Source organism: Hemiscyllium ocellatum, chromosome 32, assembly GCF_020745735.1.
Source record: "Hemiscyllium ocellatum isolate sHemOce1 chromosome 32, sHemOce1.pat.X.cur, whole genome shotgun sequence".
Classification (NCBI taxonomy): domain Eukaryota; kingdom Metazoa; phylum Chordata; class Chondrichthyes; order Orectolobiformes; family Hemiscylliidae; genus Hemiscyllium; species Hemiscyllium ocellatum.
The window spans coordinates 41,656,416-41,800,594 of record NC_083432.1 but is presented as its reverse complement, the minus strand read 5'-3'; the positions used below and the strand labels follow the sequence as shown (position 1 = coordinate 41,800,594).

At 40.0% G+C, this 144,179-nt stretch overlaps 4 protein-coding genes across 9 annotated transcripts; 3 read left to right on the top strand and 1 right to left on the bottom strand.

The window, feature by feature from the left end:
* Window positions 1–11,833: 11,833 nt before the first annotated feature.
* Window positions 11,834–13,296, top strand: LOC132830907 (transcription factor Sp6-like). The gene has a single exon (XM_060848847.1). The coding sequence runs from the start codon at window positions 12,080–12,082 to the stop codon at window positions 12,938–12,940; it is 861 nt and encodes a 286-aa protein (XP_060704830.1). The 5' UTR covers window positions 11,834–12,079; the 3' UTR covers window positions 12,941–13,296.
* A 12,396-nt stretch (window positions 13,297–25,692) lies between these two features.
* On the top strand, window positions 25,693–44,172 carry scrn2 (secernin 2). 4 transcript variants are annotated; one of them, XM_060848735.1, is made up of 9 exons: window positions 25,693–25,821; window positions 27,907–28,081; window positions 29,472–29,653; window positions 31,675–31,874; window positions 33,960–34,172; window positions 35,232–35,400; window positions 36,513–36,693; window positions 38,299–38,493; window positions 40,904–44,172. In XM_060848735.1, exons 2-8 carry the CDS (start codon window positions 27,908–27,910, stop codon window positions 38,455–38,457), a joined length of 1,278 nt encoding a protein of 425 aa, XP_060704718.1. In that variant the 5' UTR covers window positions 25,693–25,821; window position 27,907; the 3' UTR covers window positions 38,458–38,493; window positions 40,904–44,172. The 4 variants fall into 4 exon arrangements, with proteins under 4 accessions (XP_060704718.1, XP_060704716.1, XP_060704715.1 ...); XM_060848733.1 differs by having other exon boundaries at window positions 39,747–44,172; XM_060848732.1 differs by having other exon boundaries at window positions 38,299–44,172.
* Window positions 44,173–47,502: 3,330 nt separating this feature from the next.
* Window positions 47,503–84,937, top strand: LOC132830914 (leucine-rich repeat-containing protein 46-like). 2 transcript variants are annotated; one of them, XM_060848863.1, is made up of 9 exons: window positions 47,503–47,532; window positions 51,849–51,948; window positions 55,421–55,529; window positions 58,016–58,062; window positions 58,500–58,609; window positions 62,311–62,380; window positions 63,454–63,650; window positions 72,846–72,972; window positions 83,688–84,937. In XM_060848863.1, the coding sequence occupies exons 1-9, from the start codon at window positions 47,523–47,525 to the stop codon at window positions 83,710–83,712; spliced, it is 795 nt and encodes a 264-aa protein (XP_060704846.1). In that variant the 5' UTR covers window positions 47,503–47,522; the 3' UTR covers window positions 83,713–84,937. The 2 variants fall into 2 exon arrangements, with proteins under 2 accessions (XP_060704846.1, XP_060704845.1); XM_060848862.1 differs by lacking the exon at window positions 83,688–84,937 and adding an exon at window positions 82,350–82,812.
* Window positions 84,938–91,076: 6,139 nt separating this feature from the next.
* wipf2b (WAS/WASL interacting protein family, member 2b) lies at window positions 91,077–142,011 on the bottom strand. 2 transcript variants are annotated; one of them, XM_060848745.1, is made up of 8 exons: window positions 141,988–142,011; window positions 110,506–110,635; window positions 110,067–110,199; window positions 109,427–109,576; window positions 106,126–106,782; window positions 98,859–99,065; window positions 96,508–96,609; window positions 91,077–94,742 (listed from the first exon to the last, which is right to left on the bottom strand). In XM_060848745.1, the coding sequence occupies exons 2-8, from the start codon at window positions 110,566–110,568 to the stop codon at window positions 94,702–94,704; spliced, it is 1,353 nt and encodes a 450-aa protein (XP_060704728.1). In that variant the 5' UTR covers window positions 110,569–110,635; window positions 141,988–142,011; the 3' UTR covers window positions 91,077–94,701. The 2 variants fall into 2 exon arrangements, with proteins under 2 accessions (XP_060704728.1, XP_060704727.1); XM_060848744.1 differs by lacking the exon at window positions 141,988–142,011 and adding an exon at window positions 138,656–138,896.
* Window positions 142,012–144,179: the final 2,168 nt, after the last annotated feature.

Here is a 144,179-nt window from a genome sequence, read left to right as displayed (position 1 = left end):
GAAAAGCTCAGCAGGTCTGGCAGCATCTGTGAAGAGAAATCAACGTTAACGATTCGGGTCCGGTGACCCTTCCTCATTAAGAATCTGGTCGGCTCTCTCTATTTGTTGTCTTGTTTGTGTATTTAAGATGTGGAGGAGCCGGTGTTGGATTGGGGTGGACAAAGTTAAAAATCACACAACACCAAGTTATAGTCCAACAGGTTTATATGGAAGCACTAGCTTTATGAGCGCTGCTCCTTCGTCGGGAGGCTAGTGACGCAGGATCATACGACGCTGTAATCTTTTGCTACAAATTCTGTGTCTTATGATCCTGTCCCACAGCTACCTGATGAAGTAGCAGCGCTCCGAAAGCTAGTGCTTCCAAATAAACCTGTCGGACTATACCCTGGTGTTGTGTGATTTTTAAGTTAATGTTTCTTTTTACAGTCAACCCAGTCACATCCAATACAGCAATCTTGCTAGTTTTTCTTTTAACTGAGTAATCATAATTCTGACCTGCTAAAGTATTCCTTAATTCTCTCAGTTTGCAATGTCGCGTTTTCATAGACTTTTATTTTGCTTATATTTTCTTTTGCGGTGTAATCTTGTTTCTTATTTTGCATTTGCTGTAAATTCATCTGTACAATGTTTCAATTTCACCCATAAGTCTCCATCGAAGGGTTAAGCAACGGACTCGAGCACCGAGATCTGGAAACCAAGGGATGCATTTGTCCCCGTGTATCCCGACAACATATACTCAACAATCTCTCTCGTGTACCCAGTAATTTCCCCGTGTACCACAGGAATCTCCGTCTACACATCAATCTCGCCGTGTACCCCAAAATTCTTTCCTATGTACGCACTAAGCTCCCCTGTAATCTCCCCCGTGTGCCCCAACAATCTTCCGACGTGTTTGACAATCTCCCCAGTTACCCACAAAAATACCTCCCCTCCCCACCAAACCCCAAACCCCTTTCTTTGCAGCAAAAATCTTTTTTTTTAAAAAAAAGGTGGGCTCTTCTGCCATTTCCAACTGAACCTTTCGATAATTTGAAGTCAGGATCATTTTCGCTGTGTTGACGCTATCAGCGCAAATACTTTCATGGAAGACCTGCCCAAAATGTTATAAATTTTTTTGCTGTTTCTGGAGTCGATGGGTCTGCCGTGTGCTTGTAGATTCTCGTGAAGATTTATTTTCTAATATTCAAGTGTCAATCGGAGCCCCAAGCGTTCAGGCGCGACATTATTCGACTCTTTACTGTCTCTGGGCAAAGTCTACGTTCCATCTGCTCCGACATTGAACGACAGAACCAGATATCCATCAAAAACAATTTTAATTTGATCCGGAATGTTTCTTAAATTAAAGATTAAAAAACTTGTAAAATGGGAGTTGTTGCCTTCAGTTTTTGTCGCCATGCGCGGATGTGTGAATGATACAATCACAATGGAGGAGGAAATAGGAGCAGTAGTCCGTTCGGCCCTTCTACCCATTTGATACTATCATGTCTGATACGACAGCTCTCACGTCCCCTTTCCCATAGCCCTTAATGTCCCAAAAATCTAAAACTATTAAAATTCTATCTCCTCCTTAAAAGTATCCAGTGACAATGCGTCCACGCTCTGGGGTAGTGAACTGGACAGATGAATGACCCTTTGGGAACGTAATTTCTCCTTATCTCGGTTTTAAATCTGTTATCCTTAATCCCCTAGCTATGACATCTCCGTCTAGACTGAAGTTACAAAGCAAGTTGAAAAACCCTCTCGACGTCTAATTTGTCAATCTCTGTTAGCTTCTAACATACCTAACAGTTGCATTATTGCTAGCTGCAAAATTCAATTTTAAATCCCACTGTACACACAATCAAAAGGATGAAAAAATAATAGCAAATACACAGTGGGCCAGTCTGTCTGGAATAAATGAAGGGACGGGTCAATGTTTGGGTTAGAAGAATCATATATATTCAAATATATATGAAAGTGCTGGAGAAACATAGCGGGACTAGTAGCCTCTGTACGGAGAAATCAGTTAACGTTGCTAGTCCAGGATGGAAACTGAATTAATTTCGAATCAGTCCACATCCTCTCTGACCAGTTATTCCCGCTTGCATCATCCCTACCCAGGGTCCCAGCAAACCCAATATCAAATCATCGTCTCACCTACAAGATGCCAGGGGCTCGACTCGATCCAAATTTCAGCCAATCCCTCCGCCCCTTTTAATCCGCTGACTCCGGCCTTTTGTGTATCCCCGCTTTTGCCGACTCCTGGTGACGTGAATTTATCCCTTGTCCCAGCAGACCCTTTCCCCAGAACATTCTCCTCTCCCGGGCAACGAATTGTTTTGAAATTCGGTTTGAGATGAAACAAAAATTCTGCTAAAATGCAGCAGCAGACCCTCATTGTGAACAGTCCACGTCCTGTTTAGTAAACAGGTACATTGCATGAAACAGAAAGGAAGGCTTGCATATTTAACGCAAGTTCGCTACCACCGGACATTTCTCAGCGCGGGTTGTGGTCAATAAGGTATTCACACCGTTTTACGATGGGCCCAAAAAATATTTTTAGCCTTTGTCTATCTGACCATGTTTGGTTCGAGGTCTATTTCCCCAGGGTGGGGGGTAGTTCAAAACTAAAGGGCACAATCTTACAGTGAGAGGAGAAAGATTTAAAAGAGACCCAAGGGAACAACTTTTCCACAAACTTTTCGTTTGTGTTCATGAGATATAGAAGCAGAAGTAGACCATTCGGCCCATCAAGTCTGCTCCGTTCCTCATCTCCCTTTTTCTGCCTTCTCCCCATACCCCTTCCAAATCCATTACCAATTAAAATTCGGCCTAACTCTCTCTTAAGTGTACTCACTGTCTCAACATCCACCGTACTTTGGGGGTAGCGAATTCCACAGATTCACAACCCCCTGGGAGAAGTCGTTTCTCTTCAACTCTGTTTTAAATTTGCTACCCGTTGTCCTAAGACTGTGACCTCTCGTCCTGGAGTACCCCGCAAGAGGAAGCATCAATTCCTGTCTATTTTAGCCACACCTTTCATCATAGTCCAGAGCGTGGTGCTGGAAAAACGCAATAGGTCGGGCAGCATTGGAGGAGCAGGAGAATCCACGTTTCAGGCATTATGCCCACACCTTTTATTGTCTTAAATACTTCAATTTGATCTCCCCCATTCTTCTAAATTCCAGAGAGTATAGGCCTAAATTGTTTCAATATCTTTTCTTGCCCCTTCTCTCTCAGATTAATCTAGTGAATCTTCTCTGAAATGCCTCCAGTGCCACCACATCTATCCTCAGATAAGGAGACCAAAACTATGCACAATACTCCAGGCGCGGTCTCACCAATACCTTGTGGAGTGAACTGCCAGAGGAAGTGGTACAATTACAACATTTAAGGGCCATTTGCACGAATAGGAAAGGTTTAAAGGGAGCGAGAACGGAAATTGCTGGAAAAGTTCAGCAGGTCTGGAAGCATCTATGGAAAGAAATCGGGTCCAGAAGTCTTCCTCAGAATGTTTACAGGGATATGGGTCAAACACAGGGAAATTGGACTAGTTTAGTTTGGGATTCTGTTCGGCATGGACGAGTTGGACTAAAGGGTCTGTTTCCGTGCTATATGATCTATTACATCATAATCTTGTATTCATTTCTCTCCTTGCAAAAGCTCCGGGAGTAGATAGCGCTCTGTAAGAGGAGTGAATACCCCTTGTTGTACGTAGGCCTTTCACGATATTACAGGGTGGATAGAGCGAGATAACCTCAAATCCGGCGATGTCCGGCATTGTGAATGATTTCGGTGGACGGTTCCTCGGAGACAGTGCATGCTCCTCTTCCAAAGCCGAAGGCGGATCCATTATGCGGTTGGCGGGTTCAAAGACAGGAATGAACGTGTTGGGTCAAACCAGGTCGGGTCAGATCAAGTTCATCCGAGAGGGGCTGTGTAGCCACCAGGAGAAAGACCATCTTTAATATGGGACTGCAGAGTCCTGCTTTCAATTAAAAAAATGCACGCTCCCTCTGCACGTTCTTTTGCCGTGATTTTAAATTCACATTTCGATATTGTCAAAATAAAAGGGGATTTCCAAACGTCAGACAGGGAATTCGCGCGTGACCCTTTGTGGGTAGGGTCACCTTCACGGAACACTCCTCTCAAATCTCAGGTTGCGCCAAATACACTGATAGGAACCTCAACTATTGTCTAAATAAAAACCTCGCCCGGAAAGCTCCCCCTTCACAGACCCTCACCCTCCCCAGAGAGTCACCGTGAGGTCAATCGCCAACTGGGACAGTCCCTTCAGCTCGGGGTCAGTGTGGGACATTGCACCCGTTCGGGCGTGGAGCTGGAGAGAGAAGTTCATGGGACACTTGGCAAAGTGGAACTTGCCAAAGCTCCTGACAACCAGCGAAACCTTTCTTGATATTCAATTGGAAAGGCAATAAACATCTGCTACAATATAGCGGCAAACACTAACCGTTCACAACTCCCACCCCCCGGTAAGCAGCCGAAATCCAATTGATTCAATTATATTGTATAGAACCAACATTGCGATTTCTTTATAATGCGTTTTGCTTGATCACCACACCCTCAACGCGGGCCAGGGGTCTGTTTTTGGAGAGTGGAGACTGTTAGAAAGTAGAAGCCAATACCACAACTTGTACTCATGTTTAAAAAAGTTTTTTTTGTGTTGTTTGGAAGTAAGGTACTCAATAAAGGGCATTGCAATTATAAGTGGATCTGAAGTTCTGGGCCCGCCCCTAGCCTACCAGAACTGAATGTGGTGTCCGGAATGTCAGCAAGGGCTCTGGGTTGGCTGTTTGCGGTTTTGTTTTCTCTGAAGATGTAGTTTGATGCCGAGTCATAGGCTGGGAGGAGCCATGTCTGATTCCGCGGTAAAAAGAGCAACTCGTCGATCAGTCAGAACCAGTCTGGGATGAGCAGAGAGAGACAGGAGGCGACGCTGAGTCAGACTGACGGATCAGCTTGCATTAGCAGCAGCACCGAGCGGCCACTGCTAGCCCTCTCTATCCCCACACCCACTCTCTGTGCGTGTGTGAATCCAGCTTCGCCCCAAACTCAGTGTTGACCTGACCACCTGTTGACAGCGGCGTCTCGTTAAAGTCTCTTCGACTTTGGGGGGAGCTTTTTTAAAAAGAATTTCGTCACATTATCTCTGGTCGCGTTCCGTCCGATTCCACTTCAACAATCCTCCCAGAGTTCACCGAGAGCACACGGAGCTTGTGCCCAATTGTGGAACAGCAGGTAGGCAGTGACTTTCCTCAGTGTTCTCCCACTCGCAGATGAGTGTGTGTGTGTGTGTGTGTGAGAGAGAGAGAGAGAGACACCGAGTGTGTGTGTGTATGAGAGAGAGAGAGAGCTGCAAATGTGTTGCTGGTCAAAGCACAGCAGGTTAGGCAGCATCTCAGGAATAGAGAATTCGACGTTTCGAGCATAAGCCCTTCATCAGGGACCGAGTGTGTATGTGTGTTAACGGGGAAGCGTCGCTCACCGGGACTCGAGCATCGAGTGGGTGTGGAAAGCGAGCGGTGTGGGAGCGCAGAGGTTCAACCCTCACTCCCTGCACCCCGCTCCATGGCAGTCAGTTTAGGGATGAGTGGTTGGGAATATAGTGGGGGTTGGGGGAGGGGATGGCATGTCTTATCGTGTGCAAACCAAGGGTGATGGGAGAAGGGGAAAGAGTTTCACTCAGCGGGTCAAGACTACAGTGCCTGGAAGTGTGGTGTAGGTGAGACTTTTGGGTGAATTTTTTGGGGGGGGAGAGAAAATGGGGAAAAGGTAGGACATTGGCACTAGGGGATAGGACCGGCGGGGACGCGACGGGCCGACTGGCCTCCGTCTGCGCCGTCACAACTCCGTCATTCTTCCAGTTCCACAGGACAACGCAGTCACTCTGAGCACTGTATTTCCCAGTGCTCAAGGAGGAATTGCCAGACCGCTCCCGCAACGCGGTAAAGACAGGAAAAGCTGCAAGATTCCCCTTCCCCCCCAACCTCAACTCCCAGATCAACACCAGTTTGGAGAGAGAAACAGAGCTCGTGTTTGAACATCAACGTTTTAATGTTACTGATTCATTTAATTGAGACCTGGTTCATTCGAATTCCGGACCTATTTGAATTGTACATCTCTGTGCCGTGTGTGAGGCAGAGATCCCACCAACTCTTGCTGTTGTTATAATAAACAGTTTAATGACACGCCGAGATTGTGAATCTCTGCAGAATTTATGACCAATCTGCTTGGCCATAATGAAAATCGGGTTCACCGCGTACAGAATAAACATGCAAAACGAGGAACTATTTTACGGATATATGCCATCTACATTTCTAATATAAATTAAACCAATGATTGGTAGTACGAAACAAAAAAAACCGAGAAGTTGAAGATTTTTATTCTATATTCAGCAAGACTAGAGGAATCTGGACTCGAAAAAGACAGACCATTTCATCCAGCAGGGGAAGACGGTGCTAATCAGCTCATTCAAGCCCCCTTTTTAGCATATATAAATTATATCCCATAGATTGCACTAATTACTAGAGTTAAGGGACACCCATTAGGATGAAAGGAGTAGAATGGAAGAGGGATATTCTGAAAGTAGTGATTAAAGTTGCATTTTATAACCTTGCGGAATGTATACCAGGGAAAGCAGGCGGAGGGACAAGCAGTTACGGGTTGCAATAGGACAGGGAGCGATGGGTTTTTGGATAGTTCTCTACAGTTCTGTCCTGGTTTTGTGCTGCATTTACCTACAACTGCCGGGAGATCTGCTGGCATGGAAGGGCGTAGCGCCATCCTAACAATATCCACCGAGTTCCACTACAAAGCGCACGGTGACATGCGTCATCCAGCTACAAGTGACTTCTTTCTCTGCTGCCCTGCTCCATCCCCGGGGTGGTGGTGGGGGGGGGGGGGGGGGCGGGGATATGATTACAGCTTTAATCAAAAGGCAGAAAGATCCTGCCATCTTCTTGACTGGTTGTGGCTGTTCATGTCGGTATTGCAATTTCAGCTATATTATCATGTCTGTTACACTCACCCGCCCCCCCCCCCTTCAAGTGTCGTCCAGAATTAGAGAAATGGACGCTACCTATTTTTGGCAGTCCGTGCTAAGTTGGATGAACAGCGGCGGGAGTTGGGGGTTTAGAATTTTGATTTGTAGAGTTCTATGTTAGCGGCACAGCAAAGTCCCAACTACCGCGTCAAGCACATTCTCAGATCCCAAGGGTCTAGGGATGGGGGGCCAGGGGTGGGGAGGGGATGCTGTGAAATCGGTCACATCACGGAATTTGACAATTCTCACATCATCTTGACAAAATTGTAAATGACATTCACCAGTCGTTAAATAAAAAATCGAATTGCATGTTTAAAAAGCCGCTTCTGACAGTGGATGCCGAAGATGTGAAATCCTTGCAGGAAAGTTTGTAAAGGGTGCTTCCGCCAATTAAACACTCGGGCCACACCGATCGTATTCAATCTTTGTTACTTATTCTATTGCGTTCAAATGGATCTTTTACAATTGTCCCCGTTTTCCAAACTCGATCCAAAACAGGATCGAATGCTCCGTATCCCTCACCACAATCCGGGCAGCTGAAAGTAAGAATATTGTACGGCTTTAATGGTGTCGATGTATCAGTTAGGATTTGCGATTTATCCTATCAGTTGTATGACACTATGATCTTTTGCTATAAATTCTGTGTCTTATGATCCTGCCCCACTAACTACCTGATGAAGCAGCAGCGCTCCGAAAGCTAGTGCTTCCAAATAAACCTGTTGGACTATAACCTAGCGTTGTGATTTTTAAAAACTTTGTATGGCTTTACGTTTCCCTTTTGGTTTTGCCTTTTCACAATCATGTAACACGGAGAAATATTCTGTAAAATTCGCGTGCAGTAAACAAAAGCACATTTGAAGTCTAGCGAAGAGGTTAGAAAGGTGTCCATAGCTTTCAAGCATAAATCTCACCCATATCTGCCCCGACGCAAATACGGGGAGATTTCTGAGGGATTTTTTTTTCATAAGGTTTATGAACAAGATGAAAGATACGTTTGTAGAATTACATTTGAAATAATTCTATCCTGCGCAGATTCTCCAACAAGTCTGTTTCAATGACTGATTTTTAAAATGGCCAACTTTCGGACAAGTGAGCTATGGAGAGAGGCTGAACAGGCTGGGGCTGTTTTCCCTGGAGAGTCAGAGGCTGAGGGGTGACCTTATAGAGGTTTACAAAATTATGAGGGGCGTGGATAGGGCAAATGGACAATGTTTTTTCCCCGGGGTCGGTGAGTCCAGAACTAGAGGTTTAAGGTGAGAGGGGAAAGATATAAAAGAGACCTAAAGGGCAACATTTTCACACAGAGGGTGGTACGTGTATAGAACGAGCTGTCAGAGGATGTGGTGGAGGCTGGTACAATTGTAACATTTAAGAGGCACTTGGATGGGTATATGAATAGGAAAAGTTTGGAGGGATATGGGCCGGGTGTTGGGACTAGGTTGGGTTGGGATATCTGGTCGGCACGGACAGGTTGGACCGAAGGGTCTGTTTCCATGCTGTATATCTCTATGACTAAGTAGTACTTTGGAAAAACTGAAGAGCTTTCTGTAAAATTTGGGGACGTGAGGCGGCACGAGATCCAGTGGACAGGGGGAGTGCTAATTCTGGACTTCAGCAGTTGAGGTTGCCTAGAGTGGGCAGGTTCGAGTTATAGAAGAATAAGACAGAGTCAGCTAATAGAGCAGCTAGAGCCTAGTTTTTTTGTGACGCCCGTTGAATGGTGGGATTCAAGTGGTCTTTTCTAAAAAGGCTCAGGACAAAGCAGACATCCCTGCACACAATCACCGCCGCTGTGGCCTATGCATAAACCTTTCATTTTTTACATTTCAAAAATATACTTTATACATAAAAACGCTTCATATAAATAATGACAAACACAGTTCGGTTCTGTATGAAGATAACAAACAAACATTGGAATTTGACTCAGTCCAACAGACAAACCAAAGGCATCTCTTACTTGTACAAGACTACATTTACATGAGGCAGCTGGAGGGTCAGTGTAAACTGTACAGAGGCACATATAATACAAATTCCCAAGGGGTGTCCCCTCTACAGACCAAATGGAGGAGTTTAAATTCAGCAGAATGGGAAAGTTATCAGGGCTTCAGGAAAGTGAAGAAGGGGTTTGGTATGCATTCCTTTATTGGTCAGAGTATTGAGTACAGGAGTTGGGAGGTCATGTTGCGGCTGTACAGGACATTGGTTAGGCCACTGTTGGAATATTGCGAGCAATTCTGGTCTCCTTCCTATCGGAAAGATGTTGTGAAACTTGAAAGGGTTCAGAAAAGATTTACAAGAATGTTGCCAGGGTTGAAGGATTTGAGCTACAGGGAGAGGCTGAACAGGCTGGGGCTGTTTTCCCTGGAGCGTCGGAGGCTGAGGGGTGACCTTATAGAGGTTTACAAAATTATAAGGAGCATGGATGGGATTAATAGGCAAAGTCTTTTCCCTGGGGTCCGGGAGTCCAGAAGGATGGGTATATGAATAGGAAGGGTTTGGAGGGATATGGGCCGGGTGCTGGCAGGTGGGACTAGATTGGGTTGGGATATCTGGTCGGCATGGACGGGTTGGACCAAAGGGTTTTGTTTCCATGGTGTACATCTCTATGACTCTTATCTCCTTGGGAGGAAAAAAATTGTTAAGGAAATATCTACAAGTGAAATGGGAAGCTAGAGATAAGAGACACTTAATCTGATAACAAGATGATAACCTATTGCTTGTTTACTTCCCAAGAGTGTAAGAAAGCAAGTTTGCAAACTTGTGCAGGATGTAAATTAGTTTTAACACTGAGAAATAGTTCATAATTTCTTCAGACATCAATCTACATAGGTTGGATCATAAAAGCTGATCTTATATTGGGCTTGAATGTCCTATAGTCACATATATTCATTGATGTTTTCCTCTTAATCTTAACAGCTAAACCCCCAAAATATTGACAGAAAATGTCTGAAGTTACAATATTCTACAAGGTTTGGGTTTGATATTGTCGCCTGTCCTATAAGCAGATGCTGAACAGGAAAATGGGTGTTGTTTTAGTATTGTGCTGACACATCAGTCCCGATGTAACAAGCTCCAGGAATCACACGACACCAGGTTATAATCCCACAGCTCCTTTTGAACCCCGAAGGAACCTCGCCTGGAAAACTTGTTATTTCAAATAAACCGGTTGGACTATAACCTGGCGTCATGCGGCTTCTGATCTTATCCACCCCAGCCCAACACCTGACATCTCCACAAACTGCCGCTATAATAACCAGCACGGTCTCAATCGAGGAGAAAGTGAGGACTGCAGATGCTGGAGATCAGAGCTGAAAAATGTGTTGCTGGAAAAGCGCAGCAGGTCAGGCAGCATCCAAGGAGCAGGGCTTGGATGAAGGGCTTATGCCCGAAACATCGAATTTCCTGTTCCTTGGATGCTGCCTGACCTGCTGCGCTTTTCCAGCAACACATTTTCAACTACGGTCTCAATCGAGACTGTTTCCCAGCTCCTTAGCCCTCACTTAAGTTTCCTCTTACTGCTGCTTCAAGCCAATCTCCACACCGCTTCACGGCTGGTTTTGGAATAGAAACGGGGAGAAGGGGCGTCAGTCAGTCATTACACACTCAGGAAAAGTGCAGCGGCGTTGGTGAGGGTTGTCGAACCGGGGGTTACGGGGATTTCTCTCTTACAGACGTAACTCTGGCATACCTCGCTGGAGAGTCTGAGACTGAGCCAGCTCACCTAGAAATAAAGACCGAAAAGAACTGCGGATGTTGTAAATCAGAAACAAAAAAAAACCCCGAGAAGTTGCCGGAAAAGCTCAGCAGGTCTGTGCAGAGAGCTCGGAGCTAAAGTTTTGAGGAAGGGACGTGAAACGTTCGCTCTGTTTCTCTGCACAAATGCTGCCAGACCTGCTGAACTTTTCTGGCAATGTCTGTTTTTGGCGATTTGGAGATGCCGGTGTTGGACTGGGGTGTACAAAATTAAAAAGCAGACAACACCAGGTTATAGTCCAACAGGTTTGGTCACAGAGGAACACCAGCGGACAAACATTTACGGTTTCAGAGGGGATTCGCATCAGTGGTTCGGTTTGTGGACAGGGTTAATGCAATCCCCTCACAGCCACTGGTGTGTGTATTTGCTGTCAAAGTCTGGGGCGGGGGGAATAAGGTAAAAACAGTGACTGCAGATGCTGGAAACCAGATTCTGGATCAGTGGTGCTGGAAGAGCACAGCAGTTCAGGCAGCATCCAACGAGCAGTGAAATCGCCATTTCGGGCAAAAGCCCTTCATCAGGAATAGTGGGCGGCGCGGTGGCCTGAGACCCGGGTTCAATTCCCGACTCAGGCGACTAACTGTGTGGAGTGTGCACGTTCTCCCCGTGTCTTTCCTCCGGGTGCTCCGGTTTCCTCCCACAGTCCAAAGATGTGCGGGTCAGGTGAATTGGCCATGCTAAATTGCCCCTAGTTTTAGGTAAGGGGTAAATGTAGGGGTATGGGTGGGTTGCGCTTCGGCGGGTCGGTGTGGACTTGTTGGGCCGAAGGGCCTGTTTCCACACTGTAAGTAATCTAATCCAGCACCACTGATCCAGACGAGAGGGGGGGAAATAAACCGAGTGTTGGTGCAGTGACATGTTGTGTTCATGAACGGGCATTCATTGAGATCTGGCGGACGCGTCACCTTCTCCCACCCCCTTGTTATCAAAGGGCGGCTTCTCACTCTCTCCTTTCCCTTTGCAGTCGGCCTACACTCTTGCTGGAGATTCCCCCGGCAATGCAAGCTGCCACATGGAGTAGCCTCGGAGAACAACACGCGTCGTCCCTGAGCCCCGGCTTCAGCTCCTGGAAATCGGCCGCCCTCCCTAAGAACTTGGGGATCGCCCCGAGCGGCAGCAGTGCTTTCAGCCCCTCCTTGAACGCCAGCTCCAACTTCTCCGCCGGCAATAAGTATGCCTTGCTCAACAGCCCGGGTTTGAAGTCACAGGATTGCGTCCAGTACAAACCCCACGTCCACTCCACGGTCGAATATTTCGCAAACTCCGTGCACCCCCGGGTCGACATGGCTCACTATCACGATTCTTGGTTCCGACCCCCTCCCCAGGGAGGGGCAGCCGAGGACGGGGGTCTCTCGACCGCCTGGTGGGATCTACACGCCGGCTCCAACTGGGTGGACTTTCAGAGCAGTCAGCCGACGCTTCCGAACTCCCCCCACCCAGGCTCCCTGCAGCCCCCTCTCGGGGGTTACGGGTCCGACCATCAAATCTGCGGCCCCCCGACCCACCTGCTCCAGTCGGGCCCGGTCATGATCAACCAGGAGGGCTACAAGCAGACGGAGCCCGTCCAGGAGCCGCTGCTGCTGAACCAGAGCCTGGAAGGGGCTGGGAGGGCTAAGAGTTCCAGGCGCTCGCTGTCCCGGAGCTCGGCACAGGGGAACTGCCGCTGCCCGAACTGCTTGGAGGCGGAGAGGCTGGGCTCCCCCACGGACGGGAGCAGCAAGAAGAAGACGCTGCATAACTGCCACATCCCGGGCTGCGGGAAAGCCTATGTGAAAACCTCCCACCTGAAGGCGCACCTGCGCTGGCACAGCGGAGACCGCCCGTTCGTCTGCAACTGGCTCTTCTGCGGCAAGCGCTTCACCCGCTCGGACGAGCTGCAGAGGCACCTGCAGACCCACACGGGCTCCAAGAGGTTCTTCTGCCCCATCTGCAACCGGGTCTTCATGAGGACCGACCACCTTACCAAGCACTTGAAAACGCACGGGGAGAGCGGGCAGCTCCCCCCGGGCAAGGAGGGCGCCGGGGAGGCCAGCAAGTGTACCTCGCTGCCGGCTCAGTCCCAGTCTCCAGGGGACATCCAGAGAGACTGTGAGGCCAAGGGGATCGGCGATGGGATCCCGGCAACTGAGCGACAGCAAAATTAAAGACTTGTGGGAAAGAAATGTCGTGTGAATTAGTTGCACTTGTGAACTGCTGTATCTAATACCAGAGTGAAGTTTTGAAGGAAATCTAAAAAGGTTCCACTGATCCCCATGCTCTTACATTAGAAAAGGGACTTTCTGTTTTGAAAAGAGGCGGAGAAGATCAATTTTCTGCTCCTCGGGGGAAAAGAAACTTACAGGATAATTGGGCCCAGCCTCGGTCCCGAAATATCTTCCTCCCTTCACAAAACTGTGCAGTAATCTCTGTCTCACCCACTCGCTGAATGTCTCTCCTCGGTCTCTTCATTATAACTTCACTGATCTCCCCAACCACAGGGAATGGTCCTTTCTTATTCACTCCATCGAGATAATTTGTAATTTTCATTTTATACTTGGTAATTTCCTTTCTTATTAAAAACAAACCTGGAGTCTGGTACAATTGCAACATTTTAAAGGCATTTGGATGGGTTGAATAGGAAGGGTTTGGAGGAATATGGGCTGGGTGCTGGCAGGTGGGACTAGATTCGGTTGGGCTATCCGGTCAGCATGGACGGTTGGACCGAAGGATCTGTTTCCATGCTGTACATCTCTGTGACTCTACTCTCTTTTGCTCAAGTGGAAATAGTCACGATATTTCATTTCTGCTATCATAGCTGTAGCTCCCCAGCCCTGGGATCTTCCTGCACTCTCCCCATGACTTCACCAGCCCACTTGGACATGTTCGTTTCTGTTTTAATTACAAGGCAAATGTTCCTTTAATATCATTCTGTCTGTTTCATCTTCCTTTCCACTGATGTTCATTTAAGCCAGCAATTTGTTCAGAGATGTTCTTATTTGAACAACCGGGAGAATAAGAGGTCATAACTACAGCAGTTATTGCATAGAGGGTTCCTTTCCAGAGGCCAGTAATTTCTGAAAAAAAACTGCACCGACCATGAGTGTAGGCTACATGGCAGGAGATGTGATATCTATCTCAGCAAGAGTTTTGTGGTTTAAAAAAAAAGTACATTGTTCTTATTTAGAATTAAAATTAACTTCCTGCACTTCAAAATGAAATTTGCTGAGTAGTGTTTAGAGATATTTTGATGTGGATAATATACAACATAAAGTACAAGTTGTGTTACCAAATTGTCTCAAAAAGGAAAAAGTAAACATTCAAGGGAGCTTTGTTCCATAAACTCAGCCCACATAAAACGCTTTTTAACAGAAAGAAATGTTCACATTACAATCAACCTATCATTCCAAAATTGCAAAGTTTATTTGTTTCAGTCACATATTTGTTAAAAAAGTAAAACTTAATGGCATAATATTAAATAGAATCTCAAACATCTTGAAGACTTACCAAGTTGTGGTTCTTACAATGTTAGACAAAGAGTGTTTTGTTTTTGTTTTATTTAAAAGTATAGTTTAATTACTAATCATCCAGTTTGTGTCTGGATGGCGATAAATAATGCGCTAGTGATTTTAGCAATGACATGGGGCTACATTAGGATGAAAGCTGCCAATATCAGATGCACTTCAGTATCTCGCCCTAGTCTGTGTAGCATTTTTTTTAATAACCAGCATCCTGCATGTGTAATGTGTAATGGTTGGGAAGTCATGTGTTTGTTGCCTTTCAACATTGAATGGCATAGAGCACAAGTGATTATGAAACAAAACGACCATCACAAGTCTTAGACAAACTTTTTAAAAAAAAAGTCATTACTGCTATTAGATATGGTAGTGTTTAATTTTGTCATTTATTTTCCACAAAACTTTTACAATTTCAGCTGTTGTCTAGTTTTCTGTTTTATTCTATGGGCATTAATGTAATTTTAATATATTGCTTTCTATATTTCACACAGGGAGCAACAAAAAACTTATTACACCCTTCATAAAGTATGAGTTCATGCAGCTGGGTACATTCAGTCAGATTCAAATGTCATTAGATTGCGTGGATTGGCACTGAAATATTTAATAAATTGTATATTTGCAGTAAAAATAATGAAATGTAAATGCATAGAATAAATAGGATCTCACATTGACTATAGCCACTCCTTGAATTATTTGACTTATAGAAGGCATCTCATTATTTACTTGTGATAGTGATTGTTGAAGCTATTGGTCTTTACCAAGGGTGAGATAATCGAATAGTGCACTCTTACTGATGCAATATCAAATTATTAATGAATGAAATCCTAAGGTAGAGCTGAATTGCATCCATTGACAACACAGACTTCCCTGCAATAGCCATGGTTCTCATAGCTGTTTCCTTGTTTCTGGTAGCAAAACTCTTGAAAGCTCACTTGCAGGTGGCACTACCCTCATTAGTCCTGTCCCAGTTCCCTATATTTAGTTCCAGCTCACTGAGCTCTTGATGTCTCTGTCTCTCTTATCTACTGGCACATACTCCTAATGGCCCAGCCCCGTGTTCAGCATAATATCAGGATATTGTCCATTCTAAAGTGACCTTTAAAAGTTGCTGTTGAGTTTCTTCCTGAACCACTGCAGCACATTGTAAAGATGTTCTCACATTGTTGTTTGAGATTTCTTTCTGACCCAACTATCATTGCTTATCTATACATGAAAGAAGAATAAAACTCACAAAACCAGAAGTAGAAGATGTACACGGCATTATGGAAATGTACATTATGGATGGCTTTACATCCATATGTATCTATCATGAGAAATATAGGTCAACATTTCAAATATTGTTGTGGTGATTTGTTCCTTTTAACCCTTTGTTGGAGTGAAGACCGATACCTGAAGCATGGGCTTCTCTTTGTAGATATTCTGGTACAGCAATTTTCATTAGCATTATAATGCATATCATAGCTTGCAAGCCATGATTAATGAGTTGTAATAAATGTCATTGGGAACTGATCACAGTAAGATGTGTTAGAGTACAAAAAAAATTTCAACCAACATTTAACTTCAAAGAAGGTACCACATGCAAACATGACGTTTGGCTCAAATGATCCACGCTGATGTTTATGCTCCCCTACTCATCTTCATCTGTCCCTATTGACTTAACATTCCATGTTTTCTCCCATTTGTATTTGTCTAGTTACCCCTAACAAATTAACTGATCAATGTAGTATCAGGAAACTTGATCTCCTGATATTGATTCAAGTAACGTTGTAATATAATTATTCACAAAAGCAGGCCAGATACTGATCATGAAAAAAGTGGTGTTCTTGGGGGGAGGCTGTTAAAATGTTTCTCAATAAGAACCATGGCTATGTTCAAGCATAATTTTGAGTAGTTGTGTTGTATGAAAATTCCAAACAGGATCCAAATTGTTCCAACAAATCCCTGTACACAGAGTGTGATTATCTAGAACCATAATGTGTATTTCAGATATTGAAGCAGATGTTAAAATAACATATCCTCCATCCACTTAAAATGATCTGTATATTCTTAGAAAAACTAAGAATCTACGCTGTGAATTACATACACTATATGAAATTAATGCTGTTTGTTTTATTTAATTTGCATTGTCTTTATAGTTGACAAAAAAATAAAAGAATTGTTTTCAAATGTTTCACGATGCTTTTGACATGATTTTTCATACTTACAATAGTAAAAGCAGAAAAGGGACTCCAACTGATTACAAGATTGTTAACTTACTTCTAAGAGTACAGAAAATTTTGTATCAAATTATGGCAACACCTTTGGGGGAAACAGAGTTAACCTGTTACCCATCTGACCCTTCATCAGGGCTGGAGAAAGGTAGAGATGTACATAATATTTGTACAAGAGTGGATTGGACAAGGACAAAAGGAAGGTTTAAGATAAAATGAGTGTTAGGAATGATTGAATGAAATTAGGATTAGTGTTGCAGAAGAAAAGGGCACGGTGATGGGATAATATCAAGAATCAATAATGGATTTGGTGAGATGTAACAGAATACTCTACGGATTAAGTAATCCAAATTAACACATTTAAGACTGGTTTTATATATGTAAAGCAGTGATAAATATACTGTATTAAGCTGTAAATGTATATATCAAGCAGTAAATATATGTTAAGTGATTTATATATAAAGCAGTAAAAATATCTGTAAAGCAATATACAAAACAGTAAATGTACATTTACAAAAGGTCTCTCGCCCTTCCATCTGTCAAGGACCCTGTTTTATGACAGCCAGAATGGAGAACTTGGGCTTCCTGGCACCTTTCATGATCCTTGTCCAAAGGTGAAGTCTGACAGCAAATAACACACAAGTTAAGTTGGCAGCAAGCCTCACTGCCTTCTTACTATCACAAGCCCTGCCTGAGATGAAGTTCAATGGATGAGGCTAGGCCCCAGACATTAGTAGTATTCTGAATCTAAGATTACATGCTGTATCATTTTGTGTACTTTCAATACTTTGCAATACATACCATTATACACAAAAACATCTCCAGGTGGTTCTGTGTGACAGCCCAACATGATAGTTCTTACAGACAGTTCAGTGTCAAGTGGTCACCTCTCGGTCCAATCAGGCTGTTTTTGCATTCAGCCTGTTTTCTCGATACTTTACCACTTTATCAATTGCTTGTTGTCATGTCCAATTAACCCGTAATGATTAACCTTTAATGTTCTGGTTTGATGACATTGTTTTTAATTCTACCACAACAGGCAAAAAAGGAAACAGAGAAACAAAAGATGTGTCTCCTGCAAGGGTGCTGCTGCTTAAAGAGAACAATGCCAAAACAGGCAAAGGAAACAAACTGGAGCGAAGATGGTGGTCTGAAACTGTTGAATCCAATGTTGAGTCTGGAAAGCTGTAAACATCTAATTGAAAGATGAGGTGCTGTTTCTTATGCATTTTAAAATTTATTTTGGAACCAGAAATGATTACTGGGGAAGGACATGTGGCTGTGAAAGTGAGTAATTCTTAATATAGTTTGGAGCTTTTTAAATGGTAAATTGACTGCTCAGCACAAACTTAAACTGAACAGGTTAGAGTGTGCCAACATTAATTCCTTTCTGATTTGCAAGTCAGCGATTCTGGTTGGTGTATTCCAGAAGATTTTATCACTTGATCTCCTGTTTCCAACTTTTCCAGCAATATATTCCAGATCACAGCTCACTAGCTCCTCATTTCACCCCCGGTTTCTTTAGCAATCACCTGAAGTGGAACTCAACACCCACGAGGATTTTGAAGACAAAGACAATGAAGGAACGGGGCTGGGCTCTTGAGAAAAATAAACTTGCGGGGTTTCAGAGTTTGAATGGGACAGAGTAGGGTGGGACAGAGTGGATTGCTCTATAGAATTGGCTCAATGGTCCAAACAAACTTTTTTTGGTTTCATTGACCTTATGTCCCTGGTTTTGCAACCAGAAAGTGGTTTCTCCTAATTACTATAATAAGAGCATTCAAGATTTTGAAAACCACAATCAAATCTCTTCTTAGCCTTCTTTGGTCCAAAGAGAACCATTGTAACTTCTCTAGTCTCTCTCCACATAATTGAATTATTTCAATCTTGGCAACATTCTAGCACCAAAAAGTTCCAAGTTTAACCCCTGACCTGTGGCAATTTAACATAATCTAAACTGAAATGATCTGGGACAATACATTTGGCCTCAATATTCAGGAAGGGGATTACTGCTCTTGATGTATGAGGTTAATACCTACTCCATCTATCTCTAAGCTTGGATTCAAAACCATTTCTGGCTGATTGGATGAAAGCTTTTCTCTCATTGTTGGTTTAAATGTCATAGAGTCATAGAGATGTACAACACGGAAACAGACCCTTTGGTCCAACTCATCCATGTCAACCAGATATCCCAACCCAATCTAGACCCATCTGCCAGTACCTAGCCCATATCCCTCCAAATCCTTTCTATTCATAAACTATCCAGATGCCTTTTAAATGTTGCAATCGTACTAGCCTCCACCACTTCATCTGGCAGCTCATTGCAGACATGTACCACCCTCTACATGAAAAGGTTGCCCCTTAGGTCTCTTTTATCTCTTTCCCCTCTCACCCTAAACCTTTGCCCTCTCATTCTGGACTCCCCCACCCCAGGGAAAAGACTTTATCAATTTATCCTATCCATGCCCCTCATGATTTTATAAACCTCTATAAGGTCAAACTTCAGTCTTCGACGCTCAGGAAAAACAGCCTTAGCCTATTCAACCTTTCCCTGAGTGGCAGGTTGTAGCACAAAAATCTAAACAAAAATTCATCCATGTTTCTCACAAACCTACAATGTTCAAAAGGTTCATGCATAGTCGGGAGCAACCTTATGGTTTGGAATGAAGTTGGAGAGAGGGATTTATTGTGCCAATAGTACAAAGGTACCTGACAGGACAGTGTTTAATGCTGGTAGTGGGTTAGAAAAATGTTCCATTGCCCTGTATGAACATCCCTCATTCCAGCTGGAATTGGTGAACAGGACCTATTATAGATTATGGGGAGGAAACAGGTGATTAGCTTTAGGTGCATTGCTTATTTGAGAATCCATACAGATGTGAAAGGCCAAATGGCCTCCTTCTGTGCTGTAACAATTTTGTAGTTCTGTGATTCATCATGTTTGCTGCAACAAAGTCTTCTAATGTCCAATGAAACATAGATCTAAAGAGATTGTGCCTTTCAAGTGACTATAAGCAATGCTAACATCAGCCGTAGCTCACTTGGTTTTTTGTCTCATCTCTGAAGTAACAATTCACATGCTCAGGTTCCACTCTAGGGACACACCAGCACAGCACTGAGTACAAACTATCAAACAAACTATTTAACCAATATCTGGTCTGACCACTCAGGTGGATGTGAAAATTTACATGGCATGGAAATAGGTCTGGGTGGGTTACTCTTTGGAGGTTCGGTGTGGACTTGTTGGGTTGAAGCGCCTGTTTTCACAATGTAGGGAATCTAACCTAATCATTATTTCAAAGAGAAGCACAGGAATTACTTCTGGTGTCCTTGCCATTATTCATCTTCAATTCAGTATCACAAAAACAAATTGTTTCGTTATTATCACACAACTTCTTGTGGGATCTTGCTGTGTGCAACATAGCTGCATTTTCTACACAACAAGTCTGTCTGTATTACAGAAGTATTTATATGTCTGAGAAGAATGTTAGACAATCCTATGATTATAAAAAGGCAACATATTAATGCAAGTGTTTTGTTTAACTTTCACTAAAATATAATTAAGTTGAAAACAAGCCTTGAAGATCCTGTTTATGTAGAAATTTTGCTGTTTATAATACTTATGGATTAAATAATGTTGTGCAACATTGCTAAACGTCTGTTAAAACTTCATTGTTTTATCCATTATTGCAACAAAGGATTTACCCATTTCTTTTCACACAGGAATTTCATATAAATGCAATAATTCACACACTGCCATTTCAAGGCTTTAATCTTTTAGGCAATCTATTCATTGTAAATTCCTCTTTCTTAATTTGCCTTAAGTTTGGTTTTGGGCTGGTCAGTCAGGTTTTATTCAAAAATCTCAGACATAAATGAAACAGCAAGCAAAAGAAATCAAAGCATGTTTGCTATTTCTATTAGGTTTCATTCACTGGTGGCATCATTTGTTGAGGCTAGGGTTTCAAAGCAAACATTAGCGCTTAAGCCATAAATTGTCAATTCTACATCTCATTTGATTCTGACTTCGCAAACTGTGACAGCTCTTCCCCATTATATTAAAACACTCTCAGTCAGTAAGCAGCTCAGTGATTCAGTGAGTTTGACTACTCTGTTTCCTGCTCCTTCACAAACAAAGGAAATCCCTATGACATCTTCTCTGAATAAACTTAAGCTCATTAAAACACTGCTGGCTCTATTCTATATAATATCAAACCGCATTCATCTCCCATCCCTGATAGCTTTGATACTTAAATTTCCATACTATTGTTCATGATCTTACCCCTCCACCTACCTCAGTTGCCTCCTTCAACTCCACAACCCTAAATAACTCAGTATTTTCCCAAATCTGCTCCACAGCCTTCTCTACAGCTTTGATGTAGTGAAAACATTTCACCTCTCTGCCTGTCTCTCTTCTTTCTAGATCCTTCTTAAACGTACCTCTTTGGCCAAACGTTTGATCACCTGTGCTAATGTGTTCCCCATGGTTGCATTTTTATGTTTGTGTTTAATCAGGTCTCCGTGAAATGCTTTGGGAAGTTACACTAAACTATATAAATGCAAATTGTTGGTCTCCCATTGGCTCCTCTTTGTCCAGTCTGAGATCAGGAGTCTGATTCACAGGCACCAACTCTTGACCTATACTCTTCCCTCAGAGTTTTATTCCATTTTCATAATTTCAATTTAGCATTTCCCAGTTGGTTTTGTTTGTGATTTCTACCAGAGAGTGATGAATACTTTCTTTATCATACTAGTATTTTCAGAAGGTTAAATATAGAATTAAGCAGGGTTGAAAATGAGTGGAAAGGCTGTAATTTACTGTAAGGCTTCTGATGGCATCAGAAACCATGATGGCAGTTTTAAAGTAGTTTATAGATGCTGCCTCAACCCACATTAAATTACAACCTTCTACAGTCTACCATCTGTGTTTTCTTAAAAACAATATACCCTGCACCCACAGTAAAATGAAAATGATGTTAATGATTCTTAAAGCAGCATTGCTGCCAGTAACTATGCCTTGGTAATCACTTCCTATATTTGCCTGTTTAATGCACTGATGGAGGCCATGCCTTCAGTCATCTAGACCCCATAGCCCATAAGTCCCTCCTTAAATACCATTACCTCCCTATCTTTCTCTTCTCCTTTGAAACACTCCCCAGAAACAATCACCTAGTTTATTGTCTGCCTTTTGGGGTCAAAGTTCACTGTTGCCAACATAAATCAATGTAAGATGCCTTGGGAGGATATTATACTTTGAAGGTGCTAGAAGAGATTGAGGATTTAATTTCCATGAGAAAACACTAATGTATGGTTTGCACATTTCAATGTCACACAATTAACAATGATAGATATGACCAGTTAAACTGTTTTAATACTGTTTGTTGAGGGTTAAATGTTGGCCAGGAAATTGCCTTGATCTCCTTCAACTGATTCCATGATTTATTTTGAAAGGATGAACAAGACCTCAACTTAATGTCTCATCTGAGTGACAGCACACCTGATAATACCGAGAGATTTCTGTACTGCTCCAAAGTGTCAGCCTGAGCTCAAGTCTTGGAATGGGGCTAGAATTCACAAACTTCTCACTCAGGAGTGCAAGAGCCAAGGCTGGCATCTGTTGAACTGTTCATCTTAAAGGAAGCCCTACCTTTCTTAAGAAAATATCTGGTCTCACCTTGGCAACTAACTTTAGGAGCCTGATTGAATTCAGGAGCTCTTTCTCTCTGCTGAGTCACAAAGTAGACTCCCATCATTCTTTAGGTATCTTAGTGAAGCACTCTCGATAGTACTTATATATAAAAAAACACAGGTTAATATTGTGGCCCTTAATGTAAGGTTAGTGGTATTAATTTAAAACATATAAAGAAGAAATAGGAGTAGACTATTTGGCCCCTCAATCCTACTCCATGGCCCAGTTAAGTCACGGCTGGTTTGACTGTAATCTCAATTCCATATTGCCACCTAACCCCGCTAACCATTCACTCCCCTTATTGTATCAATTTCTGGTTTAAAAATATTCAAAGACTCTGCTTCCATCACCTTTCCAGGAAAAGTATAAATAAGACTCACAACCTTTTGTGTGAGAAAAAAACTCCTCATCTCTATCTTAAATGGGTGACCCCTTACTTGGAAGAAATTACTCCTAGTTTTAGGTAAAACCCTTTCCTCATCGGTGTTTGCACCTAGGAGTTTAACAAAGGCTAAAGTTATATAATGCACAATGTTAATCATTCTTCTTCTGGAATCTTCTAACAGTAACTTCTAAACAGTGACTTACGTTTTGCCTAAAGAAATCAATAGTTTTTCTTCTTTCCATTTAATTGAATAGATTTCAGCTAGTGAGCTGGGGAAGAGTTATGAAATCCTCTGTCCACACGAGGGCAGTACAAAGTCAAAAAAAAAGTTGGGTGGAATCTTCAAGACCTTTTCTGAAAGAATCATTTCGTCATAAGGTTGTACAGAATCCATTGCAAAGGTTTGTGTTAGCCAGTTAAAGCCAGCTTCAGATCTGCAATTCATGACCAACCCGTAACAGGAACTTCGACATTTCTAACAAAAGTGAATTGGCCCAACTGAGGATAATCTGCATAAATAAAAAACGTAAAAAGGTCAATGCAGGATATATTGTATTTCAATAGTTTCTTGTGGTCAGATTCATTTTTTTCTCATCTCAGATAACATTTCCAATGCTTCCCTGATTTTGACATTGAAGTTGTTTGAGATTTCTAAATCGCCTGAAGGAAGTTTCAAATATTTAGAGAAACTATAATCAAAGAAGTGATTCAAAACTGTGTGGATGCTGCTGAGTTATTTTAACACAGACAGATTAAGTTGTAGACTGACCTGATGAGTGTGAACAGTTGGATTGACCAAGGTGCTCAGTGCTAATGGACACACATCTCAGTTTTTGTGTTTAGCCCATAACAGCCTCAAAAAGAGTTCAGCAAAACTTTCAGTTTCTGAGTTTTCATCCTTATTTGATGCTGCCCCAAAGGTGCTGGGGTCCAACATCATGCAGCACGCACCAAAGTCAATTCTCAGAAAACATACCTGTATCAAATTAAATACCTGAAAGTAAATCCTGGAATAATGGTTCTTCCCATGGCTGTGTTGAATAATGTCTGATTGATACCAAATCAAATTGGATAAGTCAAGAGACCTTAGCTATATTCAAAAGCCACAACCTAAGTGACTTGAGTAATTCTTGGCTTCTGGCTATGTCACCAACTCCTCCAGGACTGTCCTATGTTTGGGGGCCATGGTGGCTCAATGGTTAGCACTGCTGCCTCACAATGCATGGGGCCTAGGTTTGATTCCAGTCTTAGGTGACTGTGTGGAGTTTGCACATGCTCTTTGTGTCTGCGTGGGTTTCCTCTGGGTGCTCTGGTTTCCTCCCACAATCCAAAAATATGCAGGTTAGGCGAATTGGCTGTGCTAAAATACCCATAGTGTTCACGGATGTGTAGGTTAGGTGCATTAGTCAGGGGTAAATATAGGGTAGCAGGAATGGGTCTGGGTGGGTTACTCTTTGGATGAACAGTGTGGACTCGTTGGGCTAAAGGGCCTGTTTCCACATTGTAGGGATTCTATGGATGCCTTCTGGATTTAAGATACATCTTGAATACATTTGTTATCTCTCTTAATGTTTTGAACATGAATCACAATACTGACATTTCCACTGATCTAGTGGTTTTGTTACAAAAAGTAAAACAAAGAACTACAGATGTTGGAGATCTGAGACAAAAATGGAAATTGTTGGAGAAGCTCAGCAGGTCTGGCAGCATCTGTGGGGAGAAGAGAGAGTCAATGTTATGACTCCAGTGACTGACCATCAGCTGTCTTGTAACATTCATTCTGTTTTCTCTCCACAAATGCTGCCAGACCTGCTGAGTTTCTCCAGGAATTTATATTTTTGTTCCAAAATATTTTGGATGATTTAACCTACATTTAGTCTATGTTATGCCTCCTTCACGTTAAGGTTGACATCTTTTTGAGACAAATTAGACATCCCATTTCTTGTCATACAAACTTTTTTCTATTAAGCTGATATAGTAGTTGTCTTATCTCTCATTTACGTTATGCAGAATTTAGGATGTGTTATTTTTGATTCACATTTGACTGGGTTTTGATACATGGAACACTTAGAATCATAGAGTTATAGAGATGTACAACATTGAAACAGACCCTCACGTCCAATTTGATCATGCCAACCAGCTATCCTAAATTAATCTAGTCCCATTTACCAGCATTTGGCCTGATAAGGTACAGGTACAGAATTAGGCCATTCATCCCATCGAGTCAGCTCCACCATTCAATCATGGCTGATACGTTTCTCAACCCCATTCTCCCACTTTCTCCTTGTAACCGTTGATCCCTCTAAACCCTTCCTATTCATGTACCCATCCAGATACCTTTTAAATTTTGTAATTGTACCAGCCCACCACCTACTTCTTCTTGTTTCACACACGTACCACCCTCTTTGTGAAAAAAAGTTGCCCCTCAGGTCCCATTTAAATCGTTCCCCACCCACCTTAAACCTATGCCCTGTAGTTTTGGATTCCCCTACCCTGGCTGTTTACCCTATCCATGCTCCTCATGATTTTATAAACTTCTGTCAAACCTCAGGCATATTCAGAGACGGATTAGTTGTAATTCCTGGTTGGTGCATGCTGCAGTGTCAGAGATTCTAGCTTTTAGACGAGTCATGAAGTGGAGACACCCCCCACACACACACATTGGATAGATGCAAAAGACCTCAGGGCCATATTTTGAAGAACATCCTTCAGCAGATTATCCGGTCATTATCACATTGCTGTTTATAAGAGCTTCCTGTGTGTAACTAGATGCCACATTTCCCACATCACAACAACCCAATTCACTTTAAAAAGTGCATCATTGACTCTAAAGCACTCTGGGACATCCGATGATGGCAGTGCGCTATAAAAATGTAAGCTTTCTTTCTGATGTAAACGGAAACAATTTTTTCAATTATTCCCATTATTAGCTTGTGGAGTGAAAGGGGTTAAGAGACAAACCATGTGGCAGAGCATATTGCTATACTTTTTGCAGGACATCTGTTACAGAGTGGGAGTAGGTTGCTGACGGAAGAGTGTGGTAGCTCTCAACTTGGCGTTTTGGCCGGAGGTTTCTCATTTCCTGGACTGCGGTCACTTCCGTACAGAGAGCGAGGGGGTTAACTTTACTACCTAACGGTGGATGTGTGTGGGACTGGGACTGTCAGCTGACTCTGAAAGGAAGAGAGTCAGACATTGATCTCAGCTCAGTTTGAGCAGTGCAGGGATTTACTTTGTATAAACAAAGGTAGGGAAATCTGGTGGAGGGTAGCAGTGAGTGTTTTTGTCCTCTTGTTGGGAAAATACCGCAGACTTTGCGGAGGAGCGAGGGGCATTGTTATGTGTAAGGTGTAGGTGGGAATCCACCTAATTGCGGCTCTGTCAGCAGGGCCCGAATATTGATATTTCTTCCCGGGTCTCTTTCTGCCCGAGCTTTGGTTTTTTTTTCTCTCTCTTCGCTTGGTAGGATTTGGACTACAGACCACAGGTTATAATATTGTGATCCTACCGGGCTCTTTTTGGGGCCTAGTGAAACTGCAAATAGCAGCTGTAACCTGAAACTGACCAGTTACTGTAACCAATTATTAATGATACATCCACACCTCGGATCTCAGTTTTGTAGAAACATCTGCCAGTGGGTAAGTAATACCCTCCCCTCTGAAATCAGAAGGTGGTGAGTTCAAGTCCTTCTCTCAAAACTTGAGCACATTATTTGGTTTGACATTGTAAATACAGGTACTGAGGGAGTACTGCACTGTCGGGGGTAGTGGGACGCCAAAGCGAGACTCTGTCTCATTTGGGGTGGGAAATGGAGAGAAGTCCCATGGGATTATTGAAGCATGGATATGTGGAGCCTCTTCCTTTTATTAGTTGTGTAATTATACGCCATCATTTACTACTAGACGTGGCTGAGCTTAACAGCACTTGAGGTCACTTAACCCTGTCTGTGACATGGTGGCTCCTTTATTTGAAAATCAAGTAGTCCTGCGTTTTAGTTTTACCTGGTTGAGTAAGTGGTGGAGGCTAGTACAATTGCAGCATTTAAAAGGCATCTGGATGGGTATATGAATAGGAAGGATTTGAAGGGATATGGACCAGGTGTTAGCAGGTGGGACTAGATTGGGTTGGGGTATCTAGTTGGCATGGATGACTTGGACTGAAGGGTCTGTTTCCATGCTGTACATCTCTATGACTGTAAGTGATGTGAAGAAGATAGTGTGTTCTCATCGTTCCCTAACTGATATTAACGCCATCTTGAGTGTGGAACAAAAAGAAAATATGGAGGACACTGCAATTCTGAAGTAAAAATATAAATAGCTGGGAATGCTTTGATGGCCTGGCAGTGTTTCTGGAGGGAGAAGCAGCCAACATTTTAAGTTAATGACCAATTTGTGGGATCTTTCTTGGCAATTGGCTGACATGAATTTTAGGCCAATGACTACACTCCAGGTTTCTTTGGTTATAAAACACTTTTGGTCAGGGGTGTAAAAAGTTTGCTTCCATGCTTAAGCTGAATGGGGGCCTCTTTAGCTCCCAGAACTGCTCATTTGTCACCTGTTCAGGAAATTGATAATCATTTCATATCATATTCGTATGGGGGAGCTTTATTGAAAAAGGACCCATTTCCAAAACCAAAAGCTGAATAGTATGTTGTGAAAATCTCAGACTTTCACATACACTTTCTCATACCACCCAAGAGTCATTCACTATGCTTGATCCTCAACAGTGTGTCAACAAGGTATACAACATCATATGTGAGCCCACTATTGCCTATGTATCAATTTATCATGGGGGTTGATGAATAGAAGGCAGGAGCAAGACTTTACTTGTCTCCTCTCCTCTTTAAATCTGGACATTGAGACCAATGATAATACCATTCCCGTTATCTTGTCTGACTCAGCTATACCAGGCATTGAACCAAGGAGCTTCTGAATTGACTATCTCAGTATTTCCTCCAAACTAGCAAATTGCACAAGATAACTGATCTTTGCTTTTGGGTTAATAAAAGTAAGCAGTGGTTTTATTTTAATATTTATTATTGGGATTTAGGCATTGCTGGCAAGGCAGGAGTTTATTGGCCATCACCAGTTGCTCTTGAAAGGGTGGAGCATTTGAACTGCTGTCATCTGAGATGTAGTTTCCTCCACCGTGCTATTGGTAAGGAGTTTCAGGATTTTGAGCTAAATTGAATTGAAGGATTGGCGATTATCATCCCAAGTTGGGATGGTATCCAAGTTGGAACAGCAAAGAGGCACAAGAGCCTTTGGTTTATAAATACTTTGTTACTGTGTAATACTGACTTTAGAGTGATGGTGCTCTCTGACTCTGACAGAATGACTGCTAGTATCGTCTGTGCTCCCTCTTCTTGTGACTGCTTTGTTGCTCTTCCACCTGCCACTGAGAGAAAAGAGGTGATTTTCGGGAAGAACTCGGACAGACCATGGGATGAGGTTCAGGAAGTGGTTTACTTTCCTGCAGCTGTATATGTACCAGGCTCTAAGGTAGAGGTAAGAGATTAACATCTGTTTTCCATCTGGAATCTGACTGTGGATAAAGAAAAAAAGTGCTGAGAACACTCGGTTCAGAGGGAAACTATTGATAAAGAAGGTGGAGTGATGACAGAGACAAAAAGAAAGTACAATTTTGTTTTGCTGCCTTGCTAATGCAAGTTTTCCTATATTGGAGGTCCTTGAATGCAGACAGTTTTCAGTTTCCCAGACAATTAAATGATTGGAAATTGGATTATTGTCCAAGTTTACTGTCTTGAATCACAACTGGTTTGTCAGCCTTCAATGAAAGTTCTCTGGTGTGGGGTACATAAATGTGAGGTGCATCTGTGAATTTGCATTTCATTGTTTAAGAGTCTGTCTTTTGGAGCAAAGTATTAATGCAAGCAAATGGTCTTGAGGTACATTTGTTGAGCTTTTTTTAATTTTAAAAGTCTTGAGTATTGAGAGTTCCTGTTGAAGCTTTATGCTATCATCTAGCATATTGATACACGGAATCTCGAACACTTTCTGATACAGAATGATTTGATACAATCTTAGCCATGCACATTACTGTGCAAATACCATTGATTAACTTCTCCCCCCACTCATTTTAATACAGGTTTTAATCTATTTGAATTACTGATTCTTATAGGAAAATTTACAGTGAAAACGTCAAGCATCTGTATAATATGACTTACCATATTTCCTACACTGTTATGAAGGTTGCTCTTTCCTGGTCATTTAGATCTTCAAGTTAAATTTTTCCTTTGCTATGCTGTTGCATTTCCTATAGGTCATTTGCTGTAATGATTATTCAAGGTTCCTTTACTAGTTAGAAAACCACTTCAAATCACTTTTTGTTCAAAAGTGAAATTTGTTGTACGGAAGATTATATCCAAATTATGGATGTTCATGTATCTTATGCAATCTTCCATTTTATGACTATCTTCCATTGATTTGAAAAAAATAGTGTAAAGACAAGTCTTCTAATTTCAGGCACCATATTTCTACATCTACAATCTTATTTTGAGTTTCAGGTAAACTGAAGGTAGTAGAGGTATTTTCCACATTCTTTCCTGGTCTATTTTGCCACCCACTTTCTAGAATAGTTTAGCTTCATTAAGGTCTCTATTGAATAGACTGGCTCTAATTTTAAGTTCATACCCTCTTTTTAGGGATTTCTCCAGCTATCTGGTCAAAATCCTTTAGTTATTCTAAGCACCTCAATTACAGCACCACTTAATTCTCTTTAAGGTACCATAACACATGGATTGTTTGGTTTAGCACATAGCAATGGATGTACCCATTTGGGTTTTTAACTTTGTCCACCTCAGTCCAACATCATTTTTAGAAGAACTGCCTGTATTTGCTACAGACCATACTCAGTGTACTTTTTTTAATTGAACAGTGCACCTACATTGAAATCGAGCAGGTTGAGAAAACACATGCAGTCATTCTCAGCAAGCCGGCCTGGCTGTGGGGAGCTGAAATGGGTGCCAACAGCCATGGTGTCTGCATTGGCAACGAGGCCGTGTGGACGAAAGAGCCTGTCAATGAGGAGGAAGCACTCCTTGGAATGGACCTCGTCAGGTAGAAGCTTCTTTCCATTTATAATAAGATGAAAACCACTGTATCAGTACAAATGTTTCATAACCAGTAGGTTATACTGCACAGTAGTCACTGTGTTACTTTATATGAACTTCAGGAACTTAGCATGATGGAGCATCAGCTTTGAACTCAATTTCTATTTTGAGATTAGACTTAATGGGATGCTCCTTGGTAGTGGGAATTTTCAACTCAATGGTTGGCGCCATTTTGGTTTGATATTTTTCCTTTTTTATGCCTTGCTGTAAAAATGCTTAGATATAACATGTGAGGACTAAGTTTTTATCTTGTCAAAATTACCTATATTCCAATTTTGCCTATCCCTGTTTGAAATGGGAGTATTAGCATTAAGTATGTAGCGGGGTTTAAGGCACACAGGGTGAGTTTCATCTAGCATCTTTTTATTATCTAAATTCATTTCAATATAAAAACAGGGAAGTTCTTCTAAAGCTGGATAAAACATTAGTAAGTTGCACTAGAAGTGTATTGAGAAGGTTTTGCAAGGATGTTACCGGTAGTAAAGGATATTTAGTTAGGTGGAAGGGTTGACATTGCTTGTTTTTCTACAGAAGAGGCTAAGGAAGATTTATTCTAGGTAAATAAATTGGATAGGAAGATTTTATTTCCCTTAGTAATTTGGCTATGAACCAGGAGCCTATTAAAGAAACATAATCTTGGTTTGAGGGTCTGGAACTCTGTCTAAAAGAATTGTAAATGTAAAAATCCTCATTGAATATCAAATATATTTGGATAAATACATAAAATGCTGTAACCTACAGGGCTATATTCCCTTTTTTTATTTTGACTGGCACAGACATGATTGGGCAAATGACTTCCTCCTAACCATTAACTCTTTTCTATATTTACCATGCATAGAAAACATGTAAAGACAGGGTTGAAAGTGGAGGCAGCCCTGCTTTTTAATGAAGAATGAACCAGCTGAGTTTTTGTAACAAATCTGGAAATTTGATTGTCATACAATTAATCATTGTCCACAAAGGAACAACAGGCATCTCTGTCTCTCTGTCTCTGTCTCTCTGTCTCTGTCTCGCTCTCTCTCTCTCTGGTCAGGCCAGACTATAGGTTGGATATAGATGGAGGGACACCACATCACACTGTGGGGTAAGGGGAGGAGGGAGGCTGACATGAATTGCTGATAACAGTATGGTTATTGAGCGCATAATATCAACATCACTCTGCAACAATTGTAGCCATTCAGCCAATTGAGCTAACCACAGTACTTGGTTTTTATTTCTTATGCATGTACAAAATGATGACATTTTTTTCTATTCAATTGCTCTACTTGTTATGTTAGGATTTAAACTTCTAGATTAATAGTCAAGTGCCATCACCCTAAACAGCATATAGTCTGAAAATGCTCTGTATATTACCTTCCGGTAGCATCTAACCATTTTATAGTAATGAGTTAGGTCTTGTATTTGGATCGAGAGAAGCAAATATTTCGGATTCTCCTGACTTTGTGAAAGGAGCTGTACAAATGCCATCTTTAGAAGAACTTGTTAAGTATTTGTCAGTGAATACCACCTTTTATTGTGGTTACTTCTAGCTAACACAGGAGTCTTTAATTACAGGTATTTGATTATTTGTTGAAGCATATGCAGGGAGAGTGTATTCAAGGGCTAATCTAAATAACTTTGAGGACTACAGGAAAAGACAGTATCTTTATACAAAATGTTTGCCACATGGCTATCTCATTCACTTTAACACCATTAGTAATATTTGTACATTTTTATTAAAAGGGGTGTGAATTGTAAGTGTGACTAAATCTATTGCATTTTGTTTGCAAATATATTACAATAATAGTATACCGATCAAAATGCCTCTCTAGCTTGTGTGTCTGACGTGTAATTGAAGCTAATGCACATGCCTCCAATTTTTCCCTCTCTTGAAATTCACCAAATGATTTTTTTCCCTTGCACTGTTACGATGCACAGTTTAGATTGTAATCTCCTCCTACTTTATCCTGTCTCCCATTCCTCCCTTAGGCTTGGACTGGAGAGAGGTTCCACTGCAAAGGAAGCCCTTGATGTTATTACATCCCTTTTGGAGCAGTATGGCCAGGGTGGAAACTGCAAAGAATCCCCAGAAGCATTCAGCTATCATAATACTTTTCTGATCGTGGATAGGAAAGAGGCATGGGTACTGGAGACATCTGGGCAATACTGGGCTGCTCAGCAAATTACAGGTCAATGGTGAAAATCATTTTGTGGTTAATCTGTGTTCTCTTAATAAGGTAATATTAAAGATTTCACAATGTTGCAATCTGCAGAACTCCATTTGAGGCCGTTAAGTCAATGCAGTACCAAAGCAAAAATGTACTACATTTCTCTAATAAACAGTCCATATTCTAAACTACTGCAGATACCTAAGATATGTAAAACTCCTTTCAGCCACTTAGCAAAAAGAAACTTATGATTATATAATTCTTGACAGAGGAGAAATAACTGGCTCAGGATGGGGGAGAAACAAAGCCAACTTATTATCAAGTGGAACTTTCCATATGACTAAGAGCTTTAGGCTCTGGTGCATTGCAATTCCCAAATAGATTATATACTTGGTGTAATCACTTTGCATAAAAATGTACAACCACATTCATATTTTATCATGAATCATTTATTTACATGTCTAAACTATCCAGTGGCTTTGTCTTGTTTTTGAATACTGACAGGATGCTGATTTGGTTCAGTATTATGTTTTTCAGTCCAGGCTTCTTTGAATTATTTGCTAAGCCTCTATATAGTCTCAAAATGCTGATATATTATGTCTTAGAGCAATGAAAAGGTCTTCAGTCTAAATGTGTCAGTGTGTGTGACAACTGTGTGGTAAAATTGTGACTGTACAATCAAGGTTTATCATAAACTAAAATTAGTCATCCTGCTCACTTGTAGCAGATGGGTATATCAGGATTGTTGTTGTATGATTGTCTCCTATCTATTAAAATCACTTAGACCATTTAAAGGAATTAGTAGAAGAAGCAAAAGTTGGATAGGAGGGTAACTTTTACATGCAATGAGTAGTTAGGTTCTGAAATGCACTGTGTGAAAGTATGGTGGAGGCAGGTTCAATGGAGACATCAAAAGGGAAAGAGATGGTTATTTGAAAGGAACAATATGCAGGGTAGAGGGAGAAGGCAGGAGAATGACACAGCTGATTTTTGAGAGTTAGAGTAGTTACGATGGGCTAATTGGCCTCTTTCTGCACTGTAACAATTCAGTGACTTTAAATTGTTATTCACTTCATATCTATTGTTGATAATATTGGGTAACAATGTGATGCCGGTCAGTTATGCTTAATTCTAGTTGTGTTCCTGAGCTTCTCTCCCACTGTCTGTTGTGCAATTTCCAGAGGGTGGAGTTTGGACTGGAAACTGGATTGGTAAAGTCTTTGCTCTTATCCAAGTGTCCAGTGAACGGTCAAGAAATGGACATTGATAGAATCAGCATGATGACTAACTTCTTATTATGATCAAAAAGCTCTTGTCTTTAAATAATTTGTGTAGTATACAAATGCCAAATTGTTGCCTGGTCTTTGTTGAGTTCATTCAAAGGAATAGTAGAATTGCTTTTAACATGTTGGAGGTAGAGGGTAGAACGTTTGAAGAGAGATTGCAATCATAGGAACATGGGAGACCATTTAACTTGGGCCTGTTCTGTCATTTAGTAATTCATGGTTAATCTTCACCCTATGTTACCTGCTGTTGCTCCACATCCCTTTGTATCTTTGACTAACACATCACTTCTTTAGAATTAACAACTGGTCTACTGTCAATAACCATTTACAGAAGTGAGTTCTGAAATTCTACCACCCTTTGTGTGTCGAGCCCTTTCCTACTTTACTCCAAAAAGGTGTCTCTTTGACATTTGGACTGTTCCTCTAAATTGCTAACTAGCAATCAATGTGTATGATCTTGGTCACAATGAGGTTAGCTGCAATTAATTAAATAAATGATTGTGGGGTGATGGAAATCTAAGATTTAAAAAAAAAGAAAATGCTGAAGAAGCTCAGACTGTAGCTTCTGTGGAGAGAGAAACAAAGTTAATGTTTCAAATCTAGTATGACACTTCCTAACTCACTCACCCGATGTCTGGGATCACATTTAATGAATTAGAGATGTGACTGAGAATAGTTGGCACTGCCAGAGCACCAGCTTGCCTCGGCACAAATTGAAGGGGGAGAAATAAAATGAACTGGATCTGACTGATGTAAAATTTATGTCCTATTACAAAGATGACTCAGTTTCTTTTATACGCATGTTCTTTATATTTATCAGAAGGAGCAAAAAATATCTCCAATCAGCTGACCATCACCACAGAGATCAGCTTTGAGCACCCTGAGCTTCGAAACTACGCCCAGCGTCGGGGATGGTGGAGTGGTGTTGGTGAGTTCAACTTCTCCAAGGTTTTCTCCCTGACTAACCCAGCAACGAGAATGGAGGCTGCAAATGTTCGTTACACAGGAGGCAAGGAGCTGCTCTGTAAACAAGGTGAATAAAATTCAGAATCGTTAAGTAATGTTATTGCATACAAGTGTTGTTAGACAGGTGAGCGAGTAGTTGAAAACACGGTTACTGGTATAACAACTGGAGGGAAATCTCAAATGACACTATAATTAAAAGAACCACACCACAAGATTTTCCATTTATATACAAAAAAATGACTTTATTATTATTGTTAGAAAAAGTAACACTAGCACTATTAACTGAACATTGTACAGCTCAAGACTACTTAGCTATGAATTCAGTTCTACGTTACATTCCACCTATACACCCCCCTCCATTAAAGATCTTTTTTATCTTACAAAATATTGACAGTTGGCCACTTCTGTGGGCACTAACACAAAGGTATGCCACAACACATTGGAAATCACTTTAATTTTCCTCAGTATTCCAGAATTTTCCAAGTTAAGAAATACACGGCTTCTTCTGTTAACCTTTGACTAAGCAACTTGCCAACTTTCTGGTCCCTATCCCACATAGGGGAAGAAAAAGAAGCTTCTGCCTGTGATTTTGTTTTCCCATGAGGCCAGTTGTTTGATGGTGGATTGTTGATAATCCTGGGTATTTGGGAACACAAGGATTTTTAGCCCCTCAAGCCTGTTATACCATTCAGGGACATCATGTGACCTATTGTCAATTACCTACATACACCCTTTTTTCCCTTCCTTTTTTAGATTAACAAGAAAGTATATCAATCTTTGATTTAAAGTTAAATGAACTTCACTGTTTCTTGAAAAGAAAACCAAACTTGGACCACCATCTGCATGTGGATATGTTCTCTAATTTCATTTGAGAAAGGACTAGCTCTAAGTTTTAGATTGGTACAATTGAATTTGTACATTGGAATGCTGTTAAGATGTTGATGAGTTGCTGTAGGGCATATTGTAGATGGGTCACACAGTTGCTGTAGTGCATGATAGTGAAGGTCATACATCCAATAGTTAGTTAATAGTGACAATTGATCCAGTCATGATACAAGGAAGATTTTGATCTTGAAGTGTTTAAGAAACTTAACATTGTACATATTAATGTTCCATTGCATCACAGCAGGAAGCATCCAAGCTGAGACTATCATGGACATCCTACGTGATAAAGAAAGTGGAATCTGCGTGGACTCCGAAACTATCTGCACCACAGGCAGTATGGTTTCCATTCTACCTCAGGATGCCGGTTTGCCCTGTGTGCATTTCTTTACAGCCACTCCTGACCCTTCAAGGTCAGTTAACCAAAGTTGGGTAAACACTCTTAACTTTCCTTAACAGTATTGTGTTGCTCTTTCCTTTTGTTCTCTGATGGAAAGTAGCACCCCGAGTAATAGCATTTGTTGCCTGTCCCTCATTGCCCTCGAACTGAGTGACTTGCTAGGCCTTTTCAGAATTGGCTGCATTGCTGTGGGTCTGGAGTCACATGTAGGTCAGACGAGGTAAGGATAGCAGATTTCCTTCTCTATACGGCACTGGTGACCCAAGTGAGTTTTTAAGACGATCAACATTGGGTTCATTGTCACTCTTTTAAAAGACTGGCTTTTAAATATTAATTGATTTAAATTCCGCTAGTTGGTTTGGTAGGATTCAAACCCATGTTATAGACATTAGCCTGAGCTTCTGAATTTCAAGTTCAGTGACATTACAACTGCATTACCATCGCCCCTGCTTGTAGCAGATATTTTCTTAGGCTAATAACTTATCCCCAATATATCGAAGTCAAGCTCTGATGAATTCTGCTATAGGGGCAATCCATTATTTGATGTTTTATCAGATGAATTTGTTAATCTGCAATGATGTACCTTGTATTGGGGGTTAATTAGCAGGATGGCCAGTTTGTGATACAGAGTAATGCTAACAGTATGAGGTCAATTCCTGCACTGGCTGAGGTTATCATGAAGGGCTCTCTTATGCAACAGAAATTTTGATATCCTTTTAAATGGAATGTTGGCATTTTTTTTCAATGCAGGGTGACCCTCTGGTTAAACCATCGCAGTCATCTCTCTCTGAGAGAGCAGCCCTACGATCTAGTAACACTATGATGACTTTAACTTTACCTTTATCTCCTACTGTCATGGTCTTGAAGTGAAACTTGAATGTAGTCATTTGTAAAATGTATGGGTACACATTATAACAAAAATTATTTCCAAGTTTGCTTTGCGTTTTGATTTGACTTGATGACTTTGATTTTTCTGCATCGAGAAGAGAAATCATAAATTTTTGAAAAACATTTTTGTGTCTGGGAGTGAGTGGGTAATAGGATGGTTTGTGGTGACTGTTGTATGACTTCCCTCTATTCCTTTGCACTCCACACTAATTTTATTTTTAAAACATCTATTAATAGATCTGTCTTCAAACCCTTCATCTTTATCAATGATGTCATGCCAGTCCCGATGGTGATTTCTCCGAATTATGGTGACGATGATCCTGTGAGGAAACAGCCTCGGTTCCAGAGAAAACTGGATCGCAGACATGAATTATACCAGGCCCACCAACAGGCCAGAGCTGTGATGGAGAGTGGACAGGTATTAATTATCTTTTTATTGGCAAAGAATAACTCATCAGCTGTAACATTAACTTCATAAGGCTCTGGTCATCTACCAGAAAATGGGATAATCTACCAAAATCTCTAGCTATCATATAACTGCTAGCCCATCCAATCTAATTGCTAATTATAGAGTGATGTGTTTGGAGATGAAGAACAAGATGGTACAGGGGAAGAGCAAGTATTCTCTTGAATCACAGGCTTTCCAAATTCTACTGTATAAGAAATAGTTGCACCTTCATTTAACAGTTCCCTAGGGTAGGGCTAATGGGAGCAACCACTCCAGGCTGGGATTGTAGGCATCTGGGGAATCCATTGGGCAGAATGAGGGTAAACCTTCATTTGCGGAATGGAAGGAAAATTTGAAGAGCCTAGGGTGAAGCCCAGCGTAACTTACCAGGTTGGAAAGGGATATCTCACTGAATATGACTTGCTCTGGGCCCCTCACCCCTGTGGGATGGGTATGCAACATTGCTGGAAATGCTTGCCATGTTAGTTTGTGCTTAAGTATTATTGTTGATTTTGCTGCATTCCCCACTTTACCAGGCTGCTTGTATTCAACAGAAGTTTTGATATCCACTTCGTTACATTGAAAAATGTTAACATTCCATTTTCTTGTGGGACTTTTCCCTGTGAGAATTATATAGGATGTAATTATTGCTTTGTGCAGTTGACGTCAGACCTGCGGTTCATACAATCTTCCCACTAAGTCAATATCCGCCACGTCAGTTTTATTACAAAGCCTTCAGATTGTCATGGACATCCAGAAATTAAACATTCATCCTTGTCATTGTTCCGAGTAGGAGAATGATGGAGTTATTTTAATAAAGAATTGTGCTTTTCTTTCGTGGAAAACATCCTCCTTGTCTCCCAATAATTTTTGAAGTGAAACTGAGTCTGTTGCAGTTGGGCGAACATTGCTGAAACCTCCAGGAATATGTACAATCAAAATTGGCAAACCTACTTTTATTCTTCATGTTCATTTCCCATTCTCTCTTTTCAATATGATTAGTCAGGATTCCTTTAGAAACCCTTCCTTTTGTTTTTGTCAAGCAATGCATATTCCATTCCTATCTCCAGTATTGCAGGCAAGACTCATGTACATGAAGGTAGTACTGTATACCATCTGTTAGATGCTCTGCAGTAATCTGTCAAGGCCTCCTGTTTAAATGCATGTTACTAACCTGTGAACTCTAATATTCAATTGGTTTAGCAAGACCATATGGATAGCAATTAAGAATGGGCAACAAATGCTGGTCCTATTACAAAAACATTGTAAGGAGTTATTTCCTTGCCCTTTAAAACTTTTGGATCTCTTTATCTATCTTTCTCAGTCCTTTCTCCCTTTTACAATCCAATATTTGGCATCATTGAAACAGTGTTTCCTGATTCTACTCTCTCTACCTTCCTTCCTTTTGACTATTCTGAGCCTTGATTCTCCATTTTAACTTATCAATTTAAGAACACATTGAATGGTTGAGTAAGCACACTGGCATGTGGAGTGATGGGAAGAAATAGGATTGAGGTGAGAACTTTGCAAGGATTCTTACTAATGTACATCACTGTAACACTTGTTTCCTTTCAGGAGGACGGTGCAAAGTTGCACCAGACCATGCAAAACCTTGAGCGACAAGCATTGAATGCAATCAAAAACATGCTGACTAGTGGAGGAACGTTTGATCCAGAGGAGATGACTGATCTGTTCTTTGATTGTGTTGACACAGAGATCAAATTTTACAAATAAACTGTCAAGTATGAAACTGCTGCAAATCCGGTTTAGGTAATTCTCACTCTGTTAATAATTTGTTATGTACAGTGTGTTTCAAATCCAGCTTGGGGACTGTCCTTGCACAGGGTGCATTTTGGAAATGTATACTGCAGTTGGAATTGGAAGGAATCATTTGGAGTAATCCAGTCTGTTGACTATCCAATGAGTCTTGACAGTATACCATAGTTGTGTATATAATTCCAGGAGCTTCTTTCTTGAGTGTGTTCTGGGAGTTAGATCTAAACATGTACTCATTTTGCTGATATTCATCTACAGCAGTTTTGCCAATTAAATTAGAGTACAGCCATACCTAAAGTCGATATGAATCAGTGTAAGAAATGGGAATCCAATAAAGTATATGCATCTATGCAAATCTGAAATTTCATATTCACGATTTATGTAACAATTGTTCTGCAGATCAAATAATGTGTTGAGGAACTTGCAATCGAGGAGATGATTCCAGTTTTAATGTGGCTATTATATTTTATCCAAAACTGATTCACAAAAACAGAAAATTCGGAATTGGTCTCCGAAGACAAATTGTTAAAGATCAACACACAGAATTCCAGTTAATTATCAGAAGAATTACTTGTAATCCTGCTATGCCTTTTAAAATTTGTTCACAATGTTGAAAGATCCCAGATCAAATGCAATTTTGTGGGTGATGATTCATATTAATGAATGATTTGATGGATGGTTGTAAGAGATGAGTCATCTGGGCTTTTTGTGTAACTTCTTTGCATACGGAGTCTTTTAAACCACACAGTTCATTAGTGCTCTGGTTACCCAACTGTCTGAATCTGTCGGTCTCTCTGGACAGAACAGGACAAGATGAAGGAAAGTTACCAGAGCCGAATAGAAAAATGTTTAGTATGAATTGCCACCCCCAAGTAAGAGAAACTAGGAGGGATAAAGTGTCATAAGCAACTCTACTGAATACAATTTAAAAGGAAGAACAATGAGAGAGTTTCTGTATGTCAAGAAATTTTCAATTATCAATGAATGAAACAAAAACAGAAATTGCTGGAAAAGCTCAGCACGTCTGTCAGCATTCCTCAGAATGATTCTGAGGAAAGGTCACTGGACCGAAACATTAACTCTGATTTCTTTCCTCCGATGCTGCCTGACCTGTTGAGCTTTTCCAGTAACTTCTGTTTTTCTTTCGGATTTGCAGGTCTTTCAGTTTTTATCAAAGAAAAAAGTGTTTAACTTCCTTCTGTTGCCCTCTTAATATATCTCTTTCCACTTTTTTTTTTAATTTGAAGATTGTGGTCAATCAACTGTTGGACCATTGACCAGAGAAAGTAAAGCAAATGGATATCTTGCTTGAAGCCATTGAATGTGACTCATGCATACACAAATGCCTCACCATATCTGTTGAAAACTCTCTCCCCTGCCTGTGGATTTGCTGATATACTGATTTTTAACTAATGGAAAAATCGTCTTTTGTCATTGCTGATTGGCAGCGAAATAAGTATTGAGATATGCTTCCATTTCAAGAGAAAGTATCCCTTTTGTAGAGTTTTAACACAGCTATTCCTAATTAAAGCTAATTAACGTGACCCACTAAACAGTAGGTTAATGTTGGGAATAATCAGCTTAAAACAGATTTTAGGTTTGTGATTTCAAATCAACTGTGTTCATCTTATTAATATTAGGCAATATTTGTGTGTTCAGGCAACTGTAGACCAGGAATAACCTAAAATCTAACGTTGGCGGCCATGAGCTGAGAAATGTTACATTAATCCACAAACTGAGACATTTTTCATTAAAATTAATAGAGCTGTGATTACTGTTTTTGAAAAAAGTTACTTAAGTGTTCACTTACTTTAGTAATGTGTTCTATGAAATATATTGCTATGACAGCAATGCCCTATTCAGCTGGTGTTTAAATTGGTCCAGTAATTTCTTAAAAATATCCTCTTTCTTCCCTCTGGAAGTTTATCTAAAAATATAGGGTTACTGCATGAAGCAGCAGCTTTGTACAGATGGGTTTGGGAAAACGCCAGTTTTAGTCACTGTCCCTGCTGACAGTCTGACTTTAATTTTTTAAAAAATGAAAATCAAGATGTTTAATTGTCTCATGTCCTGTCATGGAAAGAGAACCGTGCCTCGAATCTTGCTCGTAAATGACATTGAATGAGTGCTGCTTGAAAATGCCCAGGTGTGAACATAATTCCTCTGCAAACTTGTATAACTTACTGCCATTCATTGCACAGTCATGGGCAAAAAGACTTTTCAAGTGGGTGAAGTATAGGCTTGTATTGGTGTCCTGCAACAATTGGGGTGGTGAGGCATGGGGGAGAAAGATAAAGGGGAAAAAGACTGCATTTTAAATGAAATGCTGCCTATCTGTCCTTTACAGGTCAAGTTATTCTTTTTTTTTAAGACTGTTTTTAATGTTGTCTTTCCGCTGTTGCAGAGATTATTTGGAGTCTTGATCTTCAATTCTGTGGCCCGTGTGTGTCCAGTGAGTAGTTGTGGTAATTTGGTGTAAGGGATGGAGCAAGTCTTGATCTGTTTTAATGGTTGGTACTTACTGAAACAAAAATAGAAAATACTCTAAAACAATGTAAAGGCATTGTTTGTGTGAGAAATCATCCATGACACATGCTGCCAGACCTGATTGCTTAATGTAATTTCTGTTTTTATTTCTGATTTCCTGGATTCTTTTGCTTTTGTGTATTGTGGTTGCTTTCTGTTATGTTAATGTTTTAAATTTGCAAACACTGTTGCAGTTATTTTGAGGGTTGGAGGGCCTTGGAACAACTGAAACAAAGGCTTGGTTGTACAAAACTTGAATATTTTAGATAAGCGAAACATGTGGTGAAAGTTCTTTGTATTGGACTCAGCAGGACTAATGCAAGAATACCAAATTTCAAATTATCATGGTTTTATACTACATACAGAAAGACCATAGACATAAAAGTGGGCCATTCAGCCTTTTGAGTCTGCTCTGCCATTCAATGAAATCATGACTGATCTGAAAACTCTCAATTCCACTTTGCTGTGTTTTCTACAGAACCCTTGATTCCTTCTACTGATTAAAAATATCTGTCTCAGCCTTGCATGAACATAGTGAGCCAACTTCAACAGCCTCTGTGCTAAAGAATTCTGCAGATTTACAGCCCTCAAAAATATTTACTAATGTCTCTATTAAATGCACGCCCTCTTATTCTCATACTCATCCACAAGGTGAAGTAACTATTCCACAGGTACCCCATCAAGTGTTGAAGAATCTTTGTATTCTTGAAAAAAAGTGAACCCTCCTTATTCTATATTCAATAAGTACATGCCCAATCTACTTGACCTTCTCCACAGAGTCCATCCAAACCAAGAATCAAACCAATGAATTTTTTTTTATTCATTCAAATGGGATAAGCGTATCACTACTAGGTTGGCATTTATTGCCCAACCCTAATTTCAAGGAGGCTAGACCAGGTAAGGAAGGCAATATACATGGTCATCATTAGACTCTTAATTCCAGACTCTCTTTTTTTTAAAATTGAATTTAAATTCCACCATCTCCCATGGTGAGATTTGAACCCAGGTTCCCAAACACTAGCTGGGTCTCTGGATTAACAGCCCAGCACTACTACTGTTAGGTCATTGTCTCTCTCCCCTTCACTGGAATGCCTCCAATGGCAGTATATCGTTTCTTACAAATGGGGCCCAAAAATGTTCGCAATATTCCCAGGTGACCTGACTAGTACCTTGGAGAGTTGTAGCAAAATCTCTGACTTTTGTACTCCATTCCCTCTGAAATAAAGGCCAACATTCCATTTGCCTTTGCTATTACCAACTGAACTTGGATTCTAGTTTTTCATGAGTCATGGGAAAAGCTGCTGATTTGGTTTGGATGATAACTCTGCTTGGCCAATGCATTGCCATGGAGAAAGCAACATGGAAGCTATATACTTCCAAGTTCAAACAAAGGCACTTGGCTTTCTTATCAAATAGAGTTGACCAGCCAACTGATCAGCACCCTGTTTTTGTGTAGTATACATCTTTGCGATTGTTTGAAATTCTTGCATTCTCCCTGATGTTTACAAGCTGAAACACTTTGTTTTGCAGAAAAGAAAAATATGAGTCACCCTTCCCTCTAAATAATCCCAATTTTCATTTAGAGCCAGAGCCTTTGGGAGAGACCAGGGAGAGACTTCAGAAGAAATATAGAAAATTGATGCAGTTTGACAGAAAAAAATCTTACTTTGCCACATTTGAAGGACACACAATTTTATTTGCTAAAATGGTGGTCTTTATATTTATTTATCATTTATATTTAAAAAGAAAAAGCTTGGCTAGTTAAGTTGAAGGCTGGTTGTACAGTTTTAACCAGACTGTACTTATTTCAACCTTATAATATTCTATTTGAAATCCTGTTTGGTACTGATCTGACATCAGCGAAGGGAAAATTGTACAGTATATCCAATTTAAAGGGATCCTGAGTCTTAAGAGGCCATTTATATTACAGAATTAATTAAAGGGGAAGTGTAATCCACTAAATTGCCGTATAATCCTGCATGTTGAAAACATACACTTACTGGCGTCTCCCTGTCTCCAGTTCTGTGGGGGTGAAATTCCTCTTTTAACGAAGAGCAGGAGATGGCCTTTTTTTATTTTGCCCCCTGTAATTAATGCCCTCACCAAACAAATCATCTTGAGATGGTCACATGCTTGGAAATGTTGCACTTGTGACTCCATTTACTGCCTTTTTGGTTAGAGACAAAAAGGAGCACTTTTTTTTTTGTTTCATCCTTTAACATTCCGCAGGGCACAGTCATCAGGCAAAGAATTCCAATCATGTCATAAATTTGGAATCACCCCTACAATCACCCTTGTCCTCCATGATCTTAATGAAGCAGTGTTAACTCTAGAGATTTTAGGGCCAGAAACTCCCCTTATTAGAGTGAACTGTGAACATTTCTAAAATTTGAAATACAATTTCAAAAAAATATATATTGAAACTGTCCACTTCATTTCTATCTCCTCCCCAAAATGCATTATGTTTTTCCAACTGAGTTGTAATTTACTGCAAAAAGAATTTGAGCTGCCTTTTGATTTGCTGGAATTGTTTTGGAATGTGCAAAAATGGGCACCCAACCCTTTTGAAAGGTTTTTAATTTCTCTTGCCCTGCATTTTCAGTGAATGGGGTAATGTGCTTGCCTCCAATTCCTACCTGAACTGTTTTTAACCCAACTTACACCTGCTGCAAGTGAGGTAACATACAAATTAATGCAAATAAGACAGAAATTTATATGCATGCATTAACAGTAGAGAATAGAAAATGGTTAAATCTACAAAAATGAGAGCTCCAAGCTTGCGTTGCACCATGGATTTCAAGCAAGGTTTAGGGTTTCAAAGCATAGAAATGAGCCGTTATTGGTAAATGTCAAAATGCCAACCATTGTTCTGCATTATGTGAGCAATACAGATGAATAATACCCTTTCCCTCTTTGTAGACTAGAATGTGAGACAAAGGGAAGGAAAAATACATGTTAGTTTAAGACTATGTCAAAGAAAATGTTGGCATAACTTGTGGTGTGCAATAAATACCAAGTCTAATGAAAAATGTGTTAGAAAAATGTTCTGAGAACAGCCAAGTGAAGTTACTCTGTCACAGACTGTGAAATGTTTCTGTATTATTTATGATGCTGTTAACTAATAAATTACAAAAATGACTGTACAAATGTTTTATTTTAAAGGGACACAATAGCTTCAGGAGTGGGGTAAATAGTATTTTTATTCACTGGGAACTTCCTCACCCTTGAAATAAAATATTGGGCAATTCATTTAGCAAATTAGTGTGGCGCTAGCTCTCAGACTAGAGAGATTCCAGGTCTACAATGAGGTTGTTTCTTGGTGTAGATCACGGGTGTCACAGCTGCTGCCTCACTGCGCCAGGGACCCAGGTTCGATTCCAGCCTTAGTCGACTGTGCGAACTTCACACAAACATTCTCCCCATGCCCGCGTGAGTTTCTGCCGGGTGCTCCGGTTTCCTCCCACAGTCCAAAGATGGGCAGGCTAGGTGGATTGGCCATGGAAAATGCAGAGTAACAGGGATGGGAGAGGAAGAGTGGGTCTGGGTGAGATGCTGTTCATAGGGTCAGTGTGGACTCAATAGGCTGAATGGCCTATTTCACACTTTAGGGATCCTATGATTTGACTTATATGATCAGCTATCATAACACCCTAGAATTAGTGCTAAGAAACACTCTTCCTTTTGATTTAAGAAGAATAAAAAAAAGCATAGATTCTGTAGCCCAGAAACAAGTCATACTTTACAAGCCTCCTCAGACCTGACTTCACCTAACCATATCTGTATTTGCTTTTAATATTTTCTTTTATATTTGTCCAGTCTCCTTTGGGAAAACTTTCCACTAGTCAACTCGACTGCAAAAGGAAGGTCCACGTTCTAACCATTTTGCTGGATAAAGAAAGTTTCTTCTGAATTATATATTGGATTTATCGATGACTACTTAGCTTTTTCTTTCATTCATGACCCCCAGTTCAGGTCTACCACCACCCTAACAAATGGAAAGGCAGCTACACTATCCTGTCAGATGTCTTCTATAATCTTAAAGGTATCTGTTAGATCATCCCTGAAAAATTGTTGACTTTTTAAAAAATTCTTTTCAAAGATTTGTAAATCTTTTATAGTGTCATGCTGCTTGGAAACAGACCCTTCGGCCAACTTGTCCATGCTGACCAGGGTTCCTAAACCGAACTAGTCCCATTTGCCAGCATTTAGCCCATTTTCCCTCTCAACCTTTCCTATCCATGTATCTGTGCAAACGTCTTTAAATGGTGTAATTGTATCTACTTCTACCAATTCCTCTGCCAGCTCATTCGATATTTGCACCACCCCTTTTGTAAAACCATTGCCTCTCAGGTCCCTTTTAAATGTCTCCTGTCTCACCTTAAAATTATGCCATCTAGATTTGGACTCTCCTAATCTGGGGAAGAAATCTTGGCTATTCATCTTATCTATGCTCCTCATAATTTTATTAGCTGCTACAAGTTCACCCCTCAGCCTCCTCCACTCCACAGAAAAATGTCCTAGCCTCTCCTTTATAACTCAAACCTTCTAGTCTATTGCGGAAGCTCTGTTGAGTATTTAAAACTATGGTTTATATTGTTGAATTTTAGAATCAAAGGATTGGGGAGGTGGTTGGGAAAATGGGGTCGAGAAGCAGCCATGGTCAGATTGACTGGCTGTTGCTCCTAATTCATGCTATCCTCACTCCATCCCTTCATCTCCTGCTTTCTCTCTTTTTGCTTTGGGCTTTTTCTCCTGATTTAATCTTCCTCATGAAAGCTCTCCACATCAGTTGTGACAAGTGGGGAAACTCTAGCTGAAAAGCAACACAGACAGAGGTGCCAACCAGCTGTGGTAGGAATTTGCGATCATGACAACATGTGGTTTCAGAAGCTGCAAGGCAGACACCAACTCTGCAAACCAGGCGTCAGCAGAGAAAATCCTGCATTATTGGCGAGGGACAACTCCACGCGTGGCACTCAACACAGACTTTTCTTTCCAGCATTGGCTCACTGAGTCTTCAAAAGAAATGCAGCAAATGATCTTCAACTGGATTTGCCAAAGTTTTGAGGCTGAGTTCTCATTATCTCTGGGTGCCAGTCAACCTTCCCTGGTCTCTCTCCTGATTTTTCACTCCATCTGTTTCCAATTCCTTTTTGTTTTATTGTGTGAAGTGGTCTTGTAGGCTTATCCTGTAGTTTTGCCCACATTTTTATGCTCCAAGTAAAATTGTTTTACCACCACCCAAGATTTTTTCTGATTATAAACATTTCGGTACTGGTGTCATTCTGAGCAATCGGAGTTTAGGGGAGTGAAATAAATTCTGCTGTAAGGGTTATCCACATGAAACTTTAACTCTGTTTTCAGAATCATTGAAATACAAAAGTAATACAGTACAGAAGGAGGCCATTTGGCCCATTGTGCCTGCACTAGCTCATTAAATGAGTCTCATTACCTTGTGCCAAACTCCTGCTTTCCTCCCATATACTTACTTTTGTCCAAATAATCATTCAATGACTTTTTTTTCAACGCCTCAACTGAACCTGCCTTCACCACACTTTCAAGCAGCACATTCCATACACTAACTCCGCCTGTTCTTTTTAGGAGAGAGAACCGTTTCTCCGCACATATCCAGCCCTCTCGCGAGTTTGAATACCTTAATTGGATCTCCTCTCATCTGCCTTTTCATGGGGAATAGTTCCAACTTCTTCAATCCATCCCCGTGTCAAAATTTCCTCATCTCTGAAAGTGTCCTTGTAAACCTCTCCAACACGTTCGCATCCTTTCTATCATTCTCTGAGCAATCAGTTTGAGACCAAAATAAATTTTACTGAAGGGTTATCCACCTGAACTCTTTAACTCAGTTTTCAGAATCACCGACACCTAGAACTGTACATTGTACTCAAGCTAAAGTGAAGCAAGTGTGTAAAGCCAGTTCAGCATCACCTCCTTGCTCTGTTACTCTTCGTGCTCCTGACGAAGGGGCATCGTTTAGAAAGTGATTTCAAATAAGTCTGCTGGACTACAACCTGCGACTTCTGATTAGTAACAAAGCCAAGGAGAAAGAATACTTTCTTTATTGCTCTCTCCACCTGTACAGTACAGAAGGAGGCCATTTGGCCCATTGTGCCTGCACTAGCTCATTAAATGAGTCTCATTACCTTGTGCCAAACTCCTGCTTTTCTCCCATATACTTCTCTCCACCTGTCCTGCCACCTCCAGCGACCTCGAGGAATTTTGCTTTCGCTACCTTTTCCATCGATTTATCTGTCAGCGGTCACTCCCGGCGTCCTGTCCAGTACTGCTCTTTAGAGTTGGACGGAGTTCCGAGAAACTTTTCGTGGGCGGCTGAGTTGGAAGCGGTGCGCGGGCTCTGCCACTAGGGTGTGCGCCTGAGCACTCTCCGACACCAAAGGAGGCACAGGGGGGATTCTCTTGGGCGGTTTGCGCTCTCTTTGATTGTCCGGGCCCGGCGGTTGCCAGGGGCAACGGAGGACACAATGGCGGAGGGTGAGTCCTTCTCTGTCTAATCCCCCACATCTCCCCAAAGGCCGCAAATAAAAGAAAACCCCTGTTAGCTTTGAAAATAAGAGACTATTTCGACTATATTCGACAGTCAAAATCAAATGGAGCGCAGTGGTAATGTCCCTGTCTCTGAGCCAGGAGGCCCGTGTTCATCCCACCTGTTCCAGAGGTGTGTCAGCACATCTCCCAACAGCCCGATTATAAAAGTAGGTTAATTGAAAAACAAACTCAAGTACAATGAAAGGGTTCTCATGTCAAAGTGGTAATGTCCCTGCCTCTGAGCCAGGGGTCCTTGGGTCAGGTCGTACCCGTTCCTGAGGTGTGCAGTATCACCTCAGAAAGGGTCAGTTGGAAAATGTTTTAAAACGGCATGAAGGTGCTCTTGTGGTGGCTGTGTAGTGACCCTCTGAGGCAGCAGGTTCATGTCCCACCTGCTCCATCTCTGGACAGGCTGATTAGATAAATAGGTTAAATAAGTGGAAAAACTTTTAAAAACAGCCTCTACACCGAGCCTAGCTGAAATAGCTCAGTTGGGGATGCATTCACCTGAAGAGCTGGGGCCCTTCTTGTGATGCAATGGTAGTGTCCCTACCCCCTGGACCAAGAGGCCTGGGTTCAAGCCCCACCGTCTCCAGACGTGTGTAGAATCATTAAAAAATAAAAACCAGACTGCAGTCCCCAATTGCACATTTTGGCAGCACACTTTTGGTAGGATATTAGCAGGCTCCATTTAATTTGAACAAGTCAACTGCTTGGAGACAGCATCATGTTGACAGTGCAGACAGTGAGGAACTTGCATTGGGACAGACACTGATCATGGAAGAAGTAAGGCAGTGGAACTGTATTAATTCCACTGCAATGTAATCCAGAGACCCAAATTAATGTTCTGAGAAACTGATTTCAAACCTCACCATGGTGACTGGTGGAATTTAATTTCAATTCATCAAATTTGGAATTGAAAGCTATTCTCAAGAATAGTGGCCATGACAACTACTGTAAAAACCCATCTCGTTCTCTTATTTATTTGCAGGATGGAAGTTACCATCCTTACCCAGTTTGTCCCATATATATTCCAGACGCTCAGTTACGTGGTTGGCTTTTAACTGCTCTTTGAAATGGTCCAATGAGCAGGCCTGCTTATGAACATTTGGGGATAGGAAACAATGCAGGCCTTGGTCATGATCTGCATGTTCCAATGATTTTCTTTTAAAGGTAACATAGTAAACGGAATTATGTTTAGTCAGAGCAAATTGTGGAACACAGTTGCAAAAAAAGAAGGAAAGGGCTGTTGTTACACAGTGGTAATGTCCCTGCTTTTGAGCTACCAACTCATTTTCCATTTGGGGACGCTGCAGCTTTCAAAATTCAATATCAGGTTCAACAACTTTAGGGCTTAAGTTCTCCCATGTCTTTACCCCAGACCCCACACACCAGGCCTTATTACCACATGGTCTGCTATTACACACAACCCATTGTTATCCACTAACAGTCCCTGTTAACAGCCATTCACCCTCCGAGCCAGGTCATCGTACATGCTGTTGTCCAATTGTTCTTCTCTCTCATTTATTTCTTACCCTGTCTACCCTGCCCTACCTTCTGCATATAAATTGGCATTTTCATAGCTACCATTAGTTCTGAGGAAGAGTCACTGGACCTGAAGTATTACCTCTGATTTCTCTCCACAAATGCTGCCACACATGCTGAGCTTTTCCAGCAATTCCTGTTTTTGTTTCTGAACGAGGAGGCTCTGGTTCAAGTCTCATCTGTTTCATGGATGTGTAATATCAACTCAGAATAGGTCAATTGGAAGGAATTGAAATCGGTCAATCTTAAAAGGAAAGAAGGAGCTCCTGTGGCACACTGTAGCAACTCTAACTCTGAGCCAGGAGGTTCATGTCCGACCTGCTCCAGAGGTGTGAAATAAGAGCCCAGAACAAGCTTGAGTTGAGAATACCTGGATAGAAACCATTAAAGGGCTCTTGTGATGCAATGGTAGTGTCCCTATCTCTGAGCTTGGAAGTTCAAGTCCCACCTGCTCCACAGGTATTAAGATCTGAGGGAGTGCTGCACTGCTCAAGGTGCCATCTTTTGGCTGAGATGTCAAACCGAATCCTTATCTGGCTGCTCTGATGAATGTAAAAGACCCTTTTCCACTATTCCAAAGAAAAACACCAGAGTTTTCCCAATTGTCCTTGGCCAAAATACATATATTCCCAGATCAATATCATATGGTTCTGGGGATGAGGGAATGTCAGTTATGTAGATGGATTGGTGAAGCTAAGACTTTCCCAGAGATGGAAAAGTTGAAAGGAGACTTAATTTATGCATCCAAAATAATGTGGGGTTTCAACAGATCGACCAAAATAAACAGCTCCTGTTGGCAGAAGGATCAAGAACCAGTGGGCAATGATGTCAAATAAAAGGTAGAGTGAACAACAGCGACATGAGGCAAAGCTTCATTACATAGTGAGTGATTAGAATCTGGGACGTACTTTCTGAGAGTTTTGTGGTGACAGATTCAGCTGTGACTTTCAAAAGGCAGCTGGATAAGAACCCAAAGAGAAAATCGAGGTATACAAGCTGGAAATTGGGACTAGTTGATTAATCTTTGGAGAGATCTTGCATGGACACAACTTGACAAATGGTTTCATTCTATACTGTAGTCAGTCTAAGATTCCATGAGCTTAAAATTTCCCAAAAAATGTCTTTTTACCAACACTATGTATGCACGCTGAATGTGGAGGTGCTGGTGTTGGACTGGAGTACACATAGTCAGAAGTCACACGGCACCAGGTTATAGTCTAACAAGTTTATTTGAAATCACAAGCATTTGGAGCGCTGCTTACTTCACCTGATGAAGGAACAGTGCTCCAAAAGCTTGTGATTTCAAATAACCTTGTTGGACTATAACCTGGTATATTTGACTTCTAACTTTATGCACATTGAATACAGTACCTGGAAGTAATTTGATGGGCTGCATAGTGATTTTATTTGAAAAAGTCACTTACCACAATATTTATTCTTTATCGAGTTTTGAGAAGATTTGTAGCTCAGGTTGAGGTTCTGGATGTAGGTTTGCTCGCTGAGCTGGAAGGTTCATTTTCTTGTTTGGGTTTATTGGGTACCCGTTCCTTTTGAATGCAGTTACCCAATGAATGCTGTCCACTGATTTCTGAGCAACAAATCCAAACAAGCAGACAAAACATGTCCAGAAACCCTAGCCACTCTTCCCTACATCAAAGATGTCTCAGAAATAACTGCTAGATTACTCAGACCCCTTGGCATCATGGTAACCCACCAACACACTAAAACAGCAGCTCATGAACTTGAAAGACCCTGTACAGACAACAAGCAAAACTAATATCATTTACAAAATACCTTGCAAGAACTGTAAGGAAAACTACATTGGATAAACAAGCAGAAAACTAGCCACCAGGATACATGAACATCAACTAGCTACAAAACGATATGACCCACTCTTACTTGTATCCTTACGTATGGATGAGGAAGGACACCACTTCAACTAGGACAACACACCCATCCTAGGACAAGCCAAACAGAGACACATGTGAGAATTCCTAGAAGCATGCCATTCCAACCAGATCATTATCAACAAAATATTGACTTGGATCCCACTTACCGCCCCCTGAGGAAAATAACAGGAAATGACATCACCATAGAAAATGATGCCACCACAGGAAATGACATCACCAACCTTAGAAAACTCAAACATATAAATAGAAAGCGGTCTATACCACCAGTGCTTCATTTGGAGGCTCACTGAAGATGGTATCCAGTATGGTGACGAAATGTCTGAAAATGAACCTTCTAGCTCAGCAAGCAAACCTACATCCAGAATTTATTCTTTATGTTACTCTGAACAGAGTTGTGTGTGGGCATCAGTACCTAACCTTATCAACTCAGAGTGCTCCGTTATATTTACTGGCTGCATAGTTAAAGTAAACTTGTCAGGGACCTTGAGGGAAATTTACCAGCTTTGACTAAGAATCTGTTTGGCCTGTCACAGATCAAACAAGCAGAAGTATTGATACTATCTGTAGGCTAGGCTACCTAAACTAAAGAGATAACGTAAGTGGCTGAAGAGTAATTTGTGAGTAAATCTTCAAGTTAAACTGTATTTTGTCTTTCTTCAATATCTTGTAAAGGACAGTATGTGCTGGAACCTTACTTGAACTTCTGATTAGAAGGTTGTCAATTTTACTTTTCAATTCTGTTCCCTGGTTTGTTATTTTTAGTTATTTTGGTACATATAGTGGAATCTGTATTCGTGTTTTTTTCAGAGAGTCCACATGAATCAAAGAAGATGGTGTACATTTCCATGTCACTGATTGCTAGGCGAAATTTGCAACTCCCTGCAGAAAAACAGAGACCAGAAGACATGTGAGTAGCTGCAGCTCAGCAGGGAAAATCTGTAATGTGCAATAGGGGGAGCAATTCTTGCAAATGCATTACAGAAATTGGAGTTTGAGTTGTATTTATTGCACTTCCTTCCTTAAACTTTGAAAATGAATGTGAAGATAACTGAACCATGACAGAATAAGAGGGAAAAATGTCAAAGAGAAAAATAACAGCATTACCAGCAAGAATAACTCTTTCTGTTATGCTCAATCCACATACCTTGCAATGAATGTATAAACTACATTTCAGAATAGAACATATCTACTAGAGAACTGTTTCCAGTGACCTTGTCAAGAAGTTTCTTGCTCATTTAATTGATTTTATGATTCCTTGATTACTTAAAATAACATAGTAAATTAAACAAACATCATCTGACATGGGCTCAAGATTATGACGCTTTATTAAGGGTTCCATTGACAACCAACCAAGCTGGTATAGTAATTTGAGCCACAAAGCTAGACAGCTCGACACCTCACTGCCCAGAATTTGAATTTGTATGTCTTCCAATCTGTCTCAGAAACCTTACCCTAAAGGTAGCTTTGGTGATCCTTTGAGGTCTTTTAAGTTTTTTATAACAACTTGTTACAGATTTTCTGATGCTCCTGTTGCCAGCCAATTGGGAATTTGTCAAGAGCAGTTGCACATGCACTGGTGGCCATTCTGGAGTTATTGTAAATGAATAACACCATATTATTAAGAATGGATGGTTATATGAAGTTAATTAGCTATATTGTCAAATGAGTACAGTGAAAAGTTTACAGCCATTACATTATAGTGCCATCTTAGGTGCAAAGGTACCTCGGTACAAGTACGTAGGATCAAATTCTTCAGAAACAAAAAAACCTGCACATCTTTGGACTGTGGGAGGAAACCAGAGCACCCAGTCAAACCTATGCAGATACTGGGAGAACCTGCAAACTCCACACAGACATCACCAAGGCTGGAATCACACCTGGATCCCTGGTGCTGTGAGATAGTGGTGTCACTGTGCCACCCCCCCATATGAACTCATTTGGACCTTTTCTGTTGGCAGTATATATATGTAACAAAAACAGAAATTGCTGGAAAAGTTCAGCACATTTGCTAGCACCTATGGAGAAACCAAAATTAACACTTCAGGTCCAGTGATCCTTCTTCACAACTCTGTAAGTAGCCAACTTAATCTGATTTAGCACTTGAGTGTGTTTTACATTGGAGTGTTGGAGTTAAGCACCTCAAGTGGAAGGAGGAGTGAGGTGTTTGGTTGCTTTTGACTAAACAAAGCAGCTGGTTGCTGAGTAGGATTGGTGGCTATTTCTACTCTTTAAAGTAAAATTAAGGCTTTTAATTTTGTTTTGGTCTCTAATCTTTTGTTTCTCTTGTTCTTAAAATAATTTTGTCAGATGTAGGATTAATACTGGTTTAAATATATTACAATAAGATGTAAGGAGCATGGATACTATAGGAATTAATTAATAAAATTCAATGCTAGAGATAGTAGTAGGATGGGTGATGTGCTGCTGCTGCAGTGATGGAGCTGCTGAAGACAGGATATGCTGCTTGTGACTTAAATTTTACAGATAAATGTACATTGCTAGAACGTATGTCAGAAGTACGAAAAAAATTTCTAGGAAAGTATTCCTTTCTATCAGTATTTGTAGCATGAATGGGCAATATGGCAGAAAATGGACGATGTAAAATTAACAATTTAGTGACACCATTAAATACAGGTTTTAAGCAATAATATAACTGGAAAACTGTAACGAATAGATGTTAGGGTGGATATGCTATTGATCCTTTTGGGAAGTAAAGAAATTTTGAAATTTATAATAAGAAGACAACCCAGGAAATGCTCAAGTGCAGTCAATTGATGTTTCCAAGTGATTCAAAGTACCATTATGCCTTGAATTCTCTGAAATAGTATAATAAAGAATGTGAAACTAAACATGAGCTTTGGAGAAGATGGAGATATAAATCAAAGAAAGGACACTGCATTAGTCACAAGTTTCAGCCTACTGACGGAAGTGTTGATGGCATAGTCTTTCAATTGCTCAGTTTTAGATAGTCGATACACATCTATAGTGTGTGAAATAGACTAGTTAAAATACTACGTAGACTGTTTGAATAATGAGGTCAAGACAAAGTTAAGGAATTTGAGAATTCCACCTGTTTCAAATTTGAGAATTATAACACGTTTAAAATATTTAAGAACATTCATTCTTTGTAAAAGAGACAGAATCAATCAACTTATTAGCACAGATGTACTGTCAATGAAATACCATTGTAAGTAAGCCTTCGAAAAGTTAGAAGGTAAAAAGTCAGTTGTGTTAAAAGTACATTGCCCATCCCCCAAAAGTTTAAAAATATTAGTCGAGGATGCAGGAATAAGTAATGGGAAATATGATAAGCTCAAAAAAAAACAGAGGTAAGTGATACAGATATGAGATTCATTAGAAATATCGATGGACAGCTCACAGTATATCGTGAGTCTGTCCTGAGCAAGAGATTTCAGTGAGGCAATGGCTTTGGATTTATTGGTGTGGGATGATGAAAAACAAAGTCACTGAAGTTATGAAGTGATGCGCATTGTGGTTAGAATCATTGGATCCCTATAATGTAAAAGAAGGCCATTTGGCCCATTACGTCCACACTGACCCTCTGAAGATCATTCCACCCACACCCACCCCTGTCTCATCTCTGTAACCCTGCATTTCCCATAGCTAATCCACCCAGCCTGAGCAACCTTGGACACAAAGGGCAATTTAGCATTGCCAATACAGTTAACTTGCACATCACAAATTTAAAATGGGAGAAAACCAGAGTACCAGGAGGAATCTTGCACAGAAAGAGAGAGATTGTGCAAACTCCACACAGTCACCTGAGGGTGGAATCGAACTCACGTCTTTGGCACTGTGAGGCAGCAGTGCTAATCACTGAGTACCCATACCACCCATTTCTAATCATTCACATGGAGTTCAGACATGAGGGAGTTATTGTCCTGCTGTTATACCTTCACTCCCTTTGTCGGAAACATTGATATAAGCAATATTTTTCTCAGTTTTAATATTTGTGTATAATTTATGATGCTTCAGCTTGTTTCCCAGCTGAGAGTATCATCTTTGCAGAATCAAAGTACCATATTTCTTTGCTTCACCTGAATTTCTGTTCCAGTTAGTCCCCTAGATTCCTTTATTTTATTTTCCAAATAATACAAACTTCTAATTAAAATTGTTAAAATTAGTACAAGATCTCCATCTAGTGGTTAAATTTAGTTTAAAAAAAAAGTTTTCAAATTCTTTTGGCAAGGTAAGAAAAATGTTCTCAAGTGTATAAAGTGTTAATTCTTTTGCTAAAGCATTTCTGGGAGCATTGTGCTCTGTCATTTTGAGTCTGACTCAACGATCCCTTTTTATTGGATCAGCTTTGATTAAAAATTAAACTCCCGTTGTTAACAAACAATTCATACTCTCTACAGAACAAAAGCTTTGGCGAAGCTAACAACAGTTCGTTTGGATCGGGAGAATATTGGCACCCTTGAAAATTTTGAATGCTTGGAAAGTGTCTGCAGTCTTTATCTTCAGCAGGTAATGTATGCAATCTCCCACAGATGGTTTTACTGAAGTGATTGAGGAGTAAACATCCAGGCTTCTTTTGATATCTGAGTTGGTAATTGTAAATGTTAGAGATTATAAAATTCCAAGTTTACATAAGAACAAAACAACTAGGAGTAGGCAGTTTAGCCTCTTGAGCATGCTGTCATTTAATATGGTCATGGCTGATTTCATCTCAGCCTCAACCCCACCTTCCTCTGTGCTGTCCAAAACCCTTCAATCCATTACTAATTAAAATTTGATCTTTCACCTCCTGAAATTTACACAGTATTCTGGTATCCACCGCACTCTGGGGTAATGAACTGCACAGTTCACGAGGCCTTTGAGAGAATGATTTCTGCTCAACTGTGCTTTAAATCTGCTACCTCTTATCCCAAAGCTATGACTCCTTGCTCTAGATTGGTCACATAAAGAAACCGACTCTCTACACCTCCCAATCTTCTGACTCCAGAGAGTATAAGCCTAAACTGCTCAATTTCTCAATTTATTTATAAGACAAATCCCTCATCCAGCTTATAAATTGATTTCAGTTCAAGTAATGGCAGAAGTGCTACAATTAGCCTTAACAATCTCAGACAAAAAGAGGAAATATTCCTCCTTGCTGTCCTATTGATGGAATGTAGCATTCTCATACTAGATGATGGGGAAATCTGTCCTGTCAAATATCCTGATAAACTTGCTATCTGGAATTAAAACAGCACGCTGCACAGACACAGTTGGCCTGGCTGCATCTTGAAGAATGAAGCAGAATTAATGTTTTATGGTAACTTTTTCTTACATTCCCCCATCCTATCCCTATCCACTCTTCCCCAGAACCTTGCCATATTTACTTACTGAAAGGGAGAGAATCCATTCTCTCCTTTTTTCACATTAATTTACATCCATTTTACATTTCTTTTTACTCACTGAACAACAGTTTTGTCTTCTGTACCTGGGCCTCTGTCAAAAGTATAAAAACACATCTTGCAACACATTTTTAATTCTGACTAAGCATTTTGGGCTCAACACATTAACTCTTTCACTCTGCAAACAGCTGTCAGATCAACTTGAGTTTTCCTGACATTTTGTTTCAGATTTCTAGTGTCTGCAGTATTTTGCCTTTATTTTAATTAGATTTAACTCTTCGAGCTAAAAGGAGAAAACAGGAACATGTTACTGAGTTGAATGATCAGTTGTGATCATTTTGAATGGGTGGAGTAGATTCAATGGTCTACTCCTGCTCCTAGAATCCCTATATTGTGGAATCAAGCCATTCAGCCCATCTAGTCCACACCAACCCTTCAAAGAGCATAACACCCAGACCCGCTGCTGTAACCCATTGCTATTTCCCATATCTAACCCACCTAGCCTGCACACCTTTGGACTGTGGGAGGAAACTGGAGCACCCACACTGACACGGGGGGATGTGCAAATTCCAGTTGCCTGAGGCTGGAATTGAACCTAGGTCCCTGGCACTACGAGGCAGCAGTGCTAACCACTGAGCCACCATGCTCCTTTTTATCAATTTTTATATATATAATTCTTCTTTGGAGAATGGGATTCGGAGAAGAAGTATGTTGGACTCTATTTCCTCTGATTCCTTCTCCACAGATGCTTCCAGATGTGCTAAGTTTCTCCAGCACCTTCAGTTTTACTTCATAACACTAGCATGCTCAATATTTCCTCTCCGGACCTGGACTCAAGTGGGATTAATTGAATTGCTCTATCATAGAGCCAGCATAGATATGGTGGCTGGAATATCCTCAGACTGTGCTGAAAATTTCTATGACCAAAAATTATATTATGATTTATTGGAACACAACCACTTCCAGTCTAACTGTATGTTATTATGAATAAGGAACAGAAGAGGGGGGAATGTAAACTGTTCAAAGTACCATTGGTAATTCTAACCAGCATTCATGAGGGTTATTAAATCCAAAAATATAAAACTGTTAACTAACCTGAGTGAAGCAGGAGCAAATTGAGGGAGAAATGTAGCGCTGGTGTAATGATGAAATGCAAACCCAACCTGTATTTGAAAAATTTCTTACAAATGTTGCCTATCTTCCAATCATTCATTTTTGCAGCTATTCAATAACAGGTCTCCTCCCCAGTAGAGATAATGGGAAAAACACTATAGTATTTTCTTTGAAAAAGCAACCTGTTGGAAATCCTTTGCTGATTTCCTAACACTTGGAACCGTTTGCATGCCTGGCATCGTTTAAAAATGAATACTTTTAATGAGTAAAGAACATAAATACAGAGCTGGATTTGTGGGGCCAAAAGGCCTGTTCTTATCGTGTTAAGTTAATGCTGTGGGAGGGTCTTGTCTTTTCATGCCTAGGTGATTATCGGCAGTTTGACCAGTAGGATACAGATCCTAACACCAAAAATACATGTGATATTCCACCTTATAACAGTCCATCTCTAGCTAAGATGTTACCTCATTCTCTCCTTATGTTCCTTCTTTCCAATCACAGAATCAGATAAAGAGGATAGAAAATTTAGAATTGCTTTGCAGTTTAAGGTGAGTACAATTTGACATGACAACCAAATTCTTTAACATATTTTGGTTTTATTAAAGTTAGCACAATACAGCTTCATAATTTGCATTCCTTTTCGACAACCCTCATCCGCTAGCGAGTGATTGCTTGTTCAATGTGAGAGTAACCAGGGCTTTAGTGCAAGAATCATTACTTATCTGCTGTGAGGACTCCTACTTCTGTAAACATGTCAGTGCCAAGTTAGTGTGGTCACTGTTCACTTAATGTTAGGATCAACAGTGACTCCATGTGAAGGACGCTCCTCATTCTAATCATCAATGCTGCAGTGCCTATGAGGTTCCTTATTCTGTGTCATGATTTTAGTGACCGTTGAAGAGGCATATTGATAGATAACCCTTTCATAATGCAAGAGAATCTGAAACAATGTGGGGAATATTACATTTCTCATAGTATATTGCAGGTTTTTGACGCTGGCTGGTAACAAAATCCAAAAGGTGGAAAACCTTAAACCTTTGCAGCAACTGGGATTCTTAGACCTTTCAAATAATCAGATTGAACAGCTTGACCCAGGTTGGTTTACTTTCATCACAATTTACATTTTAAAGTGGATATTCTTGTGTGGCTGGAACATAACAAGCGTTTAGTCCTTTGCTGTTTCTCTTGAAGGCATTTGAACAAAGAGCAAAGAACAATACAGCACAGATACAGGCCCTTTAGCCCACCAGGCCTGCGCTGCCACATTTTGCCTTTCCATACTAAAACTGTCTTCACTTACAAGATCTCTATCCCTCTATTCCCTTCCAATTCATGTATTCATCCAGCTGCTTTTTGAATGCTGCTATTGTGTCTGCATCCATCACCTCCTCTGGCAACGTGTTCCAGGCACTCACCAATCTTTTTGTGAAAACCTGCTTCGCACATTGCTTTTAAACTTTCCCCTTGTACCTTGAACCTGCATGCCAGAGTAATTGACCCCTCCAGCCTGGAAAAAAAGCCTCATACTTTCTATTCATGCCATTCACAACCTTATAAACTTCTCTTAGGTTGCCCCTCTACCTCCTTAGTTTCGATGAAAACAAACTCAGTCTAGCCAACCTTTCATCACAGCTAAACTCCCCCATTCCAGGTAATACCCTCTCCAAAGCATCCACATCTTTATGGTAGTGTGGTGACCACAATGATACGCAAAGTGTGGCCTAACTAAAGTTCTATAAAACTGCAGTATAACTTGCCTATCATTATACTCAATGCCCATTCCAATGAAGGCAAGCATGCCAGAAGCCTTTTCAGTACCTTATGTACCTACACTGCCCCCTCCAGTGATCTGTGGATCTGCACACTCCAATCCATCTGTATTTCGATACTCCTAAGAGTTCTGCTATTTGCTGCCGTTTGACTCCCAGTCAGATCAAGGGGATGAAAGTGTCCTCTCACTGATGTCATTAATGAAATAAATTGTGGAGTTTGTTCAAGTGGGACAGAGTCCAGCAAATTATGTCATCCTTAATGCAACCAAAATTATCTGCAATTTTAAAAAATTTAATTCTTTTACAGGATGCAAGCATCACAGGGTAAGCTAATACTTGATGCCCTTGTAGAATTATTTTTCAGAAGTAAGTTGGTGGTTAGTCTTCTTCTTGAATCTCTGCAGTCCATTAAGTGTTGGTACACGCATTCTGCTGTTAGGGAGAGAGTTCCAGGATATTGCCCTCGTCACAGTGAATAAACGGCAACATGGTTCCAAGTCAGGATTATATGTGGCTTGGATGGAAATTTGAAAGTGATGGTGTACTCATCGCATCTGCTGCTTTCCCTTCTATGTAGTAGAGTCATGGTTATGGAAGGTGTGTTGAAGGAGTGTTGTTGAATTTCTGCAGGTGGCAGGTTTCTCTAGATAGACGTAGTGCTGCCATTATGCTTTGGCAACAGAGGGATTAACTGTTGAAAGCAGTGATTGGCACATCAATCATGTGGGCTGCTTTATCCTGGATGGTGTCAATTTTAATCAGTATTATTGGAAATGCGTTGATCCAGGCAAATGAAGAGCAATCCATCACACTCTCTTGACTTCTGACTCTTGATGGTAAACAAACACTTGGGAGTCAAGAGATGAGTTACTTGCTACAGAATTCCCAGTGTTTGACCAGCCTTTATAGTCACAATATGGCTAGTCCAGTTCTGATTCTGGTTAATAGTAATCCACCAGGATGTTGGTTTTGGGGATTGTTGTCTAGTTCTCTCTACCTATGAACATGTGAGAATGGTAGCAATGGAATCTCCTAATGATGCTGTGTCCTTATGTTTCTAAGCTCAAGATACATTGCTGAAGTAGAATAAAGAGAATGTGATGTTGCTGCTAACATAGGAACTTTTGAGGCTGAAAGTTTATTGTCTATCACTGATTCTTCACATTAAAGTCAAGAAAGAAAAGAAAATTGTTTCCTAATAAAATGAAATCACAATTTTCTCAGTTTATATATTAAGTGATGCAGTTTGTGTCAGTAATCAACATTATTATAAAGCTGGAAAATATTGGAAGAGGTTAGGTGTAAGTTCAAAGTCTGGTATGTGAATTACTTGAAAAATAATAAATTATGAATGTGCTTTTCATCTAAGTAAATATCTGTATCTAGCTCAAGGATAGATTTCTGGCTTTAGTACAGCATTGCTTTTCTGCATCAGATGAAATAGTTGCAAGGGGATTGAACCCCAAATAATGATGTTGGGTCACATAAATATAATGACCTAACAATATTACAGCAATCCATAAAATTATTAAGAGATAAGGAAATCAGTGGTCTGGGTTTATCAATTTAATTTATTAAAACAAAATCACAATATTGAATACTGAAGTAAATTAATCTTGACTGGTCACCCTTGGAAATCTCCAGCACTTACCAGTACATTTTTTAAACTGATCTACATGCTACATTGAGTCCTGTTTACAATCTAGGAGCTCTTCATGAGATAAACTAAAAATATTATTCTACCTGCTGCTCCAGACAAATTTATAATTCTTATCTTGGCAGTTAATAGCTTTAAACAATTCTAGAATCTGAAATCATTTGATACTATATTCTATCAGGGCACTAATCCATGTGATCATGCTTTGTCTGAAGAGCTTTATTTAATCTGTTTTAAAATTACTTTACTACTTTGAACTTGTGACTAGAGCGACTGACACATTGTGACTTTATTACTATTACAGGTTTGCTTTATCTATTCTGCATGAAATGTTCCAAGGTTTTCAGAGCAACAATTGCTTTTATAAGAGTACATTTATATTCCTTGTGTCTCAGTGCTGTCAGAACTGATTTCTGTCAGGAGCTGAAAACACAATGCATATTCCTACACCCAATCATCACCACCAGTTCTTGAACTGACTGAGGCGGGGTTAAGAAACGAGTTAAAACCAGAATATGTTCCCTCTACACCATTCACATCTTCCAATCCAAATTGGTTCGAATAATAAGTACAGGAGGTGTCTATTCTGCCCATAATGTATATGCTGGCTCCTTGAAAGAGCTACCAGTTAATGTATGAAAATGCTGGAAGATAGATGAGAAAAGACCATTTTGCCCGTCACATTCAGTAAACCTAACATAGTTTATCCATGCCCAGTTACTTTCAGGGAGAAGTAAAAAACCACTGGCAACTTCAAGAAAAATTCTAGGACATTCCTTCCAATCCCTAAAACAGTTGAACATATTCTGGAAGACATGCAGCTGACCATAACTTCCCTCCATAACCAGAAATTGACTCAGCTCTCAGGAATCTGTTCAGATCAGTTTGTAGTGATTCCAAACCTATCATGAGTCTCAGACATATGTTTCAGAGAATAATTACTTTGTGAAAAATAAACACTTCCTTAAATCTCTCTTACAGATTGTGTAGATATAACCTCTAGTTGTACCAACCTCGTAGATTAGATTGTTTATTTGAAATCCAAGTGTATAGAATCTGCCCTTGTTTGGAAAATTGTTCTACAAAGTTGCCCAATTGCCTAAGGCTGACCGTCAAAGTTGAGTAAGAAATACTGACATTGCAATTTAGAATGGAACATGTTGAAGAAATGTGTGACCAACATTCATGACAAAGGGAATATAAGAAATAGGAATAGCCTGTATAGCTCCTTGAGCCTGCTTTAGGCAAGATCTGCGTCCTACACAAGAATTTAAATTTATATAGATCTCCAAGATAGATATCCGAAAGCTTAATGGCTGTCACTGGAGTTGCTTAGTTCCTTATGAAAAATTATTTCTGTCATTAAGGTGAATTTCCAGAGAGTCTCATCATTCTGAAGATGATTGACAATGACTGCACCAAACAGGAACGATATAGGTGAGAGCTGAATGCTGATTATATTGCTTCAAATTTGATGTTTTCCCAGATAGCCATTCCTGCCACTTGTACCATTATGTGATACTGAGTAGCGGTTGTTTGAGATTGATCATTGCTATTGGGGTAGCACGGTGGCTCAGTGGTTAGCACTGCTGCCTCACAGCACCAGAGTCCCAGGTTCGATTCCAGCCTCCGGTGATTGTCTGTGTGGGTTTCCTCTGGGTGCTCTGGTTTCCTCCCACAGTCCAGAGATATGCAGGTCAGGTAAATTGGCCATACTAAATTGTCCATAGTGTTAAGTGCATTAGAGGGAAATGGGTCTAGGTGGATTACTCTTTGGAGGGTCGGTGTGGACTGGTTGGGCCGAAGGGCCTGTTTCCAATCTCGTTTGACCTTCTTTGTTTTGTCGTGGGTCTATCTGGTGATTAATTGTAGAGGTATTGTTCTTAGATAACAAAGTTGATTGCATGAGAGCAATAAGTACAACTATATTTGGTCAAGCCCAGTTACTAGGACCTTCGGAATCTGATATAGGTACATGTGCTTCCTTTGAAAGCTAGAGGAGAAATTGTCTCCAAACACTCTGACATCAGTAGAATGGGTGGAGCCAAAGGAACATGAACATTGACCCCAACAAACCCACTATACTATACATGAGCCTAAGGGAGAGAGGCTGCAGGAAGCATGAAAAAGAAGATTTGATATGTATGTTTCACACTAATATTGGTTGATTGAATAGAAATTGATGTATAAAATGTTTCTACACTCGCATAAAGAAATAAAGATTTATAGGTTATTTTTAACACAACAAATTTGTTGGGACGCTGACAGAATTGGCTCAGAGATCTGTTTTACACCCGTCCAGATTTCTTGTTGCATTTAATGAGAAACAACGTGGGGTGCTGTGAAACAAGCAATCCTGACTTTTCTTGCAGGTGTGTCAGGTTACTCTCTATATTAATTGTATTCATAGTCTGACTGATCCATATTAAAATGGCATTCACCTTTGCTGATAAGGGCTCAGTAATGGAGTGCTTGTTCATCTTCAGTCCATGTTTGTCTGTATTTCACAGGGAGAGGATAATAGGGGCTCTCCCTGCTCTCCAGCAACTTGATGGTAACCCTATTCAAAGGAGGAAGGAACCAAATGAAACTGATGAAGCAAATGGAACCTCTGGAGATTCTGAAAGTGAGGAGGAACAATATGATTCTGAAACTAAAAAGGAAGATTCCTTGCCTGAGATCTCAGTTTCACTAGGAAAAATGAAAGGTAAAAATTATTTATAGTATAATTTTTGGGTAGGTATGTGAGTTAAATAAAAACTGTTTGGAGTCTTGACTGTGCTTTGGAAAATATATTTTATGTCAAGAACAATCATTCAATTCTGCATCGGCACCATCATCTCCCCATAATTTTGGATGGCAGAATCACCAATATTTTCTCTATTCTCATTGAAAGACTCAGCTGTGATTTCCCTTTTCCTTGTGTAAGAGCAACAACCAGTTGTCATACTGTCCTGATTCCAAAAACAGTGTGACCATTACTGCCTTGAAGTTACTCTCCAGCATTTGTTATTTTCTAAGAGAGGGGTTACTTTTATTAAGTGGTTCCACTCATTGATCCTTGACTTACTGAAAGTGAGCTTGTATGGATGCCTGTTGTCACCAGGATTCAAATCAATGCATTACTCTAATTGATTCACTGTAAACACATGACAGAAAGTCATATGAATGATAGTTCAGAAATCTGATATTACCCATGAATTAAAACCCAGCGAGAGTTGGTCTCCAGAGAAGAAATAATAGAAAAAGCAGGCGGAATTTTTCAAGGCTCCAAATGACATGGGCTTGGTGAGAAAGTTGGGAAAATCACAGGAGATTGGCATTAAGGAGATTACTGACATTGTGAGCAAAAGGTTCCATTTTCCAATTAAATGTTAACAGGGCAAGACAGGATTCTCACTAGTGAGTACAAGAGGTCTGTTTAATGTATGTTTCCATCTTATTGGTTAATCCCGTCTTATTTATATGCAGGTTATATAGGTTATATTCTACCATCTGCTGGATAGAAATTAGACAGTTACAATTTCCGATATGAAAGGGTCGGTTACCTGACAACTCCAGCTTTCCGCTTGTTCCTCCAGCCCTTCATCTTGGTCTCCAACAGTTTGGGCACCCTCCATGGATCATGACCATCCACATGCCCCATCCAACACATACCAACTTCCCTACACCCTCATGCACATGTCTGGTCCACTTACAAAATGGTTCTACATTTCTATTTGCACATTGGAGTGTACAATACTCTTCTTTGGAATACTGCTGCAGGGACAGGCACCAAATTCATGGATTGTACTAGTTTGCATCTCCATAGTCCTTGTTTACTGTTTTTGCACTCCATTCCCTTTGTACCTACTTTGGTGCTCATAGCATGCCTTACCTTGGCTTTTTGTACCTTTTGGCCCTCAGCCAGAGTTTAAAGTTTCACAGTGCTTTTGTATTGCCCTGCCATCTAGTACAGACACAAACCAGGCAGCTTGTCGTCATTGTTGGCAGTCAAGAGAGTGGATATATTACTGCACCATGTGCCAGCAGTGCATGTGACAAACACGCTGAACATCATATTCCTGATGAAGGACTTATGTCCGAAACGCGATTCTCCTGCTCCTCTGATGATGCCTGACCTGCTGTGCTTTTCTAGCACCACACTCTCGACACTGAACATCAACCTGCATTAAAATGTTACGTAGAGCAATCCTCAGTCAAGTGAAGGGAAACTCTTTTCTGACAGGGATCTAGTCAGCCATAGCTATCTGTCCAAGTTGGTCATGGAGATGGGCCACAGTCAGTCCTGGGGTCTGTCCACTAAAAGTAAAGAGGACTCCTCAGTGGCTACTGTTGTGGGAGGAAATCTGGGGAAATGAATTGTTGGGATTGGAAGCAGCACACTGGGATGTAGAGGGATCTCAATTATGAAGTGGGACATCTCAACATTCAAGAGGTGAGACGCTAGAGTAGGGGGTAATGTTGGGAGGAGGGATTGCAGGGATCATAAACAACCAGTATCAGCCTGGCTTCAATGGGGGGAGCAGCTCATTAATGTGTCTGGCATGATTTAATATGCATGGGGCTCAGGGTAAAGTGTGGAAATTAATGGTTAAATAAATGAATTGCATGGAAATGAGTTCAAAGTTGATGGAGTTAATGGAAAAGGTTACCAGGAAGGGAATGTAATGGGGTGGGGTGGGGGTGCTCTATCTAGAGTAAGCTGAACCTGTAATTGCTGCCCTCTTCCAAATGACAAGTGCGCAATGGAGTTGAAAATGGTTGCCACCAGTGGGTGTGATAAGTGTTTTATTCTGTGAGGGAGACAGCTTCACTTTCCTGCAATGTGACTCTCTTTAAAGAACAATAGCCATAGATACAAATAGAGTACAGGCAAAAACACAAACATTCACTGCTGCATGTGTGAACCTACTGTGCTGACTCCAAATCCTGGTCCGAACCACTCCTGACCATGACGTGCAGCTTCAGGAATCGATCCCATTAATGACTATGATGCACAAGCGACAAAGTAGCAAATATATTCTAATTTGCATTGCCAGGACATACTGTAGGAACTGCTCACTTCATAACTTGGACCATAAAGTCTAGCCCTAAGGATGAACAGCCTCCGTACCTTAAACTGTAGTTGCAGCTAGACAGAAATGTGCTCACAACAGCTGATGATCTAATGAACCTAAATGAACAAATATGAAAACAGTTACAATGAAATTTCACCCTGCCAATAATGTGCCCTCAAAATGTCTATTTCTTCCTTTCCCACTGATTTGCAAGTGGCACAGGGTGGCTGATACATTTATAAATGGTTTCTGATTTATCAGTTAAAACTCACAGCTTACAGCAACTGCTGACAGAAAGATGAACTGGTTATCTTCATGTTTAAAATAGGTTTTGACTGGGGAGAACAGAGAGACAGCCCCTGTGCTGGTAGAGATCAAACCCTTCTCCCTAATTTGTTCCCAGCCCAAGTTATTGTTACCTGAGAACCAATCTCATGGCTATTGGTAGGCAAATGGCTTTTACCATCGACAACTGATCACTGGTTCATTGACTAATCAACTTCTTGTTGCCACCAAAGTTCCATCAAAATGCATAACCCTACAGCTTCAGTTCATCTACAGTCTCTTGAATAATTGATTGTTCAAACAGCTTTTTTCACAATGCTTGTGATGAAGGTCAGGTCACTTTTTTTGTGACATGATAGACTGAAGGGTGTCTTTCTGCTCTATTAATCTTCCACAGCTTAAGGTACAATGCGAGTAGTAATTGTTGCCCTTTTTAACATTTCAATATTGAACTTCTGTCTTGGCAACATTGTCAGTCTTAACCCATAATGACTGAGGCTGAGGGGAGATATTATAGGGGTTCATAAAATCATGAGGGGTATGTATAGGGTGAAAGCAAATGTCCTTTTTTCCAAGGATGGGGAGTCCAACACTAGAGGGCATAGGCTTAAGGTAAGATGGGAAACATTTAAAAATGATCTGAGGGGCAACTTTTTCATGTATATGGTGGTGTGTGTATGGAACAAGTTGCCAGAGGAAGTGATGGAGGTGGTACAATTACAACATTTAAAAGGTATCTGGATGGGTACATGACTCGGAAGAATTGAGGGATATGGACAAAATGGGACGAGTCAGATTGGGATGTCTGGTTGATGCAGCTGAGTTGGACTGAAGGTTTATTCCGTGCTGTATGTCTGTAGGATTTTCACTGTGTCTCTGTACAGTCCTGAGCTCTGCAGCTAGCATTATGGACCTTGTTGGTCTTGGAGTTCTGTTTAGGTAATCCTGGGGTCATTCGTGGCAAGAGAGCTCAGGCATGTTGAATATGCCCTGCCCCTCAGCAGGTTTATCCTCCTTCGCTTGAGCTCCCACAGGGCTGAGGGTGGGGATGGAAGACCCAGTCACCACCTGAGTGTGCTGAGAGGAGACATCTGAGGGGACTATATCTTGTTCCTCCTTTGGTTGAGTTCTACAGGAGAGGAGGTGGCACATATAGTCCTCTCAGAAGTCTCTTCATGTAGAAAGGGCATTTTGAGTGAAGTCAGAGTATCTCCTCCCTGTCACTTGCCATTGACTGCTGGATATGTGCCCTAAGTACCAATGTGTGTGCTGAACCTGATTCTCCATGACATCTGGCAACTTATTCATGGAGGCAGCCAAATGCTCACATGCCAGAGGCAGCATGAAACAATGAAGTTGGTGGACTCCTGTATCCTTTGAGTCAATTTGCCAAGTGCCTCTGACAAGCCTGCCAACTGCTTCTCTGTTTGCTTGTGCATTTCAGTGAAGTTCTGAATCACTGACACTATGGACTCCTCTTCTGCTTGGACATGAGCAGTTTCCTGGTTGCCAGCAGTCATCTGAGTGCTAGCAATCTGGAGCATATCATTCTCAACCAGCTCTGGTGTGATGCATTTACTGACTCTAATTTAGCAAAAATAATGAAAGAGATATCAGTATCTCAGCTGGTGGAGGGACTGGAAGCATCCTCACCAGCTCATCCTCTGAGCAATCAGTGGCCTCTTCCTAAGAGGTGAGGGTAGAATGTGTCTGGCAGGGTAAGCCTCTTGTCCACCAACACCTTGCAATGATTAGGCAATGCAGAGGCTATGCAGGGTTAATGGTGTGGGATGATTGGTTGAGTGAGGGGAGATATTGCATGCATCAGTGAGAATGCTGGACTATGGACCTTGCGCAGTAGCAGATTTAGTGAGTGTCAGGTTAGCAGGTAGAAGGTGGAACTTACCTTTGTGGACTTGAGAAGATCACTGGCCTGTGCTAATGTTGATGACTGTTCCTCTAAACTCTGACCTGGGTGACAACCTCAGATCAGGCTGGCAGAATTCTGGTGTTAAGATCTCCTCTGCCAGCCCTCTGGGAAGAGGAAGACGCTCCTTCTGTACCACCCCATCCACCAGGACTTCCTGGTTCTCCAACAGCAAATTTCCCTTTGACGTGTCTGGGGCAAATGACAGGAACCATGCAGGACAATACTGGATTGACAACACTTGACCTGGTGCTCAACTGCTTTTGAAATGTGGCATTGGTGCCAGGAGATGCTGGCAGTAATAAATATATCTACATGTGGTGAGTGGGAGACAATGATGAGTGAGGTGCCTTTGGGTGTGGTTCATAGGTAATAAGAAGAGTTTGGGAAGATAGTGTCAGAAATCTCACTAAGCTTCATGGGTGAAAACCCTCTATGAATCTTGCTAAAATTGACGCTTAGCCAATTTTGGATAAAATTCAACCCTTCATAATGAAACAAAAATTTGAAGATTTCCATCAAAGATCACACTTTTAAAAGCAGGAATTTCTAGCTTGAAAGGCGCGAATTCCACATCTTTAAAATTTCCTTCAACGTCCCTCAACTGCATTCCAAATTATATTTTCTATACCATTGGTGACCACACCTTGCCTAGGTCCTAAATTCTGGAATTCTCTCGCTACCCCTCTCTGACTCTCTCCCTCATTGTTTTTCTTTAAGACACTCCTTAAAGCCAACCTTTTTGGTTAAGCCTTTAATAACGGAGCTAATTTCTCTTTAGGTGGCTTAGTGTCATACTCTCTTTTATAATGCTCCTATTTGAGATGCAGTTAAAGTGCTAACTAAATATAAGTTTTTGGGCTTTGTTGAAAATATCTGGGTTTACCAAATATTTCAAACTTTGTTTCTAACCTGCAAACAATTGATCAACATGCCATTGACAACTCCCTGTTTTTTGAAAAATTTCTCTGTGCTTACACTTGCTTTCCTTAATGAATCAAAGTTCAGTTTGAACTGTGAATAATTGTCCGATATTCTTCCACATTCCATTACCTGGAAGGTTGCCATAGTTTTCATTTCACTGTTGACTTAGCACTGTGATGACGCTAATAAGTATATAAATAATAGCTGTATTGATTTCTCTGATATTTCAAGAGCAACATGGATAGAATGGATAATTTAAAAAGTGTGTAATTTGAGTGCCTGCTGCTTTGCAGGCAGTATTGACTTCATAGCTGATTTGTTGCTGCCAAACTTTAGCTATCATAAAAATAATTTGGTTAAAACTTAATGAATAAAATTCTTTTATTTACAATTGCAAATCAAACTAGGGCTTTGTCTTATTTGGGGGTCTTTGGTTCAGTCTCCCTGCAATTTATATGGAGTATTTAAGTATATTTTGTTTTTTTTTTACCCATTTTGGTTTTTTTGCATGTCTAACAGGCCAGTGCTTCCAATAAGCAACCAGTAGGAGGCACCAGAAACGTTCATGTATGACACCTCCAATTTGAGTCTTTTTCAGTGTGAGAAATAAGCAAAGCATAATTTAAACCTACATATGTACACATTCCCATGGCATAGCTCCAAGCTTGACTCTGACAGTGGACAGCAAAGGTGATCTTCCCACATTGAAGTTTTTACTTTTAAAATTCCATTGCTTTGTCTCCTTCGTCAGTATTTTTGGTCCACTCCCAGGGTAGGCTGACACTGCTTCCCCTTCTCGTAATATTTCACCTTGTATTAGGCATTAAGAAATCTATGAACATAATCAGGGGCACTATAATTTCCTGGTTATCTCCTTCCTCAGTAACAAAGAAGAAATCAAGCCTTTGCTCAATTCTTCGAGGAGAAAGTGAGGACTGCAGATGCTGGAGATCAGAGCTGAAAATGTATTGCTGGAAAAGCGCAGTAGGTCCTGCAACACACTTTTGACATGCTGCACTTTTCCAGCAACACATTTTCAGCTTTGCACAATTCTTGCCCACCTCCCATCACCACTATGGTTTAAAAATGCAGCCCTGCATAGATTGGCACACACATTCTCACATTGCCCTGGTTAGTGTTGCAATTCTGTGCAGCTTAAAGTTATAGAACACATTTATTCCATTAAAAATGTTTGACCTTACATTTTTTCATTTAAAATTGAAACAGGATGTCATATTAAAGTATTGATTTTCATGGCAGAAAATACGTTTCATGAGTAAATTAAAATCTCTATGGTAGATTTCATTACAGCAGTAAGGGGTAAATTGGCAGGTGTTGAAATGATTATGGGATAGAAAAAAAGTCTATAGAACCTACCTGTTTCCAGTGGCTAAGGTATTTGTGAACAGAGCACATTGTTAGAAACTTCAAAAATAGCATGAAGCTAGAGAACAGCAGTAAACCTTTTGTAGACATTTGAGAAGCTGTAGAATGAACTATGAAAGTAAGTGATTGAATTAGAGAGCATACCAACGTTTTAAGAATAGCAAAAACAGGTGGTTGAAGAAAGGTTGTGTACAGTAATGGAATAGTGTGAGTTTAGCATGATTGCTGATGTGGAGGATAAATGCTAACACTGGCTGGCTGGGCTGAATATCCTTCTCCATGTTGTAATTTCTGTCTAATTTTTTATAATGCTCATTAGAAAACATTTTTAAAGAACTGCAAACAAAGTGAATATTAAATGGCTTTAATAACATTCAGCTTTGACAAGGCAAGACTACAAATAGAAACAGATGAGTCACCGAAGCAAGCCCAACACACAGTGCAAACAAATCAGAGGCAGAAATATGAATCAGCAGGTAGGGCAAGCTTAACATTTTCTTGAGTGCAATGCCTTTTATCAACACATTTGCTGTTGCAAAAGATTTATTTCGGCTGTGGTTGTGAGACACAAAGTGAAAATATACCCTGTGCTGTCGCTGAGAATTTTTAGAACGTACAGTTGATGTGAAATGGTTATGAAACCTGAGTCTGCTGGTCTAAATAGCTTTTGTGCACCACTTGTGCACTTGTACATTCATTCGTCCAGGCATTTTCACTGAAACTTCAGAATGTACTGGTTGATGTTTATTGCAGGTGTCCAGAATAAATACATTGTTTAGTTAAAGGCTCCACTGTGCTACAATCAATAAAGTGAGGCTGTTGCTAGACACTTCAGCAAATGTGATCTTGTCTAGAATCTATCAGAAAAAGTCACAAAATATTTGTTTGGGATTTACATGCAGATTTGACTTGGTTTGGTACTTTCACTAAAATTATGAACAAAGAGATGTCATGTGAAAGTGTTCATATGCTGATCCATTTGCTGATAATGCCAACAGTAATCTTAACACTACCATATACGAAAATGCAGATTATGAACATAAGACTAGAAGCTGGGAAGGGCCTACTCTACTATTCAGTAAGATCATAGCTGATTTGATTGTGACTTCAATTTCACTTTCCTACCTACTCCTGATTACCTTTAACTTCATTGTTAGTTCAAGGGTCAAATTAATCTAAAATAACAAGGGAGTGGCAGGTTTGAATAAACATTTTTGTTCTCCACTTGTTAAAGTTATTTTGTTTATGATTTCATGCAGAGGATGGTACATGTATGGAATGAGCTGCCAGAGGAAGTGGTGGAGGCTAGTACAATTGCAACATTTTAAAAGGCGTCTGGATGGGCATATCAATAGGAAGGTTTGGCAGGATATGAGCCGGTTGCTGGCAAGTGAGACTAGATTAGTTTGAGATATCTGGTTAGCATGGCCGAGTTGGACCGAAGGGTCTGTTTCCGTGCTGTACATCTCTATGACTCTAAATAGCAAGTTAATCATTGCTAATCTCTCTGCTGCACAAACATATGAAATATTGGAGCACTTTTCCATCCAGTTCTGCTTTAGGCCAAAAAATATGGACTCAATCATATTTTGCCCATAAAGAGTCAGAGTCAGAGATGTACAGCATGGAAACAGACCCTTCAGTCCAACCATATCTTTCCCCTCTCACCCTAAACCTCTAGCTCTGGACTCTCTGACCCCAGGGAAAAGACTTTGCCTATTTACCCTATCCATGCCCCTCATAATTTTGTAAACCTCTATAAGGTCACCCCTCAGCCTCCAATGCTTCAGGGAAAACAGCCCCACCTGTTCAGCCTGTCCCTATAGCTCAAATCCTCCAACCCTGGCAACATCATTGTAAATCTTTTCACAACATCTCTCCGATAGGAAGGAGACCAGAATTGTACGCAATATTCCATCAATGGCCTCACCAATGTCCTGTACAGCTGCAACATGACCTCCCAACTCCTGTACTCTGACCAATAAAGGAAATACCAAACGCCGCCTTCACTATCCTATCTACCTGCGACTCCACTTTCAAGGAGCTATGAACCTGCACTCCAAGGTCTCTTTGTTCAGCAACACTCCCTAGGACCTTACCATTAAGTGTATAAGTCCTGCTAAGATTTGCTTTCCCAAAATGCAGCACCTCTCATTTATCTGAATTAAACTCCATCTGCCACTTCTCAGCCCATTGGCCCATCTGGTCCAGATCCTTGTCTGGAACAGAAATTGCCCAGGATTAAGTGCATGATGATCTGTTAAAATAATTACGACCATTTACTACTTACTTACTGGACACATTACTTCTGGTTTTACAGAATTCTTTGTCGATATTCACAAAGAAATAGTTTGCCGATCTCAATGGCGAAGGAAGGAAGCTGAAACTGACCATAAATTGAGGATGAATGAACTGGAGGAGATTCGGAGGGAGATAACTCAAAGACAGTATGTACCAGTAAGAATGAAAAACAATTCTAGTTATCGAGAACGTGATCAGAATGTCGATTTAATTGAAGCGGGAACCAAGGAAATGCAGATCAGGGAGCCACAGCTGAAGCTCTTGACTGATACTCCTGGAAAACAGATACATGGCTAATGGGCAGATTGCTTCAAAACAATTTGACAATTGGCAAATGGAGCACTTTTCTATCCAGTTCTGTTTTAGCCTAAAAAAATACAGACTCGATCATATTTAGGAGACCCAGTCATGGACTAAGTAGCTTGGATATTTCCCATTAAAGAGATAATAGATTATATTTGGATCAGAAGTTTTATGACAATGATAAACCTTCTCTCTTATTATTTGACTGAGTTGGTAAATGTACTGACCAATGGGGTAGCTGAACCCTATAGACCTAGACTTCCAAGTTCTTTATCTGATCTGTGCTAGCTTTCTGTTACACTGTATTAATTTCCAATGCAGCCTAATTGGAGTGAGTAGATTTATGATTCTCAAAAGCTGACTGGCCCTTTTGTGGCCTCAGGTGCACTGTCCCAGTTGATACATAACTATAAGGATCAGAAAAAGATATATGGTCTGGTCTATGCTGAGTCTATTTTGACCAAGGCAGTGGCATAACAGTACTGAGACAGGTAGTCTGGCCCAACATGTCCTTGCCAGTGTCAATGCTACACATGAAACTTCACCTATGCTTCTTCAACTTCTCCCTCTAATGTTTATCTGGCTTCCCTTTTAATGCCTTTCTGCTAATCACTTCAGTTAGTTGTTCTGAAAAGTAGACAAAATCCTTTTAGGTGGCTGTAATCACATGATGACTTTTTTGCCTTACCATTGAATTAAGAAAATGTCTGAAATCTGTTGCCAACAGAATGGAAAGGTTGCCATACTGAGCCCATAGTCAGAAGAGGACAAGCTGATTGAAAGAAACGTTCTTACTTTTGTATTTGGAAAATGATCATTTTAATAAATTTTGAAAGATGCATGAACCAGTCACATATAAGTTCAATGCAACTATCTGGGTCACATGGCACATTTATGGACTTGTTGAAGTTCCGTACATTAGGAAGTTAATTAAACTCGCCCACCTTGCTATTCCTTACATGTTAGCCTGGACACAGAAGGACAGCGGCTGTTTAACTACAGCTATTACTTTGTTAGCAGCCTGTGCAGATACAATTTGCAGTAGAGACTATTGCATAGCTTTCAGGAATATTGACTGCAGCTGATTTTTCTATTCCCGAAGTCTGGGTGTTGAGCTTTTGGTTGTCTGTATTGATGTATCAGGTATGATTCAGAAAACCTAAAACTGACCAAGAACTTTAAACTCTGGACTTTCGAGTCTACTTAATCTATTACATTGGAATGGGATTTTTTTTTAAACAAGTGCATTTGGAAACATGTTTTAAAAGACCATAAGACATAGGGGCAGAAGACATGCAGCCGATTGAGTCTGCTACGCTATTCAGTGAGACTATAGCTGATTTGATAATCTTCAACTCTACTTTCCTGGCTTTTTGTCATAACCTTAGTGCCCACTGATTTAAAAAAAAATCTGTCAGCCTCAACCCTAAACATACTTAATGAACTAGTTTAAGTGACTCTTGTGTAAGAAATTCCACAGATTGACTTTCTTCAGAAGAAATTTCTCTTCATTTTTGTCCTAATCCTTTATCTGGGATTATGTCCTCAGGTTCTAGACTCCCTCACATGGAAAATAGCCTTTCCACATCTACCATGTCAAGTCCCCTGAGAATCTTTATATGTTTCAATAAGGTCCTCTTCATTCTTCTAAACTTAAATAAACAGATCTAGCCTACCCATTCTCTCCTTGTAAGATAGTCCTTCTGTACCTGGGATCAGCCTACTGAACCTTCTCTGGACTGCTTCCAATGCCAGTATATCTTTCCTTAGATAAGGGGCCCAAAACTGTTGGCAGAATTTCAGCTGCGGTCTGACTAGTGTCTTCGATAGACTTCCCTATTTTATATTCGTTCCTTTTGAAATAAAGGCTAACGTTCCATTAGCCTTTATATTACCGACTGAACTTGGACGTTAGCTTTTTATTATTGCATAAAAACTCCAAAGTCGTTCTATAATGTAGCTTTCTGCCATCTTTCCCCCTTTAAATAATATTGAGTTTCTTTTTTCTTCCTGCCAAACTGCATAACTTCATTTTCCTATGTTATATTCCATCTGCCAAGTTTTTACTCGCTTGCTTAACCTGTCTATCCCTTCTGCAGACTGATTCATTCTCATCACTTGCCTTCCCACCTCTTTTTATGTCATCCATAAACTTAGTGATAGTGATAGTACATTTACTTTACTTATCCAAGCCATTTAATATATGTTGTAAATAATTGTGACCCCAATATTAATCCTTGTGGCATTCCATTAGTTACAGGTTGCCATCCTGAAAATGTAAACCCACCAACCCCACCCCACTCTCCATCTTCTATAAGTTAGCTAATCCTCTATCCATATTAATGTACTACCTTCAATGCCATGGACGCTTGTCTTACTTAATAACCTAATATCAAATGCCTTCCTTCTGAAATTCCAAATATATTATATCCACTGCTTCTTCTTTATGTATCCTCTTGTCATCTCCTCAAATAATTCTGGTAAATTTGTCAGGTATTATTTCTTCTTCATCAAGCATGCTGACTCTGCTTGATCATATTATATATTTCTAAATGTTCTTTACATCCTTTAAAGTAGACTCCTACTTTTCCAATAACAGATACTATGCTAACTGGCCAATAGTTTTTTTTTGGCAGTTTTCCAATGCCTGGGACTTTTCTAGAATCTGAGGAAAGGTACATCCACTATTTTGCAGCGACACTTAATATCCTAAGATGCATCCCAACAGGTCTGTTGGACTTATCAGTCTTTCAGGCCGATTAGTTTTTGTAGCACTTTTTCTCTTGTGGTAATCATTGCATTTATTTTCTCTCCATCTTTTTCCATGAGAATCTGTCTTCAAAAATGCTTATTTACATAAGGTTAAAATCTTTGTGATAACAAAATGAAAATCTGCTGCCCATGCTCTATTCTGTAATATTATCCCTTAATATACTACCTTCCCAATGCTTAATAGTATCTCTTCATTCCCCAGCTCTCAGTTTGCCAAGTTCATACTCCTCACCCCCACTGACAAAATCCTCTGTGGCCTTGCTCCAAGAGTAATGCTCATATTGCTTTTTTTTCAACTCCTGGGAATACATAAAAGAATTTGCTAATGGATAGGAAACAACCAGTCCACCTCTGGGGAACCACTGCCATGGGGAGGCTGTAGCAGGAGTATAGTAAATGCTTTGTGTCATTTTTCAGACTTCATTATTGGGAATGGGAGGAAATGGAATGTATCTTGGGAACAAAGACAGAGAGTCATTAGGCTGTTTTAAGATGCCAAAACAATTTGATAGCAAGGATACACTGAGCTGTTTCTCTGTTGGGGTAATCCAGAACAAGGGAACGGGATAGTAAAATTAGAGAAAGGCCATTCAAGAGCAATATCAGAAAGCATAATTGTAACAGGAAGCTGGAACTGTGTGCCCTAAAAAAATTCTTTGTCTGTTGGAGCTTTAAAGACTGACGTGGATAGATTTTTGTTAAGCAAAAGTTGAGGGGAGCATACAGACCAGCTATGATCTAACTGAATGGAGTAACAGGCTTGATAGGCTGAACAATTGACTCATGTCGTGCAATAAATGAAGATAAATCTAAATCTACCCTGGCATTTTGAGAATTTGAATTTTTTTAAAAGCTGGCATCAGTAGAGTAAATAATGCTGTCAGAATGCTCTGGCGACTGTGTGTGTGTGTGTGTGTGTGTGTGTGTAGTTTGCACATTCGCCCCATGTCTGCGTGGGTTTCCTCCCACAATCCAAAGATGTGCAGTTCAGGTGAATTGCCCATAGTGTTAAATGCGTTAGTCAGAGGGAAATGGGTCTGGGTGGGTTACTCTTCGGAGGGTCGATGTGGACTTGTTGGGCCGAAGGGCCTGTTTCCACAAATAGGGCATCTAATCTCATCAATCAGCTCACCAACATTCTTTAGGGAAGGAAATCTTTGCCAAGTCTAACTTATGTGTGACTCCAGACTCACTTTGACTCTTTACTGCCTCTAAAATAACCCAGCATGCCACTCTGTTGCATTGAACTGATGCAAAGAATGTTCCCCATCTGACAGCATTGTGCAGAGCATCTATGCCACATGGAGTGCAATGATTTAAGAAACATGTCTGTTATCAATTGCTTTGGGCAACTAGGAATGGACAATAAATGCAAGCCTTGCCGTCACAGTCCAATGGAATGAATTAACTTATAAATAAATTTAAAATACTTCATTGAAACATTCACCAGTACAAAACAAGTTGAGGAATTTGTGGTAAAAATTTGTCAAATACAATTTTATTGATTCTGACATAAATAAGACAGAAACTTTTGATTAAATTATTTAACTCCAATCAGTTCAAAGCAATAGGCAATAAAAGTCCCAAAGTGTATACAATCCAGTGTGCACAAATCACACACGGAATGGAAGATGAATAGTGCTTTGTGATTTATATGATGTAATAACACATCACATTCAGGCAAATGCTTTGATATCCTAATTTTCTCTTAAACTAGTTTAATTTTAACAAATGTTTGAAGCAGTTTATTAGGTTAACAGTGAACAAACACCATTATTAATGTGCAAATTGATCAGCGAGATAATAGAATTAAGCATTATTAGGAACTACTCTATGAATTGGGAATCTCCAGACTTACTGGTCAATTGATGCCACTCCAAAGCATGCTTTGCACAAACAACATCACACTCCTAGCTTTCCCAATATTTTTAGGAGGCTGGGGGGGAGGGGGGGTTTAACACATTCATTATTTATTAAGTTTTGACACAGGAAGTAAAGCCTGACAAGTAATTCTGCATTAATTGTTCATATCTGTAATTTGTAGCCCAAAATTGTGTGCAAAGTAATTAATGAAACTATAGAGTTTCGTTCCTTCAGGTGGAGAATTGTTAGATATTTTAATGTCTGATTTACTTTAATATTACTTTTTTTCTTTGTATTTCTTTCACTATTTCTCATTGCCTGATTTGACTCCATTTACACTTTTTCCATTTTTGTCATTTTACTGTTTCTTAATCCTTAAATCTTACTGTTTGAGGAGATAGGCTATTGGTTTGACCGTTGAGCTCTGAAATGCCTTTGAACAATTACATCAGGCAATATCTTTTTTGAGTTGGGGTACAGTTTCTCTCTGAAAAACCCCATTCGAGCTAGGTGCAGCAAAACATCAAGCTATAAAGGTGTTTCCTCTTAAGACTAATTTAACAAGTGCTTGAGAAGCTGCTGAGCAATTACTGAGAAGGGCGATCACTTTTAAACAAGATGTGGAGGAGCCGGTGTTGGGCTGGGGTGGACAAAGTTAAAAAATCACACAGCACCAGGTTATTGTCCAACAGTTTAATTTGGAGGTTCGAGCTTTTGCAGCGCTGCTCCTTCATCAAGTGGTTGTGAAGGAGGACCATAAGACGCAGAATTTATCGCAAAAGATTATAGTGTCATGCAAGTAAAATGATATATTTAACAAACCTAGTTTGTTGTTTAGTCTTTCATCTTTTAGAATGGGTTACCAGTTTAGGTTCATTAATATGTAAATCCCAGAACTTCTTTTAAGTCACATTCTTGAGATAACTTAAGGTTTTATTAAAAAAAGTGACATCTCAGCTCAGACAATGCATTAAAGGTGTAAGGTCAAAGTCTGACTGTATTCAATCTTGAGTCCGACTGGTTCTATTTCCAAAGTGGAATTTACCGTATGTTACATGGATTGACTGCCTGCAGATCATGTATTCTTTCAGCATGTATCTGCAAATATAGTTCTGCAGTGTAGGAGAATAATAATGATGATAGGTAATTATTTTTAGTGGTGTTATTGAAGGACAAGAATTACACAGTCATAGAGATGTACAGCAAGGAAACATACCCTACAGTCCAACTCGTCCATGCTGACAAGATATCCTAAATTAATCTAATCCCATTTGCCAGCATTTAGCCCATATCACTCTAAACCTTTCGTATTCATGTACCCATCCAGATGACTATTAAATGTTGTAATTATACCGGCCTCCACCACTTCTTCTGGCAGCTCATTCTATACATGTATCACCCTCTGTGTGAAAAAGTTGCCCTGTAGATCCCTTTTAAACCTTTTCTCATCTCCCCTTAAACCTGTGCCCTCTAATTTTGGAGCTCTCTCCCTGGGGAAAAGACCTGGCTGTTCATCCCATCCATGCCCCTCATGATTTTATAAACCTCTATAAGGTCATCCCTCACCCACGGATACTCCATGGTAAATAGCCACAGCCTATTCAGCCTCTACTGAAAGCTCAAAACCTCCAACCCTGGCAACATCCTTGTACATCTTTCTGGACTCTTTCAAGTTTCACAACATATTTCCCAGTAGCAGGGAGCCCAGAGTAAACACATATTCCGAGTGTGGCCTAACCAGTATCCTGGACAGCCGCAAAATGACCTCCTAACTCAATGCGCTGATGAATAAAGGCAAGATTCCCAAACACTTTCTTCAGTAACCTGTCTACCTATGACTCCACTTTTGAGGAAATATGAATCTGCATCCCAAGGCCTCTTGTCTGGTAACATTCCATTATGTATACAAAATCTGCCCTGATATGCCCTACCAAAATGCAACACCTCACATTTATCTAAATTAAACTCTATCAGCCACTCCTCAGCCCCATTGGCCCATCTGATCAAGTTCCAATTTACTCTGAGGTAACCTCCTTCGCTGTCCACTACACCACCAATTTTGGTATCATCTGCAAACTAACTAACCATACCTCCTATATTCACATCCAAGTCATTTAAATAAATGACAAAAAGCATTGGATCCAGCATCAATCTTTGCGGCACACCACTGGTTTCCTACCTTTGAGTCAATTTTGTATCCAAATGCCTAGCTCTCCCTGTATTCCATACGATCTAACTTTGCTATCCAGTCCACAATGTGGAACCTCATCAAACTTACTTAATTCCATATATCCAACATCCACTGCTCTGCTTATCAATCTTCTTTGTCACTTCCATTAATCAGGACACTGTAGATAACTACCGTGCTCTTCTTCAAATGTTCCCATGAGCTGTTTTACATTCTGAGAAAGGCAAAAAGGCCTCCGTTCAGTGGCTTATTTGAAGGATAGACCTTCAGGTATGTGAATGGATGGAAGGAAACCTTAAATTAGATAAGCCTAGTTATGTTACAATTAGGCTACATACAATTTGGCGGTAGGGGATAGAAATTATAGGAAGGAGTCAGAGTTACAGTCAGAGGATATTTAGTGGGATAAACTAGACAAATAGGGTGGACTTGATGTTCAGAAGTAGCAAACAGTTGTCCAATTTCAGTCAGGTATGGCGGGTGACTAAAGTCCAGAAGCTATTTGAAAGTAAATGTATGTGAAGACTCACTCACGAAAATTGTTTTGTGAGAATGAAGGTTGAGAAGATATGCTAAATTGTACAGGTCGATAGCAATGTTGGAGGTCTTTATAAAATTTTGGAAGTGGCACAGACACATTTCAGCACAAGCAAGTAAATCCCCGTCCAGGAACATGCTGTAGCTGAAAATCTAGCGGGATTGGAAATTAACAATCATTGGCGATTTTAACTAGTATCTAACTTAGTAGTTAGGGTCAAATGCAGTTTTCAAAAGTTGGGAACTCCTGACAAGATTGAGGAGGAAAAGGACTAAGTGTAACAAAGAGCAGGTGGCCTGGGATGGAGATGGAGTTGACTTTACAGGAGCTATTGATATCCGATTACTAGTATATTTGTAAGATGATGGGTTTCTTCAGTAAATTATTTTAATTATGATTTTGCATTTGATAATTAGAACATGGATATATTTTATGAAGAAAGGGTGTGAAAGGACAGAAAAAAAACATGCAGTTTTCCAGTGGTGGTCCTGGTTTCTGTAGGAGAGTTCAAGCTTTTTCTGTAATGATCTTTTTGTTTGGCTATTTCAATATATATCTTTCTATACAAGACCCTAACTTGTCACAAACAAATCTCTCCTTACAATACTGTTCTGATGCAACTGAATTTATGCATGTCATTATTGCTTTAATTCTGACACTTTACATCTGGCGACAAATATCTTTATAAAAGTACCGTGAAGGAAGTCATTTGGAATAACCAGGCTGCATATTGTGCAACTTAAGTTTCTCATTTATGAGATGTAGATACTGGCTAGGTGATCCCTAAATTTCTTGTCTACTACAAGCAGGTGATAGTGTACACTATTCTTTAACTCCTGCTGACTATGTAGTGAAGATATTCTCTCACTGCTGTTAGTGAATTCCAGGATTTTCATCCAACAACAATGAAAAGACAGTAGTATTTTTCCAAGCCAGGATGAATGTGTGACTTGAAATCTTGGAAGTGATTGTGTTTCCACAGATCTGCTTCCAGGTGGCAGAGGCTGTTTTGGAGACACTGTCGAGGAAGCTTTTGCAAGTTGCTTCAATTGTTGAAAATGTGTTGCTGGTTAAAGCACATTAGGTTAGGTAGCATCCAAGGAACAGGAAATTCGACGTTTCGGGCATAAGCCCTTCATCAGGCCGAAACATCGAATTTCCTATTCCTTGGATGCTGCCTAACCTGCTGTGCTTTAACCAGCAACACATTTTCAACTGTGATCTCCAGCATCTGCAGACCTCATTTTTTACCCCAAGTTGCTTCAATACCTCTTATAGAGGGAGTCAGTGTCTAGAGCTGTAAATGGGATCCCACCCAATTGTTGTTTTCCTGGATGGTGTTAAGCCTCTGAATGGTTGTCAGAGTTACACTTCTCCGGGGGAGCAAGGAGGTGAGTTACTTGTAGAAGAGTAGCCAGGCTAGATCTGATGTCATAGCCAGCATATTTATGTAGCTAGACCAATTAAGTTTCTAGTTAATGGTGATTTCCAGTATGTTGATGGTGGGTAATTTGAAGATGTTAATGCTATTGAATTTCAAAGAAACATGGTTTGACGCTCCCTCTTATTGGTGATGCTTATTCCCTGCAATGAGTTTCTTTGTTAACTTAGACTAGTGAAGAGTTTTCTTCTTGATTCTCATTGACTTTAACTTTTCAGGGAGGTCCTGATGCTATAATTGGTCAGATTCCAAAAACCAGATGAGGTTTGATTTTTTGTAATTGAATTTTTATAAATTTGACTGTTGAACAGTTATTCCAATAAAGCACTTTGTCTGCTATCTAGAATGAAGAGTAAAGTACAGTTTGGGTAACTGTGGATCTCTTGCTTTCCACCTATCTACACTTCTTATCTTTCAGATACCTAAGATTTGCCACTTGGTCTTCTGGTGCAACCTCATCATGAATGGGAAAGACAAGACCAGATCTCTGAGGAAGAGCATTGTGTCACTTAATCTAACACTGTATAAATGGTAGAGTGCAGAGAGTAACAATTAGCATGCAGTGAGAACCTAGTATGAATGGGCAGTAGTGATGTTTGCCAGTTCACTGGATGGTGAAATTGCATAGGAGCTCAAATGAGGACATACAGGTGAAAGCTGACAGGCATGTAGCTGAGAAGCTTAGTGCATTTGCAGGCCTTTTGTCAATATCAGAGAGTAAGGAAGTGCCAAATGCAGTAAATACCTAGATTTAGAGCCCATTCTTTCCAAAGTGGAAATATTGACCTTTGGAACGACTGCCAGTATTGCCTCTGGCTGATGTCTCAGTATTGCAGCAGGCACAAACCAACCAACGTTAGAATGCTGCAGTGGAAGATCAGTATGGAGTTTGTGTGATCATACTTGTTGCCATAAAAGCTCAAACTATTGTAGTTCTGGCAGCAGATTACAGTTGGCAAATGGGCACATTTGCTCTCGCAGCAGTCTGTCCTTCAGCAGATTACTGGGATTGCCAAGATGCCACCTTAGTTGGTGATAACCTGTGGTGCATAAACCTGTTGTCTTCTCTCAAGCTGACAGCATATGTGCTTCTCACTGTGAAACTGGTGGATTAGTGTTGCCTTATTGGAAATGTTGTTAGATAAAGTTATTCTAAATTATTCTTTTTGCCAGAGGTTTTTACTTCAGCACTTTTGCCAAGAGTTAATTAGCAAGGATTGAAAGATGGTGAGTTGTGAAGCAATAGAAATGTGGGGTCAAAATGTTAAGTAGAAGTTGCCTGGAGTGAAGGTGTCACAGATACTTTCTCCTTTCCGTTTTCTTATTTCAGTATTGTTACACACTAGCTTTATTCTGGAAGAAGGCATTTGCAATTTTGCAGTTACAGACTTGTATTTGCAGATACATTCTATTTTGTTCAAAAAGCACATCATTTGTAGAGTCAGTCAATGCAGCATTTTATAAATTCCTACTTTACAAATAAAACCAGTCTGACTCCAGGTTAAGAGACAGACTCTAAACAAGACCTCACGCCTATAATGCAATGTCTGACCTGAGATGTCACCTCATTTATACTGATAAAACCTTAAGTTATCTCGGGACAGTGACTTGAAAGAAATTGAGATTTGCATATTAATCAATTGAAACCTGCATCTCCATTCTGATTAAAGATTTAAGAGCCAGCTTAGGTGAGCTCAACTCATTCACATCAATTGTATGACCCTTTGATCTTTTACTTATAAATTCTGTGTCTAAGGTCTCCCTCTCTCACCAACACCTAAAGAAGGAGCAGGCCTCTGAAAGCTTGTGTTTTCAAGATAAACCTGTTGGACTACAACATGGTGATTGTGACCTTGCCCAACCAGGCACCTTCACATTCTGGAAGTACGAAAAGGAACAACCATAGCGCCTGGCTCTTCGAACCTCATCCACCATTCAAGATCATGGCTGATCTGATTTTAACCTCAACTCTACATTCTTGCATGTCCCTAATAAGCTTTCATCCCTGCCTTTAAAATATTTTAAAATTCTGTATCCAGTAATTTTGAGGACGGGAATTCCAAAAACTCTTGACCTTTGGAGGGAAAAAATACTTTCCTTATCTGTTTCAAATGGATATTTCTCCCCCTGCCCCCCACTTTAAATATGACACTTAGGTTCTCCCACAAGAGGAAACATCCTTTCAATAGCCATATGGTCCCCTCTGGTTCTCTTACGTTTCTATTAAATCACCTCTAATTCTTCTTAAGCTGTTGCCCATTTAAAAGGGCATGAGGCAGTTTTTTTCCCTGACAGCTAAATGTCTTTAGAGCTGTTTCTGAAAAGACAGTCGAAGCAGAGACTTAATAATTTTAGGGCAGAGGTAAGTGGATTCTTAGTATGCAAAAGAGATTAAAGATTTTTGGGGTTGGCAGGTGCGTGGAGTTGAGGTTACAGTTAGTTTAGCCGTGATCTTATTAAATAGTGGAATGACTTCGAGGAGTGAGGGGCCTACTTCTGCACCTAACTAGTATAAATACACAAACCATTTAAGAATTTCAGTATCTACAGTATTTTGCTTGTGTATCATTATCCATACTAAAACAATATTCACAAATCTCATGTCGAAATAATAGGCATGCCCTGACCAAAAACAGTGCGTGAATGGCAGTAGCCAGCTTGGCTGCAGTGTCTGTTTACAATTGCATGATCTTGTTCAGTGCATGGCCAGTAATGTCTCACTACTAAGTAAGCAATTACAGGTTGTACCTTCTCCTGAACCACATCAGCTAAAACATTGGTATCCTTTTGCTAAAAGACAATTCAGCACTGAGCAGTTTAAAGTTGATCGTAATAAAGAAAAGAAAAACTACCCTTACAGTACTCCCGCTCCCCCACCCCCCCATCTTCTAAATGGAAGGCTGTTATTAAACATGATTTTATCAGTGCTACATATCTCAATTTCTATAATGTACATTTCTGTGCATTTGATGTATTTAGGGCCTTATCTCCTCTAAATTGTTATCAAACCCCCTTTTGCTGTAATTCATATAATAGATAATTCAAACTTCAATGCTGGGTGTTTATCCCGATTTGGAATTTCTGTTACTTAGGTGTCAATGTTTACCACTAACCTGATTGTTTTAATAAAATGACATTTTCACAATGGACAATGTGTTGGCAGTTTGATTTAAGACTTTTCTCATTGTCTCACACAGTTGTCTTCCATCTTCCAAACATATCAAATGTTCTGAAGAGGTCATACCAGGCTCAAAGCGTTAACTCTTTGTTTCCACAGTTGCTGCCACACTTGTTGAGTTCCTCTCTGATTTCTGCGTTTATCTCACAGATTGATATTCTACATGATCCGATTTAAGATTTTGGGAGTTTTGATTGTACATGAAAGTGAATTGACATTTTGTTTCTTTTAAAGCAGATTAATGTAAACATGAACCAAGTTGATGTGGAGACCGTTTGGAATGAAAGGGTTCTAGCTTACTCCTCCTATACGATTTGTATGTCCTGTCATTCTCATCATGCTCACAAATAGTCTGGGTTGGAAAGGCAAAGGCGAGAAGGAAGGATGGCCAAAAGTAATCTTGGAAGTACCAACATTTTAAAAATTCAGTAAATGAAGAAAGCCCTTTCTGATTTACAGTGCTTAGTTCTCAGTGCTGCGTTGGATGATGCAAGTCTCACTGACCTTTATACTCACCTATATCCAGAATCTCACTGAAGAGCAGGATCTGTGTTAGAGTGGACAGTGCACTGTTGGGTAGCATATTGGGATTCCATTACTGAAGTGTTATCAATTGAGCTAAACCAAGATGAGACAGTGGATGGCAGAACAAAGATAGTCTTCAGAACATTGATGGGGTAAGACAATGGACTGTCTGGTACCAGTGTGGACAAGAAATCTTTTCATTCTTTCCTATATTCACCTCCATCAGATATGTTTAATCCAGCTGTTGGGCATGTTGATAGATAAATCCCCAGGACCTGATCAGGTGTACCCCAGAACTCTGTGGGAAGCTAGGGAAGTAATTGTTGAGCCTCTTGCTGAGATATTTGTATCATCGATAGTCACAGGTGAGGTGCCGGAAGACTGGAGGTTGGCAAACGTGGTGCCTCTGTTTAAGAAGGGTGGTAAGGACAAGACAGGGAACTATAGACCAGTGGGCCTGACGTCAGTTGTGGGCAAGTTGTTGGAGGGAATCCTGAGGGACAGGATGTATTTGGAAAGGCAAGGACTGATTAGGGATAGTCAACACGGCTTTATGCTTGGGAAATCATGTCTCACAAACTTGATTGAGGTTTTTGAGGAAGTAACAAAGAGGATTGAGGGCAGAGCGGTAGATGTGATCTATATGGACTTCAGTAAGGCGTTCAACAAGGTTCCCCATGGGAGACTGATTAGCAAGGTTAGATCTCACGGAATACAGGGAGAACTAGCCATTTGGATACAGAACTGGCTCAAAGGGTGAAGAGAGGGTGGTGGTGAAGGGTTGCTTTTCAGACTGGAGGCCTGTGACCAGTGGAGTGCCACAAGGATCGGTGCTAGGTCCTCTACTTTTTGTCATTTACATAAATGATTTTGATGCGAGCATAAGAGGTACAGTTAGTAAATTTGCAGATGACAACAAAATTGGAGGTGTGGTGGAACGCAAAGAGGATTATCTCCGATTACAACAGGATCTTGACCAGGTGGGCCAATGGGCTGAGAAGTGGCAGATGGAGTTTAATTCAGATAAATGTGAGGTGCTGCATTTTGGGAAAGCAAATCTTAGCAGGACTTATATATTTAATGGTAAGGTTCTAGGGAGTGTTGCTGAACAAAGAGACCTTGGAGTGCAGGTTCATAGCTCCTTGAAAGTGGAGTCGCAGGTAGATAGGATAGTGAAGGCGGCATTTGGTATGCTTTCCTTTATTGGTCAGAGTATTGAGTACAGGAGTTCGGAAGTCATGTTGCGACTGTACAGGACATTGGTTAGGCCACTGGTTAGGCCACTGTTGGAATATTGCGTGCAATTCTGGTCCCCTTCCTATCAGAAAGATGTTGTGAAACTTGAAAAGGTTCAGAAAAGCTTTACAAGGATGTTGCCAGGGTTGGAGGATTTGAGCTATAGGGAGAGGCAGAACAAGCTAGGGCTGTTTCCCTGGAGTGTTGGAGGCTGAGGGGTGACCTTTATAGAGGTTTACACAATAAAATAATGAGAGGCATGGATAGGATAAATAGGCAAAGTCTTTTCCCTGGGGTCGGGGAGTCCAGAAGTAGAGTGCATAGGTTTAGGGTGAGAGGGGAAAGATTTAAAAGAGACCTAAGGGGCAACTTTTTCACACAGATACTGGTATGGAGTGAGCTGCCAGAGGAAGTGGTGAAGGCTGGTACAATTGCAACATTTAAGAGACATTTAGATGGGTATATGAATAGGAAGGGTTTGGAGGGATATGGGCCAGGTGCTGGCTGGTGGGACTAGATTGCGTTGGGATATCTGGTTGACATGGACAGATTGGACCGAAAGGTCTGTTTCCATGCTGTACATCTCTATGACTCTATGTTGTGTCACACTTCCATTGTAGACCGGGGAGCTGATGGCCAATTGGTATTATCACTGGACAATCCAGAAACCCAAAAAATGTTTTGGGGACTGCCACAGCAGATGGTGGAATTTGAATTCAATTAAACAAAACTGGAAGACAGAGTCTAATGGTCAATGGTTCATAAATGTCCTTTTGGGACAGAAACTGCCATCCTTATCTGAGCTGGTCTGCATGTGACTCCAGACCAACAGAAATGTGGTTGACTCCTAAAGATCTGCTAGTAATCAGGGATGGGTAATAAATGCTGGCCTTGCCAGTGATGCTCATATGCTATTAATGAATTTTTAAAAAGACTTTGAAGATAGACCTTCTCTCCCAGAAAGAGGGATTCATATTAAGCAACAGGATATTTAGCTGTTATGTGCACTGATGGTATCTTTATCAAATTAGCATTATTTCCATGGAATTTTGTCAGATTCAAAATGTAACTCTGTTTCGTCTCCACAAATGCTACCAGATCCGGGTTTTTTCCAAATTTTATATTTTTTTATTGCAGATGCCCAGAACGTTGTTATCATTGTAAGATTGCTTAGGTATAAATTGCAATAAATGCATTTGAAACAGGAATACTTTAATTGGAACTCAGTTCAGGTAGATAGAAACATCTACATACTTGTGTATATAGTCCAGAATCAAGCTCCCTGAAATCACAGTGCCTTTGCATAATTCAGTTGAACTAGTGGACTAACTTTCTTCAATAATATTCATCTTCCTTTTGTACTTTGCAATAAAATCCAGCACAATGGCTCAGTGGGTTAGCATTGCTGCCTCACAGCAGAGAGCCCGGTTTGATTCCAGCCTTGAGTGACTGTCTGGGTGGAGTTTGCACATTCTCCCAGATTCTCCATGGGTTTCTTTCAGGTGCTCCGGTTTCCTCCCACAGTTCAAAGATGTGCAGGTTAGGTGAATTGGCTATGCTAAATTGCCCATAGTGTTCAGGGATGTGTAGGTTAGGGGCATTAATCAGGGGAAATGTGAAGTAATAGCGTGAGGGAATGGGTTTGGGTGTGATAGTTTTTGGATGGTTGTTGTGGACTTGTTAGGCCAAGTGGCCTATTTCCACACTGGAGGGATGCTATGATGTTTTGAAGCCCATTAAAAAGATGATCATAATTCAGACATTTACCCTGCTCAACAAGCCATTATTAATAAAGATATATTTTGTTCACTTTAAATACAGGACATGCCTTCTGGATAAGAGTGTATCAGTGCTTTATTATAAAGGGAAGCTCATCTCCCAGACGGTCGATTCTGAAGCTTATTATCTATCTGTACATAAATCACTGAAATTTGGCAAGACAGGGACTGAGTAGTTATTGAGGAGTAGTTAAAGTCCACATTCATTACCACAGTTTTGCCACAATTACATTAATTTTACAAATGGCTACACCAAACCAGTGGACCTCAACTCACTTTGTCAAATTTCTCCTATCTCTGAAAACATTCCAGAATATTTATTATAGTCTCATATGCAAACCAAATGATCATTTGTCAAAGGACTTTAACAAGTATCCTGCTCAAAGTTTCAGCACTTCTATACCAAAAATACATTGCATGTGCAAGCTTCCAGAAATGTTAGAACTTTTGGGGTGTTCCCAAAAGGAGAGTGACTTAACTAAGCAAGGCAATAAAAATACAAATATGGTTTCTGAGTCTAAAGAAGGCATCTGAGATAGTTATTGAATGGACTTTCATTAATCTAAAACCTGAAACCACCTTAAGACATCTGAAGCATTTTACTGTCCATTATTAAAACTTCACTGTTACAATGCAGAAAATTTGAGGCATGCTTTCTATCTACATTCAACATTCACGTGTATCCTTTCCAGTCACTGGATATTAATTAGGCCTGGGACCTATACTCCTTTCCATAAAATGGTATTTTTGATTCAGTTCATCATTTACTCAAAACTTTTACCATCTAAAGCATTGTTAATTAGCACACTTTGAACTTCTGGTAACTCACAGTAGATACCCAGTGTAGTAGATGCATTTATGTCTCAGTAACATTCTTAATTTGAACACTTGTCCTCTTGTAATTGTTTGGTCACCCCTGCTTCTGACATAAAATGTACCAGAAATTGGCCACTCAGCCCATCAAATCTGCTCTGCCCTTCAGAGATCATGGCTGTTCTTGCAATTCTTAATTCTACTTTCCTGCTTTTCCCCCATAACCCTTGATTCTCTTACTGATTAGCTATCTCAGTCTTGAATCCCACAAATTTAAAGAAGAAATTCCTTATCTGTGTTAAATGGGCAACCCCTCACTGTCAGGTTATGCCCACTGGACCTTGATTTGCCCATACAGGGGAAATAACCTCCCTGCAAATATACTGTCAAGTCCACAACAATCTTACGTATCACTATGGTCTCCTGTCATTCTTCGAAACTCCAATGGGTACAAGCCAATCCTACTCAATCTCTCCTCATTAGAAAATCCCTCCAAACCTGGAATCAACTTTAGTGAACCTTTCCTGGACTGTCTATTTACAATACAATAACATTGAATTATATCAAATCACAGGACTACAAGTGGCAAATGGTAAAACTCCCACATTGTTCTTGTTTTTTTTAAATAATTAACATCAATGTTATTGATTTCATAAAGCTTTGTTCTATTAATTAAAGTTAAATTCTTAGAAAGTTAATAGTTTGATGATTTTATTGCAATGCAAAATGTCCAGTTTACTAAAGATGTCTTAGAACTTGATTATTTCATGGACTTGCCCAAATATTTGCAGTTTCCATCATATCAAGCCTATTTTTATTCTGAAGACAGCATTTTGGGTGAATATTTTATTCAAGATGGGAGTTGTTGAAATTACTGTTCATTACATTGTCAGACTAGTTAATGAGAATGACTTATCACAATGGTGGTTCCATTAAATCCTATTCTTAAAAGTAAATCATGATTCCTGCCTGAGACATGAGGTGACTTGTTTTCTTTTGCCATTGACTACTCAATTGCTGCTGTGACCCTCAAAGCAGACTCAATATGAAATTTCCTCACCTGCTTTTGCAGCAGACATTCATCAGCTTGGAAGTTCTAAATTCAGATGCAAAAGTCGCACTGCTAACCTAAGGAATGCACAAATATTTTCTCCTTCCACATTCACATGGAGCTATCTATTTCTAAGAGGCAATATTGTCTGTGACAGACTATACAAATATGACAATCCTCAATCAGGCAAATCAAAAAATGGATCAGAGATCTAATTCCAACTGCTTCACAGTGGGAGAATGCAACTTGAAGCACTTGCAGAAGGAACTAAATGCTATTTAAGAATCTAGAGTGTTTTTTGTGTGCGCAACTTGTTTAAGTTGGCAAATGATTCTTTGGTATAAAGGAGTTCAGAGAAAATACTGCTTTTTTTTTCTCTTTCCTCACATTTTGGCAAATGGGTAAGGATATGGTGGTTATTTTCTTACGCATTCTAAGTAACAGAAATTAAGAGTAATGCAATTTCCTGTAAAACAACACACAAATAATCTTACATTGAAAATGAACCAAGAAATAGAATAATAACAACAGAGTCAACAGAAAATCACACTTCACCACTCAAAATAAGAAAAATTAAAGTGATTATTTTTATTTCAATTTTCTTGATAATTAACAGAGAACCAAGTCCAGCTGGCCTGCATGATACAGCAATTAACAAGGGAATTTAATGCTTCAGTTATTGCAATCTCCATATCTGAGTCCTTTTTTAAATCTTCTGTGTATTTCAATCCCACAGAAGAGCTGCTGTACCATTTAAAGAAATGTGATTACAAAGTTTTGTTTTCATAATCAAGAATTGCATAGCAGGGGAAACTACAGCACACTCCATATCCATAGTCAGAGACTACCCCAAACCCTGCACAGATCAACCATAGGAGGGGGACAAGAAAACTATTAGATTACCATAAAATGAAAGATAAATCAAGACAATAAATTAATCCAGCTAAACAGAACTTTAATAATAATGAGGTTAATTTGTTTAAAAATAATATTTCGAATGCAGAGTACCCACCATGTTAACAGAAAAGCTACTGGAGGGGGAGAAAAGAAATCCACCACTGGTGGCCTCAGATGACACAGAAATGGTAATATTCACAGGACTCAAAACAGGCAACGTCTGATGGAAGGAAAAGTCCTCCTGTCCTATTTGTGTGTGCTTGCACACACACATAAAAGAGCAAATCAAAGCAACACAGAAACACCGGTGCATTCTGTAAGGCACAATGTTTGTGGCATTTGCAAAATGAGAATAAAACAAAAAAAAACAAATACTGGACCTGTACTGGACTGGCATATTACATACACCATGCATTAGGGAGCTGGTGCTATGTATACCAATAATAAAGCTGGCATTATATGTAGAGGGTACTGGCATGATTATTAGACATACCGGCACTGGTATTACTGTATGTGTCAGTACCAGTGCCAATAATTGCACATTTCAAACCTGTACTACAAATCCCAGATTTCAGTCTTGTATTGAAGACGACTGATAAAATCTCTATGGCACTTGCAGTAAATGCTGCAAATGCAATTTATTTTAAAACCCACAAATTCTGCTCATCACCTGTCAGTCTGCTGTTTGCCCAGTTCATTCAGTTTGCTTTTTCCTTTCTTGGTGTGTGCTGGATGATTAAGGATACAAATTCCAGATTTTCAACAAGAAACAAAGACGTCACCAGTACTGGACCAGACTATTCTGTGGAATGGTCACTAGAGTTATTGGTTCAAATGATTATTATACAAAGTTCTTCATGTTCACTGACTACACTATTGAAACCGCAGCCAGAAGCGAATGCAAACACACTGGGTCCATTGATACCTGGACAAAGCATGGTGGGCCAGTTCTGCAGTATTTGAATTGCATGCACTTGTGTACAGTATAGAAAACCATCCCATTGTCACGCTTAAGAAATGTAGGATAAACTTGAGCATATTTGCAAGTACATTTTCTACTTTACAAACCAGCGAGTCAAAATCCTATATAATCGTTCCATGCACGATGAAACACATTTTAGTGTTACTTTTACAGTACCTGTCAATGATGTTTCACAAATGTAAAATTGAAAATATGATAATACAAGTGTTTTTCTGAACCATGGTACTGATCTGCACACAGTCCATAAGGGTAGCTGATGCCACTCAGGAGATCATGTAGCAGAGGGCTTTTGTGTGTTGTTCCACAGGCATATTTCAAGTTTTCAAAAAAAAATGGCAGCCAGACTCTTGTTTTGTAGCATCTTCAACAGGGCGAATCAAATATCACTCTCAGTAACTGCATTGCTAGGGATATTAATTCATGAGAGTAAGTGCGATCCACTTATGCCTGCAGTAGCACTCATGAGAATGCTCTTCCCTATACCAACCAAATGAACCAATGCAGAGTACTTTGTCTTGTTAAGGTAGGTGCATTCAAACAACATTTACATGAAAGTTAACACATTAAAAAAATACACAAAGATATCTTTTAGGCTGTGCCAACTAACTGTTCCAGCAAACAAGTCATCCTGCTTTACAGTGATTGAATGAATCAAATTCCATGGCGAGTTTCCAAGATCTCCACCTGTATTCCAGGGACAACCACCCACCTTTTACTCAAGGAAGCGGTAAACTAGCAGCCTTGTTTGAAGGTCAGGCACACAATTAAACATAATCCATTTCAGAATTCTGTCTTAATACAGCAATCACATTAGTGTTTTGCAGGATCTACACAATAATCAAGTGAGGATAAAATACTGGGCCGTACCCATAATGATTGGCTCAAAAAAAAACTGATTGATTAATAAAATATTAAAAACCAACAGCAAACATATCTATTAAATGATCATGAATCGATTTACTGATGTATACTCTGTTCCCCTTCCTTTATATAACTATAATTCTGTCAAAAAACTTCTAATGGAAGGCTGCCAACAGTTCCATAGATTGTTCAGCATTTTTCACATTCTCACATCCCAAGATCTTAATGCAAACCCCACTTCCTAACAATGCAGAGAGAGAGAGAGAGAGAAAGTTTAAAAAAAATGGAAGAATGTTTACCTATCGAAGAAATTACTGTTGTTCCTATAAAGAGAGATTTAGACTCGCTGGTACTGTAGCACCACACATGATGCCTGCTGAACAGTGTACAGGGCTCCCAAGGATAGTATGAAAGTACCACATTACAGACAAACACACAAAAAAAACACCAAATTCAAAGTGCTTTGGCCTGAAGTTACAGCTTTAAAAAAAATGCACAGTGCATTTCACATCGCTCGTACCCAGCACGTACCAGGAGACATCACCCCAACTTGGTGAATGCCAAGCTGATAAACTCTCATACCCAATGCGTGCCAAGAAGAGACTTTATTTGTGCCTAGTAAATGACACACTCAGTCAGCATCCCTCAACATGAGCTCTGCTGCTCCAGATTAAATAAAAGACGAAACCTCTGCTATGGATAGGATAAGCAATCAAAACAAGTCAGTCCTTTATCTGAGATGTCTTCCATCAAGCCCACCATTACCTAATTCACAAGCTCTGTACAATTACAAATAAAGAATTATAACAATGATTACTATATCTCCTGTACTTGAGTAAATACATTATAATAAACCTGGTACCAACAACATGACAATGTATAAGGCAAGGACCAGCTAGATATTGGAATAAAAATTCAAAACAATAAATGTAGTGTGGGAATTTTAGTCTTACCAACTAGTCCATGTGTACCCAATAGTGTTCCATAACTGTACCAATCTACCAGAGGTCCAAGGATATTTTCAAATCAGCATCCATTTCACAAATAATTATTTTAACCACTTAGTACAGACCCACATTATTCCATATATTCCAATTCATTTGTAGTGAAATTTGGGCATGCATTCTTGGAACTCTGGTAGCTGTAAACATCTTACAAACCCTCAACTTCAAAAAAAACATGACATTGCAGTCAACTTTCCATTAGCTCAGCCCAATTGCAGTGGCAATTTCTGGAGCTGAAAGATGTGAAGGTCAAAGATTGTGCAATCTGAATCACAGAAATCTCAGATTAGGATGCATGCTCTAAGCAGATCTGACGAGGTTTTGTCTCAACGTAGTGAAGTGGTTAAGGATCTTGAGCTGTACACCAGGAAAAAGGAAGGAAGGGAAAGCATCAGTCTTCCACAACAGGGAAGGCACGGAATAGTCAAACCCACACAGTCACAGATCACCTTGCAACAGGTGGAAGAGGTGGTGCCCCTCGAACAACTGGAAGACATGAAGAATAATAAAAAAAGACATCAGCAAACAATAAAGCGTTGGGCAGTATTAATTAGATTAGACAAGCCTTATGACGATAATCTGCAGCATTTAATTGAATTATGGACCAGATATACAGCTTATTACAACATTGCCCTCCTTCCTCCTGAAGAATTGGCCCACAATGGAGAATTATTCCATCCCTGTGGTGCTTTATTCAACTAGAAACTCATCTGTAAGGCACGAATGAGAGGATGGGCAAGTTTCTTGGCCAATAATAATCAAGCCTTTCTTAAAAAGCACAATTCAACAGGGTAGACGGTGCATTTGAGAATGAACAAGACAAGGTTAGAATAGACACTAAAGAGAGGAAGTAAACGAGTATTTGCAATACCTATGGACTTAAGTACTTCCGTTCCCTGTAGTTCTGTAGGAATTTATTTCAATAAATTTCCTGAACATTGCCATTCGTCAGTAGCCATTTAAGAAACTCTAGCTTCCCCATGCTCAGTGCAAGTCAACTTCTAAGAGGGGTACTGAAATTGGTACTGAATATGTAAATGAAAACCCTGTTTATGTGGTCGCCAGGGATGTTAATTGCATGAATCCAATGATTTAAACGGACATATTCACAGTTGATTCAAATAGTTTTGTAACTCCTCCATTTCTAGCTCCAAACTGCCATAAATGTTAAATGTACTCTCTAAACATACAGATAAAATTTTAAGACACCAGATTGAATAATTTCATTTGCCTTGCTTTGCTATAAAATTTGGTATATGCAGTTAGTCTTTAGAAGTTGGTCTCTTGGGTTACTGTCACCATTTTCAGTCAATTTATTTTGTTTACTTAATACAGTTGATGACACTGCAGTCAAATTTCTAGCCACCCCTTGCTGCCTTACAAAGATGGCGGTAGGCCTTCTTCACTGAACAGCACTGGTCTGTAATCGTCTAAGATAATAACTGATAGGAATTCACATCAGGATTGCTACATTATCATCCAAAGACATTTTGACTCCTGGTCCTGTGTGTTAGATACGTAATTTTCAATACCAGAAATGGTGTAGACATTGCTCCAGAAGATACTGATTGTTTACTTTTGTACTATTTGTGTTGCTCAAAATTAAAAACATTGTTTCTCTAAATATAGAAGCATTAAGTCAGGCATGAAGATAGGATCAAGTGCAATATATTCCATAATGGAATGAATTATGTCTGAACACAATACAAGGGCCACATAAACTTCATTCCTTTCATTTCTTCTCTCACATGGATACTTGCAATTTATATCAGTGCATCAAATACTTATAGACACTAACTTTAATCACACTGAAAAATTATGTTATCATGAAGCAAGCTCATACCATGGAACAGACAAACCAGATGTGATTGAGGGGAGCCAGATAAACACAAGAGATAAAGGCTTTGATGAATGATGAAATGGGACTATGACGATGCTCACATTAACACTCGATAATCTCAAACATAAACCAGTTGGGCTGAATGGCCTGTCATAGCACTGTAAACCACTTAAAGTAACTAAGTAACCCAATGTATTATTAGTTGCACACTCGCAAAAATATTTTTCTCGGATTGATACCTACAGGACCTAAGTCTTAAGAATAAAAATGAAGACAATTCCCTTCAAGTAAACCTGTTTTATATGAGCAGAGATGTCATGTTTAACAAATGATTCATCAGTGAGTGTGCTGAACACTCAATTAAAACTGGAATCCTTGCACATAAATAAACAGTTAACAGGAGGAACTCACCTCTATTCAGCTTACTTGGGTACGTTTTTTGGAAATGTCGATATTCCTCCGGTGCCGGGAAGTCTTCCATTGGATGAAATGAATATTTTGATTCAAAGTCATCTAGGAGAGAGAGAATTTTTAAAATAAAGTTTTTCACATTCAAATAGTTAATGCAAATTAGGAGTATTCTGGACGAATGAAGGCGATGAGCTGATCAGAAAACTCTGCCACTCTAGTAAATGAGCATCACCATGTCAGCTCCAATGGGTTACAATGGGATTCTACAAGTTGACAATAACTGAACAAACTAATGAAGGGCTTATGCCCGAAGTGTTGATTCACCTACTCCTCAGATGCTGCCTGACCTGTTGTGCTTTTCCAGTGCCACACGTTTCGATTCTGATAGCCAACATTTGCAGTCATCACTTTCTCCAAATAACTGACTGAAACTCTACTATTCTCTCGACTTGATTATAAGATGTTGCTAAAAGCACAAAAGTGACGAGAGCAGAACATGTGCAGACCATGAGCATACCTACAGTTTCTAAGCTACCAATAACCCTCAAAACATTTACCTCCGTGTCAGAAAACAAATACGTTCTGGAAATGTGTTTCTTTGGAGTCCAAGGTTTAGACTGGTCTAAACCAAAACTGAATAGGTGACAGCTTTCAGAGTTGTACAGCATAGAAAACAGACCCTTCAGCCCACCCTGTCTATGCTAACCAAGAAACTGCAATCTACACTAATCCCATATACCTGGCATTTTAAGTACTCATCCAGATAGTTCTTAAATGTTACAAGAGTATCTGCCTCCACCACATATTCTGGCAGCATGTTCCATATTTCTACCACCCTTTGGGTGAAAGAATTCTTCCTCAGATCTCCTCTAAATCACATACTCCTCAGCTTAAATCTATGCCCTCTGGTCATAGACATAGATTACATTAAAACCTCCAAGGTAAAATGACATTAGTGAAAGCAGCTTCACCATTTTAATCAGTTCCCACATACATGAGCCATAATACAAGCTTGAAATGCGAAATCTAAAAAAAGCATAGGGTTGTGTCTGGACTTTCCACATGCAAGATACGATTGGCACAGTGTTATGGTGCCTGCAGGCTTGTGTCTGTGTTGACCATATGGCTAGTTATTAATGTTAGCTGCCTATGTTATGATGCCAGTTATGGAAAAGATGGCAGCAGGGCATAATCACATTTCAGAAGAATAAGAACAGCATCTCGAAGAGCAATTCACTATGGCTGGCTCTTTCATATCTCCCAAATTTGGATCAAACAGCACTGAGTGAGACATATTAGAGTCATAGAGGCTTTATAGCATAGTAATAGGCCCATCGGCGCAACTTGCCCATGCCAGCCAGTTTTCACAATTAAACATCCCATTTGCCTGTGTTTGGTCCATACCTATCCCATCCATATCTTCTTTCCCTTTTTTGCCAGACAATTGCACACAGTAAAGGAGACTCCAATAAGGTGAAAGAATAAAGCTTAAAAAAAACTGAATCTACTGTTTTTTTTCCTTCACTCCATTATTCACAAATAATTTCATCGTTTTCTTTTCCTGGAGAAAATAAATTAGCTGAAACTCCCTGTTCTGATCATTAATTCAATGGCAGTGAAAACATGTGAATGGATGTTAGGTCAAAGGCTCACCTTGTGATGCTTACTCCGTAGATTAACTAGTTGGTAGTTATAGCGTAGGATTACACATGGAAGACTGTGTGTGTGTGCGTGTGTGCGTGTGTGTGTGTGCGCGCGCGCGGGTTGAAGACGACAAGTCACCAGCACCTTCTGAAGTGCAATTAGAGGTGGGCATTAAATGCTGGCCAGGTCAGTGATGCATACATCCCATGGGCAAAGTAAAAAGGATCTGAGTATGGAGGAGCAAATTGGCAAAATAAAAACCCAAAATATATGTAATACTGCTATTAGGAAAATGCTTCAGTCTACTTGTGTGAATGTGACAAGAGTTACAAGTTTCAATTTGCTTGATAACAATTTTATCCTGATTGTACGTGGCTTTTGTGTTAGAAACTGTCTGCATGCATTAATTCACTAATGGGAAGACTGATATAGCCAGAATAAATATTACAAGGAAGGTCAGAGGGAGACAGGAATTTCTGCTACAAAAACATTCTAGAATATCTGCATAAATAAAAGGAAAGAATTTAATTTTGTGCCAATTTTCCTAAGTGGTGGGAAATACTGAAAAAAGTAATAAACATCTTGAATTTATCTTCTGAAAGTATCTCGCCAAGAATTTACAGTTACCGAAAATCCCTTCAGAAAGTGAATGACTGAACAGATTTAAAACCCATCATAAATTTGACATTTATTCTCTCTTCTTTTACCTGTATGTGGTTTGGAAGATGGTCCAACAGGATCCCTATGTCCATTTCTTATAGGTGGAGGTGGAGGAGGGGGTGCAGGCGTTCGCATTGGAGGTGGTGGTGGGGGTTTCCCTCGATTTGGAGGATCCGAAGGTGTCCTGTACGGTGGTGGTGGGGGAGGGACCTCGCGAGCTCCATTCCGTGCTCCTGGGGGAGGTGGTGGGGGAGCTACACACAGGAAAAAAGTGCTTAACAAGTTATATCAAGTGGCACATGAGAAAATACATTTATAGTTAAACACAAACAGCTTTTTAGAGTTACCTAAAACTGCACAGATACAAAAAGATGCAAATTCTTCAAGATTTGATGGTTATGACTGTAGACAAGAGATTTTTTCCAAAAATGAACTTCGTGCGATCCAAACTACACTTTCATAATCAATACCAGTCAAATAATCATTTAGTGCTCTCATCCTAATTCTATTTGGTTTCTATGCAGTCTCTTATGTAGCAGCCAACATTTGCAGACACAAGCTATTTTCAAAAAGAGCAGATATCCATAATGTCTCAGACACCAATTATATTGCATTCTACAACTAATACCATTTTCAACAATTTGTTCTGATTAATGTAACCATTTAGGAAAGTGACAGAACTTGTGATAACTCAGATTTATTACAGCTAGACACTGCAAGAAAAGAAAATGTAAGAATATGGTAACATGGATGGAATTAGCCTGCCCATTTAAAAGACTCTCTTTTAAAAAAAAAATTGGGACCCAAAGGGCAAAAGAACATCTAAGAATTTATTAAGTCAGACACAGTTGAAAAGTTATGATGAGCTTGCATTCCAAACAATCATAGAGAACATCTTATTCAATTTATCAGCTTTTACTCAATGAATAGCATGAAACTAAGAAGCTCAGGGGAATAGAGGGAACTCAGGGTGCTTGACCGCAAACCCCTGATGGTAGCAGGACAGATTAATATGGTAGTTAAGGTGGCATACCGGACACTTGCTTTTATCATTTGAGGCACAGATTATAAGAGCAGGGAATTTACGTTGGACCTCTGGTTAGACCACAAATAGAGTATTGTGTGTATTTCTGGTCACCACTTATAGGAAGGATGCAACTGTGCTGGAGGGGGTGAGGAGATTTACCAGGATACTTTAGCTATGTTGAGAGGCTAGATTAGCTTGGTTTGTTTTCTTTGGAACAGGGAAGGTTGAGGGGGTACCTGATAAAGCTGTATAAGATTATGACGGGCATGGACATTGTGGATAGAAAGCAGCTGATCCCTTACATGAAGGGTCAAGAACAAGGGACACACTTTTAAAGTGAAAGGCAGGAAGTTTAGAGGGAATTTGAGCAAAATCTTTTCATCCAAAAGATGGTGTAGGTGTGGATGAGTGCAAGTAGCGGTATATTCTTGATAGCACAGATTCGATGAGCCGAAGATCCTGTTTTGTACTTTATCGATCTATGATTTACATAATTAAGGGAGGATGCATTTTGGAACTAGCTACAAGAGATGGGCATCAAAATTGACAGTGCAAGTAAAACTAAGAAAAGCAATATTTATGATAAACTTGGAGATTGTTAGAATAAATAGCCTTTTGCTACCAAACAGATTTGTATATTTTTGCATATGGAAACACAACTTTAAACAGAAGAGCTTGAATATTATGAAATTTTCAGAACAATCGAAGTATCATGCTGGCTATGAAAGGGTCACCACATTATAATATAAGGGAAAGAAGAGCAGATAGGAAGGGCACTGTTGAGAGATTAAACACAAGCTGATGTCTAGAGTTTCTGGGATTAAAATGCTCCAGCATTGCAGCTACATGTTTTGTTTCTGTATTCCTATACACATTACACTCAAGTAAATTTGACAAAAATACCTGTAGTGTTAACAAATCTGGGCTGGATTTGCCCATTGAATCATCACTGATCTGAGGATCGGAATGAGTCAGCAATCAACTTTTGTGAATGATAAATTATCAAGACATTCTTCACTTTGATTACATAGCATAACCTATACCCAATTCTCCTGTATGTGCCAAATCTTGGTACATCAACCCAAAAAAAAATAAAGTCCAAGGTTCAGTCTCACCTCAGAACAACAGTAAGGGAAAAATGGTCAGATTTCCTGTACCTGCTTGGTGGAAATGGGAGCGAATAGATTTACCTGAAAATAGGATCAGCTGGACTGTCATCTTACCTGGTTTCCCACAATTTGCTGAATAATAATGAAAGCATTTCTATAGCAACTTTAACATAATAAAACGATTCAAAGTGTGTCACAGGAGTGTAATAAATAAGCCTCCAACACAGCCAAAATTACTTCAATCTCAGACCATATCACTGCTAATGTTCGCAGTACATGGAACCAATTTCTGTGATTCAAGATTGAAAATTCTATGGCCCACTCGACCTGGATTCTGCAATATACTAATTGATCTGAACATATTTATGCATTCAAATATTTATTGCATATATTTTAAATTTGTAAAGGGCCATAATGACAAATATTATCTCAATTTGAATTACAAACTAGTACGTATTTCAGAAGTAGATGCAAGAAACTATAGTTCATATAGAAATCTTCTAAAGAAATGGAACTGTGTATGACACAGAGGAATTATTATATAATCTGCACAATGCAAAAAGAAGCCATTCAGCCTATTGAGCTTGCACTGACACATCTCCCACCCCCTCCCAAGACTATCTCACCCAGACACTGCCCTATCCTTTCCCCATAAATACACATTTTCCACGGCCAATCCACCTAACCGGCACACCTTTGGACAGTGGGAGGAAACCAAAGCACCCAACGGAAATCTGAGCAGACACAAGGAAAACATGCAAACTTCACACAGACAGTAAACGGAGGTGAATCCAGGTCCCTGGCACTGAGAGGCACTGTTCCTGCCCCTATATAGAATAGATATTTCTCTTTCTTTTCTGAAGCTACCATAAGATTTGCGTTAAACAGTGAATTTGCCGGCATTATGTGTGAGACCCTGTCCAGAAGTCTTTTTCAAAAAAAAAAGACTGCAAGTAAAAGTATGACTATAAGCAGACAGGATCAATTTTTGTTTCAAATCATTGATGGGCAACCAAAGAAATCAGAAGCTTTTTGTTATAGCACAGGTAGAGTTGAGAAATTGAGAGGATAAAAACAGTTGTCTATTAATTTTCATTATTCAGCTGGGTTTCTATACAGAAAACGTAATAACTAGAAGGAGTAGTCCTTTGAGTCTGCTCCATTTAATACGATCATGGCTGATCTCATCTCAGCCTCAACTTCACTTTCCTGCCACTTTCCATAACCCTTCAGCCCATTACTAATTTAAAACTGGTCTATTACATCCTCAGATTTACTCAACGTATCCACCACACTCAGACGTAGTTTCTCATCGGTTTTGAATTTTCTACCCCTAACACATTCTAGATTGTTCCACGAGGAAACATCTTCTCTACATTTTTGCCAATCCTATTTAGCACCTTACATACCTCAATTAGATCTCTTCTCATTCTTATAAACTACAGCCTAAACTGTTCAATCTCTCTTCATAGGATAAACTCATCTCTGGAATCAATTGAGTGAACTTCTTCTGAATTGCCTCCAATGCATTACATCTGTCCTCAGACCTGGGGACCAAAATTGTTTGCAATAAGCCATGTGTGACTCAGTAGTGCCTTTTCCAGTTGCAGCAACACTTCCTACTCTTATACTTAATTGAAGGGCTTCAGCTCTGGGTTTACGATGTAAAGCCCTGAACCCTCAGAGGTCAGCAGGACAAGTGATTTATCCAGATCTTTGCAGAAATTGTAAATGTCCTTCTACTTTGTCTTTCAACAAATTACACCTGATGACTGTTTTTTATTCTTTAAAAACTTTGACTTACAGTCCGGAGAGAATGATCTCTCATGAACCATGTTTCTTTTCCAAAACTTTTCAGTGACTTCATAATTTGATGTGACAGTTACTGCAGTATTATTCAATTAATCGAGTAATTAATGCTGAGTATTTTAAACATTTTTGAATAACATGAGTGCATCCTGATTGGCAGATTGGTGGTGTCCCTCAAGGATGCGCAGACTTGCAAAATGCAAATTTATGAATTATATCAAGAAATTCTTCAAAGAATGATCAAATACGTGGTGGATTCCAGATGGAGTAGTGGAAGCAACAACCTTGGAATAACTTGAAAAACAATCAAATACCGAAAATTCATTCAGAATCTGCCATATGGAATTAATATTCCAAAAACATCTTGTCACAAAAGCTTTGCCTCAGCCCAGTCTGCTCAACTTACCGTGAAAACTTTCACTCTGGGTCAAAAGACGTCCAAAACACTAAAATGAAGTCGCACTAGTAAAACATTCAGGAAACACTGGAGCAGAGAAATGATATCCATCCAAGTTTGTAGATGGAATTAAGTTAGAAATCCAGCAAAAAAAAACAAAGAACTGTAGATGCTGGATATCCCAGCTAATTGTTTCGAAGGAGGCATGAAGAATGGACTTGGGGCAGATTACGGATGGGCAAAACTGCAACAGGTGAAGCACCAAAATCAAGGAGGACTGACTGGAATTTTTTTAATGTCAAAGAACTGTGAATTGAGAATGAGAAGAGAGATTTAGATGTCCAGGCCCTCACTAAAAGCTGCACAAATAGGAAGTAATCTAAAAGACAATGACATGATAACTACAGAAAAGAAAAACCATTTTCGAAATATTATGATTGGTGCGAGGCAGTCTGCACTTTGAACCTATTTTCTCATTCAAATAGATCATTGCAGGTGTTTATCCCAACCTTACTTCCTGACATTTCTCCATGTAGCTTAACATCCTTGCTGAAAAATATCCAAGCTGAAAATATGTTGCTGGAAAAGCGCAGCAGGTCAGGCAGCATCCAAAGAGCAGGAGAATCATTCCTGAAGAAGGGCTCATGCCCGAAACGTCGATTCTCCTGCTCTTTGGATGCTGCCTGACCTGCTGCACTTTTCCAGCAACACATTTTCAGCTCTAATCTCCAGCATCTGCAGTCCTCACTTTCTCCCTGAAAAATATCCAATTCAATCTTAAGTACAGCAAGTGTAAACTTTTGAGAAAGGTAGTTATAGTTATCCATTGCCCTGTGTGTGAAAGATTAATAGCAATTTCACTCCCAAATGATCTATTTCTAATTTTAAGATTATGGACCTTATCTGTACTGTCCCAATTAGGCAAGAGGCTTCCTGTACGTAACCTATCAAATCCCTTTACCACATTGCACATACTGCCCTCATTTGATCTCAGCCTTTCAGAATGACTACCCTTCCCATCACCACAGGATACAGCAGTTTTGTAAATGACTCCAGAAGTTTTGCATCTAATGTACTCCATGCAGGCCCATCCACATGTTTAATACGCTGTGTGCAAGAAAGAGCTCTTGATGCCAGTCATAAATATCACAGACTCAAAGTAGTCTAATATTGAAACAGGTTATGTGGTGCATCCAGCTCTATGCTGATGCAACTTTGTGGATGAAATCCTGAGTCAAAGCTATTCTCACTTGCTCTCCATATATGCGCAAAGGCTAAATTGTCTTAGTAAAGACATTTCTTCCAGTTTTCCTTTTCAATCTTTGAGTTTAAATGTGTGAACTCTTGCTGTAGTCTCACCAACAAGTGGAAACACTTGAACACTATTTACCTTCGAATTCTTCATAATCTTGAAGACCTCCAATTACACCCACCTCTCAACTATAATGAAGAAAAAGCCATCAACTTCCTCGATCTTTGTCTGTAACTAATCACTCAGCCATGAATCAATACTGCAATTTCTCCGTTCCTTCCTGTAAAATGGCATCCAAGACTCTCACCATGACCAAAGCAGAAACTTGGTGTCACACTTACAAGGATCATGACACCAAAACAAAAACACAAATGCTTTCTTAAAACATGTTCGAGTCAATTATGATGAATAGAATCAATAATGTTTTTACTTTTGCATGGGAATTCCAATGATGTAGTCACTAAAAACATGCTGCCATGTTACGTATTATACTTGGACTTAAACCAAAGCATATTGTAACAGCTCCCCACAATGAGCCATCAGGAGCAACATTCTGATGCACAGCAAGCTGCCATATGCCATCAATAAAAATAACACTTTTCCTGACGTGACTGGCAACAAATTTAATTGCTTGTTTCTTGCAGCCACACATATCACCTGTGATTTAAAAATAGAAGAACGCTCTCCCCACTATTCCAGAGGTTAATTATATTAATCTTCAATGACAGTAGTTGAGTATCTGCAGCTTGTGATGTCGCCATTCTGCACATGAAAATAAGATTCCCAAAGACAAGTTCTGACCATAACATCAGAATTTGCAACAAAGGACATTTTATATATAGATCCAAATGTCAAAACTGGCTGTATTCTTTCTTAATCCAACTCATTCTGTCAGACTGCAACATGTTTTTAATCTACTTGTATTCCTCAGTTTACACTTTTTCCTATAGACTAAATATTTATTTGAAATCTACACCTAATGTTACCCGATTGTTACTTCTTAATTACCCACTGTGCTATCCATGTCTTGAACTATGGACAAATTTTTGACAGGGTCTTCATTAATAATCCTCAAGCTGAATGAGCTGGACATAATGAAATAGGAAGAAATGGGAAGACACTGTCAGGTACACTGCAATTGTTACTGAGTTCTTATTTCATTATATCATAATAACAATTTCTGAAATGCGTAGGTCCTCAAAATAGTGCTTTTAACTCTCTGACTGGTGTACAGTCCATTAAATGTAGCCACTATGAGTACTAGAAAGCTACTCAATCTAGGGCAGTAAAAACAGAAAACGCTGGAGAAATTCAGCAGGTTTGGCAACATCTAACAGAGTTTATGTTCTGAATCCAAAGACTTTTCTATTTCGCTCTCCACAGAACTGCCAGACCGGAATTTCTCCAGCATTTTCCATTTTTATTTCAGATTTCCAGCACACAAATGTTGCTTTTATTTGACCAAACGTAGGCTGAGTTTCATATCTCACCCTGTTGCTGCATCCATAGCATATCCATTTTTCAATGGTAATCACTGAATCGACAGCAAAAATTGGATTTTAAACAAATGCCCCCAAATCCAGGAATAAAGGCTTTTAAGATCAATCAATTTTCAAGTGTCTTCATGTACACAAAAGGTATCATTTCTAACTCAGTAATAAAATGTATTTCATCTCTCATCCATTATGTTTGATCTCTATTCTACATGCAAAGCTCTTACCTGCACCGCGGTTTGGTGGCTCTCTAGCAGGTGGTGGCGGTCGATTTTGGGAAGGTGAAGGAGATGGAGGGGGAGGAGCAATTCCTCGCACTGGTCCCGCTGACTTGCGTGATAACGAGTTGTGCCTCTGCGGCAATTCTGGGGCAGCCTCGTTTCCAGGACTAGAAGGACCATTATGTACATGGGGAGGTTGCCTGTAAGGTGGGGGAGGGGGTGGTAGAGGTTGGCTCTGAATGTTACCAAGCCTAGGATTGATTGGTGATGGGGGAGGCTTGGCAGAAGGAGGGGCAGGAGGTCCATCTCTATTGCCAGGAGTCCTTTGTCCTGGGGTAGGAGGCAAAGGTTTTTCTCTGTTGTATGGTCCACTGGAATGAGTTCTGCTGCTATGCACAGGTGGCGGAGGTGGATTTGAACGTCTTCCAATTGGAGGAGGTGGCGGCGGTGCTGACGCACTGTGCCTCACACCACTGGCACTACTGGGGCGGGATGTGCTAGAAAGATCAGGTAATGAAGGCCGATGAACTCTTGGAAGCTCTGGAGGAGACGTTTTACTTTGTGCGTCAGAATCATCACTGTATCGGTTAGTACTGGAAGGAGGTCGAGGAGCAGCAGATCTTGATCCAGGTGGATTTAGTGCCGTTCTACTGGGTGCAGGATCTGAAATAAAAATAACATGCAGCTGAAATGTGAAGTGCTTTAAAAATTATACCCTAGGCTCCTTGATGATCTTTTGAGATTGCCCCTAACTCATGAACGATAGGGATTTGGACTCTGCAGTTAACTGGTCAGCAGTAGAACAGCACACCCATACCTAAGCCAGCCTTACTGAGAGTACATCAGCAAGGATGAAACTGGGAAATAGAAATAGGCATATTATCCACTCAAACAAAAAGCCAACCAGCACCCACTAGCAGGGCTGACTTGTGTGTGCCCATGACACATTTTACAGAAAAAAACTGGAACATGAAAGAAAAGGGGAGAAGTTATAATTTTTCCAATATTATAACATGGCTACCTATTCAAATTCAAAGGCATTATATAAATTAGGTTGGTATCTACACGTTCTAGCTGCAGTCATTGGACGTTAACTGGGGATACAAATCCTTGTTGCTTTTCTCCATTATTATGAACTTTTGGGCAAGGGAAAGCATTGCAAAAAACTATGGAAAATATACATGTTCCACCACTTCAGTTTTAACATTATTGAGTATTTGCCAACTAGAGGTAGGGGAAAATCAGTTATGCAATTATGTTGCTGCCCTTCACCTCTTTTGACAGGAAAACTGGAGCAAGGGACAGATTACTAAGTTCACAAACCCAGCACAAGTTGATCTTACCCACACTTCTGCAATACCTCAATTAACATGGACAAAGCAAGACATTTTATTGATTCATTAAAAAGTAGTTTTGCCTTCCATTTACACAAGACATTTTTTTATTCTTCCAGGGGTTGTGGCTGTCAGTGGCAAGACCAGGATTTGTTGCCCTTTCCCATTCTTAACTGTGCTTGAGAAGGTGGTCCTAAGCAGCTTTCTTGAACTGCTGCAGTTCATCTTGTGTAGGCACTTCCACAGTGCTGTTAGGAAGAGAATTCCAGCACTTAGTTACAGCAACAGTGAAGGGACGGTTATTTGGCTTGGAAAGAAACTTACCTGTTGAGGCAGTATTCTCAAGCATCTGCTGTCCTTACCCTTCTCAGTGGCAAGAGGTCATAGATTGGGAAGGTGCTCCCAAAGAAGCTTTGGTGAAATGCTGACGTGCATCTTGTACATGTTACACATTGGTGTGATTTAACGAATATTTAGGTTGGTAGATGGGGTGCTGGTTAACTGGACTGCTTTTGTCCTGAAACATTACAGTCTTTCGTGTTGTTACTTCACCAGGTTGACATCCGATTTTTAGGCATACCTAACATTGCTCGGGACATGTCCTTCTGCATTCTTCAGTGAACCAGAGCTAATCCCCTGGCTTGATATTAACAGTAAAGAAAGTGATATGCCACATCATGAAGTGACGAACTGCAGCAGAATACAATTCTGCTGATGGCCCACAGTATCTCATGGATGCCAGCTTTGAGCTGCTAGATCTGCTCTGAATTGATCACAGCTAGCTTGGCGGTAATGCCACACAACATGAAGTGTGCACTGTATGAAAATGAGAGTGTCATTTCAAGGATCATGTGGTGATCACACTGTACCTATACTGTAATGGACAGATGCATCTGTGACAGATTGGTTGGTGAGAATAAGGCCTTGTAGTTGTTGGCTCCCAGTTGTTACTGTCCTGGCAAAAGTGGCCTGCAGAACTCAGTCAGCAGGCATGGCATTCATCCACAAACTCCAACAACAAACACATCGACCTGGACCCAATATACCAACCACTACAGCGGACAGCTGAAACTGACAACCGGAAGCGGCAAGGACAGACCACTATAAATACCGGAAGAAACATCAAAGAAGCGCTTCGCAGGAGGCTCCAAAGCACTGATGATGTCGCCTAGCCAGGGAACAAAACGTTTGCAACAAGAACTTCCAGTTCGGCGAACAGAACCACAACGACGAGCACCCGAGCTACAAATCTTCGCACAAACTTTGAACAAAAGAGAAATTATGCTGGTCTACTTTAGTGTCTGATCCACAAGATGGAATTTGACAGAATTTGATACAATACTGTCTGAGTACTGTCGAGAGTGTCGTACTGGAGAAGCACAGCAGGTCAGGCAGCATCCGAAGAGTTGGAGATGTTTCGGGGATCTGCTATGCTTTTCCAGCACTCTCGACTCTGATCGCCAGCATCTGCAGTCCTCACTTTCTACTCTACGGTGAGAGTATTGTACCAACTGCCAATAGGATCATGTGTACATATCTACAATGGGATTTGTTTATTGCTGGTCCGTTTGTTTTTTAATGGTACACTATATTGTGCCATAAAGTTTTTCAGAACTAAAGTTATTAGTTTAAATACTTATTATCAGAACGCTTTTATTGATAACCAGTTATTTCCAAGAGTACTACAGTCATTATTCCAACAGTCACCCAGCTGAGCCTCTCTAAACTAAGTGGAAGAGCGTCACGCTGGAAGAGCACTGCAAGTCAGGCAGCAAACGAGGAGCAGGAGAGTCAACATTTCGGGCAAAAGCTCTTCATCAGGAGTAGGTTATGCTCGAAGCGTCAATTCTCCTGGTCCCCGGATGCTACCTGACCAGTTATGCATTTCCAGCACCACACTCTTCAACTCTGATCTCCAGCATCTGCAGTCCTCACGTTCTCCTAAACTAAGAAGCGGGGATGACTCAAAATACCTGAGCTGTCTCTGTGACCTACTGGACGAAGCTTAGGAACACCACCCTGAAATAAGCCACCGATTGATGGGACTGGTCCTCCAGAAACAGGTCCTGCACCAAATCCTCCACTGCCGCCACCACCACCACCACCTCCTCCTCCTTTCGGAGCTGTAGTTAAAGAAAAACAATTCATTAAAGTTATACCAAAGTAATTTTCCTCATGATGGATTTCAGTGACTCCATTCCCATATTACATAGCACAAACTGATAAACTTCAGGCCAGGCATAAATCAGCAACCAATATAAATCTATATGTGTGAGTGTATTCCTGTCAGTGGATTATTCAGCCAGAGGAGAAAAAATAGTAAGTCAATGAAGATTACTATTGTCTGTTAAATTTCTTGTATGGTGCTCTTCATTCATCATCTCACACTGGCTTCAAAACGAAGGAGAAAGTACCAGGGTTCCACCATAATGTTCCAGAACTCAAACTGCTCCATCCAAACAGGCACCAAGCATAAAAAGATAAAAATTAACTAGTCGTGTTGTGGAGGTTTTCACAGAATTTAACTGGACTTTGGACGAAAATATCACAAATCCACCACTACAGTTTACTGAAATCCTATTAACATCACTGCTCTTTACTTTCAGCACTTACTTTCAAGAATTGGGGCACTTCTATCATTTACATTGGTCACTTTTCGAAGTTTGGCTCCCTTTGTGATATCATTTAAGAGTGCACCTCGATTACGTTGTTCATCTCTGGTCAATTTAGGTGTAACTGTATTTGCCTGGTTAAAAAAGTTGAAATGAACAAAAACCATACATTTTTAAATACTTTGCTATAAATCTCTTGGCAAACTGCAACTGTATATATCAAAGACTTTTCACAATAAATTCTGATTAAAGCATTGGAGTGCAGCATGGAGTCAGGGTGCACCCTCTTCCTATGTAGTCTTACACAGGAATGCAAAAACATATTAGACATCATCTAAGCGATGCTGTTATATACAAAATATTTTAAAGATCAAAGTCAGTGGTGCTTTGACTGAAATTGCTCAAACTGTCACAGAAAGTGTTTGCATGCCTTGTCTTACCTGATTAAAGGTTGGTGGAGGGGGTGCAGCAGGTGGGGGTGGGGGTGGTGGAGGTATTGGCATATTTTCCCACTACCTGCTGGTTCAATCTCTGTTGTATTTCACACAGTGTTATGGGTCATTAATATACCTAAAAAAGAAAGCAAACACTGAGCAATTAGAGTACAGGTTTATTTTACATCAATAATTGGTATTTTAATTACCTGTCCCCTTAAATTTTCTCCAACCATTTCCAGCAAGCACTGATTTATTATTGGGAACTGATCCAGAGATGACCACCAATCTTCCAGTATTGCAATTACAATCAATCTCCAAACATAAATCAAAGCAACATTTATGTGCAGAAATTCAACTGGTGCATGACCAGTGCAGACTTTGTTATCCTTATTCAACATACACACAATGCCTTTTCAAACAGAGTAATAAGATAGAAATCAGGAGTAGTAAGTTAGCCAAAGCTACTGATTTGCAACTCACTCAAAAACAGAGTTATAGTCTCCAATCTTTACAATAAAGGTTAGAAATAGGCAATACTACTTCACACAGCTCAGATGTTCTTTGTTTTATTTGAATTATTCTCCACCTTTTTTATTCCTTCCTGAATATAAACAATGTTTAGATATTTAGTTAACCTAATTATGAAAGCGATTTATGAAATGTCCTCTTTTCCCTAATGATAAATCCAGATTCCTCAATACTTTCCCAAATTAAACTTTCAGCAAAATGTAATCAAACTGATGCTGTACCCATGACCTTATAACATATGTCATGATATGTTGCAATGTGCTGTAAGAATACTCCTAGTAAAGGTACAATAATATAAAAAAAAGAGCAGCAATGTACTGGCCAACATTTTGATAGATATGCAAGAAGCGATGATCTGCTTAAGGGTAGGTATCTTGGTCATTTCCGCAAACTGTGGTCTTGCGCTTTTTTCAGTTGCTCTTAACAGCCTCCCACTTTCAATTTCCATGAATAATATGTCCAAAAATAATACATCATGTGTGCCATTCATGTGTGTGCTTGAAAGAAACACAAGCCCTCTTCCAGCAGCTTGCTCCGCCTGGAAGCAACTGTTGTCCCTTGAGGTTCCAGCTCTTCACCACTGAATATTACCTGGACATGAGATGACTCTCAAATTTTCCATAATAAACTCAAGGTTTTTCTCACTTACAATAGCAATTACATGAAGTTAATTTATCACATCTTTTGCTGTGAGACTACTGTCCATTGGCCTACATGAATTCCTCATAACAAAATTCACCTCATTTGGCACTAACAGGAAGATTCCATCAGAAAGGGCACTGGAAATTTAAGAAAGAAATGAAAAATTTGATAAAGATAGAACTGGGAGCATCATCTCCTGATGTTGGTACTGGGGCATAGTTTTGTCAGCGAGTAAACACTACTTGGCATGAATGTGTCCTAAATCTAGGAATTAGGAATACCCCTCCAAAAGAAAATCAAGCTGAAATACCAAAGAATCACTCACTTACTTTTCTTAATTTTAATCCAAAACATCCATCTTGTGCAACCCATTTCCATTTTTTTTTCTCTACCAACATAATATGCACTAATAATCATACAGTCATCCTATTTGCTGCTTTATGTTTAACCTGTCTGCAAGCAGAGTCATTGAGATATACAGCATGGAAACATGCCGTTCGGTCTAATCAGATATCCGAAATTAATCTAGTTTCATTACCCAGCATTTGGCTCATATCTCTCTAAACCCTTCTGATTCATATACCCATTCAAATGGTTGCTCACTGTCACCTTCTTAAGGGCAATTATGGGATGGCAACAAATAGTGGCTTTTCCAGCAATGCTCAGGTTCAATTAATTGAACCTCACACCATGTACGTGGCAGGTACTCATGCGACTCAGCCAACGTTGTCTCTCACATACGCTACAGGCAAGGACGCCCTGAGGCATGGTACATTGGCAAAACCAAACAGAGGCTACAGCAACGGATGAACAGACACCGCAGAATAAACAGACAGGAGTGTTCCCTCCCTTTCAAGAACACTTCAGTGGTCCGGGACATTCGACCTCGGATCTTCAGGTGACCGTCCTCCAAAGCGGACTTCGGGACAGGCAACAACAAAAAGTGGCTGAGCAGAGGCTGATAGCCAAGCTCGGTACCCATAGGGAGGGCCTCAACCGGGTTCATGTCACACTACAAGTGACCCCATTGCAATATACACACACACACACAGACACTCAGACACTCTCACACACCCCCTCTCACAGACTTAAACCCCTCTACGCTCATACACACACGCACACATATACACATATAAGTTTGTGAGGTGAATTTGTACTTGCAGAATTACATTTTACTTTGCTCAAAAACTGCATGAATCACGTAAGATTCTGAAAATCCGTTTTTTAGATTAGAATCAGTCTGACCATTGTGGCACAGACAGCCTCACAGGGAGTTAATACCTTATCTGGGCCAACATGACACCAATTGTTAAAGTGCCCTTCCGAATGTAACTTTTTTTATAAAAGTTTTGCGATTTACGTATGAAAGAACTGATACCAACATGGTCATTCTAAAAGATGAGAGACTTAACAATTCAGGTCTTTTTCAATATATAGTTACATCACACTGGAAACTTTTGCTATAAATTCTGTGTCTTACAATTTTATTCTCCACAATCACCTGATGAAGGACTAATGCTCTGAAAGCTAGTGCTTCCAAATAAACCTGTTGTATCATAACCTGGTGTTGTGAGATTTTTAACCAGGTTCAATGAATAAGTTTTTACAAAGTCTGATTCAGGGATGAAAGTACTACCATTGAATGAAGGTGAACACAATCAAGGTTAACACTCTATTGAAACATTAAATAAAACTAATTGGAGACAAAAGTTTAAAAAAAACATAAATCCTAAATGTACACTTAATTTTCAACAACCTTGTCATCTCTAAGCTCCAGACCATGGAGGCACCAGTTTTGGTTTGTAACAATGGCTGAAATAAATCAATTTTTGTCATATTGATTTTCATAATGTTGCACAATGCCTGGGTTATAACTGCTCTAACAAACTAGACAATAGACAATAGGTGCAGGAGTAGGCCATTCAGCCCTTCGAGCCTGCACCGCCATTCAATATGATCATGGCTGATCATTCCTAATCAGTATCCTGTTCCTGCCTTATCTCCATAACCCTTGATTCCACTATCTTTGAGAGCTCTATCCAACTCTTTCTTAAATGAATCCAGAGACTGGGCCTCCACTGCCCTCTTGGGCAGAGCATTCCACACAGCCACCACTCTCTGGGTGAAGAAGTTTCAAGTTTCAAGCATCCAAGTTGTTAGATGAAGGTGGATAGAAAAAGGTCATAAAGAAATAAGAATTTGCTACTTCTTGTAGTGGCAATCACATTAGGTTTCACATGGTAGATAAGATCGCTGTCACAAGAAAAGATGAAACATCAGTTTGCATATTCAATTCAGATGAAGAGGAATCCCCAACCAGTTAGTGCACAAACAATGTCATATCAAAAAGTATAACACTATTAGTACAGGTTGTTCTGTTATAGTACGTACTTCATTAATGCAAATTTGCTGTAACATGATTGACGAATTGGGGGCACTGTTTCTAAAGTGCGACTTCTCTAGTATGCAGGGTCACACAAGAACTCAGCAATCACGTTATAGAAGAATACCTGTATTGCACACAACTGTCGGCCTAGATTATATGCTAAACCTTTGGAGTGGAACTGGAATCTTTCTTCTGACTCATACGCAGTTTGTTGCGCTTTTCATTATTTTTGTCTGAAAACTGCTTCCCCAATTACTGGATCCACTCCCAAACAGCTTAATCAACAGGACTTGAGAGAGCATCTCACCTTTCAAAGGAATAGGAATCAGCCAGAAAATTGCATCAGCTAATGCCCTGACAGCCATGTCCTCATGAGTTCATGATGTGGAGGTGCCACTGTTGGACTGGGTTGGACAAAGTTACAAATCACACAACACCAGGTTATAGTCCAACAGGTTTATTTGGAAGTACAAGCTTGTGGAGCGCCGCTCCTTCGTCAGGTAGCCAATGAAGGAACAGCATTCCAAAACCTTGTACTTCCAAATAAATCTGTTGGACTACAACCTGATGTTATGTGATTGTTAACTCATGAGTTCAACCAGTTCTTACCTTCTCTCAAACTGTCCATTCAAATAGCCCACTGTGAGATTAACTACACTAGGTGACAATTACTTTGATCAGTGTTCTTTCAAGGTGTGAAACACCCATAAAATCATCATCGCCTTGGATATATTTATGGCTGAATTTTAAACAAAAGTGACATCAATCTGTTTTTCCATCGGTTTGTCTGGAACATTGCCAATCTGTTGACAGCTGCTGTTTCGATAAAATTTCGAAGCTTACTCAAAGCAGCATCACAATCAGCAGTGTGCAAACTACAGTGACCTGCTTTAGTTGTCTGGGCACGTCCTTTAGGAGTTGTGCAAAATGCTTGTTTTTGTGCATTGGGATAGGTACTGCAGCCATGATGAGTCATTATTGATGTGGTTACTCTCAGGCTTCCAATTGTTTTAATCATGCAGGGTTAACATGCTGCTTGAAAACTTTTCAGTAAGTCATTAAGCAATAATTCAGTGGTGTGCATTATTATTTTCAAATTTGTGAATTATTACTTGTCTGGGCAATGAATGTATCTCCAATCCAACTGAATAACTGGATATAGTTATCTGACATGTTCAGCAACTGAACTGCAAATTCTACAAAATAGTTTCATCACTGACAGTATTTCTGCGAGCTAAGTTACTGCATTTAGAATGCTCCAGGCAATTCCAAATGTTCTAACTGCTATTTTTTAAACAAAATGGATTCAAGCACTTGCTGTAAACATATTGCTGCATCAAAGCTTACAGAGACATAGAAACTAGGAGGAGTAGGCCATTTGACCTTCGAGCCTGCTCAGTATTTCAATATCAAGGATAATTTATTTTATAAGCCATGGCTAAGCCAAATTTCCTGTTTTATTACTGCGCCAATTAATAATTGTTGGTAATCTTGCACACCTTGTTTAAATATTAGCCATTGTCTATTCATTTTTAGTAAGGTTCTGCAAAACTTCCTTGCTAATTCAACCTAATACAACTATAGTTCCTTTTATCCAGATTTAGGACTTAATTTCAGGTTAAGCTACTTCATTCTCCACCTTAATGAAGAATTCTACCATATATGGTCACTGTTCACCAAAGGACCACATACAAAATAATTATCAATGCATCCTTTTTTTTATGGCACAGTAAACATTAACTGTTCGAATAATGGCCTGCCTTGATGGACACTTGCTAGTTTGCTGCTCTGGCTGAGAATCATCTCTGATTTTAGGATATGCTCAGTAATGTAAAATCTGCCTGAACTTCTTGTGATATTTTAGCTTAGAAGAAGAAAACAAAACCATACATGCGGTCAATACCTTCAGCCATACATGTGCCATCTTATTTGCCATGGAGTCCAGGCAAATATACAATGAAAACTTGTGAAACATTATGTAAAAGAAAATAAAACTCAATATTTGTCCTCCTCTCAGCCAGTTCATCCAGTGAGTTATTAAGCCTCTCAAACATGAACAATCCTCAATTCAATCCATAAATTCAGATATCCTGATCTGGGACAGGATCTGCATTAAGGATATTGCATTAAGATTCAATGCCCAGTTTAAGAGGAGGAGGAAAAAAAAACAGCAAGCTATTATTCCTTTTCTTCTATTAAAATGATTCCTGCCAGATATTTAGCAAGGATAGAATCTGATTTGATTGCAGTATCACACTTGTCAAATTGTTATGAGTTCACATAACACCAGACTGATATTTCTTAGTAGATGAAGTTAAGAGACATCAAAATTCAAAGCCTTAGAAAACAGACTATTCAACTCATTTTGTATAAATGCATGTTAATTAAAGGTGACAACATTAAATACAGCAGGTAAAATTCCAAACTGATCTTCCCTACAGTACAAGACTGTAATTATAACAGAAGCAAAACAGAAAATGAAAAGTACATATTAAATGCAATCTAAAACTCATGTTAAAGTATAAATAATTTGCCAATTACTAAAATAGAATCCTTGTGAAAAACTAGAATAATCACATCAGATTTTATGCAATACTCTCACTTTAACATAAAAAGACTTTCAACTAGTTCTGAGGCACAGACTGCATTACAGCACAGAATAAATCTGATATCATGGGCATTCTTCTCTTTATAAATTGTCCCTAATTCATAAAGGATTTAATAGTGGAATTAAGCACCTAACTTAAACTATATAAACTATAACCTCAAATTATATATACTGATAACCATTTCTTAAAAATGGAATTAAAAAAACCAAGAGAACCGCAGATGCTGAAAATCAGAAACAGAAATCGCCGGAAAAACTCAGCAGGTCTGGTGCCATCTATGAAGAGAAACCAGAGTTCTGAAAAAAAGGTCACTGGATTTCTCTCCACAGATGTTAAGGGTGTGGTGCTAGAAAAGCATAGCCAGTCAGGCAGTATCCGAGGATTAGAAGAATCGACGTTTCGGCATAAGCCTTTCATCAGGAATCCTGACTTTCGAATTTCCAGTATCTGCAGACCTCACTTTCTCCTCTCCACAGATGCTGCAAGATCTGCTGAGGTTTTCCAGTAATTTGTTTTTGTTTCTTACAAACTGATATTTGAACTGAGAGAACTTGCTTTAAATGAAAAAGTTGAGATTAACTGAGCAGTGTCAACATGATGAGATTTAAAACTTGCAAATGAGGAAGAGAATAAATGAAAAATAGATTAGAAAACAAAAAATGAGCTTAGTTAATTGGTAGAAGTTCAGGACAAAGCAATCTGTTCAGCCTAATAGTTGCTCCACCCGTCAAAAATAAATCCTTCTTCCAATGGCATACTGTGGCTGTAGTATGTACTACTTACAGAATGCAGTGGCACAGTGTCAAGACTTCTTTAGATTTACCTTCAAAACCCAGAATATCCACTACTTATTGCTCAAATCCATGCTTCCCTCTCACCTCCACCAAAATCACAATGTGCGCCAATTTGGACATGGCTCACCATTCCTTTATCTACTTAAAAGCATCAACTACCTACTTAAAAGCACCGTGGGAAAGGGCTTCAGTACTTAAATTGCATCATCACTTAGTTAAGACAACTCGGGCATAAATACATGTCTTATCAGCAACAACACCATCCAGAAGTCTAAATCTCAAAATCTGTATTATTTATAAGATACCATGAAAAGGAAACATAAGACAAACAATAATTTAACAAAGACATAACTTAATAGCTAGTAAGTTGATACATAAAGTTCATACTGTGGGGTCCATCAACTGTTATAATTACTGACTTCTCTAGATAACAGTTAGGACCAGAATTTCAAGGCTGAGCTTACCCAATCAGAACTTAAGAATTTTAGTTAAATCACTACAGTCAATTCTTTACAGTGTAGCTAAAAGAAATTAAATTAGTAATATTTTAAATATGAAGAACATTTCGAAGTGATTAATACTAACTAATCTAGCCAATGATATGAAGACAACAGAGTCTGGATTAGAGTGGTGCTGGAAAAGCACAGCAGGTCAGGCAGCATCCCAGGAGCAGGAAAATCAACGTTTCGGGCAAAAGCCCTTCATCAGGAATAGAGGATGCTCCCTGACTTGCTGTGCTTTTCCAGCACCACTCTAATCCAGACTCGGGTTTCCAGCATAATGTGGAATGCTCTTTAAAACAACAGGAAGCACTACTATAATGTATTTCAGAAGAACATTTTTTTCTCTTCAAGGTATGAATCAATGGTGAGGGAATGGAAAGCAGATCATTCTTACAGAGAGCTGGCATGAATGCCAATGGACTGAATGTTTTTTTTGTGTAAAATATTATTCTGATGTTCAATATTTGAGGTAATTCAGTGAACAGTCTTGGAAATTTGCTTCAGCACAACTATTTAAATTTCTTTTTGTTTTCAATCAGGCACCTACTTTAAAAGTTAACTTGCTCTTTTAGTACTTTTACTGTCACTTCTCAATATGTTTTCCTGTACACCCCTCCCTTCCCCAACAAGTTAAATCTTGTCAGCAGCAAAAATCATGCTCTCTGATATGAAGCTGGTTGGAGCTTGTGTTTACACACCTTACTGATTTCCTCATTCTGTGCAGAACTAAAAGTGCAGCCTCTTGTCAGATCTGGAGTTACGGAATGTTGCTTGGCCTCATACTCTCAACACATTTTGTGCCCCAAGCTAGGTTTCAAGCTTCCCAGAGTTGGAAAATGCCAATATAAGGAATTTTATGTAAATTACAAAAAAATTAATTACCAAAGTAGATTACTTTTATATGGCGGGGAGTGCTAAACTAAAGGAGGACATTAATTGTATAAAAGCCAAAACCTAAGGTAGACACAGCATTTACTAACTTCAAAAAAAAATCTGAAGCAAGGACTGGAATGTTGGAATTCTCAATGGAGTTTGTCTGAAAGTAAGCTAGTTTGTCTGCAGACAGCACAGGAAATAGCTGGAGTGAAAGACAATCCCAAACTCTGCAGTTCACTGAACCCAAGGGACAGACCATCTCACTCTCCAATCCCATTCTATCACCTCAGGAACAGACACTCAGTGTGTATACTGCTATTAGCATTTCAAATTCTAATTTTTAACCAAACTGTTCAGATATTTTAATTGCAGATGGGACTTGAACCTAGATGACAGCACACTACTATTGTGTCATCAAACGGATATTTTATCTGTTCATTTACCAGATGGAATGAGATCTAATTAAATCATCAGAAGTAATACCAAAATATCAAATGCTTCTTCAGAAACCACAATTCAATTTCATAAAGATTCATTAGCAAAGGTTAATTGCACTAGTGACATTTAGACTCTGATTTAGTTCTGCACCTGAATACCAAAGAACCTGTTAAAATCTTAACTTTTCTAATGGGCATTTAGTAATACTATTTCCTTTAACTGTTATCTTTTAAAACCTGTTTCCTTTATTTTTCCTTCATTGATCCTACACTCAAAGTAAGATACTAGTGCAAAGATAACACGAAAACGAGGAGCTACAAGTTCAGAAGCATTCGAGGTGAGATGAATTTGTGTGTTAATGTGCTTTGGTATTTATTTAAAAGGGCTGTTAACCTGATGGTGCAAGTACAGGTATATGCAAAACCTAGTACAAACGTGGTAATCTACTGGGGCAGGGAAAGGAGGCAACCAAGGGGAAAAGATATACTGCTGAAATTTCCACCTCCAAATTGGTAAGTACTGTAATTTTATTTTGAGATGGACTGAAACAATATGCAAGATATTCAGTTTAAAAGTAGCAAATTAACAAAAGGGATACAATATGAATGTAACAAAACACTCAATGAAATATCAATCAGCCAAGCATTTTCAGGGACTGGATTAATAGTTCTGGTATATGGGCTAGAAATTTTAAATATTGTACTCATGAACTGTTAAGTTGACAATCTTATAAAATTGTTCTTCACAACTCTCCCAGAGAAGTGACAAAAATCAGTACTGCAATCAAACTGGTCGGGTTTGTGCTTATTTGCATGGCTTTGTGAATTAATTGGTGTGTTTAGGCTGTTACAATTGGCATCAATACAAGAGGCTGGAATTGCCCCAGTTATTATGATTAATTAATATTTATTAATTGCAGCGAGGTCATACTGCAGCTTTAGAGAGTCCTGGTTAGACCACACTTGGATCATTATGTTCAGTTCTTGCTGCCCCATTATAGGAAAGATGTGGAAGCTCTAGAAAGGGTGCACAGCAGATTTACCAGGATGCTACCTGGACTGGAGGCCATGTCTTATGAAGAAACGTTGAGTGAGCGAGGGTTTTTCTCATTGGAACTAAGATGGATGAGAGGTGACTTGATAGAGATGCACAAGATGTTGAGAGGTATAGATAGAGTAAGTAGCCAGAGACTTGTTCCCAAGGCAGAAATGTCTATCACAAGGGGACACAATTTTATGGTAACAGGATGAAGGTTTAGGGGAGATGTCGGAGGTAGGTTCTTTACTCAGAGAATGGTGGTCAGCAGTTGTACAGTCAGGTACATTACGGGCATTTAAGCGACTCTTGGATGGGCACATGGAAGTTAATACAATGAAGGGTATGTAGGTTAGTCTGATCTTAAAGTAGAATAAAAGGCAGGCACAACATTGAGAGCCAAATGGCCTGTACTGTGCTGTATTGTTCTATGTTCCAACATTTATTGATTGTTATTAATTAATTAGTATTGGGACTGGTTCATTCCAAAATGTTTTGAGCAAAAGGGACCAGCCTCATCAATACTACCTATAGAGAGAAATGCTGCCAATCACACAGACAATTAAATGAGACTGTATGTAAAAAATGCAATACCATTTAACTTTCACTACAGATACCTAGCCCTGCTTGTTCAAGCTATAGTTGATCACACAATCCACTTCCTATGCCTCTACTCTATTAGAAGCCAAAGATTGGCCAATGGAAGTAGCCAATTTCTCTATACAAGTCACTGATAATTAAGTGTGCTACGATCACACCACTGCATGACAGCAAAGGCAAATTCAGTGAGGTTTGATATCAATAGCTTGACGGTTCTTCTAAAGCAGTGGGTTCAAATCTCAGTGGCATCAGAGACGTGTCACAAGGTGTTCAAACAAGTTTATTTAAACTATTTTAGGCTCTTGTGCTACAGCAGTAGTGACCCTATCTCTGGACCAGGAAGCTCAAATTCAAGTCCCACTGCTTCAGAGGTGTGCAATAGCATCAATGAACAGGTCATTGCATTGATAGACAAAATAATTACACAGAAACTGTAAAAAAAAAGGAACAAACATTGTCTATCCAACTAAGCTTGACTCCTTGAGGGCTAACTGCAGCATTGCATAAACTAAAAAGATATGACCAAAAGAGGCATTTCTGTCCCAAGGCTGTAGCCCAGTAATCTCCTAAGACATGCACAGGGTTTAATATATCCAAAATTTCAGCCTGAATTTCCCAGATGTCTGCGGCTTTTGTTTTAATGTTCATCCAAAATATTATCATTTTAGAAGGGATTGTTTCCTCTTCAACATATCTTATTACAGAAAGACTTTAGATCAAGGCTTTCTCTCTCCCTACAGTTGCAGTGAGCTCTTTTGGAACACATTTCCTCAGAGAAACAAGAGACGACAAGTTAGCCCCTCAAACCTGCTCTGCCCACCCATGAAATCATGGCTGATCTGTGAAGCAACTCCATCTAGCCATTTTTGCCCCATATTCCTTAATATCTTCGGACAACAAAAATCATTCAAAATTAAGAATTAATCAAATGTCAATTATAAGTGTTCTAAACTTTTACAAATCTTGTGTAAAAGCATTTCCCAAGTTCAGTCAAAAATACCTGGCTCTGATGTTGGATGACAATCCCCCATTGTAGGCTTTCCAATAAGAGGAAATAGTTTCTATCTACCCTCTCTTTTGGAGGTTTGTTATCTCAATTAGCTGGATGACTGACCAACTGATTATATATTTTGGTTTGTGTTCACAAAGGAGGGCACAAATAACGTACCAGAAATGTAGAAAGAGGAAATTTAGAGAGAGGAATGTACTCAGGCAAGTCAGTATTAGTAGAGAAAAGGTGATGATGCACTTGATGGGATTGAAGGCCAAGAAATCCCCAAGCCCTAAAAATAGTGGATGCATTAGTGGTCTCCTTCCAAGATTCTGCAGACTCTGGAACAATTTGCACAAATTGGAGGAACCCCACTCACTACTTAAAAGGGTGGGCAAAGAGAAAACCAGGAATATAGACCAGTCAGCCTGATGTCAGTAGTGGGGAAAATGCTATCGTCCATTGTAAAAGAATTAATACCTGAGCATTCAGAAACAGTGGCAGGATCCAACAGTATGGATTTACGAACAGAAAATCATGCTTAATACATCTACTAGAGTTCTTCTAGGATGCAACTAGTGGAAAAAAAACGAAGGGCAGTCTGTGGATGTGATTTATTTGGACACGCAGAAGGCTTGTGACAAAGTTCCACTAAGAGACTGGTGTGTAAAAGAGAAGCACATGGAATTGGGGGCAATATGTTCAGATGGTAAAGACGTTGAAGGCAGACAGGAAACAAAGAGTAGAAATAAATAGGCCTTTTTCTAAATAGCAGGTAGTGACTAGTGGAGTACCAGTACTAGGAGCCCAGCTGCTCACAGTACAGTTTAATGATCTGGATAAAGGAATTAAATGCAGTATCTCCATATTTGCAGACCATACAGAGCTGGGTGGGAAAGTGGGCTTTGAGGAGGACCCAGAAATGCTTCAGTATGATTTGGACAAACTGAGTGAGTGGGAAAATACATACCAGATGCAGTATAATATAGAAAAATGAGAGATTAGCAACTTCAGCAACAAAATTAGGAAGGCAGATTATTATATGAATGACTATCAATTGAGAGGGGGGGAATTTGCAACAAGACCTGGGTGTCCTTATACACCAGTCACTGAAGGCAAGAATACAGGTGCAACAGACAGTAAAGATGATAAATGGTATAGGGCCAAATTACTGCAGATATTAGAATCTGTAGTGAAAATACCAAATGTTGGAGATCACAGTGAGTCAGACAGCTTCCACTGAGAGCAAGCTAACGTTGTCGAGATGACTCTTCATTAGAGCTGAAGTGAAGAAATCATCTAGACAAGAAGTTAGCATGCTCTCTCTCCATGGATGCTGTCTGACTCACTGATCTTCAGCAAGATAAATGGAATGTTGGCCTTCATAGTGAGAGGATTCGAGCAGAGATGGCTTTCTGCAATTGCACGGGGCCATGGCAAGACCATACGTGGAACAATGAAAAAAGTTTTGGTCCCTTTTAGGAAGAATATTTTTGTTGGAGAGTGCAGTGAAGATTTACCAGACTGATTTCTGGGAAGGCGGGACTGGCATACAAACGATGTTGAAACAGTTTATAATTACATTTGTTGAAGTTCAGAAGAATGATGACAAATCTCATAAATCTGAAAGTTTCTAACAAGACTAGATGGGTAGGATTGTCTGACTAACAGTCCAGAGCCAGGGGTCACAGTTTAAATATACAAGGTAAACCATTTCTTCACCACGACAGTGATAAGCTTGTGAAACTTGCTATCACTGAAGATAGTGGAAGCCAAAACATTGTGTAATTTCAAGAAGAGTTGAGTATAGCACTTGGGCCTAAAGGGATCAAACAATATGGGGGAAAGGCAAGAACAGGCTATGACTTGAATGATCAGCCATGATCAATGAATGGCACAGCAGGCTCAAAAGGGCTGAATGACCTACTCTGGCTCCTAATTTCTGTCTTTATGACTAGAATGTGCTGTAGAATAATGGCAACAACATAGTTTCAACTCCCATGTCAGTGGAGGTCATTCACAGAGGTCTATCTTGCTTTAACCAATGCTTAAAAAAGAGTGGATCCCTGTAGGTTATTTACATAACTGGAGAAAGATGCCAATGAAGTATTTGTAATTACCTATCTATTCTTTTCACCTTTCTACTCCTTAACTTTTTACATTTCAGAGAATACAACGGTGATTTTGCAGTCTCTCATAATTCAACTTTGAGAGGTTAAGTACGATTCTGGTAAAACTAAATTGTACTCATCAAATACCAATATAGCCTAAGAAACAGTGACCAGAATTGCTCACGTATTCCAAATGTTGTCTGAACAGGACTTTAAATAGCTAAAGCATGATTTTGACACCCTTTTATTCTCGCCCTCTAGATAGGGATTATTTTCTTAATCATAACATTTTATGGATTTAAGTACCCGGACTTTTTGGACCAAGAGATATTGACAGATCAATTGAATGTGCAAAACTCTGGCAAATGGAATTCAGTGTAGGTAAATATGAGACCAAAACAAAACCATAGTTCTTTTTAAATGAAGATAAAACTATCAATTTTAGGTTCAAAGTAAATTGTCTCACATTTGCAGCACAAGTTCTATTTGTCTCCGTCTTGCCAATTCACATTTTCTACCCCTTTCTCCTTCTCTACAAGGCTTAAAATGCTACCTACCTTTACCTTGCAGAAAGACAGCTTTCTAACAGATCATTCTAAGTCATTAATAAATAGGGAGAACATTGAGTCTGCGACACAAATCCTTGTGAACTTTGAAAATTATTTATTGTATTTTTATGTGACGATCAGACTGATAATTCTAAAGACTGATCACTATCAAGTACAGAATTGCACATTTTTGGAAGGACATTCAAGCTTTGTAGAAGCTATAGAGGAGATGGCTGCAATGTTTAAGACATCAATGTTTCAACTAAATGACTAGTCTAGAAAAGCAGTTGTTCTCGCTAAAAGTAGACTAATGCGAGAGAAGACGTGACAAGAAATTTCAAAACTCTGAAGGGTTTAAATAGACTAAATAAAGAAAAATTGTTTCCAATCACATAAAAGGTTAATACCAGACAATACAGATTCAAAGTGATTGGTAAAAGAATTAGAAGTGACAAGAGGAAAATATTTTGCTTACACAAGTTATTAGGATTTGAAACACAGCACATATCAAGTTGGTAGATACTGATTTAATAGCTTTCCATGGGTATTAGAAAAATTCTTGAAACAACGTAAATTACAGGGATATGAGGAAAGAGGGGGAGTTGGATTAAGTGGATTACTCTTTGAAAAACCCAATACATACTCAGTGGGCCAAGCACCTTACTTGTCTGCTTTACTTAATGTGAACCAAAAACACCGTCATGTTGTTGTGGGCCCCATGATAATGGTGTCACTGTGCAAAATAAAGCATAGATAGAGATGGATGGACATTTAGCAGGAAGTGCTAAATTAGCTCATTTTCAAATAGACAAAGTCTTTTCCCTGGGATCAGGGAGTGCAGAATTAGAGGGCATAGGTTTAGGGTGAGAGGGGAAAAGATATAAAAGAGACATATAAAAGGGACAACTTTTTCACACAAAGGGTGGTAAAGTGTATGGAATGAGCTGCCAGAGGAAGTGGTGGAGGCAAGTACAATTGCAACATTTAAGAGGCATTTGGATGGATATATGAATAGGAAGGGTTTGGAGGGATATGTGCCGGGTGCTGGCAGGTGGGAGTAGATTGGGTTGGGATATCTGGTCAGCGTGGACAGGTTGGACCGAAGGGTCTGTTTCCATGCTGTACATCTCTATGACTCTATAACTGTTGCACCACATCTAGACCATGTTCTTTAAGCTAAAGAAATGAAAACAAGATCAGCCAAGGTTCCCACTCTTGACTGCTATCATGTGACTCATCTGAAGTTACAGGTCTAAGTGCTGATTGAGAGGGACCAAGGTAGGCTTTGAATGCACTTCATTTGCTTCTCTCTCCATGGTGAAATGATCAGCCGACATTCACTGCCAAAACCCCATGTGTGAGGTACCAGAGGTCAACTATACAGCGGATTACTTTCAGGAGAGAACTGAAATTTGGAGGACACTACAGAGACAATATTTTAAAAAGCCATTGTTCAAGCACCAAGTTAGTAAATTAACATTCCTGTTGAAATCTTATTATTTTTAAGTTTTACAGCAGCGTTACCAATTAATATAAGAACAAAGATGGCAAAATGAGAAAAGCTGTCTAAAATTTTAATAACGGTTAAAAATTCCACCATTGTACTGAATTGCAAACCAGGGACATCATGCCATTTTATAAATCTATGAATTTCTCAGCCAGTTTAAAAAAAGCAAAAACTTCCCATCTTTGGCACTGCACATTCCTATCTAAAATATGGATACTTTAAGGGTGCAAAACAACTAATTTTGGAAAATGCTGGAAATACTTTGCAGGTCTGGTAGCATCTATCAGGAGAAAAATAGTTAACCTATTTTTCTCTTTCCAAAAATGCTACCAGACCTGTGAATTTACGACATCTTCAGTATTTTGCTTTTGTAAATTTGTTCTAAGCGGTACACATACCTCCAATATCAATACTTATGCTTTGCTTTACTCAAATTCTGACACCATGAAGAATTGTGACACTAACATTTTTCTGTATATTGTCATTAAAAGGAACAGGCCTTTTATTTTCTAATCTAGACTTTAAAGATTCCCTCCTTGAAATAGAATATAGTTCAATTGAAACATAGCAAAGATATACATGCAGACTACGTACAATTTCAACAAAATCAATAATGCTTGCTGTAATGTGTCTGACACAAAGCAGCACAAAACCAAATTGAGCACTGTACCAGATTACAATCTATGTAATGCCAAAGTGAATTAATACAAGATTATTCCTTGCAGGTTGGCCCTGACTCATTAATACAAGATTATTCCTTGCAAATTGGCCCTGACTCTGATGTTATACCCTTAAGTTTAGCAACAGTGTCAAAGTACTGATATTCCATATGCAGTATAAATATACTCAAAGTCTGCACATTTGCAACTGAAATCCATGCACACAGTTACCCAATAGTTTCCTATTCACATGACTCAGTATGAAATGTATTATCCCAAACAGAGAGGAGTGGCACTTGAACTTTAACAGTAATTCAGCTGTTGAGTCAAAGCAACCATTTCCCAAGTTGTTCACACATTACCTTGGAAATGATTAGGTAAGCAAAACTTCTGATAAATTCAATGTCACATGTAATAACCAGGAACTGCCATTTTATACCCAGATAAAACACCACTGTAGTATGAAACAATCACCAAGTTTTACATTTTTAAGTTGACAAATTCTTCCTCCATCCAAAAGAAGTCAGAGATGCCATGTGGATTTCTTATTGTGAATGAACATCACTTCAGAGGACTATGTGGTTCAGTGATTTATGGAATGCCTTTCACTTTTGGGATCTGCAGTCAAATCCAGCCTACACTGACAATGCTGAAGTTCTCCTGATAATGGATAAAAGCTTCTTTGTAAGATGAGTTTGGTCAGTCTCACTCCCACTCCTAGAGATCCTGCACAACTGTCACACATTTCATAACATCTAATACCAATACAATCATGATTTGTATTGCAAATTATTTCATGCTTTACAATTACAGGATTTTCTTCATAACAGCTCTTGCATAACTTCTGCAGTCTGACGGTTTAGTCTTCGTCTCTGATTCCACATTCTAGTCCCTATTTATCCTAAACAAAATAACAAATTACTAGTGGGCATAATAAATTGATAACAGAGCAGACAGGAGCCAGATGTTAAGGCACAATAAATTTTTTCTCGCAGCCTTGGAAAATAACACACATCTAACCACCATTTCAGAGACCACAGATCAAAGCTCAGTCTTGTAATAGCTGGACTTATCTTGGTTCACATTTGGTTACCATTTTAAATGAAATTGATCTTCAGAGGAACGAATATACAGATATAGTGCAATTCTTCAAATGAGGATTTCAAAATGGTGCGTCTACTTCTGGATTTCTGCATCAATTGTCAGTTTTGGTTCACCAAGTTAACGTACAGGAAAGAATAGTGCAGCATCTAATATGCTTTATACATTCACAACTTTTTGCTAGAAAAGCTTTGAATCATCTGTACTGCACATCAACACTGCAGAGTCCTTTTGGTTAAATGGTCACCAGGAACTCTCGCAGAGCCACTCAACACTATCATTCCACTGTTGATCACCAGAAGGCACCCCAGAATAGCTTAGTCTCCATTCTACGGATCCTAATAACAACATGATTTAAATTCATCATGTAACAGATTGAGACTCTCTGCCAAGAAACAACAATTTGCCATCCCAATACTGTGTGTTTGAAAAATTTAACGAATTACACACCTGACTTCACGTAATAGTGAAATTACTTTGCTTGGGCATTTGGTCAGCTTTAGTGCTACTCTCCTATGACCTACAATCAATCGGCAACAAACTACAGCAGGCTGTCATTTTTATTTTAGAATAGGATTGTAAAAAGATTACACTCTATCCTTTCTCAAATCTGTACATCAGCATAAAGACAAATGCCAGAAAACCATAACACCTAAGTAGCAGTTTCTACCACACACTTAAAATAGATGAAGTAGATGCTATTGCAGATGGTCATGAAATTTTGCAACAAGACTTCAGTGTCTCAATGACTAATAATTGATTTCTTATTAGAAAGTGTGCTTGGTGAACATTACAAAGTACATATATACAATGCAATATTTATTCATGTTTACAGTTTCATAACTACTGAATTGAGCAAATACTGTCCCTATTTTCTATTGTATAAGTCAAACGAATAAAAATTGGGAAAACCTTTCATATAAGCTTAACATATCAAGTGGTGCCTTTGCTCATCAAGTCATGGCAACTGCATGAAAACTATTAAGGAAATGTTCAGAATTTCTATCACTCATGTCTATGCAAGGTGGTATAAACTACAACGGAACAATACACATTTCACACTCCATTGTTCAAGGGAGTATTATACTTGCTTTTGTAGTCCTAAAACACATTCATATTCGAGAGGATTAATGATCTCAAATTGTTGATCCATTCATTTTCACTTAAACTGATCAGTTTAGCTTAATTTAAAATCCTACTAGTATAAAAATGATCCTTGAGATCAAGAAACAACTTGATGTGTGTGGTTGCATGAGTTTGAGAGAGGAAGAACCAAGATAAGTTCTATTCCTGCATTATGAAAACAAAGTTAAGGACCATTCCATACATTTCTGCAACTAATTAAAACACACAGCAACTAAACAGGACCCTGCTGTCAAATTATATGTCATACAGTCGACTGTAGCCAGCATGAGTGATGATCTTGGAGTTAAGGAAAGAAAACTGGGTAAAGACAACCCCGAGTGAGTCTATGTTACCCAAAACATACATGCTGAGCATATTCCAAAATAATAGCCTGTGATACAGACATTTTATCACTTAACTGCCTGGTTTGTCCTTTATCAATGCATCAATAGTTTGATATTACTGCAATATAACACACTGAATATCCATTACTCGTGGACCCAAACCCAAGACAGAGAAGCAAGGAATAGAAAGCATTCTCATTTGAAATATAAACGCTGAATGCGTTCATAGTAAATGGATCATATATTTCAAGAATCAGTTAAATACATAGATTTAATTTTCATCCCATTCTAATAAATTTTTAAAAATTATTCCCAGGACAAGAGCATTGTTGGCTCAGCAATTGCCCCTAATTGCCTGGAGGGGAGTTATGATTCAGCCCATATTGTTGTAGGTCTGGAATCACATGCAAGCCAGATCAGCTAAGGATGGCAGCTTCCTTTCATAAAGGACATCAGCGAACCAGATAGATATTTTCCGACAATCGACAATAGATTCATGGTCATGATTAGACTCTTAATTCCAGACTTTCTTTTAAATCTGAATTTAAATCCCACCATCTTCCATGGCGGGATTTGAAACTAAATCCCCAGAACATTATCTAGATCTCTGGATTGACAGTTTAGCAATAATACCACTAAGCCATCACCTCCCCTTACTAAGTATATAGTTTATATATAATTTGTATCTAATTGGTTCCAGTTTGTGTTCCATTTATACTTTTTTTTAAAAGAACAAGTCAATATGGCAAGGGAGACTTATTAAAGATTACAAATAATGAATTGCTAGATACAAGCATAAGAAAGTGCAATCTTTGATTTGGAATGTTTCAAGCTCTATTCTTGGTCCCTTGCTTTTCACAGAACTTTAACTTGCAAGTATAACTGAGCTTGCCATTTAAATTTGTAGCGCCTTTTTCACATTGTCTCTGATTTTTACTTCAGATACCACCTTTACTGAAAACAAGAATGCTGTTGACGAGAGCAAGAATTTTAATACGTTGGATGAACTTACAAAATACGGCCATCGATCTATTACAAGACCAATATAAATATAACCAATAGAATTAGACGTATTCCGAAAATGTTATAATGGCAAATAACTTACAGACAGGCACATGTATCTAAATGAGCAATGGGAAATGTAAAGGATCACAACTTTCGGGGCTGTGTAGGCTTGCAGCTTACAAAAACCTTAAATGTAACCATGTAGTCATTATCCATTTGGAAACTAATTATTCAGAAAACCACATCAAATGTCCTCAGCTAACAACAAACAAGGCAGAATAAGTCATAGAGATGTACAGCATGGAAACAGACTCTTCCGTCCAACCCGTCCATGCTGACCAGATATCCCAACCCAGTAAAAAATGAGGTCTGCAGATGCTGGAGATCACAGCTGCAAATGTGTTGCTGGTCAAAGCACAGCAGGCCAGGCAGCATCTCAGGAATAGAGAATTCGACGTTTCGAGCATAAGCCCTTCATCAGGAACAAGAGAGAGAGAGCCAAGCAGGCTAAGATAAAAGGTAGGGAGGAGGGACTAGGGGGAGGGGCGATGGAGGTGGGATAGGTGGAAGGAGGTCAAGGTGAGGGTGATAGGCCGGAGTGGGGTGGGGGCGGAGAGGTCAGGAAGAGGATTGCAGGTTAGGAGGGCGGTGCTGAGTTGAGGGAACCGACTGAGACAAGGTGGGGGGAGGGGAAATGAGGAAACTGGATTCATACCTTGTGGTTGGAGGGTTCCCAGGCGGAAGATGAGGCGCTCCTCCTCCAGCCGTCGTGTAGTTGTGTTCTGCCGGTGGAGGAGTCCAAGGACCTGCATGTCCTCGGTGGAGTGGGGTGGAGAGTTAAAGTGTTGAGCCACGGGGTGATTGGGTTGGTTGGTTCGGGCGGCCCGGAGGTGTTCTCTGAAGCGTTCCGCAAGTAAGCGGCCTGTCTCACCAATATAGAGGAGGCCACATCGGGTGCAGCGGACGCAATAGATGATGTGTGTGGAGGTACAGGTGAACTTGTGGCGGATATGGAAGGATCCCTTGGGGCCTTGGAGGGAAGTGAGTGTGGAGGTGTGGGCGCAAGTTTTACATTTCCTGCGGTTGCAGGGGAAGGTGCCGGGGGTGGAGGTTGGGTTGGTGGGGGGGTGTGGATCTGACGAGGGAGTCACGAAGGGAGTGGTCCTTGTGGAACGCTGATAGGGGAGGGGAGGGAAATATATCCTTGGTGGTGGGGTCCGTTTGGAGGTGGCGGAAATGGCGGCGGATGATACGTTGTATGCGGAGGTTGGTGGGGTGGTAGGTGAGAACCAGTGGGGTTCTGTCTTGGTGGCGGTTGGAGGAGCGGGGCTCAAGGGCGGAGGAGCGGGAAGTGGAGGAGATGCGGTGGAGGGCATCGTCGATCACGTCTGGGGGGAACCTGCGGTCCTTGAAGAAGGAGGCCATCTGGGCTGTGCGGTGTTGGAATTGGTCCTCCTGGGAGCAGATGCGGCGGAGACGAAGGAATTGGGAATATGGGATGGCGTTTTTACAGGGGGCAGGGTGGGAGGAGGTGTAGTCCAGGTAGCTGTGGGAGTCAGTCGGTTTATAATAGATGTCTGTGTTGAGTCGGTCGCCCGAGATAGAAATGGAAAGGTCTAGGAAGGGGAGGGAGGAGTCTGAGACAGAAATGGAAAGGTCTAGGAAGGGGAGGGAGGAGTCTGAGACAGTCCCCAACCCAATCTAGTCCCACATGCCAACACCCAGCCCATATCTCTCCAAACCCTTCCTATTCATATACCCATCCAAATGCCTCTTAAATGTTGCAATTGTACCAGCCTCCACCACTTCCTCTGGCAGTTCACTCCATACCTGTACCACCCTGTGTGTGAAAAAGTTGCCCCTTAGGTGTCTTTAATATCTTTCCCCTTTCACCCTAAATCTATGCCCTCTAGTTCTGGACTCCCTGACCTCTGACTTTGCCTATTTACCCTATCCATGCCCCTTTGTAAACCTCTGAGGTCAACCCTGAGCCTCCGACACTCCAGGGAAAACAGCCCCAGCCTGTTCAGCCTCTCCCTATAGCTCAAATCCTCCAAACCTGACAACATCCTCGTAAATCTTTTCAAAACCCTTTCAAGTTTCACATGATAACTGCACTCCCATAAACATACTGCTTTGCAGTCACATTTTTTCAAAATTAAAGTTAAAAAGAATTATTCTGAATTCTTACCTTCCTTGAAAGCAGAGATGCACATTATGACATGGTTATGAGGACACCAAATTATATCTTAATACTGTGTCTGCATAACCATTTTGAACAAGGAGGGCCAAATAATAAAAATAATATATTTTAACCAACTTGTTTGGACATGTCTCTGCAGCCATCCCATCGTGAGTTGGGACATGAAACTGGGCATTCTGGCCCAGAGGCAGGAACACCACCACTGTATCACGAGAACCCCCTTAGGCCAAAGAATAAGTGTTAGTACGTTAATTGGGAGTCAGCTTTGGGTAATGAACACAGGGGTGATGGATGAATAGAATCTGGTGCAAGCTGGGAGACAGACAGAACAGTTTTGAAAGACCTCAGGTTTATGGAGCGTAAAAGCTTAGCAAGGAGTGCTAGAATAATCAAATATGAAGAACGTTGCAAATTAATACTATACACAAGAGTGATGTGATTAAGTTCTGACAATTTGACACAAGTGGAGAGAAAGAAAAGCCACTCAGTTTTGTGGCTCTTCACTCACCTGCCCTGTCAATTTTGCAGCCTCAAGGGAAGTGCTCATGACGATTCAATTTGCCAAGCACAATTCGAACCTCTAATTTTCACTTTCAGAGGCCCCTAAACATCCACTTGATGTATCTTGGTTTGGATACTAAATTGAGCTTTTACCGGTCACCAATTTGTGGCATTGAGTGTTAACAGAAACTCAGTAACAAACCAATCATCTTAGAATTTCCATTACAATAACTGTTAATACACTATATGACTGTGTAATAAACATTTTATCAACACAACAATCAAAATGTTGACAAACCAAAAGCCTGCTCCACACAACTATGTATTTAATAAGTATTAAATAGTAGAATAACTGCTGGAGAATGCATAAAAACATAATTAAACCTGCAATCTCAGCCTGAAAGTACTGAGGTCTTCTACAGTATTTCCACCAGCCCATGTGAAAGTAGCTAAAATAACATAAGCCAGGAATCAAAGCTGGAGAATTAATATGTCTCAGCTCCACAACACATTTACCACTGAGCCTTCAATTAAATTTTAGCTAGTTCCCTGAGAGTATACAGGATACTGCGAAGAGCATCAATCTCTTTGTGCATAGCACTCAAGACCTCTGCACTTGAATTGAAGTACTTTTAACTCATCCATTGCCTGAAATATTACTAATGTAGTCTTGCATTCAGCTAAGTCAAATAAAATCTAAGGAGCACCAGTGGTACTAATGGTCATGAGACTAAACAGTACATTGCCAATATTAATTACTTCCTTTAAATTTAATAATTCATATGGTGTAGTCATGATTTGGAGGTGCCAGCGTTGGACTGGTGTGGACAAAGTTAAAAATCACACAACACCAGGCTATAGTCCAACAGGTTTGTATGGAAACACTAGATTTTGAGGCGTTGCCTCTTCATCAAGTGGTTGTGAAGCAAGACCAGAAGACATAGAATTTAGAGCAAAAGGGTTACAATGTCATAGAGTTGTAATGATACATCAAACAAACTTAAATTAAGTCTTGCATCTTTTAGGATGTGATATGCTGGTTTAGGCTCTTTAACATCTAAGTTCAAAAACTGCTTTTAAGTTTCATTCTCAAGATGGCTGAGAATGTAACTTAAAAGGAGTTTTCGAATTTACATATTAAAGAGCCTAAACCAGCATATCCCATCCTAAAAGACGTAAGACAATCTAAGTTTGTTTAATGTATCATTACAACTTCGTGACACTCTAACCCTTTTGCTCTAAATTCTGTCTCTTCTGGTCCTGCTGCACAACCACCAATGAAGAGGCAGTGCCTCGAAAGCTAGTGCTTCCAAATAATCCAGTTGGACTATAACCTGGTGTTGTGAGATTTTTAACATATGATGTGGAGTACACAAATTGGCTGACTCTGGTTCATTAACGATCAGTTTTCTCAGTTCACATTTACAATGCTGGAAACTAGTTGAAGTTTGTGTTTACAAACTGTGGTTGTTAAGTACATTAAATAAACTTCAACCAGGAAAGCTAAGTAAAGTAATCCTTAACAATATCATGTGACTGAAATCCAATTTGACCTAAACATGCTGTCAGTGAGAAGTGTGCTTAGGTATTAATGAAAGATGAACATAGTTTCTGTATTGAGACTGCGTTTTCTCCGACATCAGCAACCTAATGTTATTCTTCTCCCTCCAGCCTCACTTTCACTGGGTTCAGTTTTAATATAAGCACAGGGCTCCACAGCTCCATAAACTCATCTGGAATACAAAACTATCACCTTGCAATTGCAAAAAGGCAGGGTTAATGATCTTAAATGTTTTGCATGGCTACCTCTAGAATTCAACAGAGATCTCACCAAACATTTTCAAAGTTGTTGCTTATTTTTATTCTGCTTCCCCAAGCTGTAGAGTGAAAAGAAAAACTGATCTGACTAGAAAGGTAGTGCACAAGCTTGCAAATTCTAGTAGCGATTCCCAGTCTGAATTAGCTCACCTTGGTTGGAGTACTGACAGGTATGGTCATGGCACTCAGCCCCCTAGGCTAGGGAGGTGAAAATAAAATAAGCTGAATCTGCACATATGAATGTTGAGGAAGAATAAGATCAGGCTCAGCAGAGAAGCTCCCTACGTTAACATAACCTTCCATCATTTACACTTGTATTAGCTGACCTATGTAATCATACACCTGAACATGTCAGTATCTTCAGTAGAGAAAACCAGATAATTTTTTTCAATCTTTACCTCATTTTGCACATAGATGCTTCAGTATAGTTTTCAAGCTTCTCGAGCATTTTTTGGACCACAAAGTTGGCGCCAATAGTATTGATACATGACATGTATTAGTACTGTTTGCCCAATTTCTGCCAGTTTTAATACTGGATTCATACAGCACTAGTGTCCAAACTTTAAATAATTGTGCATGTATGAGCACTGCAGTGCCAAAATCATTGCAGACTAGCACATGCTGTAAAAACAAGGGAGTGAATTAACAGTGCACTCCCAGATTGCTCTCAATATTCAAATGATAACGTATGGACACTGTTTTGACAGGTTAGTTTTTATGGCGATGTAACGCAATCATACTCCCGATCCCTTTTTGTCTCCACACTGAATTCAATGTGATGTAGGAAATCATTTCCTGTTCTTTCTGAAGCTACACCCTAACTTTTATTAGTTAATTTCCTCCAGTCCTCAATCCCTATTTTGTACAGTGCCTCTAGTTTAGTCATATTTACTGTACTTGATAATTTCCAGTCACGAGTTTAGTTTCTCTCCTCGTCTTCCAAATAAGGTTGCTTACCCACTGGGCACTTCATCTCATCACCCATTTTTCATACTTGAGTCAAGACAGTAATTTCTTGGGCCATTTCATCCAACTACCATGCATGCACTGTCCAACAAAGAGAACTAATAAGATATCTATCAGGGGGAGGAAACCTAGTTGAATTTCCTATTCCTAACCTAATTATAATATTTTTAATGGAATCCCAGCAAGTTCAACACATCAAGTCTGGTATCTTGGTGTACATATTTCAGTCGTATGCCTCTTGAGAAAATGAACAAACAGAAAGTAGGCTTAGGTTTGTAGTTGAGCTTTGTTCATGGCAGAAAGAACAAAATAGTGGAAAAATGCAAGGGTCATAATCACCTTAGACATGTGTCTCTCCAAACCCTTTACAAGATAACTTGGATAAAACAGTTGATGACGATAACACTGATGTACAACGCTGGGTTTGGGTATTGAGATCAAGATATCTTGATTCTGTACAAACTGTTATGCATGTACCTTTCCATCAGACTCACGCAAACGTACAAACTATGTGACACCAGTGCTAAAATGAGGATACTCAGGCTTGATATCACAATTGTTGGAAGGCAGCCCTGGAGACTGGTTATGAGCATTGATGGAGGATCCAGTTCCTAATGAAAATATTGCAGAAAGGCTAGCAGTCACTTGTAAAGATCCAGCAGGAATAGCCATGCTGCTGCATTACGTGTAATAAAATAAAATGAACGCACACATACATTATAGCAAGTTGTGCTAATCACCATGGTGCTCATGAGTTATCCTTATTATCTGCTGTCTGCCTGCAAGTGCTGAAATCAGAGTTTCATAGTTTTCCAATGTCTAGTTTCTAACCATCTGAGAGTTAAGGCTAGTGGCAATGCAAACAGGATCTCTTAAACCTCAAGGTGACAGAGAATTCTTTGAATGGTTGAAAGCAAGTCATTTCCAATTGACAAACTCTATTCTATTACTAGTTAAGACGCCTAGGCCAGGCAGATACATAAACTTTCAGGGCACATCAACAACTGTCTACCCAGCTCGACACATTAATGGAACTTGGAATGGCAGACCTGTCACAATAGATTCAGAGTTATCCTTTTCAGCCGCAAATAAACCTGCAACTTAGAGATCTCACAAATTCAGAACTTCACATTGGGTAAATAGTTGCTACCTTGATTAATTTATCTATTTAGTTTGCTACTCTTCCCAATTTTAATCTTTGCCTTACAATTATGTTATTGCTCATTTTCAATAAAACAAATTTTAACTGTTTGCTTTCTTCTGATATCCATACTAGAGATATTTTTCCTTTATACTTATCATTTCAGTCTATCATCAAATAAAACTTTTATTCAGAGGACATTCATTATTTTTACTTACTTGGTAAATGGCGCTAGACTAGTGATGTACATGTTTTTTGACTGGTGCAAACTTAATGACCAAAGGGATTTTTTCTGAGTTGCAGATCTCTCTGACGTTAATCCATTGATCATTTGATCACCTAGGCTATTGATATAGGAATGGTGCAATACACTAGACTGGAATCTGTTCCTTACGATTTCATTCAAGATAGAGCTAGTTTAATTGCTGTCATATGTAATTCACCAGATGCATGTGAGTTTTTTGTTTACAAGTTGGATAGCTGCTAAATGAAAAGGTTTCATCGAAGATGTGTGAGAGCACAATTCTGCTTTGTCCTTCCCTTGATTTTCCATGTAATTATAATACCTGAACCTTACAGGATTGTTTAGTATATCCATACCTACACAATTATCAAAGAGGCCTTTCCATTCTCTGTAAAACCTGATAGCTTATAAACTAAATTTCACTCCAATAAGTTAGATTCCAGTCAAGGTCAAACAAACAGTTTGAACTTCTGAAGTTCACATTTAGGAGACCTTTAACATCTCCAAAGAAAGAAAACTAACAATGACATTTATGTGTTTGCTCCCAGATTTCAAAACAAACCATATAGGTGTATACCATATGGGAGTGTCAAACGTACAGCTTTCTCAATAATACGCAGCAGCAGGGGAAAATAAACCTGATGGCGAAGATGTTACAATTGCAAGGCCTCAGTAACACCATCTGACAATTTCAAAGTCAAGATTGCCATCAAGCCAAAGAGTCTTCAGCAAAATGCACCGGATTTTATGAGGGATCATACATCCTAATCTGAATGACTCCCACCGAATTAGAAGAGTAAAAAAGATCAACGTGTCAAACCAATCGCAAACACAAGTCCGGCAGACCAAAGTGAGAGAGAAAACAGCACGTCTACCCCCAAAACGAGTGGGACTGGTTGGGACAGTGTGGGCTTGGTAAATCGAGGCCCCGTTGGTGACTCCCTCGCCTTCACCCTGCACTGCCCTTTCAGCCACATTGGGAGGTGCAGAGATCCCAGAAAGCAGGTGCCCCCCAAAATGAAACAAATCCCGGTGGCGCTGACCTCTCCCCCTCAGACTTTCATCATCTGCCTGTCCCTCCCTCCCTCATACAATCTTCTGGACCGATTCCCCTCCAATCCACTCCCCCCCCCCCCCTCCTCAATGAGGAGGGTCTTCTCCAGCCCGCCTCCCTTCCCCCTGGGGCACTCTGTGTGCGCGTCTCAGTGACCCCCAAACCCAAGGCCACTGCCCTCCTCGGCCCTGAGGCCCCATCCCCAGGTAACCAAAAACAAAACAGATAAATCCCTCCGAATTCCACCCGCAGCACCCACCTGGATTCAGGATTTTGTTATCCTCTCAACCCTAGCTGCCTCCTTTTCTTTTAAAGATAAATGTCCATGCTGGAGCGTGGCTTTCAGGGATCCAGCACTAGGCCCCGGGTCCGGGGGCTGTGTTTCATGCTTCCCCCCCCCCCATTCTCTCCCGGTTTGCCTTACCTTTCTCTTCCCCCCCCCCGAGCCGGTCACATAGCCCGGTGTCGGTTCGGGGCTTGCGAGGGACGTGGCGGGTGGGGGTTAATTGGGCTTTCCGATCGGTGCCCGCCACTCCCCGGCCCGTCTCCTCTTCCCAAACTCCTCGGTCGCTGAAGCCGCTGCCAACTTTTTCCTCATCAACAAACCCGGAAATTTTCTCTCTCTCTCTCTCTCTCACACACACCAACGTCCCACAAAATGGCGGCCAAGGGGGAGGGGGAAACAGAGACGAGGGGACGGCATCGACGTGAGCGCGCACGTAGAGCGGAGCGTGAGTCACGCACGACGTGCTCGCTCGCGCAAAACCGAAAGCCCGCCCGAGTCGGCGCTGAGCGCGACAGCGCCCTCTAAAACCTCGGAGGAGGAATCGCAAGCCGGCCGTTCGGCCCGACGTTCCGAACCCAGCAGTCATGGAGATGGAGAGCATGGAAACAGACCATTCCGTGCAACTCGCCCGTGTCGACCAGATATCCTAAATTACTCTAGTCCCATTTGCCAGTACTTATCCCTTCCTATTCTTGTACCCATCCAGATGCCTTTTAAATGTTGTGGAGTTGGACTAGGGTGGACACAATCTAAAATCTTACAATGCCAGGTTAAAGTCCAACAGATTTATTTGAAAGTTCAAGCTTTTGGACCAAGGAGCAGCACTCCGAAAGGTGTACTTTCAAATAAACCTGTTAGACCATAACCTGTAGTTGTGTGATTTTAACTGTTAAATGTTGCAATTGTACCAACTTCCACCACTTCTCTGGCAGTTCATTCCATACAAGCACCATCCTCTGTCTGAAAAAGTTGCCCCTTAGATCCCTTCTAAATCTTTCCTCTCTCACCCTAAACCTGCGCCCTCTAGTTCTCATACAATACTGAAACCGATGCTTCAATCCAACAAGTCCCAGCCGAACATAATCCCAAACAAAACTAGTCCCACCTGCCTGCTCCTGGCCCATTTCCCTCCAAATCTTTCCTATTCATGTACTTATCCAAATGTCTTAAACATTGTAATTGTACCCATATCCACTGCTTCCTCAGGAAGTTCACTCCACACGCAAACCAGCCTTTGTGTAAAAAATTTGTCCCTCATGACTTTTTTAAAACTCTCTCCTCTCACCTTAAAAATGTGCCCCCTAATCTGGAAATCCCCCATCCTGGGGAAAAGACAACAACCATTAAGATCATAAGACATAGGAGTGGAAGAAAGGCCATTCGGCCCATCGTGTCCACTCCACCATTCAATCATGGCTGATGGGCATTTCAACTCCACTTACCAGCATTCTCCCCGTAGCCCTTAATTCCTTGTGACATCAAGAATTTATCAATCTCTGCCTTGAACACATTTAGCGTCCCGACCTCCACTGTACTCTGCGGCAATGAATTCCACAGGCCCACCACTCTCTGGCTGAAGAAATGTCTCCGCATTTGACCCCCTCTAATTTTAAGGCTGTGTCCACGGGTCCTAGTCTTCTCACCTAACAGAAACAATTTCCTAGCGTCCACCCTTTCCAAGCCATGTATTACCTTGTAAGTTTCTATTAAATCTCCCCTTTATCTTCTAAACTCCAGTGAATACAATCCCAGGATCCTCAGCCGTTCCTCGTATGTTAGACCTACCATTCCAGGGATCATCTGTGTGAATCTTCGCTGGACATGCTCCAGTGCCAGTATGTCCTTCCTGAGGTGTGGGGACCAAAACTGGACACAGTACTCCAAATGGGGCCTAACCAGAGCTTTATATAATCTCAGTAGCACAACGGTGCTTTTATATTCCAAACCTCTTGAGATAAATGACAACATTGCATTGTATTAAGTATGTATTCCTCATTATTTTATAAACTTCTATGAGGTCACCTCTCAACCTCCTAAGCTCCAGTGAAAAAATCCCTGCCTTCCTTTCTCAAGCAAACTTTCTCACTTGGCAACATCCTGGTAAATCTCTTCTGAACCCTCTCCAGCTTAACAGTATCTTTCCTATAACTGGGCAGCTGGGCAGTCCTGTAGAAAGGTCACTGGACTCAAAATGTTAAATCTGACTTCTCTCCACAGATGCTGCCAAACCTGCTACGATTTTCCAGCAATTTCTGGTTTTGGTCCTGAAGAAGGATCACCAGACTAGAAACGTTAACTCTGTGTTTCTCTCCAGAAGATGCTCCCAGACCCGCTGAGTTGTTCCAACAATATTTTTTTCAGTCCATCATGCCAGCCTGTGCCAGCTCTGCAAACGAGTATCATTAATCGCTGTCAGTTTTTCTGCCCCACTGACCCCCATACACCTGCACATTATTCTTATCCCACTAAATCATGCAATGGCCTTCCTCTTTGAATGTCCCAATTGAGCCTTTATCCCTGACACTTCCAGACAGTGCATTCCATACTCGAACTCTCTGAAAAATGTTTTCCTCATATCAGCCTTGCTCTTTTTGCAAATCATTTTGTTCCCTTGTTTGAAATAAAAATGACAAAGAGTAAATTACAGCATAACCTCACTCACCCACCTCCTGAAGTGCTTTAACACAACATCAACCTGTACAGTGTACTTCAGGGGAATTTGTTTCAGAAAAACGTAGATGAATTTAGAATCATAAAATCCCTACAGTGTGGGGCCCAACAACTCCATACCGATCCTCTGAAGAGTAACCCACCCAGACCCATCCCTCTACCCTACATTTCCCCCTGACTAATGCACCTAACCTACACATCTCTGAACACTATGGGCAATTGAGCATAGCCAATTCGCCTAATCTGCACATCTTTGGATTGTGGGAGGAAACCAGAGTACCTGGAGGAAACCCACACAGACACAGGGAGAGTGTGCAAACTCCACACAGACAGTCATCTGAGGTGGGAATCAAGCCTGGGTCCCTAGCGCTGAGAGGTATCACTGAACCACTGTGCCATGCCAGAGAATAAATATGTAAAGGGGTATTGGGAGAGAGTGGGAATATGGCATTGAAATAAAAGATCAACCATGATCATGTGAATGAAGGAGCAGACTCAGTGGGGTGAATGGCCTACCCTGCTCGTAATTTCTTTGTTTCATGATCATGGGCTATGCTGGATAATGGCATTTAACTGCAGTTAAGAAAATTGGAATTGAAAACTGGTCTCCGTAATGATGAACAAGAAACGATGATTCACTGTGGTTAAAAACAAAAATTATCTAGTGCCTTTTGGGGAAGGAAATTTGTCATTCTTATACAAAGCAGAAATTGCTGGAAAGACTCAGCATGTTTGGCAGCAACAGTGGAGAGAAATCAGTTAACATTTTGAGTCCTTCTTCAGAGCAGTATCATTCTTACCTGGTTTGCCATACATATGACTCCAGACCGACAGTGCTGTGGTTGGCTCTGAAATGGTCTCTGAACAAGTTTGAGGCATTAGGGATGGGCAGCAAGTAATGATGACTACGCCCATTGGAAGAATTTTGAAAAATGTATCATTACTATACTTGCATTTCAGTAGCCAACACACTGAGAACACAACTACAAATTCCATCACTGTAGTTGATAGAAATTAAATTCAATTGTTGAAAATCTGGAAATGAAAGCTAGTCTCAGTAGTTGTGACCGTGAAACTATTATCTATAAAACTATCTTTGTAATAACTCAATCTTGGTGCAACATCTGTGTTCATGTTCCCTTTTGAAGCAATCAGTGAAGATGTGGGTGTTCCTCAGAGCAACCTCATTTTAAGAGTTAAGTTTACCTTTCTGAGTCAATGTACCCACATCTCAGCTCTTATAATTGTTAGCCAATAACTGTCAATTTATTCTCAAACAGAGTAAATTGTTAATGTAAAATAAACTTGTATCAGGTTCTAATAAGTAATCAGGTAAAACTGCATGATCACTTAAAATGCTAACATCTTCCAGTTTAATGAGGTAATCAAAGCCAAGTAATTTAATTCAACCAAAGATTTGCAACAATACATAAAAAAAAAGCAATTGTATTTAAGATGGAAAAAATAAATTTAGTAGAAATACATTGAGAAACTGCCATCCTTACCTGGCCTGGACTACATGTGATTCCAGACCCACAGCAATGTGGTTGATTCTTAACTGCCCTCAGATCAATTAGAGATAGGTAATAAATTCTGACCCAGCCAGTGATGCCCTCATCCCTGTGAATGCATAAAAAAAAGCTCCAACATGAAAGCAAGCCAGACATTAAACTCTCACCCATGTTTTCAACTTCCTTGTGATTTCAGTCTTCTTGTCTGTATAACCTCCTGCATTGCCACACCTCTCGAAGATCTCTGTAACCCTCCAACTTTAATCTCTTGGTTTCCTGTCCTTTATGACTGTCCTTAAAGTGCATCTATGTGAACAAGTTTTTGACCACCAAAATTTCCTTGTAAAGCCCAGCATTTACTTGTGTCTGATTAAATTTTTAAGAACTGCTTTTTGGAGGTTTTATTACATCAAATGCACTATATGGGAGCAAGTTGTTGTTTTAGGAAGAAGTACTGTCGACCATTCCTTGTCAAGTTTGTTCAATGCTCTTTAGTGTAAGCCTGAGTTTTAAACAGTCAAGGGAAAAAGTATTCCACTTGCAGCGGATTATTATTCAGTGAACACTGCAGCACCCACACACGCAGGCAAAAGGAAATTAACAATCGCACTGGGGCATAAGCAATATGTTATCTAACTCCCTTCTCGGTTGCAAGCACAATTTAATATAGAGCCAGTTAATTCATTTTACTTTGGCTTGTTGATGGCTTTTCGTATGTATTGTTTCAAAGGAAATTGCTTGTTCACAATAGGAAATGTTTGTATGAGAAACCAGCTGATTTTAGAGAGAGTTTGGAGAAATTGGGGAGGGTGCTGAGGAAACTGCCGAATCTGCAGAGGAAGCAGGGTCATGACAAACAAGTGTCCCAGAGCACTGAAGCTGAAACAGGAAGTAGGAGCAGCGTGGGAAAATAAAAGCTGGAGCAGCGGGCTGCAACAGTGGGGTATTGGTATATAACAAGACAGAGTCCAGAGGAAGGATGATAATTAGCCACAGAACAAGACATTTATTCATGATACATTGCAATCACCACTGTACAATCCTGCTGGAGACAACGTGATTCTACACATAATCATGTTGTGCAGCACAACCAATATGTTGATTTGGATACATTCTCCACTTGCCTGGAATGAATGCAGCTCTAGCAACGTTCAAGAAACTCAACATCACTCAGGACAAAGCAGCTCACTTGATTGACACTCTATCCACCAATTTGAACATTGATTCCATCCACAACCAGAGGCAGCAGTGTATACCATCTACAAGATGCACTATAGTTTCTGTGATCCTAAATTTCAATTTCAGGAATCAAACTGAAGTGGCCAGGAAGGTGGAATTGAGGTCAAAGATCAACCATGAGCTTATTGAGTTTTGGAGCAGGCTTGAACGGCTATTCTTTTTCTCCTATTTTTTTCTGTTCTTTTAATGTCCAACTCGGAAAGATCAAGCTGTGTTCCAGGATTTCAGCAAATAATTTAGGC

Bases quoted from the DNA above. Each gene is read 5' to 3' on its own strand.
- wipf2b (XM_060848745.1), bottom strand. From the start codon at position 110,568: ATGCCAATACCTCCACCACCCCCACCCCCACCTGCTGCACCCCCTCCA. The intron at 99,066-106,125 runs GTAAGAGCTTTG...TCCTGTGTGTAG, and splicing joins GCCACCAAACCGCGGTGCAG to CTCCCCCACCACCTCCCCCA. The intron at 96,610-98,858 runs GTAAAAGAAGAG...TCTCTCTCCTAG, and splicing joins ATCTTCCAAACCACATACAG to ATGACTTTGAATCAAAATAT.
- LOC132830907 (XM_060848847.1), top strand. From the start codon at position 12,080: ATGGCTCACTATCACGATTCTTGGTTCCGACCCCCTCCCCAGGGAGGG.
- LOC132830914 (XM_060848862.1), top strand. The intron at 58,063-58,499 runs GTGAGTACAATT...AGTATATTGCAG, and splicing joins GAATTGCTTTGCAGTTTAAG to GTTTTTGACGCTGGCTGGTA. The intron at 63,651-72,845 runs GTAAAAATTATT...CTGGTTTTACAG, and splicing joins TTCACTAGGAAAAATGAAAG to AATTCTTTGTCGATATTCAC.
- scrn2 (XM_060848735.1), top strand. From the start codon at position 27,908: ATGACTGCTAGTATCGTCTGTGCTCCCTCTTCTTGTGACTGCTTTGTT. The intron at 28,082-29,471 runs GTAAGAGATTAA...TTAATTGAACAG, and splicing joins TACCAGGCTCTAAGGTAGAG to TGCACCTACATTGAAATCGA. The intron at 31,875-33,959 runs GTCAATGGTGAA...TATATTTATCAG, and splicing joins GGCTGCTCAGCAAATTACAG to AAGGAGCAAAAAATATCTCC.